Source organism: Leptodactylus fuscus, chromosome 7, assembly GCF_031893055.1.
Source record: "Leptodactylus fuscus isolate aLepFus1 chromosome 7, aLepFus1.hap2, whole genome shotgun sequence".
Lineage (NCBI taxonomy): Eukaryota > Metazoa > Chordata > Amphibia > Anura > Leptodactylidae > Leptodactylus > Leptodactylus fuscus.
This window is the reverse complement of record NC_134271.1, coordinates 50,431,087-50,575,265: the sequence shown is the minus strand read 5'-3', so window position 1 is coordinate 50,575,265 and position 144,179 is coordinate 50,431,087. Positions and strand designations below refer to the sequence as shown.

General features: G+C 43.3%; 4 protein-coding genes across 4 annotated transcripts in view; 2 read left to right on the top strand and 2 right to left on the bottom strand.

The window, feature by feature from the left end:
• LOC142213503 (protein phosphatase 1 regulatory subunit 3E-like) overlaps positions 1-384 on the top strand; it is a 1,906-nt gene extending 1,522 nt beyond the window's left edge. The window contains exon 1 of the mRNA XM_075281855.1: positions 1-384. This exon is cut by the window's left edge and continues 1,522 nt beyond it. The gene's annotated coding sequence lies outside the window, so the exon portion shown is untranslated.
• A 43,414-nt stretch (positions 385-43,798) lies between these two features.
• LOC142213501 (deoxyribodipyrimidine photo-lyase-like) lies at positions 43,799-56,832 on the top strand. The gene is made up of 8 exons (XM_075281853.1): positions 43,799-44,090; positions 45,303-46,182; positions 47,135-47,307; positions 47,524-47,608; positions 47,859-48,091; positions 50,516-50,710; positions 50,851-51,076; positions 55,764-56,832. Exons 1-8 carry the CDS (start codon positions 43,869-43,871, stop codon positions 56,300-56,302), a joined length of 2,553 nt encoding a protein of 850 aa, XP_075137954.1. The 5' UTR covers positions 43,799-43,868; the 3' UTR covers positions 56,303-56,832.
• A 908-nt stretch (positions 56,833-57,740) lies between these two features.
• Positions 57,741-71,228, bottom strand: GCSH (glycine cleavage system protein H). Its single transcript, XM_075280585.1, has 5 exons — positions 71,084-71,228; positions 67,581-67,660; positions 59,904-59,967; positions 59,159-59,290; positions 57,741-58,262 (listed from the first exon to the last, which is right to left on the bottom strand). Exons 1-5 carry the CDS (start codon positions 71,193-71,195, stop codon positions 58,165-58,167), a joined length of 486 nt encoding a protein of 161 aa, XP_075136686.1. The 5' UTR covers positions 71,196-71,228; the 3' UTR covers positions 57,741-58,164.
• A 3,942-nt stretch (positions 71,229-75,170) lies between these two features.
• On the bottom strand, positions 75,171-139,242 carry LOC142213314 (polycystin-1-like protein 2). Its single transcript, XM_075281631.1, has 44 exons — positions 139,185-139,242; positions 138,885-139,118; positions 138,280-138,441; positions 136,573-136,752; positions 134,986-135,096; positions 134,539-134,686; positions 133,011-133,237; positions 131,652-132,056; positions 131,444-131,536; positions 130,891-130,931; positions 130,205-130,298; positions 129,887-130,094; positions 127,336-127,453; positions 125,222-125,366; positions 123,510-123,713; positions 119,285-119,430; positions 117,708-117,896; positions 115,401-115,526; positions 114,343-114,501; positions 114,022-114,146; positions 112,392-112,518; positions 110,544-110,675; positions 109,885-110,110; positions 108,238-108,428; positions 104,404-104,634; positions 103,816-103,917; positions 103,436-103,614; positions 102,122-102,268; positions 101,020-101,219; positions 98,692-98,915; positions 97,610-97,820; positions 97,045-97,273; positions 96,501-96,729; positions 95,903-95,999; positions 94,407-94,541; positions 90,511-90,696; positions 89,734-90,061; positions 89,455-89,588; positions 89,246-89,373; positions 87,000-87,160; positions 84,079-84,289; positions 82,436-82,537; positions 81,189-81,320; positions 75,171-75,284 (listed from the first exon to the last, which is right to left on the bottom strand). Exons 1-44 carry the CDS (start codon positions 139,240-139,242, stop codon positions 75,171-75,173), a joined length of 7,329 nt encoding a protein of 2,442 aa, XP_075137732.1.
• Positions 139,243-144,179: the final 4,937 nt, after the last annotated feature.

Genomic DNA, 144,179 nt, shown 5'->3' with positions numbered 1-144,179 from the left:
TCTGGCTCGTATAAGTCTGGTCACAATCTATTCGATATGTCAGCTTAGTAAATGCAATAAGGTTGGGAAAGCAGTTACGTGATAGAACGGAATTGGGAAATGCCACATTGCCTTTCAAGAAGAGAATACTTTACTAGCCACGAGAGATTCAGACATGATTATAGTACGAAGATGAAGACCACCGACAACTCTCAATCACCATTCTGGTCACTACACGTAATAGATGTTCATCCATAAATGCCTGTTATTTCCATCTTCAGGACAGTCTACACAATCACCCTTACTTTATATGGAATATAATATGCCTGGATATCTTGTTTTTTCCTCCAATCCTTTGTGTTATTGATTTATTTTGGGTGAAAGCCTCACCTCACGTGCACTAAGAAGCAGCACCTGTGACCCACATCCAGTGGACGCTGACATCTATTCATGCTATTTCCTTTAGGCATGGGGCACACGAGCCTTGTGACTCAATGATACATATTCCAGTAGCCGTCGACATTGTCATAACCACGGGTTCTATGCACTTGTGTCCTCCCCACTATGTGTTGGTCATTATAGTTACAGTTTCACAATCGTGTAACAACATAGTGCTAATGTACTAGTATGGTGCTTTCTTATTTTAACTAGTTATGTGCCGAGGCTTTTAAGCATTAGCAATTAATATACGTAACATGGTTAATTTCTATGTGTTTATTTGTCCTAAAGAGGGATGTGCCCTGGTGGCCCTTCCTCGGACTAGTAATGCCACCAGTACAGCATCGTGAAATATCCTATACTTCATGTACATTGATCCCTACAATTTGAGCAGAGCATACAGAGACTAAAACCTGTGCCATGTTCTTTCAGGTGCTGTACTGCTGGGCTATTCTTACATGAAGTATTCTCTACTAGAGCTATGCTTGTAGTGGAGAATACATCTATCGTATGTTGCCATGTGGAAGCACCATATGGCAGCACACAGAGTGCCTACAGCTCTGTATGTACCTTAGACAGTCCAAGAAGTAAAATAAATCAACCGATTGAGAGTTAAGATCTGTCAATGCAGATTTAGCAGTAGCCACTCCTCTGCGTGGGTTAACTTGTGGGTTCTCTCAACTATTTTGGGGTCTTTTTTCCATTTCCTGATTATTGAAACCACTCTGCCATCCTTGACATACCATACTGTATATATATATACTTTCCACTTCTGCTTTTGTTCATTTGATCACATAAGTGCATTTCATTGTGGTTACTCTTTCTTCTTTATGCATCGGTCCTAAATTTTGCATCATTTTACAAGCAATGGGCCTATGGTGCCTATTTTTTTTATTTCTATATATATTTATTTGTGATTGTAGGTGGCACACGCTTGGAGCATGCCTAGTCCACCATGTCTTCAGTCACATCAAGTGCAGAGCTGTGTTAAACAGGTCACCCCTGAATAATTTATGGATCCTTCAATGTGCGACGTCATATGTAGGCTCGATTGCTTTTCTCTCTACACTTCCCCAAAACATGGGTTTATATTTAGACTCTGAGGTCATTGAGGTGGCCTGTAGACAGACGTGCATTATCTGCACCACCTATCAATGACATTGTTATACCGCAGGCGCAGTCTTTATGGTACACTTTACATATGTGCTATAGTTAGCTGAAACCTGTTTGTAGCTTTTGTGGCACATTGCCTGTATGTGGTTATAGTTACAGGGCTGTGGAACAAAACTGCTTTTTTCTTTTTTTCTTTTTTTTAAAATTATATCTGGCGATATGTATGAAAAGTATCTTTTCTCTCTATTGTGGGCTTGGATACATTTCCATACTCATGGTACCGTAAATTCTACACAATGTCAGTTTTTGATCTGTAAAGTGCCTAAAATGTAAATCGTCTTCTAACATATGAAGTCACATGTGACATAGTGTGAGTACTTTACCTGGGGGAGACATTAGTGTGATATCTATGAATTAATATTGACTCTTCTTATACTTGCCGCACAGATATGTTATTCTTTGGTCATAATAGCATCATGGTTTTTCAATATTAAAGGCGCCATATAGAAGCTTTAAAATTTTTAAAAAATGATGTTGAGGTATAATGAATGAGGTTTCTCCTGGATTGTTGTTCTGTTGACAGCAGGGGAGGGCCAAGGGGAGAATCCACTGCTCCATTCTATTAATTATGGAGCAGGTCCTATTCTGCTTTGTGACGTCAAAACAGAACCCCCTATTGAAATCAGTGGTGGGTGTAAGGCATTTTGATGTCATCTGAGTACATTCTGCTATAAAAGCGTCCCTTTTGGTCTGCACACTTGGTTTTGTGCATTGGGTCTTAGTCTAAGCCTAAAGTCTTCCTTATCAGCCATTATGGTCTTGATAAATTAGATTAGTGATGGGAAGTTCTGAAAAATCCCTGTCCCCTCGATCACAATTTTATCTCCCATATCTCCAATTCTAAGAGCCTTCCATAATCATGTACATTACCTGTATATGTGTTATATGTCTTTATATAAGCTGAGGACTTTTGGTTTACTTCTGTTTTGTAGATAACCTGTCCTCTCTCCAAACATACCTGTTTTAGCAATCACTTCTATTTCCCATTAAAGAAGACCTTTCGCCACGTTCTGCAAGTCCAAATCTTTACTTCATTAATAGGTGCTGCTCCACTGATTCTGACACTGTTGGAATTTTTTCTCTAGCCCCCGCCGTTCCTGAGCAATCAGTGCTGTTGGCTTTGATGTATGATATGCTACTTAAGCTCTGTACTGTCAGGAGGGCGGTGTCAGGCAAGAGCAGACAAGGGGTGTGAGTCTTAGCTCTGACTAGGGCTCTGAAACTTCGCCCCCTTGCCTGATACTGCCCTTCTGACATTACACCGCTTAAATAGCATATCAGGCACAAAAACTACCTGCACTTGTTGCTCAGGAACGGTGGGGGCTAGAGAGATTATTCCAGCTACGCTGGAATCAGTGGAAAGACACCTATAAAAAGATGCTAAGAGTTAGAAATGTTGGAGGTGGAGAAAGGTCCTCTTTAAATAAACGCATTGTGACATCTTTTTCTATATGGTGTTATTCCTCCTGGTAACATATTAGGGTCTGTCCCTACAAAGGCCTGATGCTGTCAACACTAATTGTAGTGACATACCCCATTGAAATGGGAAATTGTAATACCCAGTTGTCAATTTATTCGTGCATTTCCAGGAGGAATAGCAGAAGGACAACACTGCATTCAATGAAAAGATGATCTAGAAGTAATATTTAGCAGGGATCACAAGAGCGTGTCAGGCGAGCCGACAGATTCAAAGAAGTGATATTTCCCTTAAATGGCATTGCCGTGTAATAGGGCAGACTTTGAGTTTACAGCTAAGGCAGAGAACCTATTACTTGTTTGTAAATGATATCTTTAATTTTTTTAGTTCCTTCCAGGCTGTTGTGCAGAAGGACAGATGACTCTGCAGGCTACTTTCTCCACCTTATAGCTGATATCTCCTGGCGTAATAGCAGCTAGTGACAGCTGAGCTATTACAGTGTCCCTCTGCTTCTTCTCTCCTGGCAATGTTAGATTATGCACGTACACAGACTCTGAGAAGGCTTCTTGAGATCCCGCATTTCACACTTTCCCTGATATTCTATATGGGCAGGATTTCAATTTGCTGCGCTCACAACCGAGTGACATTCATCATTTCTGCCAGGAAATTCTCTAATGATCTTTACTATATGTGACATTGAAGCAGTTGGATGTGGGTGGAGTTGTACATGTTGCCTTTGTGCGTTCAGCACTAGTATTATATTAATATTGTTAGAGGTTATATGTAAAGTGAATGGAACAGCAGGACGTAGGGATGGAAAGCACAGATTTCATTTGCACTGCAGGCTTTTTATATACTGAAGGTAAAAGAGAATTTCAATCCTACGCACTCGTATGGAACTCGAATGTCAGGAACGTCTCTTGGTTCTTTCCATTTTTACTTCCACAGCAAAAGTCAATGTAGTGTAGCCATCTCCACCCTCTGGCTTTCCAGATTTCGCAAACCTAAGGGCTAGTTCACACGTGGGCAAAGGGGAGGTTTTTGACAGCGGAATTCGCTTCAAAAACCTCTCCTTTAACATGGTGGTCTATGTAGACCACTAGCTTTTTTTTTCCTCCTAGCGTTTTCCGCCTGAAGAAGCGACATGACCTTTCTTCAGGCGGAAAACGCCTGAAGAATTGCATAGAAGTGAATGGGAGGCGAAAACCGCGCGGTAAAAAACCGCGCGGTTTTTTGCACACAAAACCGCGCGGTTTTTTGCACACAAAACCGCGCGGTTTTTTGCAAAAAACCGCGCGGTTTTCGCCTGCAGTTTCTATAGCACATATAGGAAAAAAAACCTAGCGAAAACCGCTAGCGAAAACCGCGTCAAAAACCTCGTCAAAAACCGCGTGGAATGCAAAAAACAGCGTCAAAAAAACTCCTCGAGGTTTTTTACCTCGCACAAATAAGCTAGGCGGTTTTCACGTGTGAACTGACCCTAAAAGGGCCAGTATACTTGGAGGCTGAAATATCAGCAGCTGGAGAGCCACAGGTTGGGGACCACTGATGGAGAGGAACATTGATGTGAAATCTAATGGGGGTACTATAAGGGGCAATCCTGACTTTCCTGTTCTATGAGGCCTGCTACTGATAATGGTCATGACATGAATGTATAGTAATATATTTTGAGTAATGTAGGAAAGAGTCAGTCATTGGGAAATGTATATTATTTATAACACTTTCCAAAAAAGAGGATGAACTTGCCTACTGAGTCCCTTGTGACCAATGTAGGCTTAAAAAGGTTGTCTATGAACAACACGTATCCCGTATCCACAGTACAAAGGATAAACAATGGGCAAATCCACAACATTCATAAAACAAAGGGTACCCTGTGCAAATGGAGCACTAGTGCCTCTATAAGTCCCGTAGAAGTAAGTGACGCAGTGGACATCCATACTCTTCTCACTAATGCCCCATGCACACAGGGGGCTTAGGGATTTCTGGGTCACCCAGAATGGGGGGCAAGGGTCTGGTTGCTGGGGGTTTGACTGTTGTTCCTGTGAATGGGAATAAATGTTTATTATTGACAACTTTTAATACAGTGTGAACCTTTGGTCATGATACTTACAGTAAGGTCAGCAGTGGGCATTATTATGAGAATGTAGCACTTTAATTCCTGTACTACATTAGTAGAGCCGTGGGCAGCCTGTTGGTATGTGTTGGGGTTTTTTTTTGCTTTATTTTATGCCTGCTATTTCACTGTTATGCTTCCTACACTGTGTAGACATTGGAGTTTAAATATTGGCGGTTATACGCCTGAATATGGCTGCATGGTCATACATATATGCTGGGTCCATCAAAAGGCAGGAACCACCTTATTATCATTATGTAGTGGACCAGTGGATAGACATAGCACAAGTGGTGCACTGCACCCCGCTGCCTGGAAACCCAGAACCTTGAATACAATTTAATGGGGTGAGGTTCCTGACTTTTGAGCTTTTATACCTTATACATGTAGTGTGCTTCTATATATATACTGTAGATATATTGTGTACAGACTCAATATATTCTTTACAGTATTCAGTACTTGAAACCAATGAGTTCTAGCATGTTATTGCCAATATTAAATGGTTTTCCCAGAAACATTACCTTATTTCAGTTTCTAGACATTTAAAGGCAAACATTTTCCAAATGTAAAGAAATTTGCAGAGTTTTAAGGTTTTTTTCTATCCATCTCAGTGGTGACAGTCTTTTATCTTGATCGGTTACCAGTAGATACGACCATGAATGCAGGAACGTTCTGAGGTCTGGCACTTGTCAGAAACCCAGCTATGATTTCCCAGCTGATTCATGAGAGGATAACCACAATAAGGAAATCATGGCTCGGTCTATGACAAGTGCAAGACCATAGAAAGTTCCTACATTAATTGTTGTAACCACCGGAAATCTGCAAGGCAAAAGACTTTCACCACTAAAATAGAGAAAATCGTCAAAATGCTGCAAAATGGTTAATATTTAGTATTTGCAAAAATGTTTCATTTCTATTTGTCTACAGATGTAAATATGGTGATGTTCATGGGAAAATCCCTTTAAATAGCAGGGCACAATGACTTCTCATTAAGATTCTGCTAGTGACGGAGAAAGCTCATTCTTCAGTTTTCCATTCTGTTGCTTAGGGGTTTAGCAGCTTGTTACTGGTTTTTACAGAATTCCCACGAGCTAAGCCTCTTCTCGGCTTGGGAAGGTCATCCTTTGACCAAAGAGCGGATGTTACTGATAGATATTGGCAGGTGTGAAAACACAGGCTGATGTTTTTTTCTTGGGTTATGTTAGTAATGATCTACATTTATATTGCCTTGTTAGGCTTAGGCCACACATTGCAGAATCCCTGTGTTTTTGGCCACTGTGGAAAGGCAAGTCCCAGGAAAGTGAGTGAGATGTCATGTAATCTTGTCCATACGTTGCAGGAAAAACACTGCAGAATAAAGACTGTGGTGCATTTTTCTTGCCCCCATGTTAAAACCTCATAGACGTAAAACACCAGACATTTTCAATATTGTCATCCTTGCCTTTTTTTTTGCCTGTGTTTTTCACTGCTTTTCCACAGCAGTTTTTCTTCAGCATATGTATTGTAATATGCTCTTACTTATTTTTCTTGTCTTAACGTATGTATATGTCCCTGGTACGGTGCTTTTATTGCAGTCTTTCTCTTCTGCAACAGAATCTTGAGGAATTTCAGGGTCTCTCTCCATCATGACCCTGAAGAGGCCTAAATGGATGTAGGTGCCTGTCCCTGTGAGCACAACTAAAGACACTTGTAAGGTTAAGGCTAAATTCACACAGGGTATTTTGGTCAGGATTTTGAGGCCGTATCCGCCTCAAAATCCTGACCAAAAAGACGGCTCCCATTGGTTTATTCCGGCTCCCGGAAAAAAGAACGTACATGCTCATTCTTCAGGCCGAGTCGCCTCACGAATCTGCCTGAAGACACTCCCTCCTACTGACTAGGCCCATTCATTTTGGCCTAATCCGGAGCGGAGTGCGCGACTGGATGCCGGTGCACTGCCTCAGGTTCCGGACCAAAAAAACCCGGCCTCAGGCCCCATGTACCGAAACGCAAATGGAAAAGTGCTTCACATAAAGATGGAGTAATAAAATCTTTTTGCTGAATTTACTGAAAACACTGAAGATTTCACTACTAAAATTAACACATTGCGTTTTTCAAAAGCAATGTGCGGATGAGATGAAATGCTGGTGCTGTAAAAGAAATCATATTTTTTTTTCCACAACATGGGGTCTTAGCCTAAAACAGTATAGTAGATACTGATGGGTTAAATGGGAAATAGTGGGAAATGGCTTTGCATATATATTTTTAGATCTTCCCCTTGCTATAGGCAATGTTTAAAGTAATAACCATATACCATGAGGCTGCTACTTATATATGTTTTATATGGATATAACCTAGGTAGGGCATACAAAGAAGAAATATATGAAATATTAGAAAAGCTTAAGTTCCCTACAATGTGAAATGGCAAATTATTTTTGAAGGGAAATAATGACAAATGTGGATGTAGTAATAAATGAGCTTTACCACGTGAATGACTTTGACCAGAGTATATTTATGATAATTGATTAAATATTATAGAATTTTATTCATAAAAATACTTTACTATTTTATTCTAAAGCTACAGAAGATATTTAAGAAAAAAATTCTGAGATGTATAGAAAGATAATGTTCTAGCTATAACGATTGTGTGTGCCTGTGTGCGAAGCAGAGCTAGCGTATTATAGCGATTGTACTGTTACTGTATGTGCATGCACTTTCCATGTACTTTGGGGATGTTTATTGCTTTTTAGTTATAACCACTTAATAATACCAACTAGTAATACAAGTATAGATATTATTGGCAGTTTTCTACCTCCAGAATAGTGTGGCACGCTGTGGTTCCACTGAGGATGTTTTCACACATGGCAGATTTTGTTACAGAAATTTCTGTGACTATAAATCAGTTCCATTTATGTGAATGGGGTTGTTTTAATGGAAAGCACATAGATTTGTGCAGTTCATTCAGTCCTATAAATGTCTGCAACAAAATCTGCTGCAGGTGAATAACTCCAGTAAGGCCTTTATCACACGACCGGGATGCAAATTGGCAGTGAAAACTGACTTTTTCACGTCCATTTTCATGGTTCTCTGTTAAACTGGTTGCACACGACTGTGTACTAACCAGCGCTCATGAATGAGCGCGAGTGTCACCCTTGTGCAGCCCATGCACCGGCCGTGTTTCCGTGGCCACTTTCATTCAATTTATAGGAGCTGCAGAGGCATAGCTGCAAAATCGCACAGGAATAGCACCAGTTCCATATATTGCGGCCCGGACTGTCGGCCCGAACACGTGACCGTGTCATTCACAGTCATGTGTAGGGGCCCATAGAAATAATTTTAGTGGATGTGACAGACTTATTTCACATTTTTGGGAATAAAGCCTGATGCTAGGCTCACATTAGCATTGCCTATCCATTATTCTGGTTCGTCAGAGGACCAGAACAACGGACAGTCAGACAGCTAAAATTTCTTTGCAAAAAAAATAGAAAAAAATCAGGGCACTCACCAGCCAGTAGTAAAATTCACCAAACTTTAATAATCTTCCATAAAAATAGGCACTTGAACAGGGGAAGCCTGGTGAAGTGCATTTAGCACGAAACGGTCGTCGCTTCATTTCTTCTACATTCCATCTACCCTACCCCCGTCTGTAAATGCTGTTCAAGTGCCTATTTTTATGGAAGATTATTAAAGTTTGGTGAATTTTACTACTGGCTGGTGAGTGCCCTGATTTTTTTCTATTTTTTTTGCACTATATTGGACTATTTGTTTAACAGTGAGCACCACCTGAATGCCAGATCATCTAGTTTGAGATCCAGTGATTTGGTGTATGTTCACACTCACAGAACGGTGCCGCTGCTTTTGAACTTTTTTGCATTCAGCTAAAATTTCTGTTACAGACGGTTCATTGGTTTGCATTGTTTTCAAAGAAAAAGTGTCAGACGGAAAAGCCGTCTGCTGATTTTAGATGAACATTTTGATGGAGTCTCCTACTGTGACTCCGGTGCAAATGTGAGAGTCAACTTCTTCCGAACAATTGAATTTGGTGATTGTTGTATTAAAGAAAATTGTCCCTAGATTTCTTATTGTCAGGTGGAAAGGACTCGCTGCTTTGGATTGACTGGACATTTTTATGCCCAGTCACCCCGTAAGATCCATTTGTCTCGTGACATTGATGTTTGATCCATTCGTTATGTGATTGTTCTGCAGTCCGTGTCATATAAGGAGTTAATATTTCTTGCATGGTAAGACTGAAACAAGAATTCTATTTTACTAGGGGAATTATAAATTGTTATAGGAAATGTTATATATGGGATATATATATATATATATATAAACAGCAGCTTAGAAGTGTTAGCTATGAATGAGATTAGGTTATATTAGATATTGAGTATTTAATTGGGGCTTTAGATTTACAGGGAAATGTATTGATGTATGGGATAGTTGTGTAAAGGTAGATGCAGCTATTATTGATATGACGAGCAAACTTGATGTAAGAAATACAATATATCTCTCTGTGGAGTAATCCTTAAAACATGGGATATAGAATTCTGATGGAACCGTTTAACTGATTCAGATGTGTAACCTTGATGGCCATATAGGAGCATCTTAGGCCTTTGTACCCCTGGTGGTACATGCCGTTGCCATTGGCCCTATGATGGCAAAACAGGTAAAGATGGCTTCTGGCCATCATACTACAGGCCTTCTGTAGTATCTGCCTCAGTATCAAGTTTTTATATATTAATTTGGGTATGGGTCTGAATTCAATCATCTGTAATGGTTGAGTACAGTGACCATAAAGACCTCCATTACCCCTCATATACAGCCAGGCAACAGGCGCGTTTCTAGAACCAATGCTTGACTGATGGTCATTTCATAACCCATGGTCTTCATCTTGAGAAAAGATTTTGTAGCCTTAAATTTTTTCCAGTCCTGGTCATCCAATCTGTCCGACGGTTCAACTTATGTGTGAATCAAATTTAAAGGGAGTTTTCTACCACCAAAATAGCTTCTGAACCACTCATGTACTATTGTAGGCCCAGTTAGTGACATGGTGGATGTATCTTCTTTGTGTGGTCTTGATGCTGAGAAAACCAACTCTCATTCCATATGCAAATGAGCTGTTTGGTGCATTTGGGGTAAGGCTACACCTTCTGGATCTCTATTGCCTTTTGTGGTTTCTGCAGATAGTTGTCCATGAGGCATGCCTTTTATTCTGTTTTGGAGCTGGCACTGAGTGACAACTACAAAGGAAAATGAATGGTCCAGGAGGTGTAGCTCCACCCCTAGTGCACCAAACTGCATACTTGCATGTGGTGTAAAGTTCAATTACTCAGCAAAAACATTGCAGTTTGAGACCAGATAGATGTGTTCACTATGTCGCTATTCAGCCCTCCAACAACATATATAGGTGGATTAGTATTCTGGGCATATATGTAGTTATTTCATTACCACATAAATTGAATACGTGATCTGGATATGTTACCTTAGGCCTTAGCCTACTACTCATGGAGAGACGTCCTCCTACCTATAAACCATCCACTGGCACTGCAGGGGCTTTGCCTTTCAATTTGAATGAAAATGGATGGATGTGGTTGGACAAACCAAATGCAGAAATGTGAGGTTGGAGGGAGTTTTTATGTGAGGTTGGAGGGAGTTTTTATTGCTTGCACTTGAGAATTGTCCTTACAGTGGCAGTCTAGTCAGGGGCTTTAGTGATAGGAAATCCGCATACTTTTCTAAGCCTTCTATTACAGATAGTACATATCTTATCCATTTAAAATTCCTCAGGACAGGTTTCTATCACGTTCTTCCTGTGACAAATACCTACTTCACTACTGTACAGCTGCTTAAAATAGTGTTTTATTTTTATATGGTGTGTACGGGCTTAACACTTACAAGGCAACATGGAAAGTGTGTCAGATGTCACCACCAGTTGTCATAGAATAAGCTCCTGTTCCATTAGGGAGTCAATATGGACACCTCAATGAGCAGTCCACAATGACAGATTACTGAGTGTAACACTAAGAAATCATAGCCTAATGACTACTTCACTAATGTACGGATGGTTGACAAAACTTGGCAACTTCCATACCTTTCTCAAATGTGATTAGGAGATTTCGGGGTTCTTCTCCCCCAATATCCCAGTAGTCCCATTGGCAGCTTAAGTACCAGGCAGCATTTATAGAATTAATTTATAGAAATAGTTACAAAATACAAGGGTTATGTAGGGAATAACATTTTTTTGGGTAATGTACTCACTGCACCATATGAGCAAGCTTAGTAATATACACCCCAGTCCCCCTTTCTTACAGTTTTACAGTATGCTGGGTGACCTCTTCGTTTTACTCCAGGTCATGTGACCTACCTAGCACTACTCCTGCTGCATGTACAGTATGCTGGGTGACCTCTTCATTTGACTCTGGGTCAAGTGACCTACCTAGCACTACTCCTGCTGCATGTACACTGAGTAGAGCAGAATAGCCCAGAGTCAGAACATTAACAGAGAAGGCAGAGACAAGACATCTACCCTCCACAGCACTGTGAAAATGTAAGAATCTGTGTGAGGTCATCAGTGTGTGACCTGAGGTAGTCCAACACCTGAACGTCACATAGATCAGCTGTTGCAGCAGCCTCCAGGTATCTGAAGCTGCTAGTGTACTGGTAGTGGATACAGCTGGAGGCTGCTACAACAGCTGATTTGTGCAGGGTTCCAGTGTCAGATCCCCACAGATATGTCCCTGTGTATGAAAAATGGATTTGGGTATGGAAAACTCTTGTAAGTATGCTCATATGATAGAGTGAGAGCACTGCTGACAATTCTTATTCCCCACATTACCCCTATAATTTAGGGATATATGTTAGCATAAATGTGTTACATACAGAGTAAAAACAATGTAGCACATAAGTATACGGTAGGATAGTTTTTAATATTCTCAGTCATTCTGCACTCAGTTACTTAGTACCACTTAATCTGGTATTGATGAAACTTCATTGTTGGCAGACAAATATTCTGGATTATTGAACAGTCATAGAAAAGTATACAAGATCAACCTGTAACAGTAGAGAAATTATAGAAATATTCTAATGGGGGTAGCTGTTGGTGTGGCCCCGGGGCATGTTTCCTGGGTACCAGTTGTCAGGGCGCTGCCAACAACTCGCTTTAATGTATTTAGATATAGAGTAAGGGATGTGAATTGATCCTTTGGCCTGAATGAAGCAAAGCTTAGCTCCAGATGTGATTCTAACATAGAATATTTTACAGGTTAGTCTGAAGATTATTTCCCACATTTGTGCTGGAAGCAAATGTCAGACTGTCAGTATTTCCGTCTTATACGCTTCTGGTTTCTATTACTGTTACACCTTTGAGTCACTTATAATGACATGTGCTTCCTTTTCTGCTGAGATAGAAAATGACAATTGCTTTAATAATGTAATGGTTAATATGGAGCTCAGATGCGGCCTATAAAATCTCTCAGAGAGGATGGATATTATAATCAGTAGTTTATACCAATGGCTTGCCTCAGGCTTGGCTTCGGCCTTTGTACATGAGGTAATGTTCAGCAGTGGAATCCTTTAAAGGGGTTGTGTGAAGATAGAACATTTTTACGGTGCATTCACTGTATAGAAGACGGCCCAGAAGTATGCAGGATTGGGGTATAAGTCTCTACCTCAGCCTTCCCTGCTGACAGTCTGCTCTTCTCTATGGACCTGCAGGCAGAGTAGAGCAGAGTTGGTGAAACCACAGGGAGCTGAAGTAACAGCAGAGAAGGCAATGCACAGAGACTACTGCCCCCCTGCTATGCATTGTAAAATGTTTGCATCCCCACATAACCCTTTTAACATTTCAAGCCCAAAGTTGCATTGGTGTCATCAGTGACTTCAATGACTATAACAACTATATTGTTTAAGATTACTCCTGTAAGAACTGGAGTAAAGTGTAGCTCTGTATGTGGTATCAGTTATACAGTACTATGCAGAGTATAGTTTGTGCTCTGTATCAATGTATACATGTGAATGCAGTCGACTCTGTGCCTTGCGTGTCAATGGTACCAGTATAGCTGGCCAGACACATAGTGTGTATACTGACTCCGGTTTCCCCTTTAATATGCAGTGTTGACTTTGCAGGTACAATGGCAGGAGGGGTAAGTAGTTAATGGGCAGCTCATGTGCGGTTTACTTCCTTGAAGGATGGAAGAAATTGCCTAGTGTAAGTGGAAATGGGAAATCTAAATTCCCCAATGAAGGTACATCTACAGAGAGTACCTGCCAGTGTCCTATACCCCATTCTGCTGAAACCGGAGGTGTCAACAAGAAGCCAATGGGCATGTAGCGCAGTAAAGGTTGTCTTGAAAAGCGCCTATGACATGTCAATCCAGCTTGTTATAACTGTCAGATCGAAGGGGGGGAAGGGGGGCGCAATAACTGGGGCCTAGATGGATCCTGCAACCAGGTCTTCACATTGAGTGTTGATGTGGCTGTGCATATATTCTTATTCTTCATTAAAATGAATGGAAGTTATGGAAATGCAATAAAGCAAGAGGTGATATAGAAGGTTTCTGTAATTCCCATCCATTTTACTGCTAAGTGGGCAATTCTCAAGATTTGCTGAAGTCACAGCCATTGCATCTCCACCAAGGGGCAAATGCTTCAGCTTTCTGGCCTTGAAGAGCCCTGGGCCCATCTTTGCCTTGCTGCAGTCTGATATACGGTCTGCAACTTAAAGTTGATAGCTAAAGTATACAAGACACCCAATGTGATTGTCAACCAAGGGCCCACATTAATAGCCACCGGCCCAGCCACCACCGAACTGGCTTTACTTACATGTCTGCTTGATATGTCATTAAATGTGAACTGGCAATGTCCCCTGAAGAGCCAAGAGACTGAAAGGTTCAACTTGGGCTAATTTTCCAAATGGCTTCCTTCTATGTGCATACAGTGTACTGTCATATATGCACCTCTTATCCAAATGCAGTGAGCTATAGAGATATAAAGTTACTTGTTACCACTGTGACACGTTGCACTGTATTGTGTGCGCTAGACGTCTTGATTTACTGATGTATGGGTCTCTTAGTTTTTATCGTTCACATGTAATAATGTTTGTATGATACAATATATGGACATATCAGCTGCTAGCACTCCATAATAAAACTGTCTTAAAGTACATACTAGTCTATTAACAAGATGGAATCAGATTCTTCTTGTGTTACGTGTGCATGTATGTGTACGTGTGTGTGTGTTACGTAATTTTGAGCCTTATAATATGTGTATTAGGTCTGTGCAAAACTATCAGGAATAAAGTCAATCTCTGCACTCAGGTAGTCACTAATGAAACCTCAACCGTATCTTCACTTTGCCAAAAGTAGCAAGTAATGTGGACCATGAGCTAAATATACTGTCACATAAGCTAACAAAAAAAAACACTTTTTCAACACTTGGCACAATGGATCTTAAATATAAAAACTAGCGCTGACCTAAAAATGAAGGTGTTGCCCATAGCAACATGACCATCTTTAGTTTTCCTAGTGCTGATTAGGAGGTGAGAGGAGCAACAAGGTCACTTTCCTCCAAGATGCCCATGAGGCTTGCACTAATACCGATAGTCATCCAAAGCACCAGTCACATTGCACCTTTCACCTTCTACCCTGCACTGGAAGAATAGCTGGATGCAGATTGGTTGCCATAAGCACCACCTCCATTTTTGCCAGTGCTAGATCCTATTGGAGGCCTAGTGTGTAGTGATGTGTGTGTGTTGCTCATTTCTTTCCCTTTTCACAAAGATCACTGTATTTTATTATTCACCCTGCTGCCGGGTCAGTTCCAGAATACCACAGTCACAATATTTCTATATTTGAAGTGTTATATTAACATTACATTTTGAAATAAATCTATATTATGTTCCAATGTCACCTTTGTGCCTCCTGTTGTATTTTTTCCATTGTAGTAACCCAGGGGTCCTCAAACTACGGCCCACGGGCCACATGCGGCCCGCCGAGCACATCTGTCCGGCCAGCTGGCACCACCGGCAGGCGCGCATTTATAATGAAGCTCCTGGGGAGCTCGGTCCAGGCCATGTAGCGCGCTTCACTTCACCTATTGGAGGGCACCGCTCCTGATGTCTGCGCGATCTGCTCTGCCTCCGGTGTCCGCCTGTGTCCTCCTGTCACATCGCATGTATGCGATGTAAGGAGGATACCGGTGATCTGCCTTCGGTATCCTCCTTACATCGCATACTTGCGATGTGACAGAAGGACACCGGAGACAGAGCAGATCGCGCAGACATCAGGAGCGGTGCCCTCCAATAGGTGAAGTGAAGCGCGCTGTCTCCATGGCCTGGTCCGGTATAGTCAATTGTACCCCTCCGCGTCACTTCGTCAGTCAGGTCACCATAGCAACGTGACCTGACCTGAGGCAGCCCAAATTACAGTGGGCAAAGCCTCCTCACTAGTTTGGTTTAGTGCCTGCTGACTTCCTGGATCCCAGACGCTATCTGTGCCCCCTGAAGTAAGCACTATAATATCTTACTGTAGGATTAATAACACCTCAGGGGGCATTCACACTTGTGTTTGGTGTGTGCATTCCGCTGGGTCAGCTTTAAAGGGATTCTACCATTAAAAACTTTTTGTCGTTGACACGTCAGAATAGCCTTAAGAAAGGCTATTCTTCTCCGCGCCACCGTTCAGTTAAAATTCCGTTTTCTGTCGGTATGCAAATGAGTTCTCTTGCAGCACTGGGAGCGTCCCCAATGCTGCGAGAGAACTCTCCAGCGCCACCTCTATCTTCTTCTGGAACGTCATCTTCATGCGTCTTCTTCCGGCGCAGGCGGTGAAACTTGTACGCCTTGGGCCTCGCTCAGAGCCGACTGCACATGCCCGCGGCCACAAGAAAAATGGCCGCTTGCACAGTAAGTAAGCGGCCATTTTCTTGTGGCCTGTGGGCATGCTCAGTCGGCTCTGCCTGCACCAGAAGAAGACACATAAAGACGACGTTCCAGAAGAAGTTGGAGGCGGCGCTGGAGAGTTCTCTCGCAGCATTGGGGATGCCCCCAGTGCTGCAAGATAACTCATTTGCATACCGACAGAAAACAGAATTTTAACCAAACGGTGGGGCAAAGAAGAAATCGAAAGGTAGGAGAAGAAGAGGCTTTCTTAAGGCTATTCCTATGTGTTATCGAGAAAAAAAATTTGATTTTAATGGTAGAATCCCTTTAAACTATATTCCGGCCCTCCAATGGTCCGAGGGACAGTGCCTTGGCCCACCTTTTAAAAAGTTTGAGGACCCCTGTAGTAACCCTTCTACCAACCTCAATGCAGAAGACTCACTACATTTGCGTAAGGTCATATTCACATGAATGTCCACTTTGAATTGCATCTTGTGCGGTATTCGTTTTTCCATGGACCCATTGCCTTAAAATTTGATCTGTTTTCATGGACCTGAGGGTCTGATCTATGAAAAAAGTACTGTATTGTTTTCATAGATCATAGACAGCACAGCTGTGATACCTGTTTGTGTGAATATGACCTAATAAAATAACATAATGGACGTTTCATCATGTTTTATGATGTGGAGAAAAAAATTATTGTATGTCCTGGTTCTGTATTACCTTTTATAATGAAAACTGTGAAACTCTGAACTTAAAAATGATCAATACGGCTCAGATCAATGTAATTGTATAGGTCATATAAAGACATAACCTGATTTGTCATTTACTCCTACTAAGGCTACATGCACACAACTGTGTCCATGTACCCAGCCAGTGTGCTACCTGTGCCTCCATGGGCCTGTACACTTCATCTAGTGAGCCTGCCCTCATACATGAACCTGTACACTTCATCTAGTGAGCCTGCCCTCATACATGGGCCTGTACACTTCATCTAGTGAGCCTGCCCTCATACATGGGCCTGTACACTTCATCTAGTGAGCCTGCCCTCATACATGGGCCTGTACACTTCATCTAGTGAGCCTGCCCTCATACATGAACCTGTACACTTCATCTAGTGAGCCTGCCCTCATACATGGGCCTGTACACTTCATCTAGTGAGCCTGCCCTCGTACATGGGCCTGTACACTTCATCTAGTGAGCCTGCCCTCGTACATGGGCCTGTACACTTCATTTAGTGAGCCTGCCCTCATACATGGGCCTGTACACTTCATCTAGTGAGCCTGCCCTCATACATGGGCCTGTACACTTCATCTAGTGAGCCTGCCCTCATACATGGGCCTGTACACTTCATCTAGTGAGCCTGCCCTCATACATGGGCCTGTACACTTCATCTAGTAAGCCTGCCCTCATACATGGGCCTGTACACTTCATCTAGTGAGCCTGCCCTCATACATGGGCCTGTACACTTCATCTAGTGAGCCTGCCCTCATACATGGGCCTGTACACTTCATCTAGTGAGCCTGCCCTCATACATGGGCCTGTACACTTCATCTAGTGAGCCTGCCCTCATACATGGGCCTGTACACTTCATCTAGTGAGCCTGCCCTCATACATGAGCCTGTACACTTCATCTAGTGAGCCTGCCCTCATACATGAACCTGTACACTTCATCTAGTGAGCCTGCCCTCATACATGAACCTGTACACTTCATCTAGTGAGCCTGCCCTCATACATGGGCCTGTACACTTCATCTAGTGAGCCTGCCCTCATACATGGGCCTGTACACTTCATCTAGTGAGCCTGCCCTCATACATGGGCCTGTACACTTCATCTAGTGAGCCTGCCCTCATACATGGGCCTGTACACTTCATCTAGTGAGCCTGCCCTCATACATGGGCCTGTACACTTCATCTAGTGAGCCTGCCCTCATACATGGGCCTGTACACTTCATCTAGTGAGCCTGCCCTCATACATGGGCCTGTGAGCCTATAATAATATTTTATGTTTGGCTCCAAATGTATTAAGAAGCCATATTCAAGGACTACATATGCGCTGATTATTAGAAAGTCAGCCGTGTTATTACGCAATAGTCCAAAACTAAAGAATTTTTTTAAAACTCTCCAAAAAATTTGTCAAAATATAAAATCCATTGTGACCTAAAAATAATGTCCTACCTATTTCCGATATAATGCTACCTGTCCCCACAGGTATCACCCGCTGTCCAGGCTTCCTCAGGGGAGCATGGCCAATGGAGCAATGGGGTCCGCCAGGCTCAGTGTGTAACCACCATTTTTGCGATCCACCTATCCATTGTCCCGCTTTCCTGACAGATGTAAACAACAGAGAGCAAGCACTAGTGTGAACCTAGCGTAAGAGCTGTTTTTGTTGACAGTCTTCATATGGATGTTCGAAGAGCAATGACAATAAGTGAGTGTATTCACAGAAAAAATAGGCATTTAAAATAACGGATATGTTCTGTCTTTGTCCATTTTAACAGATACACAGAACCAATAGAAATCAATGGGTCCGTTTTTAACAGACTTAAAAATGGATTGATGTCTGAGTTATGTACATTAACAAAATGAAATTCATCCTTTTTTTTCACACTCCATTAAAAATGGAGGCAAAACAGATGACAAAAACGGACAGACATGGAACAGATGGCAAATGGATGTACAACAGGAGTTAACAAATGATATCGGAAATGATACAACCGTGTGATTATAGCCCAGCACTGTTACTGGTAAGTATACACTATATACTGTACTGTTATTAAATGCTGCAATAGTGAGTGGAATTGGAACAGAGTACAAGTTTCTCATCTATTCCCTGACCTAAATTTGGTTTTTGGGGAAAGAGTTCAGCACTTGGACATCAGTGCTTTTCTAGAAGACTATCCATACATAGTCTAGTCTATACATAATATAGATGCCTGTGGATATAATCCTGTGCAAGCTGGAGCTCATATTAAAGTCAACTTTGAGGATTAAAATATATTGTTCATATAACAGTATTTGCTAGGAATAGTTTAGGCCAACCTATACCATCCTGTTAGTCAGTGAATTTCATTGCATCAGTAGCTATTCCAGATATCTAATCTATTACCTCCGTACAACTGCTGCAAAAACAACCCCATTCAGATATATATAAGAGATTTGCAAGTTATAGAAATTTCTGTAACAAATCTGCCATGTGTGAACATCCTTACCCAAAGTCTTCACAATTGTGTTTTAAAGATGATGAAGGAAGGGGCGTAATTAGCCAAAAGAATCCCAAAGACCACTAGGACTTGCCTACCATATAGGAACACTCCCAACAAAATTGTCCTTTTATGTAGGCAGAACAAATTTTCACAAATTTTATTAAAAAAAAAACAAAACTTGATAGTCTTCAGTAGTTGATACCTTTTTAATGGCTAACTAATAATGATGACAGATTACAACGTTTCATTACTCTAGGGTCCTTTATCAAGTATTTACATGAGAAAGGAGCCTAGAGTTCCGAAACGTTGTAATCTGTCATCATTATTAGTTAGCCATTAAAAAGGTATCAACTACTGAAGACTATCAAGTTTTTTGTTTTTTTATATTTCCTACCCACTGGCTAACACAGTACGAGAACAAACATTTTCCTTATCACAAATTTTATGAAGAGAAGAGAGGAAGATATTCTGAGGTTAGCATCGCTTGATATGATAAAGGTGAAAAGTCCATGAATATGTCAATGTTAGCGTAGACTGATATAACACACAATGACGTCCCCCACACATATGAAGCCCTATGTCTAAATGGGTCACTATAGATATCTAAAGATATTTTAGTAACAATGAACTGTGCATGAACTGTAGGTTTCTGTGACCTACATATCTGTTCATGTGTCAGTGATTTTTTATTTTTTTTGCCTTGAAGCAAGAAGCGTTTGGCAGCAGATTCTAACAATAATAATGGTACAATGTATTTATCCAAATGCCAGGAAAATTCTTTAAAATGCCATCGCCCTGTTTCCGCAGATGGCAGACAGCAGTCCCCGTATAGTCACAGAACACATTTAAAAAAAAAAGAGCAGTAACCTTTTAGTGCTAGTTCACACGGGGACATGGAGGAGGATTTTGACAGCGGAATCCACATCATAATCCTCCTCCATACAATGAAAGTCTATGTAGACTGCTAGCTTTTTTTTTCTGCTAGCAGAGAAAAAGAAGCGACATGACCTTTCTTCAGTCGTTTTCCGCCTGAAGAAAGCAATAGAAGTGAATGGGAGGCAAAAACCGCACATTTTTTTCCGCACGGCTTTTGCACAAATAAGCGACGCTCTTTTTTTGCAAAAAAACATGCAGGAAAAAAAGCAATGCGTTTTTTTCAGCCCATTCACTTTACAGTAGGGGAAAACAGCCTGGCTTTTTTTTTCTGGTGCCAAAATAAGCCACATTATTTACGGCGCCAAAATAAGCCATTATTTACGTGTGAACTAAACCTCACATGGGTTCAAATGCGCTGAATTCCGTGCACTATCGACTTTCATATTCTGTGCCCCCGGTGAAAAGCTATTGGTGCCGATACCGAAGCTCTTCACTGTCAGAAAGCCTATTGCGCTGTACTGTGAGAGTGATGAGAAATGCCTTCCTCCCCTCCTGATAGTATTCGTCCATAGACGAGCATTAGGGGGGTGGGGGGGCGTTCCTCACCGCTCAGAGTCATGGCTGGGTGGTAAGCAACGCCCCCTCTCGCAGTACAGCACAGTAGATGGTACTGTGAGAAACGCCCTTCTGACAGTGAAGAGCTACGGTACTAGCTATTCAGGCATATCACTATCTAAATCATTGTTTCCAAATGATAGAGCCCCCTTTAAAGTAGATTTTGGAGCCACCAACCAGCACCAGCAGCTACTATTACTCGGAGCTTGATCACGCTCAATTTCTCCACATCATCCAGTCCCTTTCTCTCTCCGCGTAGTTATGGCCGCCTCTGCCTAAAGTCCTCCAGGTGAGTACATGAAAGAGCATATGTGTAGAAGCAGAGAAGACGCGGGGGGAGACTTTAGGCAGAGACAGATGTATCTGCTCCTGCTCAGGATTTCAAGTACAGCTAGGGAGAGGAGGAGATTGGCTCAAGTGGGGAAACTTGTGTGATCTGCCACAGGAAACTAACTCAGAGACATGATTCTAGAAGCAGTGGCTGCTATGCTGGTGCTGGTTTGATGTCCAAAAGTGACCTGACAGGTTCCCTTTAAATTATCATCTGGTAAATTTAATTTAATAAATGCAGGAAAACACCAGGAAAAATTATGGAAAAAGGCAATATTAAAAATGTGATGAGTGAAAGCGCCCTCAAGGTGACAATCTGATGTTAGCTGCAACACTGCAAAGACTAGTGAGCGCTATCCCTTATGACATATTATACAGAACATACAAAATGACCACAATGTTATAAAAACATCTTTTCGTGTCTTCTATTTCTATCAGCTGACGTGAATTTTTCATGTTTATGAAATGAGTCTAACAATCTGTCTGTGAGAAATGGACTATAGCTATCATAAGACGTCATTCCATAAAAATAGAACATTTTAATCTGCAAAATGAATACACTAATATAAGAACACTATTCAGATATTAATGCAGGGATGTTACTGTTGGGGACTTATTAGCATAATGTGTTTCTTCCTACAATGTTGGTCTCATTTATCTAAACTGTACTATGACGCATTGCATATAGCAACCAAGGGCCTTGTTCCTCTGGGGTAGTTCAGAAAATCCCACAATGCGCCAAATGGATGCTGTAGACAGAAGGGCATTTGGGGCAGGTTTGATCAAGCTGAAATAATGTTTGCAGATAACCCAACAGGTCAGAGCTAGTGCCTATGGGAGATGGTAGTCAGTGGTCACAGCTCTAAGTTAGGTGGTGGATGTTCCATTTATTGGAGATTTTTGTAGATCTCTATGTACCGTGTGGTCTCTATCAGAACTGAACCAGTGTTTGAATAGGGCTGGGGCCCCACGTTATGGAAACGCTGTGGAAAAAAAACGCTGAGTTTTATAGTCACTGCAAAGTTATAATGAATTCCATCCACACTTTGCAGAAAGTATCAATTATACCTACAGAAATGCTGATGGTTTCCCTATAGGTATAATGGAAGCAGAAAGTCCAGACGAAACCTCTGTGAACTTTCTGTGAAAGCGATGCAGGAAAATCCGTGATATGTTGCCGCCATAGTTTTTCCCACAGCGCATTTTTTTTTTTTTTTTACTGTGGCCCACTACGTGGGGCCTTACCCTTAAAGAGGACTTGTCACCTCTTCTGACATATCTGTTTTACTAAATACTTCCCAATAAAACAATGTGTATATGCTATTCCCCTATTGTCCATACACAGTCTGTCACTGTCAGCTCTGGCATGCTGGGAATTTCAGGTTGGAAATCATAGATATTGGAGATACTAATTTCTAATAAGCCCTGACCATAAAACAGTAGCATAAAGAACAGAAGAAAAAAAACAGCGCTACATGGTGCAACACCATTAAAATGGAAAAACCAATGAAAGTGGATGTGATATGCCCTCACCTGATGTCTTTGTGAAAGGTCACAACAACATTGTCTTCAAGCCTGGTCACACCACAGAAAAAAATAAATGTAGAAGAATCATTAACAAGGTCCAATGACCCAAGAAAGAAAGGCAGCCACAATGCTTCATCCAAAAGGATGTAGAAATGTATGCAGAGAGTTGCCTGTTCTCTCTGCAGATTGAAGGAATGCTATCTGTATTATTTTCAGAGTTATCACTGGTTGGAAACACAGTCAGGATTAGGACACTTATATGCAGCTGTAGAACTACAAAGATGTCAAGATGACACAAAGTCTGAAAATCTCTTCTTTCATATGACACCAAAAGCACAGTTCTATGTGTTATAATGCCCGAACTGTTTGAAGTGACCCTTCCCCTTATTTTCTCATCATTTCACACAAGCCAGTAGTCCATACACAGTGAGAAGCAGCCGACATATCTCAATACAGAAGACACAATGACACAAAGGCAGAGTTCACACATGCACCTTGACCTGTCCGCCGTGACTCCGCCTAAATCCTTGGAAAAACTGCTTGGGGCTTGACGGCGGTAAGTTTTAAAAACCCATTAATTACACGGCTTTTTAAAGCAAACCGCCGGTGTACGTATACAGCCTCTTCATCTTTGAACTGTTTTTTTGCAGGGACACTAAGTTGGACATGCAAGACTTTGTGTCCATACAAAAAAAAAAAACATTTTCACGGCGGACAAGTCAAGGTGCAAGTGTGAACGCCGCAAAACAATGCCAGAAAATCAAAAGTCTGACAGTTTAGTTACACTATAATAAATGTGGTGCGTGTTATGTGTGTTATTCTAGCCCAGAAATCAAATGGCAAATATTTTCATATCCTATAGGGGCTTCCCTGTTTTTCCTACAGATCTATATTCGTCACAGTTTTTTGTTTAAGGGGTTTTGGAGTCATTTTAATGTTATTTCCTCTCCATTTTATAGTGTATAACTGTCTGATCTCCAGGGGTACTGCAGCTAGGAACCCCACTGATCATGAAAAGAAGATTGCTGTTCTTTTATATAAATGGTGGATCGAGCATATGTACTACCACTACATTTATATTACATCAGCCCCATAGAAGTGAAGAGAGCAGCAGTGAATGCATGACCAGGCTTTTCATTTCCAAATGGGGTACAAGGAACCCCTGCTCTTGTGAGGGGTCCCAGCAGTCAGACCCCCACACTCATTTACCTTGTATCCAGTGGACAGGCGATAATTTAATAACATTACGGTAATTCGGTTTCTTGTGTATGAGTAATGGAATAGATTGTTACAATGTATCACATGGAAATGGCGATCTGTCTGTTTCTGACTAGACAATGGTGTCATCCGTGAACCCTCACATGAAGGGACCTACATCAAGCACATCAGGACATCATTTTCATGTCTGTATGCGGCTTATTCCAACTGGGCAACAAATTCTTTATTGATTGTTGCCATGGTTACCAAGAAGAATACTTAAAACCGTTTCCCAGGGGCAACGCAATCTATTATCTGTAGACACCAGAGATTGCTGATTCATTACAGAGATCAATAGACATAGAGGTGCTGTTATTTATTACTGTGTGAGGTCTCTGGTAGCAGGAACATGTTGTACTGAATGAGAACTTCTCCAAGATGACCACTCTTCTATGTATTATTAGGTCTATACAGAATTGTAGTCTTTATTTCTCTTGACAGTCTTCATTTATATTGTATTTTATTCATATTTCCTTTAAAATTTAACTAAACTTTCAAAAAACGTTTTATTTGATTTGTATCATTACTAAATACTGTAATATACTTTCTCTACCTTTCTCTAAAACCTTGCAATTCTCTAATTTTTTTAAAAAAAATTTCATTGATCTGTTGAGATTATGTATAATGCAGGGAAGCTGAGGCTGGAGGATTTCACTGCAAAAAGTTATATCTCAGGTATTATAACACATAGAACAATGATTCTGGTGTCATATGAAGGAGGAGATTCTCAGTTAAAGAAACAGTCAGGACTGGCATATTCGTATGCATCCGCTAGGCAATCCCCACTAGGTTTCCAGCTGGTAATATCTTTGGAAATAATACAAATAGAATTTTAATCTTGTTATCAAGCAAAAGCTGAAAATCTAAATAACCTTGTGAAAAGATATCAACGGTCAGTACAGATATCTCTGCTAGGATCTGCTCATACCCAGGACTTTAACAAGAAGGGATCCTCTACAATTAGAGGAAAAAAAGGTAAAAAAAAAAAAAATGGAAGAAGAATTTTAGGTGTGAAATTCTGCTGTGTGAACATACTTTTATACTTCTCTATCTGTGTGTCATAGTAGTTCTACCATTATATTCTTGAACAGCATGGATTTTAATTCACATGACTGATTTTTATTATTAGGTAATGTCTCTTCTGTACTATAAATACAATCTAATGGAGTAATTGCAATAGTGCAGCTCTGCTATCTTACTTGCTGCAGGAAGTGTTTTTCATATATATATATATATATATATATATATATATATATATATATATATATATATATAAAAAATGCAATACATAGTTATATGTATATATAATATACTGTATGTACTCCCACATCTATAAGCAAAGCAACATACGGGTGTCAAATGTTTGATTTTCTCTTAACTGTGATGTATAGAGTTTATTTTTGTGGGCCTTAGAGAATTGTTAAGTGATTCATGTTTGCATCATGTGTTATTGATGCAAGGCTGTGCAAGGTCAATAAGTCCAGTAAGGGCTAGTTCACACGTGGGCAAAGGGGAGGTTTTTGACAGCGGAATTCGCTTCAAAAACCTCTCCTTTAACATGGTGGTCTATGTAGACCACTAGCTTTTTTTTTCCTCCTAGCGTTTTCCGCCTGAAGAAGCGACATGACCTTTCTTCAGGCAGAAAACGCCTGAGGAATTGCATAGAAGTGAATGGGAGGCGAAAACCGCGCGGTTTTCGCCTGCAGTTTCTATAGCACATATAGGAAAAAAAAACCCTAGCGAAAACCGCTAGCGAAAACCGCGTCAAAAACCTCGTAAAAAACCGCGTGGAATGCAAAAAACAGCGTAAAAAAAACTCCTCGAGGTTTTTTACCTCGCACAAATAAGCTAGGCGGTTTTCACGTGTGAACTGACCCTAATAGCTTTGCTCCTATGCAATATAATTTATTTGTATAAAATGCTGTGGTCACAATATTTCATTTTAGCCCTGGTATTTGGTAGTTAATCACACTAGTAGGAAATATAAGGTGGCTTGCATTTAGAATACCACTCCCTATTACAGTGATGATCAACATTTTGAGCTCGGTGTGCCAAAATTAGTAAAAAAAAAACTGAGCATACAGTGCCTTGTGAAAGTATTCGGCCCCCTTGAACTTTTCAACCTTTTGCCACATTTCAGGCTTCAAACATAAAGATATCAAATTTTTTTTTTTTTTTTTTTTTTTTTTTGGGGGGGGGGGGATCAACAACACGTGGGATACAATTGTGAAGTGGAACAAAATTTATTGGATATTTTAAACTTTTTTAACAAATAAAAAAACTGAAAAGTGAAGCGTGCAAAAATTATTCGGCCCCCTTGCGTTAATACTTTGTAGTGCCACCTTTTGCTGCGATTACAGCTGCAAGTCACTTGGGATAGGTCTCTAACAGTTTTGCACATTGAGAGACTGAAATTCTTGCCCATTCTTCCTTGCAAAACAGCTGGAGCTCAGAGAGGTTGGATGGAGAGTGTTTGTGAACAGCAGTTTTCAGCTCTTTCCACAGATTCTCGATTGGATTCAGGTTTGGACTGTGACTTGGCCATTCTAACACCTGGATACGTTTATTTGTGAACCATTCCATTGTAGATTTTGCTTTATGTTTTGGATCACTGTCTTGTTGGAAGATAAATCTGCGTCCCAGTCTCAGGTATTTTGCATACTTCAACAGGTTTTCTTCCAGAATGGTCCTGTATTTGGCTCCATCCATCTTCCCATCAATTTTAACCATCTTCCCTGTCCCTGCTGAAGAAAAGCAGGCCCAAACCATGATGCTGCCACCACCATGTGTGACAGTGGGGATGGTGTGTTCAGGGTGATGAGCTGTGTTGCTTTTACACCAAACATATCGTTTTGCATTTTGGCAAAAAAGTTGGATTTTGGTTTCATCTGACCAGAGAACCTTCTTCCACATGTTTGGAGTCTCCCACGTGGCTTGTGGCAAACTTTAAAGGAGACTTTTTATGGATATCTTTGAGAAACGGTTTTCTTCTTGCCACTCTTCCATAAAGGCCAGATTTGTGCCGTGTACGACTGATTGTTGTCCTATGGACAGACTCTCCCACCTCAGCTGTAGATTTCTGTAGTTCATCCAGAGTGATCATGGGCCTTTTGACTGCATTTCTGATCAGTCTTCTCCTTGTCTGAGATGAAAGCTTAGAGCAGGGGTCCTCAAACTTTTTAAACAGTGGGCCGGAGGCAGAGCAGGTCGCACAGACATCGGGAGCGGTGCCCTCCAATAGGTAAAATGAAGTGCGCTCCATGGCCTGGCCCGAGCTCCCCAGGAGCTTCATTATAAATGCACGCCTGCCGGTGTTGTTGGCGGGGCCAGACAGAAGTGCTTGGCGGGCCACATGTGGCCCTTGGGCCGCAGTTTGAGGACCCCTGGCTTAGAGGGACGGCCAGGTCTTTGTAGATTTGCAGTGGTCTAATACTCCTTCCATTTCAATATGATTGCTTGCACAGTGCTCCTTGGGATGTTTAAAGCTTGGGAAATAGTTTTATATCCAAATCTGGATTTAAACTTCTCCACAACAGTATCTCGGGCCTGCCTGATGTGTTCCTTGGTCTTCATGATACTCTCTGCACTTTAAACAGAACCATGAGCCTATCACAGAGCAGGTGCATTTATACGGAGACTTGGTTACACACAGGTGGATTCTATTAATCATCATCAGTCATTTAGGACAACATTGGATCATTCAGAGATCCTCACTGAACTGAACCGAGTGAGTTTGCTGCACTGAAAGTAAAGGGGCCGAATAATATTACACACTCCACTTTTCAGTTTTTTCTTTGTTAAAAAAGTTTAAAATATCCAATAAATTTTATTCCAATTCAATTGTGCCCCACTTGTTGATTCTTCCCCAAAAATTCAAATTTGATATCTATGTTTGAAGCCTGAAATGTGGCAAAAGATTGAAAAGTTCAAGGGGGCCGAATACTTTCACAAGGCACTGAAATTCAGGTGGTGTGTCACCATTCCATGATTTTGTGATATTTGGAGCTCTAATAAGAAAAAGTTATATTTTTATTGTATTTGCTGTATTTATTATTAAAGCAAAAAAAAAAAAAATTATTTACCTTACCGCTTAGGGCGGGTTCACACCTGCGCTCCGGTCTCCGTTTTGAGGTTTCAGTTTTCTGCCGACAGGAGACAGAAACCCGGTAGACCGTGTCCACCTGTGAGCGTTTTGTGGTCTAAAAGGGAGCATACAGAGAGGCACTGTTTTCCTAATTACATCCTGGAAAACAGATTTGCATATTCCCCATAACCCCCTAGTGGAGCGAAAATGGCTTTGTAAGTCTCCATACGCCTGCAAAGGTGCCCACTCTTCAAGGAATGTTATTATCCCCTACTGGAATCAGTAGACGACTTCTAGGTGACATCCTGCAGGCAATCCTTAAAAAGGCTTAGCCAATACTGTAGTTTTGGCTCACCCAAATGGCAGCACCCAGGATCTCTTCTGGCAGTTCTGGATGAATTTTCTTCCCCACTGAAACAGTTGAACCAATCTCTTGCAGGCTGATCAGGAACTTTAGCTCCCCTGTGCTGCTAGGCAGCATCTCTGTTTTTCCTCCTCAGTGTTTTTGGTTGGCTGCGATTGTCTATTAACCTCTTCGGAGCTGCTTGAGAATGCAGGAGTGACACAACAAAAAATTCTCAAGCAGCTTACACTGGGTTCACGCCAGCGTCTGCTCTCCGTTCTGAAGTTTCCGTCTTCTGCATGCAGAGTCCGGCCGTGAGCACCCGTGAGCGTTTTATGCTTTCTGCAGCGAAACCGGACACAAAGGCCTGCATGTCCGACTCTGTGTCTGGTTTTAAAGAAAACGGTTTCGCCGCGGAGAGCATAAAACGCTCACCGGCGCTCACGGCTGGACACTTTTGAATTTGAAAAATGCCTGCAGGTTTCCGTCTCTGCCCAGTTTTGTGCAGGAAACGGAAACCTGCAGAATGGAGGCCGGGACTCAGATGTGAACCCAGCCTTACCCATGCAGGGCTGTTTTAAACCAGTGGCGCAGTAAAATAAAATTCTGTGTTTAAAGGGGCTGCCCCAAATGTTTTGGTTACTGATGACCTAACCAAAGGATCAGTATCTCATTTGTAGAGATCCAACTTACCTCCCAACTGTCTTTGATTCAGTGGGACAGTCCCAAATTTGTAAACTGTCCTGTGCAATGTGCAGCATATCGAATCCTAGCTTCAACTGTATCTGTTTCCTCAGAACTCAGATAGTTCCCTGCTCCATCATTCACTGCTTATAGCTGCAAGTCAGCTGCAAGAGGAAGGGGAAAGGGTGAGTATTTTTTTGCATTATACCTTGTGGGGCATTAAACTGTGTACACGGGGGAGTATCACGCCGTGTGGGGTCACTAAGCAGGGAAGTATACTGTATAGAACCACTAAAGGTGGCCGTAATAAAGTGCGTGAGGTCTTCAGCTAGCCTCATCACTTTGTGTTGCATAAAGAAGCATACTATTACTTAATGAGGGAACAAAGGTATTGGGTGTTGTCAAAGCGGACATAAACTGGAGGAGGTAGGGTTAGAGGCATGGTTTACAATATACAAATTTGCTGCCACACACTTTATCCTTCTTTCTGTCCTCTAAAAGTTTTTAGGGCAAACGGTGTGTCTTCAGCTTGAAAAAAAACTCCCATAGTGTGAACTGAACATTGCACAACATGAGCACAATAAACAGAGCTTCATACCTACCTATTCTCCTACATTCAGCAGGACAGTCCCAGATTCCAGGTGCTGACCTGGACAGTAGGAGGTATGCCCTGGCTTCAAATCATCTGTATCCTGAGGCCATATTATGGGGGGCATTATACAGTGAGCATACCTCCGAACTTAAAAGGACAGAGAGAGGGATAGTACATGCGTTGCGCCATGTGCACCACGGCAAATTTAGCTCCGCCAACTCTGTTGACTCCGCCAACTCTGATCCATTTTTCTATCTGCTCCCACACATTATAATGCTCCTACAGTCACCCATTACATGCCCCCATATTATAATGTTCATCTCCAATTATTCCACAGTATGAAGTCCTTCTCCTGGTGCCCCAGTTTAAACTGGGGGAAACTAAAGGGCGACATTAAACTGGAGCATCTGGAGGGTGACATTAAACTGTGGGAGTAGTTGGATGAGGACATTAAACTGGGGTCTACTGGAGGGGGACATTAAACTGGGGGCAAATAGAGCGGGACATTAAATTCTGGAGATAACTGGAGGGTGACATTAAACTGGGGACAACTAGAGGCAGACATTTCCCCCTCCAGCTACCCCCATGATTTAATATCCCCCTCCAGTTGCCCCCAGTTTAATGTCCCCTTCTAACTTGCCCCCAGTTTAATGTCATGCTCTATCTGTCCCCCTTCATCTATCCACACTTTAATGCCCTCATCATCCTCCCCCAGATTAATGTCTCCCTTTATCTGCCCCAGTTTAATGTCCCTCCCTTCATCTGCCCCCCAGTTTAATGTCTCCCCTCCATTTGCACCCACAGTTTAACATAATAAAACACTGATACTTACCACTCCTTGGTCCCCTGCTGCTCTGTCTGAGGTCTGTCTTTCTGGACTGTTGAGGGAGCTACAGATGCCATATGATTGACATCATCATATCACGTCTACAGCTGCCAGGGCCAGTCATACAGGAGCACAGTTATGAAGTAGAAGATGTCTGTGGATGGTTCCTGCCTCATCACTTTATTCAATTCATCTGCATCCTCTCTGGATGCGGATGAGTTGAATCTGAGACCTACCTCCCGCCGACTGAGACCGTGAGACAGGACCCACAATCCGGGACTGCCCTGCTGAATCCGGGACGGTTGGGAGGTATGCAGTGAGGGCCATATAAAGAGGGGCATTATATTGTGGGATATTAAAGTGTGGGTGCCATAATGAGGGGGTACTATAGCACACCTCCCAACTTTTGAAGAACTGAAAGAGGGACAAAATGTGCGGCGTGCGTAGTGCGCCGTGGCAAATTTAGCCCCACCCACTTTTGTGTTGACTCCGCCCATACTCATTAATTTTTCATGTGCCCGCACACAGTATAATCCTACAGTCGCCCGTAAATTATATGTCCCCCCTCTATCTCTCCTCCAGTTTCATATACACCCTTCATCTGCTCCCAGTTTCATCTCACCGTCCATTTCTGCCCCCAGTTTCATGTCCCCTCCATCTCTGTCCCCAGATTCATGTGCCCAGATCTCTGCCCCCCAGATTCATGTCCCTCCATCTCTGCCCCCAGATTCATGTCTCCCCATCTCTGCCCCCAGATTCATGTCCCCACATCTCTGCCCCCAGATTCATGTCCCCCATCTCTGCCCTCAGATTCATGTCCACCCATCTCCGCCCCCAGATTCATGTCCCTCCATCTCTGCCCCCAGATTCATGTCCCTCCATCTCTGCCCCCAGATTCATGTCCCCACATCTCTGCCCTCAGATTCATGTCCACCCATCTCTACCCCCAGATTCATGTCCCCACATCTCTGCCCCCAGATTCATGTCCCCCCATCTCTGCCCCCAGATTCATGTCCACCCATCTCTGCCCCCAGATTCATGTCCACCCATCTCTGCCCCCAGATTCATGTCCCCTCCATCTCTGCCCCCAGATTCATGTCCTCACATCTCTGCCCCCAGATTCATGTCCCCTCCATCTCTGCCCCCAGATTCATGTCCCCTCCATCTCTGCCCCCAGGTTCATGTCCCCACATCTCTGCCCCCAGATTCATGTCCCCTCCATCTCTGTCCCCAGATTCATGTCCCCACATCTCTGCCCCCAGTTTCATATCCCCACATCTCTGCCCCAGATTCATGTCCCCCCATCTCTGCCCTCAGATTCATGTCCACCCATCTCTGCCCCCAGATTCATGTCCCCCATCTCTTCCCCCAGATTCATGTCCCTCCATCTCTGCCCCCAGATTCATGTCCCTCCATCTCTGTCCCCAGATTCATGTCCACCCATCTCTGCCCCCAGATTCATGTCCCCACATCTCTGCTCCCAGATTCATGTCCCTCCATCTCTGCCCCCAGATTCATGTACACCCATCTCTGCCCCCAGATTCATGTCCCCCATCTCTGCCCCCAGATTCATGTCCCTCCATCTCTGCCCCAAGATTCATGTCCCTCCATCTCTGCCCCAGATTCATGTCCCTCCATCTCTGCCCTCAGAGTCATGTCCCCCATCTCTGCCCCCAGATTCATGTCCCCCCATCTCTGCCCCCAGAGTCATGTCCCTCCATCTCTGCCCCCAGATTCATGTCCCCACATCTCTGCCCCCAGATTCATGTCCCTCCATCTCTGCCCCCGGATTCATGTCCCCCCATCTCTGCCCCCAGATTCATGTCCCCCCATCTCTGCCCCCAGATTCATGTGCACCCATCTCTGCCCCCAGATTCATGTTCCCCCCATCTCTTCCCCCAGATTCATGTCCCTCCATCTCTGCCCCAGATTCATGTCCACCCATCTCTGCCCCCAGATTCATGTTCCCCCATCTCTTCCCCCAGATTCATGTCCCTCCATCTCTGCCCCAGATTCATGTCCCTCCATCTCTGCCCCCAGATTCATGCCCCCCATCTCTGCCCCCAGATTCATGTCCCCCCATCTCTGCCCCCAGATTCATGTCTCCTCCATGTCTGCCCCCAGATTCATGTCCCCCATCTCTGCCCTCAGATTCATGTCCCTCCATCTCTGACCCCAGATTCATGTCCCCACATCTCTGCCCCCAGATTCATGTCCCCTCCATCTCTGTCCCCAGATTCATGTCCCCACATCTCTGCCCCCAGATTCATATCCTCACATCTCTGCCCCAGATTCATGTCCCCCCATCTCTGCCCTCAGATTCATGTTCACCCATCTCTGCCCCCAGATTCATGTCCCCCATCTCTTCCCCCAGATTCATGTCCCTCCATCTCTGCCCTCAGATTCATGTCCCACCATCTCTGTCCCCAGATTCATGTCCACCCATCTCTGCCCCCAGATTCATGTCCCCACATCTCTGCTCCCAGATTCATGTCCCTCCATCTCTGCCCCCAGATTCATGTCCACCCATCTCTGCCCCCAGATTCATGTCCCCCATCTCTTCCCCCAGATTCATGTCCGTCCATCTCTGCCCCCAGATTCATGTCCCTCCATCTCTGCCCTCAGAGTCATGTCCCCCCATCTCTGCCCTCAGAGTCATGTCCCCCCATCTCTGCCCCCAGATTCATGTCCCCCCATCTCTGCCCCCAGAGTCATGTCCCTACATCTCTGCCCCCAGATTCATGTCCCCACATCTCTGCCCCCAGACTCATGTCCCTCCATCTCTGCCCCCAGATTCATGTCCCCCATCTCTGCCCTCAGATTCATGTCCACCCATCTCTGCCCCCAGATTCATGCCCCCCATCTCTGCCCCCAGATTCATGTCCCTCCATATCTGCCCCCAGATTCATGTCCCTCCATCTCTGCCCCCAGATTCATGTCCCCACATCTCTGCCCCCAGATTCATGTCCCCCCATCTCTGCCCCCGGATTCATGTCCCCCTATCTCTGCCCCCAGATTCATGTCCCTCCATCTCTGCCCCCAGAGTCATGTCCCCACATCTTTGCCCCCAGATTCATGTCCACCCATCTCTGCCCCCAGATTCATGTTCACCCATCTCTGCCCCCAGATTCATGTCCCCTCCATCTCTGCCCCCAGATTCATGTCCTCACATCTCTGCCCCCAGATTCATGTCCCCTCCATCTCTGCCCTCAGATTCATGTCCCCTCCATCTCTGCCCCCAGGTTCATGTCCCCACATCTCTGCCCCCAGATTCATGTCCCCTCCATCTCTGTCCCCAGATTCATGTCCCCACATCTCTGCCCCCAGTTTCATATCCCCACATCTCTGCCCCAGATTCATGTCCCCCCATCTCTGCCCTCAGATTCATGTCCACCCATCTCTGCCCCCAGATTCATGTCCCCCATCTCTTCCCCCAGATTCATGTCCCTCCATCTCTGCCCCCAGATTCATGTCCCTCCATCTCTGTCCCCAGATTCATGTCCACCCATCTCTGCCCCCAGATTCATGTCCCCACATCTCTGCTCCCAGATTCATGTCCCTCCATCTCTGCCCCCAGATTCATGTACACCCATCTCTGCCCCCAGATTCATGTCCCCCATCTCTGCCCCCAGATTCATGTCCCTCCATCTCTGCCCCAAGATTCATGTCCCTCCATCTCTGCCCCAGATTCATGTCCCTCCATCTCTGCCCTCAGAGTCATGTCCCCCATCTCTGCCCCCAGATTCATGTCCCCCCATCTCTGCCCCCAAAGTCATGTCCCTCCATCTCTGCCCCCAGATTCATGTCCCTCCATCTCTGCCCCCGGATTCATGTCCCCCCATCTCTGCCCCCAGATTCATGTCCCCCCATCTCTGCCCCCAGATTCATGTGCACCCATCTCTGCCCCCAGATTCATGTTCCCCCCATCTCTTCCCCCAGATTCATGTCCCTCCATCTCTGCCCCAGATTCATGTCCACCCATCTCTGCCCCCAAATTCATGTTCCCCCCATCTCTTCCCCCAGATTCATGTCCCTCCATCTCTGCCCCAGATTCATGTCCCTCCATCTCTGCCCCCAGATTCATGCCCCCCATCTCTGCCCCCAGATTCATGTCCCCCCATCTCTGCCCCCAGATTCATGTCTCCTCCATGTCTGCCCCCAGATTCATGTCCCCCATCTCTGCCCTCAGATTCATGTCCCTCCATCTCTGCCCCCAGATTCATGTCCCCACATCTCTGCCCCCAGATTCATGTCCCCTCCATCTCTGTCCCCAGATTCATGTCCCCACATCTCTGCCCCCAGATTCATATCCCCACATCTCTGCCCCAGATTCATGTCCCCCCATCTCTGCCCTCAGATTCATGTTCACCCATCTCTGCCCCCAGATTCATGTCCCCCATCTCTTCCCCCAGATTCATGTCCCTCCATCTCTGCCCTCAGATTCATGTCCCTCCATCTCTGTCCCCAGATTCATGTCCACCCATCTCTGCCCCCAGATTCATGTCCCCACATCTCTGCTCCCAGATTCATGTCCCTCCATCTCTGCCCCCAGATTCATGTCCACCCATCTCTGCCCCCAGATTCATGTCCCCCATCTCTGCCCCCAGATTCATGTCCGTCCATCTCTGCCCCCAGATTCATGTCCCTCCATCTCTGCCCTCAGAGTCATGTCCCCCCATCTCTGCCCTCAGAGTCATGTCCCCCCATCTCTGCCCCCAGATTCATGTCCCCCCATCTCTGCCCCCAGAGTCATGTCCCTACATCTCTGCCCCCAGATTCATGTCCCCACATCTCTGCCCCCAGACTCATGTCCCTCCATCTCTGCCCCCAGATTCATGTCCCCCATCTCTGCCCTCAGATTCATGTCCACCCATCTCTGCCCCCAGATTCATGCCCCCCATCTCTGCCCCCAGATTCATGTCCCTCCATATTTGCCCCCAGATTCATGTCCCTCCATCTCTGCCCCCAGATTCATGTCCCCACATCTCTGCCCCCAGATTCATGTCCCCCCATCTCTGCCCCCGGATTCATGTCCCCCTATCTCTGCCCCAGATTCATGGCCCTCCATCTCTGCCCCCAGAGTCATGTCCCCACATCTCTGCCCCCAGATTCATGTCCCCCCCATCTCTGCCCTCAGATTCATGTCCACCCATCTCTTCCCCCAGATTCATGTCCACCCATCTCTTCCCCCAGATTCATGTCCCCCCCATCTCTGCCCCCAGATTCATATCCCTCCATCTCTGCCCCCGGATTCATGTCCCCCCATCTCTGCCCCCGGATTCATGTCCCCACATCTCTGCCCCCAGATTCATGTCCCCCATCTCTGCCCTCAGATTAATGTCCACCCATCTCTGCCCCCAGATTCATGTCCCCCATCTCTGCCCCCAGATTCATGTTCCTCCATCTCTGCCCCCAGATTCATGTCCCTCCATCTCTGCCCTCAGATTCATGTCCACCCATCTCTTCCCCCAGATTCATGTCCACCCGTCTCTTCCCCCAGATTCATGTCCCCCCCATTTCTGCCCCCAGATTCATGTCCCTCCATCTCTGCCCCCGGATTCATGTCCCCCCATCTCTGCCCCCGGATTCATGTCCCCACATCTCTGCCCCCAGATTCATGTCCCCCATCTCTGCCCTTAGATTAATGTCCACCCATCTCTGCCCCCAGATTCATGCCCCCCATCTCTGCCCCCAGATTCATGTCCCTCCATCTCTGCCCCCAGATTCATGTCCCCACATCTCTGCCCCCAGATTCATGTCCCCCATCTCTGCCCTCAGATTCATGTCCACCCATCTCTTCCCCCAGATTCATGTCCCCCCATCTCTTCCCCCGAATTCATGTCCCCACATCTCTGCCCCCAGATTCATGTCCCCCCCATCTCTTCCCTCAGATTCATGTCCACCCATCTCTTCCCCCAGATTCATGTCCCCCCAATCTCTGCCCCCAGATTCATGTCCCTCCATCTCTGCCCCCGGATTCATGTCCCCCCATCTCTGCCCCCAGATTCATGTCCCCACATCTCTGCCCCCAGATTCATGTCCCCCACATCTCTGCCCCCAGATTCATGTCAGTCCATCTCTGCCCCCAGATTCATGTCCCCCCCATCTCTGCCCCCAGATTCATGTCCCCCCCATCTCTGCCGCCAGATTCATGTCCCCCCCATCTCTGCCCCCAGATTCATGTCCACCCATCTCTGCCCCCAGATTCATGTCCCTTCCATCTCTGCCCCCAGATTCATGTCCTCACATCTCTGCCCTCAGACTCATGTCCACCCATCTCTGCCCCCAGATTCATGTCCCCACATCTCTGCCCCCAGATTCATGTCCCCCCATCTCGGCCCCCAGATTCATGTCCACCCATCTCTGCCCCCAGATTCATGTCCACCCATCTCTGCCCCCAGATTCATGTCCCCTCCATCTCTGCCCCCAGATTCATGTCCTCACATCTCTGCCCCCAGATTCATGTCCCCTCCATCTCTGCCCCCAGATTCATGTCCCCTCCATCTCTGCCCCCAGGTTCATGTCCCCACATCTTTGCCCCCAGATTCATGTCCCCTCCATCTCTGTCCCCAGATTCATGTCCCCACATCTCTGCCCCCAGTTTCATATCCCCACATCTCTGCCCCAGATTCATGTCCCCCCCATCTCTGCCCTCAGATTCATGTCCACCCATCTCTGCCCCCAGATTCATGTCCCCCATCTCTTCCCCCAGATTCATGTCCCTCCATCTCTGCCCCCAGATTCATGTCCCTCCATCTCTGTCCCCAGATTCATGTCCACCCATCTCTGCCCCCAGATTCATGTCCCCACATCTCTGCTCCCAGATTCATGTCCCTCCATCTCTGCCCCCAGATTCATGTCCACCCATCTCTGCCCCCAGATTCATGTCCCCCATCTCTGCCCCCAGATTCATGTCCCTCCATCTCTGCCCCAAGATTCATGTCCCTCCATCTCTGCCCCAGATTCATGTCCCTCCATCTCTGCCCTCAGAGTCATGTCCCCCATCTCTGCCCTCAGATTCATGTCCCCCCATCTCTGCCCCCAGAGTCATGTCCCTCCATCTCTGCCCCCAGATTCATGTCCCCACATCTCTGCCCCCAGATTCATGTCCCTCCATCTCTGCCCCCGGATTCATGTCCCCCCATCTCTGCCGCCAGATTCATGTCCCCCCATCTCTGCCCCCAGATTCATGTTCCCCCCATCTCTTCCCCCAGATTCATGTCCCTCCATCTCTGCCCCAGATTCATGTCCACCCATCTCTGCCCCCAGATTCATGTTCCCCCCATCTCTTCCCCCAGATTCATGTTCCCCCCATCTCTTCCCCCAGATTCATGTCCCTCCATCTCTGCCCCAGATTCATGCCCCCCATCTCTGCCCCCAGATTCATGTCCCCCCATCTCTGCCCCCAGATTCATGTCTCCTCCATGTCTGCCCCCAGATTCATGTCCCCCATCTCTGCCCTCAGATTCATGTCCCTCCATCTCTGCCCCCAGATTCATGTCCCCACATCTCTGCCCCAGATTCATGTCCCCTCCATCTCTGTCCCCAGATTCATGTCCCCACATCTCTGCCCCCAGATTCATATCCCCACATCTCTGCCCCAGATTCATGTCCCCCCATCTCTGCCCTCAGATTCATGTTCACCCATCTCTGCCCCCAGATTCATGTCCCCCATCTCTTCCCCCAGATTCATGTCCCTCCATCTCTGCCCTCAGATTCATGTCCCACCATCTCTGTCCCCAGATTCATGTCCACCCATCTCTGCCCCCAGATTCATGTCCCCACATCTCTGCTCCCAGATTCATGTCCCTCCATCTCTGCCCCCAGATTCATGTGCACCCATCTCTGCCCCCAGATTCATGTCCCTCCATCTCTGCCCTCAGATTCATGTCCCTCCATCTCTGCCCTCAGAGTCATGTCCCCCCATCTCTGCCCTCAGTCATGTCCCCCCATCTCTGCCCCCAGATTCATGTCCCCCCATCTCTGCCCCCAGAGTCATGTCCCTCCATCTCTGCCCCCAGATTCATGTCCCCACATCTCTGCCCCCAGACTCATGTCCCTCCATCTCTGCCCCCAGATTCATGTCCCCCATCTCTGCCCTCAGATTCATGTCCACCCATCTCTGCCCCCAGATTCATGCCCCCCATCTCTGCCCCCAGATTCATGTCCCTCCATATCTGCCCCCAGATTCATGTCCCTCCATCTCTGCCCCCAGATTCATGTCCCCACATCTCTGCCCCCAGATTCATGTCCCCCCATCTCTGCCCCCGGATTCATGTCCCCCTATCTCTGCCCCCGGATTCATGTCCCTCCATCTCTGCCCCCAGAGTCATGTCCCCACATCTCTGCCCCCAGATTCATGTCCCCCCCATCTCTGCCCTCAGATTCATGTCCACCCATCTCTTCCCCCAGATTCATGTCCCCCCCATCTCTGCCCCCAGATTCATATCCCTCCATCTCTGCCCCCGGATTCATGTCCCCCCATCTCTGCCCCCGGATTCATGTCCCCACATCTCTGCCCCCGGATTCATGTCCCCCATCTCTGCCCTCAGATTAATGTCCACCCATCTCTGCCCCCAGATTCATGTCCCCACATCTCTGCCCCCCAGACTCATGTCCCTCCATCTCTGCCCCCAGATTCATGTCCCCCATCTCTGCCCTCAGATTCATGTCCACCCATCTCTGCCCCAAGATTCATGCCCCCCATCTCTGCCCCCAGATTCATGTCCCTCCATATCTGCCCCCAGATTCATGTCCCTCCATCTCTGCCCCCAGATTCATGTCCCCACATCTTTGCCCCCAGATTCATGTCCCCCCATCTCTGCCCCCGGATTCATGTCCCCCCATCTCTGCCCCCAGATTCATGTCCCTCCATCTCTTCCCCCAGAGTCATGTCCCCACATCTCTGCCCCCAGATTCATGCCCCCCCTTCTCTGCCCTCAGATTCATGTCCACCCATCTCTTCCCCCAGATTCATGTCCACCCATCTCTTCCCCCAGATTCATGTCCCCCCCATCTCTGCCCCCAGATTCATGTCCCTCCATCTCTGCCCCCGGATTCATGTCCCCCCATCTCTGCCCCCGGATTCATGTCCCCACATCTCTGTCCCCAGATTCATGTCCCCCATCTCTGCCCTTAGATTAATGTCCACCCATCTCTGCCCCCAGATTCATGCCCCCCATCTCTGCCCCAGATTAATGTCCCTCCATCTCTGCCCCCAGATTCATGTCTCCTCCATCTCTGCCCCCAGATTCATGTCCTTCCATCTCTGCCCTCAGATTCATGTCCCCCCATCTCTGCCCCCAGATTCATGTCCCCACATCTCTGCCCCCAGATTCCTGTCCCCATCTCTGCCCTCAGATTAATGTCCACCCATTTCTTCCCCCAGATTCATGTCACCCCATCTCTGCCCCCGGATTCATGTCCCCCCATCTCTGCCCCCAGATTCATGTCCCCACATCTCTGCCCCCAGATTCATGTCCCCTCCATCTCTGTCCCCAGATTCATGTCCCCACATCTCTGCCCCCTGATTCATGTCCCCCACATCTCTGCCCCCAGATTCATGTCAGTTCATCTCTGCCCCCAGATTCATGTCCCCCCATCTCTTCCCCCAGATTCATTTTCCCTCATCTCTGCCCTCAGATTCATGTCCACCCATCTCTGCCCCCAGATTCATGTCCCCCCATCTCTGCCCCCAGATTCATGTCCCCCCATCTCTGCCCCCAGATTCATGTCCCCCCATCTCTGCCCCCAGATTTATGTCCCCCCATCTCTGCCCCCAGATTCATGTCTCCTCCATCTCTGCCCCCAGATTCATGTCCCCCATCTCTGCCCTCAGATTCATGTCCCTCCATCTCTGCCCCCAGATTCATGTCCCTCCATCTCTGCGCCCAGATTCATGTACCCCCATCTCTTCCCCCAGATTCATGTCCCCACATCTCTGCCCCCAGATTCATGTCCCTCCATCTCTGGCCCCAGATTCATGTCCCCCCATCTCTGCCCCCGAATTCATGTCCCCACATCTCTGCCCCCAGATTCATGTCCCCCATCTCTGCCCTCAGATTCATGTCCACCCATCTCTTCCCCCAGATTCATGTCCACCCATCTCTGCCCCCGAATTCATGTCCCCACATCTCTGCCCCCAGATTCATGTCCCCCCCATCTCTTCCCTCAGATTCATGTCCACCCATCTCTTCCCCCAGATTCATGTCCCCCCCATCTCTGCCCCCAGATTCATGTCCCTCCATCTCTGCCCCCGGATTCATGTCCCCCCATCTCTGCCCCCGGATTCATGTCCCCACATCTCTGCCCCCAGATTCATGTCCCCCATCTCTGCCCTCAGATTAATGTCCACCCATCTCTGCCCCCAGATTCATGCCCCCCATCTCTGCCCCCAGATTCATGTCCCTCCATATCTGCCCCCAGATTCATGTCCCTCCATCTCTGCCCCTAGATTCATGTCCCCACATCTCTGCCCCCAGATTCATGTCCCCCACATCTCTGCCCCCAGATTCATGTCAGTCCATCTCTGCCCCCAGATTCATGTCACCCCCATCTCTGCCCCCAGATTCATGTCCCCCCCATCTCTGCCCCCAGATTCATGTCCCCCCCATCTCTGCCCCCAGATTCATGTCCCCCCCATCTCTGCCCCCAGATTCATGTCCACCCATCTCTGCCCCCAGATTCATGTCCCCTCCATCTCTGCCCCCAGATTCATGTCCTTACATCTCTGCCCCCAGATTCATGTCCCCTCCATCTCTGCCCCAGGATTCATGTCCCCTCCATCTCTGCCCCAGATTCATGTCCCCTCCATCTCTGCCCCCAGATTCATGTCCCCTCCATCTCTGTCCCCAGATTCATGTCCCCACATCTCTGCCCCCAGACTCATGTCCACCCATCTCTGCCCCCAGATTCATGTCCCCCCATCTCTGCCCCCAGATTCATGTCCCCCCATCTCTGCCCCCAGATTCATGTCCCCCCATCTCTGCCCCCAGATTCATGTCCCTCCATCTCTGCCCCCAGATTCATGTCCCCCCATCTCTGCCCCCAGATTCATGTCTCCTCCATCTCTGCCCCCAGATTCATGTCCCCCATCTCTGCCCTCAGATTCATGTCCCTCCATCTCTGCCCCCAGATTCATGTCCCTCCATCTCTGCGCCCAGATTCATGTACCCCCATCTCTTCCCCCAGATTCATGTCCCCACATCTCTGCCCCCAGATTCATGTCCCTCCATCTCTGGCCCCAGATTCATGTCCCCCCATCTCTGCCCCCGAATTCATGTCCCCACATCTCTGCCCCCAGATTCATGTCCCCCATCTCTGCCCTCAGATTCATGTCCACCCATCTCTTCCCCCAGATTCATGTCCACCCATCTCTGCCCCCGAATTCATGTCCCCACATCTCTGCCCCCAGATTCATGTCCCCCCCATCTCTTCCCTCAGATTCATGTCCACCCATCTCTTCCCCCAGATTCATGTCCCCCCATCTCTGCCCCCAGATTCATGTCCCTCCATCTCTGCCCCCGGATTCATGTCCCCCCATCTCTGCCCCCGGATTCATGTCCCCACATCTCTGCCCCCAGATTCATGTCCCCCATCTCTGCCCTCAGATTAATGTCCACCCATCTCTGCCCTCAGATTCATGCCCCCCATCTCTGCCCCCAGATTCATGTCCCTCCATATCTGCCCCCAGATTCATGTCCCTCCATCTCTGCCCCCAGATTGATATACCCCCATCTCTGCCCCCAGATTTATGTCTCCTCCATCTCTGCCCCCAGATTCATGTCACCCCATCTCTGCCCTCAGATTCATGTCCCCCCATCTCTGCCCCCGGATTCATGTCCCCACATCTCTGCCCCCAGATTCCTGTCCCCATCTCTGCCCTCAGATTAATGTCCACCCATCTCTTCCCCCAGATTCATGTCCCCCCATCTCTGCCCCCAGATTCATGTCCCCACATCTCTGCCCCCAGATTCATGTCCCCTCCATCTCTGTCCCCAGATTCATGTCCCCACATCTCTGCCCCCAGATTCATGTCCCCACATCTCTGCCCCCAGATTCATGTCCCCTCCATCTCTGTCCCCAGATTCATGTCCCCTCCATCTCTGTCCCCAGATTCATGTCCCCACATCTCTGCCCCCAGATTCATGTCCCCCACATCTCTGCCCCCAGATTCATGTCAGTCCATCTCTGCCCCCAGATTCATGTCCCCCCCATCTCTTCCCCCAGATTCATGTCCCCCCATCTCTGCCCTCAGATTCATGTCCACCCATCTCTGCCCCCAGATTCATGTCCCCCCATCTCTGCCCCCAGATTCATGTCCCCCCATCTCTGCCCTCAGATTCATATCCACCCATCTCTTCCCCCAGATTCATGTCCCCCCATCTCTGCCCCCAGATTCATGTCCCTCCATCTCTGCCCCCAGATTCATGTCCCCACATCTCTGCCCCCAGATTCATGTCCCCCCCATCTCTGCCCTCAGATTCATGTCCACCCATCTTTTCCCCCAGATTCATATCCCCCCCATCTCTGCCCCCAGATTCATGCCCCCCATCTCTGCCCCCAGATTCATGTCCCTCCATATCTGCCCCCAGATTTATGTCCCTCCATATATGCCCCCAGATTTATGTCCCTCCATCTCTGCCCCCAGATTCATGTCCCCCCATCTCTGCCCCCAGTGTCATGCCGTCCCCTCCTTCATCTGCCCCAGTTTCACGTTCCACCTCAGTGTACACATTACACTTATCTTCTCCTCGCACCCCCGCCACTCTCTCCACGCCTCTCTCTCTCTCACGCACACAGTTGTAGGTGCGATGTGACGTCATCACATCGCGTCTACACAGCCAGTAGCCGGCGTGCAGCGGCGAAGCAAGGAGCTGAGCTGTGACAGCTCCTTGCTTTAGCCGCGTATGTCTTCAACTCAGATCTGGACATACCTCTCTCCAACCGGGACCGCGGGACACGTCACCCAAATTGTGAATGTCCCGCGGAAATCGGGATGGTTGGGAGGTATGCTATAGTGTGGGAGACATGGATGGAAATGGGCGGAACCAAAGAGGAAAAGATTTGGCCCCTCATTCAATCCTAGTTTGGGAGGAATTTTCACTATAACCTGCAATCTCCTTTCTTGGACCATTGGAAACCCCATGGATCAGGTCATAGTGACTGCCCCCATTCTACTGAAATATGGATTTTACTTTTAATATATTTAAAATATATAAAATAAAAATATAGATGAGATAAAGCTTTTCATGTAACACAGTCAAATAAAAATAAAATCTTACCTTCTTTACAACTTTATAGACAGTCTATTTAAACATTCGGAACTACAACTCCCAGCTATCCCAGCAGCTAGCCAGAGATGGCCAGGCATCATGGGAGTTGTAGTTTGCTCGCGCTCCGCTGTGACAGCATAGCATGTCCTTAGTCAACATGTCCGCCGCGCCGTCAGGCTGTGTGTCTGGGCATGCGCGTGTGGTTTAGTAAGGTCAGAGGGTAGAGCTGAGAGGTCATGATGGTTATAAAACAGTTCCTAAGAGTTTATGTAACACTGAGGGGATGAGAATGGAGACAACAGGGCTGGAAGCGGAGATAGAGACGGCGAAGAGGCAGCTGCTGGCCGGGGAGGTGGAGGCCGAGGAGTTCTTCTGTATGCTGCTGTCACTGCTGGGGGAGCGCAGGACCCGGACACTGCTCCCTAATATCATCCAGCCCCTGAGTCCCCGCAGCCCTGCCCTGCACTCCCAGCTGCTGCTGCTGCACCAACAGTACTACCTGCAGGTAATGTAGCACAGGCATACTGAGGGGTTACATGTATACTCTCCTTGCCCCCCACCTAATGTGGCCACTCAGTATGTGACATGGGGATGTTCCTATTAGAAAGGTTTCCCAGGCTCATGTAACTTTATGAGTTCAGTTCTGCCACTTTCTCATATACTTTCTCCATTGATTTCCGATTGTGGCCAAGATCTCTGCTTGCTGCCATTGAATGAGGTTCTTCACCCTGAAGGTGTTCTGCTGCTCACTATTCACATTGGCAACATGGCGTCTTGCCATAACACAGACACCTGCCATGACCTATCTGACGTGTAGGGGCAGACAGAGCTTATGACGGATCCTGGGACCCCTGATGTATACCAAATATTGTGTACAGCACCTGACACAGGACTTCTTCCAGTATATTCTATTTCTCTCCTGTGACAAGTCCTGCCTATATTATTCAGTCTGAGTTCTCGCCATAAATTAGATATAATGGAAGTTTCTTCTATTCTGGGGGGTGCTGGTCATCAAATTGGAAATGGCTGACTAAACTACAGAGCCTGATCTTCATTAGATTGATGTCGCCTCAGCCTTGCGGAATCGGTCGGACTCTAGGGCTTCTTTCTGATCGCAATGCGTTATAAAAAAAAGCCTTGTCACAGGGTCTGTCATAAAAAATGTCACACTATACTATATAACTTTTAATCTTGTAAAATGGCAAAAACCTGACTGATCCCAGTCCAGTCCGTGGTGCTGCTGGGTCGCTCATGTAATGGATTTATCCCTGCCTTGCTATCTGTTCCTATAATGGAACAGAGAAACAGAAAGCCCTGACACAAATGTAAACCCATCCTCAGACTAAGGCCACACGTTGCAGAAAATCTGGGGGGTTTTGGCTGCTTTGGAAATGCAACTGAAAAATAATTTCTGCATTTTACAGTACCAGCAAAGTGAGTGAGATTTTGGTTAAGCGCATCCACATGTTGTGGGAAAAAACCTGGGGAAGAAAAAATGCAGAACAAATACAACAAAAACTCAATGAAAAATGCTTTGGAAAAAACCTATGACTGCGTTTTGTTTTGTTTCTCTCTGCAGCATTGTTTAGCTGTGTTTTGTTACGTGGACCTGAGCCTTAAATGGGTTTTCTATAGCCATAATTATATGATATGGTTTGACATGGTGTGAAAATAGCAACATGTTTGTTGATCACTAATATTCACTTGATCTTTATAGGAACCAAGTGATCCTCACGATGAAGAACTGGAGATTGCAATTGCCCTGTCTCTCCAAGAAGCTTCTCATTCCTTGGATGTTCCTCTTGGTGACACTTGTTCAATCTCTAAGGCTTCCTTTACAGATGCTGCTAAAAAAGTGACTGCTCACCCTGGGAATACAGGATATAAAACCTCACTGAACACCAAAGAGGACACCAGGCCTAGCGGAGAGCTTTCCAAAGCCAGGGTTGGCCTTCACATCTCTGATCATGGGAAGTCTGATGTAGATGGTGTATATAATGGTCAGCCTGAGCCTGAGGACTGCGTACTGAACACTGGTGATGATATTTACCCAATAGACTCTTTTAGGAAGCCAAACAAGACCAAAAAGAATAGAAGAGGCCGAAGGAGAAGAAATGCGTCTGTACCTGGCTGTCCGGTAGCCAAGAAGCCTGTGTTGGTTTGGTTTAGAAGAGACTTGAGGCTGTATGATAACCCAGCATTAGTTGCTGCCCTGGAGCTTGGGGCCCCAGTCATCCCAGTCTTCTTATGGAGTTTGAATGAGGAGACTGGTCAGAACTTTACATTGGCCACTGGTGGTGCTACAAAATTCTGGCTTCATCATGCATTATTCCAGCTAAACCAGTCTCTCATACACACATTTGGCAGCCATATTGTTTTCAGGGTAAACCCATCTTGTGCGGATGAACTTGTTTCGCTTGTACGGGAGACTGGGGCAGACACCGTCATAGTGAACGCAGTATATGAACCTTGGTTAAAAGAAAGAGATGACCTTATTTCTGAGATCTTGAAAAGACAGAAGGTGACGTTCAAGAGCTGCCATTCATATTGTCTATATGAGCCTTACTCCGTTAGTACTGAGGGGGTCGGACTAAGAGGTAACTATATTTCATAGCGTGCAGAGAATCAGATGGCTGTGTAATAGTCACAATAGTACGTATTGGTCAAGTTTCCACATGTCAAAAATGGTTATGTACATCATGGTGTCACGCGCTTCCTCTAAGCCAGGCGGAAGCTCTGAAAGGATCATGTAACATGTTTCCTGCAGGGTTGTCAGGATGAGAAGGATTCTCCCCAAAATATTTTAAGGCTAGGTTCACACTAGTGCTTGGTCTTTTTTGGAAACAGGACTTTTCTCTCTGTATTTTTCAGGTGTAAAACCAGTGGGCCCCATTATAGACTATTTTCCCGGGTCGATAACTGCTTTTTAAGTGGATTAGGGTTCCGTTCTTCGGGTCCCCAAGCGAACCTGAAGAAAGGAATGCCGAACGCTAGTGTGAACCTAGCGTCAGCCTGTGGGCTTCAGTGTATTTACTGGATTTTTGCTGTGTCCACTTGGCCATTGACTCCAGTTTCCTACATCCAATTGTGGCGCTGGATATATAGCAGGTACTAACCTGCTACAACCACTGGGTGGCGCTATTACAGGTTCAGTTATAGTAATGAGTCTTCCTGCTTTCAAGACAGAAGGGTTGTGGTCACTGATCCCCTTAGCTTGTGTGCTCTGGAAATGGTAGAATTTTTTTTTTAAATAAACCACCCAGTACAGACAAGTATAGCTGCTTGCTTATGGCTACTTTTGCTATATTTATGGAGGAGTTGCATTTTTTTTTTTACATTGTTAACATTCTGTTTTTTCTTTTTGACTCCTGTATGGTAACCTTAGTTATGGCGTTCTATCTCACAGTCGTTTGCCATTACATAAATAGGCAAATCTACTACACAGGAGTCTGGGAGAACTAGAGGACAACTCCTGGGTGAACTGTTCTGTCAGCCATATTAGTTGTCATGCTGATGATCTTGACAACCTTCTTGTTGCTTGTTGTGTAGGCATCGGTTCTGTAAGCCATTTTGTGAGCTGCTGTAAGAGGAATGCGTCTGCACCAATAGGCACTCCACTTGAAGCTCCTTCGAGCCTTCCCATCCCATCCTTTTGGCCCGAGTCTGTGGACCTAGATAATCTAAATTTGGCTAAAATGCCCCGAAGGAAAGATGGCTCTGAGGTAAGTGAGGAGGATGAGGATGCTTCCTGTACCACTGGGACAGACGATACAGAATATCAGGTTGGCATGCAGCATGTGGGAAATGGACAGTTACCCCTGTACTAAACATGTTATAGGCATGTAGAGACCAACTACTCCCTTCCCCCATACTAGTCATAAATAAGCCTTTAAATCTTGCCTTTTTTGATACAATACGACTTCCTAATCTTTCTGTAGATTGACTGGGCCGCAACTATCAGGAAATCCTGGGATTTCAGTGAAGATGGTGCTTACACTTGTTTAGGAAATTTCCTTGAAGATGGTAACTATACTTTTCTTGTACTTTAAGAGTTTTGCCAAACTCGCAAAAATCTCGTACGCCCAAGTGCCTGATGGGTGTAGTCTATGGGACTGCCAAGGATAACAGAATGCAGTGATTGGCGATTTCTGGCCATCCCATAGACTCTCGCTGGAGTAGCGGCGTGCATGTTTAACCCCTGCATGTAAACCTGGGATATGCCTCCACATTTCATGGCTGTTCTAAACTCTTTGTATTTTATCTTTTATTGTAGGGATAAAACACTATGATAAAGAATCTGGTCGGGCAGATAAACCTTACACCAGCCATATTTCCCCTTATCTCCACTTTGGTCAGATAAGCCCTCGGACAGTGTTACATGAAGCACATTTTACAAAAAAGAGTGTTCCAAAATTTCTAAGGAAGTTGGCATGGAGAGACCTGGCATATTGGCTGCTCGTCCTGTTCCCTGACCTGCATGTGGAGCCAGTCAGACCTGCATACAAGGTAAGCAGATTATTACCGAATATTATGTAGCAGCATCAGACCAGCCTTGTCTCAAGATGACTTACCGTATGTTTTCAGACCATTTTACTGCAAATTACATATCCTTGCACAAGGCCGTGTGGTGGCTGTACATAAATCTGATTCAATCCCCAAGGCCGAGGCTCCACGTTGTGGAAATACTGCTTTTATATTGCAGATTTTGCTGCGGTTTTTTGAGCTAAAGCCAGGAGGTATCTTGAGTAGAAGGTACTTCTCCCTTCTACTCAAGACACTGTCTTTGGCTCAAAAACCCACAGCTAAATCTGCAATAAAAAAAGCAGCTTTTTTGCAATTCTGAGTGCTTGAACCCCCACTGATCAAAAGAAAGACGCCCCCAGTGAATATGTGACCACTGTTTCATTGTACAAAGTCCATCAGTGTCTTAGAAATGAATGGTGTAGCGGTTACATGTGCGCATTACTGCTCAGTTCACACAGGGGCACTTGGGGGTCATCTGTTTTCATGAGTAATTGGGGTCCTAGCCCTCTAAAATCATGTACATGGGTCCCAGACACTTTGACTTCATATATGTGTCTCTTGCCCCTATGGATACTGTTGTTTATAGGAAAGATACTGATTTCAGACCATGTTGCATATTGTAGTAAAATAGGTATGTAATAAAGTTTCTGCTGTTCGCTGTAGCATTAAAATGTTACTTTTATATATTTCTGTGGCACTAACCCTGTACATGAGGTCAGTATATTAAGGCATATTGATAGGCATTACAGGGTTAAATGGGTCGTCCACTTTCAGACCTATATTGGGAGACAAATGTTATTATTTTGTATAATGAAAAGATATTTCTCCACAAATAAGTCAGGGTCTTATAATATTGTTTTTTCTCTGAATAAAGGGCCAGGGCTTATTTTAGGGCTAGGTCTTATTTTTGAGGCACCATAGCAAATCGGAATCTTTTCTGATTCACACCAGACAAATCTTGTGAAATGGTTAGGGTTAAGGTTAGTCACCCTAACCTTAACTTACATTTACAATTGATGGTGCAGTGTCAGCAAACTTACTGGCACTCCCTCTCTCTCTATATATACTTTGTGTAGCAGTGGCCCCGTGCCTTTACACTAAGGGGGAGGTGCTGTAGTGGAATGGCGGCATCTGTGGGAGCGAGCAGGGGGCAGTACCAGATGTCTAGTCACGTAGATAGCTGAGCCCACAGCATAGTAATAGCTGGGAGGCAGAACCCAGGAGACAGACTCTGGAGTGGGTGAGCAGATCTTTCCCTGTCATAGCGGGAGGTAGCAGGGCACTCGTCCATGATGTTTAGGAACTACAGTATGACTATTCTTCGTCTGTGACATTACATAACATAACCTAGCAATGGAGGCACTGACTGTAACAAGGGATTATTTTTGGAGTAGGGCTTATATTTCAAGCCTCCTCCAAAAACCCCACAAAATCAATCCAGAGCTTATTTTTGGGGTAGGGCTTATTTTTTGGAGAAACAGGTTAATTTTACACAATTCTTTCTGTATCAATTCCTCACAGTTTCCTAGATCTCTTCTTGCTGTCATCTATTTTATTACTTCTAGATGATAATATTCTGACCATGGTCACATGACATACAGTCCATGGTCATGTGGTGACAGGTGTACAGGCTCGTTATAGTCGCAGCACAGTAATGAGACTGGTAACGAGCTGTGCACCTTCTGTACATCACATGACCATGGTCAGAATTTCATCCACTATAGGTAATCAGAATGAATGACAGCAAGCATCTAGAAAAATGTCAGGAATGGATACAGAAAGTATATTGGAAAATTGTGAATCTTTTTTATTATACAAACAATAACATTTATCTATTAATATTTGTCTGAAAGTGACAAACCCCTTGTAGAGCTAGATCACAAGGGGGTGGTGGGGCGGATTTTGGCACCGAGAGTGACGCGGTGAACCGCGTCACTCTCGGGTCAAAACCCGCTTGCCACGACTGTCGCAGTCGTGGCTTCCCCCTCTGGAGTTGGCTCAAATGAATGAGCCAACACAGGAGGTTGCTGCCGCCAGGCGGATGAATCTGCCTGAAGAAAGGGCAGCTCACTTCTTTTTTCCGCTAGCGGTTTCCATAGCCCACCATTGTGAGGGGGCGGATTATGACGTGAATTACGTGCCATAATCCGCCTCCTCTGTGCCCATGTGAACAGGCCCTAAGTTTGTGGACTGCTGGGACTTGTCTTTGTCTATTACTACCAAGGTCCTATACACTTATAGGACACATGAGATCTATGGACATTCATAACGGTAATGTAATTGAAGGTTCGCTCTAGTGAAAAATGTGCATTTATATGACTGCTGGCAATGTTACATCAGTGGACGGTGTTTCCAGTGTTCCTATGTGCAGTGTTAGCCTTGATCAATGAAACCTGCTCATTTCAGAGTCAGCGATGGAGCAGTGACCAGAACCATCTGCGAGCCTGGCAGAAAGGACTGACTGGATACCCCCTAGTGGATGCTGCAATGCGAGAACTGTGGCTCACTGGATGGATGTGTAACTACTCCAGACATGTTGTAGCTTCCTTCCTTGTTGCATATCTGCATCTTCACTGGATTCATGGATACAGGTGGTTTCAGGTACTAAGTTCTGCTTGTAAATGGTTGACTTCTAAGAAATGGATTCAACCAGCTATATATGTCTCCCTGGTTACAGACTACCTACAAGGCCTGTAGTCTGATCTGCAGTCATGCATTACTATCGTGTCTTTATCACTCAGGATACCCTTGTGGATGCAGATGTTGCGATCAATGCAATGATGTGGCAGAACGGAGGAATGTCAGGCCTTGATCACTGGAACTTTGTGATGCATCCTGTGGACGCAGCTCTGACCTGTGACCCGTATGGGTCTTATGTTAGGAAGTGGTGTCCGGAGCTTGCTGCCTTACCTGATGAATACATCCACAAGCCATGGAAATGTGCCCCATCTCAGCTTAGACGAGCAGGTATGTAGAACATAATGTAGTTCCCATTAAAATGTCTACACTTTTCTAAATTTAAAAAAAAAAAAACACTGCAGCAAATTGTAGTAAAACGGCATAATGTTTGTCATGCTGTCACCCACAATTACCATGTGTAATAACACTCTAAGAACCATTATCTCAAGTAATCTAAGAGCAGTTTATTTCCTTTGTTTGCAGAAATAGGGCTGATGTATTACAGGAGTTATCTGGGGTTCAGGTTTTTATGGCAAATCTTAGAATAGGCCATAAATAGCTGATTAGTGGGGGCAACAGCTTCGAGCATCTGTCCTGTACACAATACAGCTTTACTCGTTGTGACATCTACCCCCTCCCCCCTACATGTGCCTTTGTGTAGGGAACCTTGTTTGCAGATCCTGTAATTGTATACTAATATGGCAGTCACTTTGCTTTCCTCCAATGGCAATATAGCAAAGTAATATTAGCATAAACTGTGCCGATAGCCTGTAATAAAGTGCCAGCACAGACTGAATGGAGCAGTTGAGGTCACTCACCAGGGCAAGTAGCTTAGTTGTTGTAACTAGTCTCTATTAGTATTCACAATTTCCCATAATACCTGACCAGTCTCTTTCTTAAATAACTTCCATTGTACTGTATGTACAAATTTATATACTTAGCAAAGCCATTCTTCAGCTCCCCCTACAGGTGCAGAGAGGAAATTATCATAAATGATTCCTGATTTGGAGCAGATCAGAAGAGAGGTGTGTGTGTGTGTACACGCACGCCAATGATAGGTCATTTATGCAGGCCCATCCAGAAATTCAGAGGTTCAGGTGATGGTACCAGTACCCAAGATATAGCCACAGCCGTCAACTGAGCACTGCAGTTCCTCCAGGCCAGAACCTTGTTTTTATTTTACAGCACCCTCTGCTCCCAGTGGTTTCCAGTTATCCATAAAACCCCATTAAAGAGGACTCTCTAACACCACCAACTTCAGTTCTTGCATCCTTCAGTATGTACCGCCATTCTGATTTCAGTGCAGTAGAAACTCTACTGTTTCAGCACCCAATATGCTAAGGTCACATGGGTGGTCTAGGTATGTGCAAACAAGACAACAAGATCCTGAGCTCTCACTCTATCCAATCAGAGGCACAGCGTGCCAGGGAGCTCAGATTCATGTCTCTTGTCTGATTCAATCCAAGACCACATAGTACAGAACCTAATTAACATATCATACCCCAAAACTACCTGCATAGATTGCTCAGGAATATTGGGAGGGGGTAGAGTTAATATTCTAACTGCCAGAATCTCATTTTTACTTTAATTTAGAAAGTTGCACTACTGTGTCTAACCCACCCCCAGTGGTCTATGAAACCCAACTTCTAACCAGAGACTGTTATGCAGATAAAAAGGAGATCTAACAAGCCCTCTTTATCAAGTGATCAGAACAATTCTTTAAATATAGAAATGCAAAAAGAAAAAAAAACAAACCGAAGTATGTTCCCTAAATAATGGTAATGGAGAGTTGGTCATCTGGGATTAAGAAGAGACAGAGCTACTAAATGGGTTATTTAGCTCTGGGTATACACAAGAACAGGCAGGAGTTGATGTAGGTGTTATAACACCAGGCTATGTAGGTTACAAGCAGACTTAGACTGATTGTTTGGGCATCCACGTGGCAAATGAGGTTCAATGTGGATAAATATTATGCATCTGGGTAAAAATAATCTGTATACAACATATGTCCTAGCGGTAGTTAACTTGGGAGAGTCACTGGTGGAGAAGGACCTGTAGATAATTGAAGAAGCCAGTTGCCATGGCATGCTGTTATTTACTCTGTGATCTACAGATCCTTTTCCACCAGTGACTCAACAGCATGCAATGTCAACTGGCTGCTTCTAAGGCTGGCAGGATATTGTCATGTATTAAAAGGGATATGGATCACAGGACAGGGATGTAATATTACCACTTTATAAATCATTGGTGCAGCCCAGTCTTCAATATGCAGTTCTGGACATCAATCCATAGAAAATCATATCCTAGAGATGGGAAAGGTTCAACAGAGAACCACAAAGCTGATGAGGGGCACGGAGGACCTCAGTTATGAGGAGAGACCAAAGGATTAAAATCTGTTCAGTCAGGAGAAGAGGCATTTAAGGGGGGAGCTGTTCCATGTAAAATCTCCTCAAAAGCCAAAGGGGGCAATCTCTTCATCTGGAACAAAAAAAAAAAAAAGCTTAACCTCCAAAGGCAACAGGCTTCTTTGCTGTAAGGACTGTGGAATAGCCTACCCCAGGAGCTGGCCACGGCAGTCAATGCTTACAGCTTCAAAAAAGAAAAAAGGGGGGGGGGGGGTTAGATGTATTTTTCAAGAAAAGTAGCATTGATGCTTATAGAAATGTATAAAATCCTTCAGTCTTGCCCTCTCTCATCCCCTGGTTGAATTTAATCGATTTATTTTTATTTATTTATTTATTTTTTTTTAAACCATAGTAACTATGGAACTTGTATTCTCCATGAAATAGTAATTGTGAAATATATTTTCTTAGTACACTGCCCCAGGGCCGTTATAACGCATTAGTTGGGCTAGTGCAAAGGTTTCATAAGTGCCAACAATACCCCCTATCAAAGCCACTTAAACATACCGGACTCACCAAAAATAATTTGGCCCCCACATATGTCCTGTTCACAGCCAACTGCACCCTTATCAATAATCAATACTCTTCACTCCATTTAGATGTAAATTTCAGATCTAAGGGATTAGAATCCAGACAAAGGACTCATGGTCACTCCACCAGACTATAAAAATGTCAATGTACCGAAGTGATTCTGGCACTGGCTGAGACCATCCGAACCCACGATGAGCGCCTCCAACCAGCCTAGGAGCAAGTTTGCATAACTCAGCACACAGGGACTGCCCATTGTGGTGCCTCTGAGCTGGTGGTAAATGAGGCCATCGAAGGTTAAAAAAAAAAAAAAAATGGTGACGCAAAATCTAAGAAGTTCAATGACAAAACGACTGTGGTCTTAATCTAATATCCCTCATTTCAAGATAGTATCTCACCCGTCTGATCCCCTGCTCATGACGGATGGACTTCTATAACACCTCCATGGCAATGGACGCAAGAATTGTATCAGATCCCAAAGTGATACCGTCCAGTTAGAGCAGGAGATCAGAGGTATCACGAGTATATGAAGGTAGTGATTCCACAAATGGTCTCAATATACAGTCAATGTACTTACCCAGAAATAATCTGTCTACCCTTTAAGAACCTTGGGTAGAGCATAAAAGGTAGATATAACCGGAAAGTCTGTGGACATGAACTCCAATTCATTTTTTTCGATGAGGTGTTCCTCAAACGCTCCCTGAAGCAGCGACTGTAGTGCTGTCAGCCGCTCATGTGTAGGATTAGATCTTACAATTCCAAAATAACTGGTTTCTGATAAAACAGCCCTAATATAAATGACCCTCAGACTCAATACCCCCTAATGAATCCTCCCTTATAGTTATAACTCCCCCTCCCCCTTATACTATTAAAATACTAACAACTGTGCTAAAGAAAAACAAAAAATATAAATTTTACTCCCCTACCTGCAATCCTGATGAACAGAGCTTCCTCTTCTTGAACCGCGCGCAGTGTCCATCTACAGGACGTCAGTGTCTCTGCACAGGCGCCATGATGCTATAGCCCAGCTTTGCTGAGAAGAAGACATTCTGTCTGTGGTATTGGTGCAATGTAAACAGTGAGCCTGAAGTGGCTTTTGGTTTACAAGACAGTTGGGGGAATGTGTTTTAACTAGATCGATGTCTGCAGACACTGATCTCATTAAAACTAAAGAATGTATTACTGGCAGCCCTGAGGTTGGTCCCACAATGTTTTTAGGCACAGGGCAGCCACCCCTTTTGCTAGCTATGCCACTGGGCTTCAACTGTATCGGCGTGCATAGAAAGTCTAGTGCCTGAAACTGGGGCCTCTGCAACCATATGCAGTGTGCCGACAGCCATAAAACACTACAGTGCATTATAAAAGCAATCAGAAAAATCACTGCATCTTGTTTCTTACAAAAAAAACAAAACATAAAAAACCAAAACCATATCATAGCATGGAAAATTATCTGAGCCGAGTTATTATTCATTCCAAACAGTGAACAATGTTTAAAAAAAAAAAAAAAAAAAACCCCAACACAAAACACATGCCAGAAAGACTTTTCACCTTTTGGTCACCTCACCCCTGAAAAACATTTACAAAATGATTGGTATCTTGTCCTACATAAAACAAGCCCTCACATAGATCTGTCACAAAAAAAATTATTCACGACTCTCCACATATAACACACAAAGAAAACAGCAAAACAATACTCTACATACTCAGTATTGCTGTACTGGCCTATAGAATAAAAGTACAATGTCATGTATGCATCCCTCCCTGATAGGGTAAATAACACTGTCAGTAAGTTTTAGTCTCTCCCAAAATAAAAAACACTAATAATAGAAAAATAAAAAAGTTACAGATTTTGGAAGACAACAAAGAAAAACTGAAAAAGATTGCAATGATATTAAGGGGTTAAAAACCTTACATGACACCAATGGCTGCATAGGCTAAGCAGAATACTCGATGTTGTACACATAATATGGGACCACATATTCCCATTATATAAAAGCAGGCTACAATGTCTCTTCCAGCTGTTATTTTTATTTTATTTTTTTTAGGTGTCACTTTAGGTGAAAATTACCCCCACCGCATAGTTGTGGATTTAGAAGACAAACGTGAGCAGTCTCTGAGGGATGTGGTGGAAGTGCGTAAGAAATACCCTGAATACACAGATAAGGTGTCTGGCAGCGACATGGTTCCTGTTCCAGATCATCTTCTGGCGCTAACCTTCAGCTGTCCTGATGGAGAGGACGATGTTATCAGAAGCCGGACAGGACGATTCCTATTACCCGTCATCACCAGAAAGGAGTTTAAGTATAAGACATTACAGCCCGAATCTAAGGACAACCCCTACAACACAGTACTGAAAGGCTACGTGAGTCGTAAGCGGGATGAAACCATTGCTTATATGAATGAAAGACACTTTACAGCCAGTACAATCCATGAAGGGGCCCAGCTGCATGAAAGGAGGGAGAGAACTGCTAGAATCATGGAGGGTCTCCCACAACCCAGAGACCCAACAAAAACAAATCGGAGAACTCCCAGGAGTGACCCCTTCTCCATCATTCCTCCAGCCTACTTCCACCTGGCTAACTAATAGTCATAATTCATCTGTATATGTGGATCTTATTTATTAAATGTACTGCTTATTGAGAACACTATGGCCCCTGTAGTGGCATCAAGCGGTTATATTATAAATTTAATTTCTGGTCGGGTATTTAAATAGTCAGTTCACATGATGCTGCAGTTTTTGCTACTTCAAACCTCCAGAGCAGGTCAGATTAAGGCCCCACGGGAAGACACGCAGCACTAAAGTGCTGCAGGAAAAACTGTGGCGGGAACAAATCATGGTTCTTCCCCCACAGCTTTAAACAGAAAGTTCACAGAGTTTTCCTCCGCGGACTTTCTGATACCGTTATATCTACAGAAAATCTGCCGGCGTTTCCGTAGATATAATTGACATTCTGCGATTTCCAAAACCATGCCAGTTCTGGAAATCGTAGCGTGTCCGCGTTGCGGTTTTAAATGCAAACTGGGAATGGGATTCACATGAATTCCATCCACTTTGCAGATACTGTAAAACGCCTTGATTTTAACCCCCCAGGCAAATCGCTGCTTTTCCGGTCCATGGAGCCCCAGCCTAAAGAAGTGGGTTTGTTTTGTTTTTTACCTTTTTAATAAAGCTTTCTTTCCACTGTGTTCCGCCTTTAATCTCTCCTGACATATCTGTTTTACCAAATGCTTGATTTCCCATAATAGAATAATTCTGGAGCATTAGGCCTTATAAATCTGAGTAGCACCATTCCTAAACATGACCAGTGTGGGGGTGTCCCTGCACACTTACACTGTCCATGGCATGGCCTAAGTTTTGCACATTTTTCTGACAAACTAACCCAGCTAGATGGAATTGTAACCTTATACTAGACTGATGCTGGATGATAACTCTGTCACATTATTAGACAGACAGCTTGATAAATCTGGTGCTGTGCATTCACACTGAGTATACGCTCACTGATTCTGAACGTGTAACTCGTTCCGAATCAGCAACGTTAAAACAGATCCCATTGCTTTCTATGGGAGTTGGCATACGCACGCTCACCATAGATACGCACGTATCACATTGAAAGCAATACGGAAATTTCTATGGGGAGCGCACGTATGCCGGCTCCCATGGAAAGAAATGGGATCTGTTTCAACGCCGCTGATTCGGAACGAGTTACACGTTCAGAATCAGTGAGTGTATACTCAGTGTGAATGCACCCTAAGTCTAGTCTAAGTTTGCAATGTCTGACTTATAGATAGTGACGCTCCGAGACGCCAGGCTGAGCAAGATATAATGTGAAGAGGCAGCAGCCCCTGTATACTCAGCATTAGGAGCGGCTCATATATTGGCGATATGCAATCACTTTATCATAATGACAATATCTCTCTAAAATTTGGCCAGCAAGTGAAGCCATGACTAAGGAAAATGCAGGGATGACTCACAGGACCGCGGCTTGTTCTGCATATACAGGAAATGCAATGACAGCTAAACATTCCAGATTATCATTTTTATTACACAATATTATTGACAAACCTGTCACCATGATTATAGAAGATCTCCATCACTTTCTTTTATGAGAAAATTCAATCCAGAACTAAAGAGCGATCTTTGGAAAGTGTCATTTAGTGTTTCTGCTGCAGCCAAAAAAAAGAAACAAGAAAGACTAAATATCTTGTTAATTATATTTATATTCATTGTAAAATTTTCTGATAGATTCTTCTTAAAAAAGGACAAGATATTTAAACAGAATCCTGAAGTTGTGTCATTGTCCACCAGTTCAACTTAAAGCTACGAGGAGGGAAAGACTGGCTAACCGTTATTCCTGTAGTGAGCGCGTCCGCCAACCTGGGGCAGATGCCCCCCTGTGTACCACTACTGGGTGCTAAACAAGACTACAACATCTAGCTGTGCCGAGTTCAGTCCTCAATTGATTTTACATATTTTTCATAGGCATCTTCACTCATCAGGTCGTCCAGTTCTGAGGGAACGTCCACCGTTACCTTTATTAACCACCCTGTACATAAGAGAAAAAATAAAGGAATTCTTAGGAAACCCCAGACCAGCCGATAAACCCCAGCATGGGGCAGATTTACAAGAGAAAATGCAACAGAATGCTGGTACAATTTGCACCAAGACAGTTTGCACTTTACTGGAACGGTTTTACACTTTCTGCACCTAATAGAGCAGATAGATGGGGTTTGCAGAAAAAGGTGTAGAGCCATGCTACATTCATGGTGCATTAATATTTTGGACTAGACAGTCTGCACCAAAGAGTGCACCACAAATATCATCCTGCATCAGTCGCTGTGATGAATCTGGAGCATTTCTAATACTAATGATCTTATTAAAGCATGTCATCAATATCTTGTCGGATAACCAGAAACCCCTCAGATCAGCTGCTCAAAGTGGGAGCAGCACTCGGGTGAGCACAACTTTCGTATCACACGAACATCACGATCATGGTCTGTATGCAGCTCAGTCTCATTGAAGTGAAAGAGACTGAGCTGCAATACCAAACACAACCCTACACAGTGAACAGCACTATGCTGGGCATTCAGAGAAAATGCCACAGTGCTCACCTAAACACTACTGTCTCTTCAAATCAGCTGATCTGTGGGGGTCCCAGGCTAAGGATACGTCATTTCTATCTGACTTACAAAAGGCGCCTTTTAAAGGCTTATTCTTCAGAAAGCCTTATTATGGTCACAAGACCCAGGTGCCCCTTCAATTCTACTAAACCAAACTTAGATCACTATAGAACTGAAGGGCACTAAAAGTTTGGTTTAGTAGAACTGTTGGGGGCCGAGTTCAGATGCAGCTGTATACAGGTGTGCGATTCCAAATTTAGCAAGAGGTGATGACTTAAGAGTTAGCGACCTGTCAGTCAACATTGCACATGATTGTGTTTACCTTCATCGTAGCAGGATTTGTTCACCAGCCCTGGATTGTCTGCCAGCGCTTCATTTATTGCTGTAACTTCTCCGGTCAGGGGAGAGAAGAGTTCACTAGCTGCCTTTACACTCTCTAATGTTCCAAACTCATCTAGAAGAGAGAAAAGTCACTAGATAAGACCACGCTGCGAGATCACAGCACCAAGCAATAGACGTCATCACTTACACTACAATTATTCAGTATGTTCATGCGCTTCATTTTCCCCACACAATAATTGATATATAATAGTTACCTAGTTAACTAATACGAGCAATCCAGCTCAGACAAGCCCCAGATATATCCCACAATGAACTTCCATCTTTAGAATATAGATCATAAAGATATACTGAGCACAAGGAGGTTGATCGCAGAGAGGAGTGCACAGATCCAAGTCTCTATATGGTTCTCCTGGCTCGCACTACTGATGGTCTGACCTTAGGATAGGTCATCAATATCATTATATGGAGGTCTGACTAAATGTCCTTACCCATCTCCCATAGCTAGTGCGGCCTCCTCTTTACACACCATCTAAATAGTAAGTCAATAATGGCACAAAGCCGCAATACCTGGCTACAAAACCTGCACATGTGATTCCAGTCTGAAGACACCTTTATACATGGAATAGAGGCAAACAGTTTTATCCCAAACTTCTCAAATACCCTTAGCAACTGAGAAAACACCACAGGGCCTGTATTATGAACAATTGGAAAAAAAAATAACCTACCCATTTTATTGAGCTTGGCACCAACATCAGGAAGACTACAGTAAACCACATCTCCTAATGACTCCTGAAAGAAAAGCAATATATACACATATAAGAGGGCTTGTGGTTAGGGTGTATTCCACTAAATATACATACAAACATAAAGAGAGAGTCTGTCATCAGAAACGTTTAGGTGACAGACTCCCTTTACCATTAGATAACAAATACTGTTTATCAGTCACATGGCTTGATCACAGCTCAGTCCCTTTCTACTGAATGAACTAGACAGCAATAGCAAGCACAGCCACTGTAGTAATGAACGGCGCAGGCTTGGATGAGTACAGAAGGGGCTGCAGCACTCACCTGCCCTCTCTACAAACAGATGCTGTGTTATTTGGGGCCGAGTGCCAGACATCTCTTTAAAGTGTACCAGTTATACAAATATTCATAAATGAATACTGTAATTAAATATAAGAAACTTTGTAATCTATCTTAGTATGGAGATCTGTTTCCTTCACCATTTATTAAGCTGCTCCCCTCATCTTCATTCTGACTGCTTGTTTATATTATATCCGTCTCCATATTCAGCCCCACACATACAAGGAGGGGCAGAAAAGTATTCACCTGTGGTTGATTAATTGATTTATTGCCCCATTTTGTGTATTATCAGCTTCCTATCCACACTTAGAGTATAAAAAGCAAGAAACAGCAGAGCGTAACAGCAGCAATTATTTGAGTGTCTTTTTTATCCCCCCTCCCCTCTCCATAGACTAATACAGAGAGATTAACTGTGAAGGAAAAAGAGATCTCCTTCAGATATATTAAAAATAGTGTTGAGTGAGTAGTATTGGATCGAATACCTCACCGGCATAGGAAAGCGTTTAATCAGGGTTTTAAGTGGTTAAATGCATTGAATATTCGAAGTGTTTAACCCCTTGGTGTTTGGCGGATTACATGCATTCCTATGCCGGCGAGGTATTTGATCGAATACTACTCGCTCAACACTAATTACAAAGTTTATTATTTTCACTTTTACTATTGATTTATGGAAAGTTTATATAACTGGAGATTCTCTTTAAGGATAGGTCATCAATTACTAAATCCAAGAAAACAAATTTAAGCTGTGTGTGTTGGTATTTCAGTGACCTTTCCGGTATATCAAGGCAGCAATAGCAAAGTAAGGCTAGGTTATCATGAAGAAACCATATGAATGTACCGTTTATACTCGAGTATAGGCCGACCCGAATATAAGCCGAGGCCCCTAATTTTACCAGAAAAAAACTGTGAAATCTTATTGACTTAGTGCAGACAAAAAGTCTGGTCATGTGCATTATAACTTAGTAATTCCATGTGCCTCATAGTAATAGCAGTTAACCCCATCATGTCCCTCATATTAACCCCCTGTGTGCCTCACATAATTGGTACCCCCATGTGTCTCACATATTAGTAACCCTTATATGGGGAACACAGGGGTTAATATGAGGGACATGATGAGGTTAACTGCTATTAATGTGAGGCACATAGAGTTACTGAAACTAAATTAATAACCCCAAATGCCTGACACTAATAGGAATAGTAACCCCAGCAGGTACCTGTGGTTTTTTTTTCCCCTTTGCTTTCCCCTTTCCTGTAGCTTCCTCTCCTCGATGCAGATACAGGAGTAGGGGCTTTCATCTCTCTCCACGGAGCACAGAGACCTGCATAAATTAAATGAAGGGGGAGGTCCTTTAGTGCTAGAGAAGGGGGTGTGTCCTATATCATTACTGTAGCACTAAAGGACGTCCCCTTTCAATTAATTTATGCAGGTCTCTGTGCTCCATGAACCCTGACTCAAGTATAAGCTGAGGGGGGCTTTTTCAGCATAAAAACTGTGCTGAGAAAGTCGGCTTATACTCGAGTATTATACGGTATATAAAAATATAAGTCTTTATTAAGAAATGACAAATAATACATACAAAATAATAAAGGTGATACACAACATCACACAAATAGATAGAAGACTATCAAGTATAGTCAAACTGCCACACTATAAGCAGAAACAGAAAGGGGATAACTACCATGTGTCACTGCACAATATACATACAATTTGTTTACATAGAGTTTGCAGTGAGCCATTGTGGTTTATATCTATGTACTTACTGTATTACCTGGTTGTATCTACAATCTATGTGTGACACGTGGTAGATATCTCCTCTTTCTGTTTCTACTTCTAGTCTGGCAGTTTGACTATACTCAATAGTCTTCTCCTGTCTATTTGTGTGATGTTGTGTAACACCTTTATGTATGTGTTATTTATGTCATTTCTTAATAAAGATTTGTATTTTTATACACATTCATAGGGTTTTTTGCTCATGGTTTCTTCATAATAAGGCTTAAAGATATAGGTTCATATCTGCTATGGATTCTCCATAGGAGACTCTGCCACAGATTCCATCTAAAATCATCAGAGAGAATAATCCTGACTGGAGGACTTTTCTCTCTGTCACAGGTTATAGTCTTGTCTATGGGGTCACCAGCTAACTGGTTTTTCTAGAGAAATAAACACTACTGTGCTTTTCTCATGGATATCTTGTAAGATTTTTCTTCTGAATTTGCAGATGGCAAAATTACAATATATGTACAGTAAAACAGGAAAAAAAAGTTGAAATTGACTGGCTGTGCAGAATTTCAGAGTGGAATTTACTTCTTTCACTGTAGCAGGATAAATCTGCAATGAATCTGCAGCAAAATGTACAAAAAAGGCACACACGTAATATACAGTCCTATGAAAAAGTTTGGGCACCCCTATTAATCTTAATCATTTTTAGTTCTAAATATTTTGGTGTTTGCAACAGCCATTTCAGTTTGATATATCTAATAACTGATGGACACAGTAATATTTCAGGATTGAAATGAGGTTTATTGTACTAACAGAAAATGCGCAATATGCATTAAACCAAAATTTGACCGGTGCAAAAATATGGGCACCTCAACAGAAAAGTGACATTAATATTTAGTACATCCTCCTTTTGCAAAGATAACAGCCTCTAGTCGCTTCCTGTAGCTTTTAATCAGTTCCTGGATGAAGGTATTTTGGACCATTTCTTTCTACAAAACAATTCAAGTTCAGTTAGGTTTGATGGTCGCCGAACATGGACAGCCCGCTCTCAAATGATCTGAAAACAAAGATTGTTCAACATACACTCACCGGCCACTTTATTAGGTACACCTGTCCAACTGCTCGTTAACACTTAATCAGCCAATCACATGGCGGCAACTCAGTGCATTTAGGCATGTAGACATGGTCAAGACAATCTCCTGCAGTTCAAACCGAGCATCAGTATGGGGAAGAAAGGTGATTTGAGTGCCTTTGAACGTGGCATGGTTGTTGGTGCCAGAAGGGCTGGTCTGAGCATTTCAGAAACTGCTGATCTACTGGGATTTTCACGCACAACCATCTCTAGGGTTTACAGAGAATGGTCCGAAAAAGAAAAAACATCCAGTGAGCGGCAGTTCTGTGGGCGGAAATGCGTTGTTGATGCCAGAGGTCAGAGGAGAATGGCCAGACTGGTTCGAGCTGATAGAAAGGCAACAGTGACTCAAATAGCCACCCGTTACAACCAAGGTAGCCAGAAGAGCATCTCTGAACGCACAGTACGTCGAACTTTGAGGCAGATGGGCTACAGCAGCAGAAGACCACACCGGGTGCCACTCCTTTCAGCTAAGAACAGGAAACTGAGGCTACAATTTGCACAAGCTCATCGAAATTGGACAATTGAAGATTGGAAAAACGTTGCCTGGTCTGATGAGTCTCGATTTCTGCTGCGACATTCGGATGGTAGGGTCAGAATTTGGTGTCAACAACATGAAAGCATGGATCCATCCTGCCTTGTATCAACGGTTCAGGCTGGTGGTGGTGGTGTCATGGTGTGGGGAATATTTTCTTGGCACTCTTTGGGCCCCTTGGTACCAATTGAGCATCGTTGCAACGCCAAAGCCTACCTGAGTATTGTTGCTGACCATGTCCATCCCTTTATGACCACAATGTACCCAACATCTGATGGCTACTTTCATCAGGATAATGCGCCATGTCATAAAGCTGGAATCATCTCAGACTGGTTTCTTGAACATGACAATGAGTTCACTGTACTCCAATGGCCTCCACAGTCACCAGATCTCAATCCAATAAAGCATCTTTGGGATGTGGTGGAACGGGAGATTCGCATCATGGATGTGCAGCCGACAAATCTGCGGCAACTGTGTCATGCCATCATGCCAATATGGACCAAAATCTCTGAGGAATGCTTCCAGCACCTTGTTGAATCTATGCCACGAAGAATTGAGGCAGTTCTGAAGGCAAAAGGGGGTCCAACCCGTTACTAGCATGGTGTACCTAATAAAGTGGCCGGTGAGTGTAGTTGTTCAGGGGAAGGATACAAAACGTTGTCTCAGAGATTTAACCTGTCAGTTTCCACTGTGAGGAACATAGTAAGGAAATGGAAGACCACAGGGACAGTTCTTGTTAAGCCCAGAAGTGGCAGGCCAAGAAAAATATCAGAAAGGCAGAGAAGAAGAATGGTGAGAACAGTCAAGGACAATCCACAGACCACCTCCAAAGAGCTGCAGCATCATCTTGCTGCAGATGGTGTCACTGTGCATCGGTAACAATACAGCGCACTTTGCACAAGGAGAAGCTGTATGGGAGAGTGATGAGAAAGAAGCCGTTTTTGCACGTACGCCACAAATAGAGTTGCCTGAGGTATGCAAAAGCACATTTGGACAAGCCAGCTTCATTTTGGAAACAAAGATTGAGTTGTTTGGTTATATAAAAAAAAAGTATCAGCAGATTCTTGAGAATAATGTTCAAGAATCTGTGACGAAGTTGAAGTTACGCCGGGGATGGATATTTCAGCAAGACAATGATCCAAAACACCGCTCCAAATCCTCAGGCATTCATGCAGAGGAACAATTACAATGTTCTGGAATGGCCATCCCAGTCCCCAGACCTGAATATCATTGAACATCTGTGGGATGATTTGAAGCGGGCTGTCCATGCTCGGCGACCATCTAACTTAACTGAACTTGAATTGTTTGTCCAAAATACCTTTATCCAGGAACTGATTAAAAGCTACAGGAAGCGACTAGAGGCTGTTATCTTTGCAAAAGGAGGATCTACTAAATATTAATGTCACTTTTCTGTTGAGGTGCCCATACTTTTGCACCGGTCAAATTTTGGTTTAATGCATATTGCACATTTTCTGTTAGTACAATAAACCTCATTTCAATCCTGAAATATTACTGTGTCCATCAGTTATTAGATATATCAAACTGAAATGGCTGTTATAAACACCAAAATATTTAGAACTAAAAATGATTAAGATTAATAGGGGTGCCCAAACTTTTTCATAGGACTGTATGTGAATTCCACAATTTAATGACGTGTGTGAACATGCCCTACAGGGTTCTTTAACTATGATGGCCTACCTTCTATATTTAATTCTGCAGGTCCAACCTCCCTTGAACCCTGTCAATGACCACAATGATGTGGCCATGGTGGTCCCGTAAGGATTCTGTACACAGGAACAAGAGATACACCCCGACCTCACAGAGGTTGGACTCTCGGTGCTGCAATCCTGGAGAACTCTTGATAAAGTCAATAAGGTCTATTTGGATCTTTAGCAAACTAATCCCTCAAAGGGCCACAACACTAGTTACAGATTGTTACAGATGACATATCTGCTACCACCATAAACCATACACTCCCTGCTGGAAACTGGTCTCAGTTCTGTATATCAAAATACTGAAGAGAAAGTAATATACATGTCAGTGGCGTAACTAAGAATGGCGGGGCGCTGTGGCAAACCCCCCTCCCCCGTCTGCATTCCTGCGCGCACTATTATGCCCCATAGTGGCCCCTGCACACAGTATTATGCCCCATAGTGGCCCCTGCATACAGTATTATGCCCCATAGTGGCCCCTGCACTCAGTATTATGCCCCATAGTGGCCCCTGCACTCAGTATTATGCCCCATAGTGGCCCCTGCACTCAGTATTATGCCCCATAGTGGCCCCTGCACTCAGTATTATGCCCCATAGTGGCCCCTGCACTCAGTATTATGCCCCATAGTGGCCCCTGCACACAGTATTATGCCCCATAGTGGCCCCTGCACACAGTATTATGCCCCATAGTGGCCCCTGCACACAGTATTATGCCCCATAGTGGCCCCTGCACACAGTATTATGCCCCATAGTGGCCCCTGCACACAGTATTATGCCCCATAGTGGCCCCTGCACACAGTATTATGCCCCATAGTGGCCCCTGCACACAGTATTATGCCCCATAGTGGCCCCTGCACACAGTATTATGCCCCATAGTGGCCCCTGCACACAGTATTATGCCCCATAGTGGCCCCTGCACACAGTATTATGCCCCATAGTGGCCCCTGCACACAGTATTATGCCCCATAGTGGCCCCTGCACACAGTATTATGCCCCATAGTGGCCCCTGCACACAGTATTATGCCCCATAGTGGCCCCTGCACACAGTATTATGCCCCATAGTGGCCCCTGCACACAGTATTATGCCCCATAGTGGCCCCTGCACACAGTATTATGCCCCATAGTGGCCCCTGCACACAGTATTATGCCCCATAGTGGCCCCTGCACACAGTATTATGCCCCATAGTGGCCCCTGCACACAGTATTATGCCCCTTAGTGGCCCCTGCACACAGTATTATGCCCCATAGTGGCCCCTGCACACAGTATGATGCCCCATAGTGGCCCCTGCACACCGTATGATGCCCCATAGTGGCCCCTGCACACAGTATGATGCCCCATAGTGGCCCCTGCACACAGTATGATGCCCCATAGTGGCCCCTGCACACAGTATGATGCCCCATAGTGGCCCCTGCACACAGTATGATGCCCCATAGTGGCCCCTGCACACAGTATGATGCTCTATTGTGGACACCCATGAACAATTATTATACTCTGGGGTCTTTTCAGATCGCAGAGTATAATAATCGGAGACCCAGGGGAGGATACAAACATAAAAAACATTGTTACCTCTCCCTGGCTCCGGCGTAGTCCCTGCTGATGGCGGTCATCTTCAATGACATTCGGGACGTCACGTGACCTGGGGGCCTACGTTGCGACACATAAGGATGCAGGCCCGGTAATGTGAAGTCAGGGACGTCACTGAAGTAGGCCCGAAGCCTGCCCGGAGAGGTAACGCTGTTTTTTTTTTTTTTTTAATGTTCCCTTACCTCTCCTGGGCCTCCAATCATTATACTCGGGGGTCTCGCGGGCGTCACATACCGATCCCGGCCCCTGCCAGGACCGGTAAGTAAATAGGGCCCCTTACCGGCTGGAGTAACTCCAGCTGGTAACGACCTATTAAAAAAAAAAAAACGCAGTGGTAGCGGCTGTCGTCGGGCCCTGTGGCAGCCGCTACCCCGGTAGTTACGCCCCTGATACATGTATAGTAAAAAGTAACCTGTGTGTCATAAATATTCATTATTGCAAGCGATATTACTGCCGCTCGCTAGTAACTAATAAAGAAACCCCAGTTAGGATATATGTAGAAAAGCAGGCAAAGTTCAGAAAAAAAAAAAAAAAAAGATAAGATGAATCCAGCAAGACTGACTTTACAGACGTCAAAGTTCACATTTACACAGGTCACATCACAGCCAGTAACTTGTTACACAAACAAGTCAATACCTGGGCAAATTTGCTGATTCCAACAGTTCCGACTCCATCCTCCACGGATATCCATTCATGCTTGTCTGTGAACTTGCGGGCTGCAAAAAAGCAAGAGAAATGGCATCAATTCCACAAAGATACAAATGTAGAGTAATAAACAATGACACAAGGATAGAAATGTACAGTAAGAAGAAGCAATGACACAAGGCACCACTTATTTACTGACACACAGTACTGTATAGACTATAGTCAGTAACCGGTCATGTTACCCTGATACTAACAGGAGGTCACAGTGTATAACTGTATAGAGGTCCCAGCAAATTCCTATGCAGTTACTACCACCTAATGGTTGCTACAAGCAGACACAATTTAATGGGGTTTTCTTCAATCAGAAAGCATGGCAGCTTGCTTCCAGAAACAATAAAATGCCTGCGTTTTATCTAATATTGCAGCCCAAGTAAATGGGGCTCAGTTGCAACACAACCTGTGCACAGGCATGGCGCAGTCAGCCTTGTTTTTCTAAACAATGACAAGCAAGTTTAAATTATAGCTGCTTACAGTTACCACTAGGTGGCGCTCTAAGCATATGAACTTATAAACTCTGATTAAAGGGGTTGAGCAGAATTAGAAAAACATGGCTGATTTCTGTTTCTCCGGGAGTGACTTCATATGTGTTGGTCATATCGCTATGCTGCAGTTCAGTCTCATTTAATTTAATGGGACTGAGCTGTAGCATTGCCTTATGACCCACAGATGTAAGATCACTTCCTGTGAAGAAGAAAGCGGCCATGTTTTCTAGTCCTGCACAACCCCTTCAAACTTCCAAGAGCTGTAAATGTCCATATTTCAGTTGCATAGATCTGGACTTCCAACGTTATAGACATTTATGATGCCAGGAGTCCCTGACTTTCTGTAGGATAACTGTCCTGTAGTGTGTTCATGCATACACGTGTGATGTGTAGAGCGCTGTGGAATACGTCAGCACTATATGAATGAAAATGCAAATGAAATAAATGAAAACTTGGCAGCTATCCACAGGATAGGTGATGAATGCCTGACTGGCTGGGGTGACCCCACTGATCACAAGAATGGGGGGCACTTGTCTCCCTGGAGCGATGGTTGACCATATACAACACTGCTCCATTTTGCATTATGGGACTGCTGAAGAATAGCCAAGTACCCTGCCAGCTCAGCCACCACACAATGTGGGGGCAAGGGACCCCTGTACTCATGAATGGTGGGGGGGTAAGTAATTCTCTGACATATTCTAGTATAAATCCTTACAGAAGACAACTAATACGCTGGCAGGCTCCATATAAACCACATAGCACCCAGGTTGTGTTCTGAAAGCTACATGACATGAAGGAATTATCAGCCGTGAACCATCACACATCACTTGTTATAAGTCATTCAGCAGATTTCCTACAGTCCACAGGCAATTCACACGCTATGTGCTCAGCGACGGTGGCGAGAAATCTCTGGCTGAAACCAGATCTCAGGCTGTACAGTACTGAATGGAGGGATCCAGCTGAGGAAATGGGGAATCTACCACAGAAGATTTATTTTAAAAATTAAAATGGATCTGCTAAATAAATGTAAAGGATGTAATCTGAATGGAGCCTAAAGACTGAATGGTACGGTGGTAGAAGGGCTTGAACATGACAAGTAGCTGCACATAGCACCTTACACTGATACTGCGCTCACTCATGTATGTGGACACATAGGGAGAAGCTCAGATACAGAAGAAATATGATGCAGGGTTTACTTTATGCCAATATTTGGCAGTAGAATAGCGCCTAGTGGTTCACCCATATCTTTTACATCTGTCCAGCAAATCAGAAAATACAACTATAGTATACTACATTGTGCCCTGGATATTGTACATTAATATCTATGTAAATGGATGGCCATCTGTGAATGGCGCCCAAGATATGTAATAAATTTGGGTCTGTGTAACCCAGAGCCCAGCAACATTGTGCTTAGTGAATCTTCTCCCATATAATTCCTTTGCTGTAGCATGCTTTTTATACGTCTTTCTGGCGGTGGGACCCATTCTGCATGCAGCCTGTGTGTTACATGGATATTTTGCCCTTTGCACTCTATAAGACAACATGAGCAAAACCTGAGAAATCACAGACTCTGCAGATACAATGCTGCATTCCCCAGTCTAAGAAACAGCAGCTGTGGAGAGTGAATCCTATAAGATCCCACTTATAGCGGGGTCCCTCAGTCATCTGCTATACAGTATTTGACAGCAAGATCAGCAGAATTTCCATGAAATCAAATCCATTCACAAGCCAAAATGTCATGACATTGGGTGGCAAGCTTACCACGGAGACAGAGAACACAGCTGCTATGGGGTCCTATGGGGTCTGCGCACTCCCATGACAGTATTACGATAGTATAGAGTATGACCTTACTATAAAAGTATCCCCACCATGAAGGTGACCAGGTTATACCAGACCACACAGTTCAGTCATGGAAGCCAGAAACTTTCCACCTACATATTATACTGGCCCGAGCAGGGTAGGCAAACTCTGCTGATGAGACCCCAAGGACTGTTATACCCCAAATCACCCCCCCCCTATATAGCTGTCACTAACTAAGAGGAAGATGAGACCCCACAGACTGTTATAGCCCAAATCACCCACTCCACCCCACACACTTTACTAGCTTTGGCAATGCCAATTATCTATTCGTACGTGCCAATAAAGCTTGTTTGATTCTTGATTCTAGCCTCCTAACGGGGCACATTTACATACAATAGCATGGCTCTGATTCCATATACATAGCATTTATACAGCCGGCATTTAGACCTGTCAGTTTGGAGGGTGGACTCAGAGCCATCAAATTTATGACACAATTGCAACAACTCCGCCTGCGGCTCCCCAGCCCACAAGCCCCAACCTGGCCAAGTCCTCACACATCAGTGCATAGAGTTTATGCAGCATCAGATATTAATACAAGTATCAGCACTCCCTGTCCATCCACTCTGCAGGCTTCTGCCTGTACGCTAGTATACAGGGGTACCGCACCACTTGCAAAGGGGTCTCCAAATTAAATAAATGTTATATAAAGGTCTATAATGCTGTATTTCTCAGTATAGAGGATCACTGCTTGCAGTCTCTGAATGAGAACCTCCTCTTCCAGGTCATGTGATCATAGAGGTCCTGCAGTTCATTCACTGAAGTCACTGACAGCAGTCAGAGATCCTGAGAACAGCCAGGACTGGAAACACCAAGTATATGTCTGTGCTAAGTGTAACCCTTACACCACCAGAGTCCCGTTACACCCTAGAACTCCGCACCTGAACGTCTCCCCAACTTCTAACCAATGGCAGTGGCGCAGAACATGTGAGCCGAGCACAGGTGGCTACAAGTGTCTGTGACTCCTAGCCCTGCAGCGCTTCCATCCCGTCACACCGTCTCCTCAGGACTGACTTGTTTGCCCCGCAGTGAATGACCCCTGCTCTGAGTGACAAGCCCTGAGCTACCTGTGCCCGCTGCACCCCCGGCACTCACCAGCGAGCAGACGAGAGGCTCCGCTCAGGTACCGGACCGGGCACAAGTTGGTCTGCAGTAGGCGTGCGGCACAGTACACGCTGCTCACCCCGCGCAGCACTCTCATCGCCATCTTTCCAAGCGCGCACCCTGCTCCAGCCGCCACTGCGCGGTCCCGACGACTACCTCACATGGTTTGCTGCGCAGGCGCGGAGTGGGCGGGGCAGGTGGCATGTTATTTGTGCAGATGACTGCTGTACCTATAGTAGGAGCAGACTACAGACTGTAGTAAGGTGGCCTTAGCCCCGTACTCCCTGATCTCCTCCTCCGGTACAGCCCCGAACTCCCTGATCTGCTCCTCCGCTAGACTACTGCCTAGGGGTTATTCAGTGTAGTCTGTTTACATCTCCTATTAACATTACCTAGCTTAGGTTCTTAGAAAAAAAATGTGGCAAAATGGAATATGAGTAGATTTATTCTAAGGTGTCTTACAGTTTAATGAAATTCAAAAAAACCTACATTCTTTGTGTAAAAATTAGCAATTTTTGGTTTTAACACCACTGACCTGAAGGGGGCAGATTACCAGCAAAAATGTATTTATTTTTATTTTGATAGACAGCATACCTGCAGGCCAGGACTTCTAATAACAGCCAATATAAGTACGGTGACCCCCCCCCCCCCCCCCCATAAACCAGGCTACAGTCATCTATAGAGCCCAGACATTATTGACGTCCCTTACTTTATAAGTGTTAGCATTACATACTGTGTACGTCAGGAGTACTCACACTTTGTCAGCATGTGAGCTACTTTATTATATGACCAAGTCGAAAGATCTACCCACTTCTTGTGGGCGGGGCCGAGGTGTGTCTGTAGACAGGGCCGGGCGTGTGGGCGGGGCCGGGCGGATCGTGAGAGCAGGAGACAGTGGCGTTCTGTGGCCACCCAGGGATCCCGGATGTCTGCTTGTTCACAGCGCAGGCTGAGAGTTATCTCTGGACACTGGCAGGCTGGGGCTGCGGCAGCCCCTTCTGCCAGTGTCCGTAGATGACTCTCAGCCTGCGCTGTGAACAAGCAGACATCCGGGATCCCTGGCTGCATCCCGCGATCGACCCATACGTCCATTGCAATCGACCGGTAGATCGCGATCAACGTATTGGGCACCCCTGGTGTACGTCAATATGGCCCTTTCCTGGATCTCCTCATACCTCACCAACAGCACATTCAGCGTCTCCCACTCACACACTACCTCCTCACCTCGCCCTCTTTCTGTAGTTCTCCCCCAAGGCTCCGTGCTAGGACCCCTTCTGTTCTCCATCTACACCCTTGGCCTGGGCCAACTCATAGAATCTCATGGTTTTCAATACCATTGCTATGCTGACGACACTCAAATATATCTCTCTGGACCAGACATTACCTCTTTTTTGGCCAAAGTTCCGGAGTGTCTAGCCGCCGTAGCCTCCTTTCTCTCCTCCCGCTTTCTCAAACTCAACATGGAGAAAACAGAGTTCATCATCTTCGCCCCACCTCGTATGGCCCTTCTACCTGATCCATCTATCAAAGTTAATGAACCACACTTACCCCTGTCCCACAGGTCCACTGCCTTTGGATAATCATGGACTCTGACCTATCCTTCAGGTCGCATGTTCAAACCCTCAACACTTCCTGCCGCCTCCAACTCAAGAACATCCATCGAATCTGCTCCTTCCTCACCCTTAAAACTACAAAGAAGTCCTCATTATCTCCTGCTTAGACTACTGTAACACACATCTCCGTGTCCTCCCAGCCTTAAGAAAAGCTATTCTTCTCCTAGCTTTAGAAGTCTTCTCCGGGCCACCGTTCCATAGATATCCCGGTTTTCTTCAGTATGTAAATTCACACATGCACAGTCAGCTCTGCCCTCAGGCAGAGCCGACTGCGCATGCCTAAGGCCATTTTCTTGTGGTCGCTTACACAAGCGTACTGTGTAAGCGGCCACAAGAAAATGGCCGCAGGCATGCGCAGTCGGTTCTGCCCGATTGCAGAGCTGACTGTGCATGTGTGAATTTACATACTGAAGAAAAACTAAATTTCATACAGAAGAAAAACTGTGTGAATTTTAAATCCAGAAGAAGCTGATGGAAGAAGACATTGCGGGGAGGCGTGCCAGAAGAAGACAGAGGCCGGCGCTGGAGAGTTTTCTCGCAGCAATGGGGATGCCCCCAGTGCTGCACGAGAACTTATTTACATACCAAAGAAAACCGGGATATCTACAGAACGGCGGCCCGGAGAAGACATTTAAAGGTAGGAGAAGAATAGCCTTTCTTAAGGCTATTCCTACATGTTAGGGAGAAAAAATGCTATTCAAATGATTGAATCCCTTTAACTAAGCATATATTTAAAGGGGGAGGTGAGAGCAGGGAAGCTGATGATGATGTTGACGACTCATCAGCCTTCCCTGCTCTCACCTCCCCCTGTTTGCACACAGCACATAGTGCTCACTGAACTTCCAGAGTGCACCTTCTGGCTAATTAGCATAGCAATATATGCTTAGTTAAAAATGAGTTTTCCCATTGATAGAATCCCTTTAAACTGCGTTGCTCGATTAATACACCTCTCCCCCGTTCTTCATTGGCTGCTACAAAGCCATCCACAACCTGTCCCCTCCATATATCTCCGATCTAATCTCCCGCTACATGCACACACGAAACCTGCGATCCTCCAAAGACACCCTACTCTGTTCTGCTCTTATCCGCTCTTCAAACAACTGTCTCTAAGATTTCTCTCGTGCATCCTCATACTCTGGAACTCATTACCAAGACACATAAGACTGACCCCCACAATCACAGGCTTCAAGAAGGCCCTGAAGACTCACCTATTCAGGAAGGCCTACAACCTCCAATAACACTACTGTCACCAGACCTTCATCTTTACAGTCTCCCCCTCTAACCTTCTGTCTGTATCTCATAGACTGTAAGCCCTTGTGGGCAGGGCCCTCTGTCCCACAGTTGGCATTATATCTGTTTGTATATTTTGGAATTAATGGTGCTATATAAATAAACAGTAATAATAATGGTGGATCTTATAAATTCTCTTTACTATGTCACTTTTCCCGGGCATTTTAAAGCATACCTAAACTTATGTTTGCCCTGCCAGGATAAGTTGTTTGTGTACATGACTTATAACATTATATCTGACCATTATATGACTTTTTGGATTTTCCCCTGTGCAGGATCTCTCTTATTCCCGGTTGTCCCTGAGATGGGGGAAGGAGGTGGTGAAGACTAGTTGGTATGATGTCAGGATTCTGCTAACGCTCTCACTCACAAGCAGCATGGAGGACATCATACAGTAGTAGTGAACAGCATGGATGTGAATAAAGCACTTGTGGTGAGAATTCTTCTCTCTTGATCTCTCTCTCTCCCCCCACTCCCTCTCTGTTTCCCCCCACCTCCCCTCTCCTTCACCATAGATGCCTATGATAAGCAAGTAATCTGATACTTAAGTGAGCTAACAGTCCATCTTGGGCGACAAAGAAGGATTCATCATATTGAGAAAAGAGTTTAGGAGCAAGGGGAGAAGGAAAAGAGCCAGATAACTGGAGAAAAAAAATGTTTTTTTTTTCTGATAACAAATATTACAGCGTTCCTTATATTTGCTTCTATTAGTGACCATTTCATTGAAAACAGGATCATTTCATGGAAACAGGAAAGGGACACAGTTACCACAGGTAGACAGTATGTGCTTGCAAAGCTTCTATGTTTATGTATCAGAGTAAAATAAATACTGTATATCCTTATTATACAAGGCACACATACACAAGACCTGCTGTACACAGAATACAATTAAATATAATTATTATTAATAACGTAATATAAAATATACAATAGTTAGATACAGTTACAACAAGGATTCATTGCATGGTGTCAGTTTGTTTTATTCATAAATGGTATAACTGAAGCTGCCTGTTAGATTTCTCAGTGTACAATGTGAATGTACTCATAGAACTACAAACGTCGCCAGTGAATATACAGAGACAGACAAGAAAAGAAATTGAATTCTTGTTTTCCTACTGAATAAGATTACCATGGTTTCAGCACGATTATGCATATGTAATATTGAATAAAGGTCTTCAGTTATTCTGACATTTTGCATTTGTCCCCCCATCATCCATCTTGTGCCGTAATCCAAGAAAGCTGCATATCTTCATCAACATAAGATCAACAATTTCCTCCTCTTCTGATGCCTGTAAAAAGATGCTTTTCTTTACAACAACAAATATATTTAATGTGCCTTTCTCCCAATGAATCAAAGTGTGGTCCAGTTGTAAACAGAATGAAAACCTTTGTAATGTCCTGTGTGTGCAAAAGGTTTAGGGTCAGTGTACATAGAGTTTTTTGGTGCTGATTTTGACGATGAATCCGCCTCAAAATCAGCCTCCAAAAAGCCTCCCTCAGTATCATGGTAGAACGTGGACCAGCCTCCTCACAGGATTTGGCCAAGAACAAACAGCGCTCACCCACAGATATAGGAAATACTTCTTTATTAATACACAACGCGTTTCTGGCTTACAGCCCTTTTTCACGTTATAAACAAAACAAACAGCACATATAACACAATCAACTCATTAAAATGATATGTTATATGTAATATGTATATGTAATATGAAATTTTATATAATTTGAATGAGTTGGTTTTGTTATATGTGCTGTTGGTTTTGTTTAGAATTTTATACACTTGAAAAAGGCTGTAAGCCAGAAACGTGTTGTGTATTAATAATTGTTTCCTATATCTGTGGGTGAGCACTGTTCGTTTTTGGCCAAATCCTTTGAGGAGGCTGGTCCATGTTCTACCATTGTCTACACGTCCCTGTGGCGAGTACAGTAGCTGCCCCTGTTTCCCACCATTTGTGTACTACATGTATCTAGGGTGTTGTGCCATCTGCACAACCCCATCAGATAACGGGCCCTATTTACTTGCCGATCTTGGCAGGGGCTGGGATCGGTAAGTGACGCCACGGGCCCCACATACATCATTATTATACTCACGGGTCTTTTCAGACCCCGAGTATAATGATTGGAGGACCAGGTGAGGTAAGGAAACATAAAAAACCATGTTAATTACCTTTCAACGCTCCGGCAGGTTCGGGCCCACTTCTGGACGCTCCTTGACGTCACATGGCCGGGACACAGGTCCTGGTCATGTGACGTCCCGGACGTTATTGATGAAGGCCGACTCCACCGAGGACTGCAGGGGAGCGGGAGATAGGTAAGTAACATTGTTTTTTATGTTTGTATCCCTTCTCACTGATTATTATACTCTGGGGTCTGAAAAGACCCCAGAGTAATTGTTCATGGGTGTCCACAGTGAAGCATAATAGTGCAAGGGCCACTAGGGAAATAATACTATGTGCAGGGGCCACTATGGGGCATAATACTGTGTGCAGGGGTCACTATGGGGGATATTGTGTGCAGGGGCCACTATAGGGCATAATACTGTGTGCAGGGGCCACTATGGGGCATAATACTGTGTGCAGAGGCCACTATGGGGCATAATACTGTGTGAAGGGGCCACTATGGGGCATAATACTGTGTGCAGGGGCCACTATGGGGGATAATATTGCGTGCAGGGGCCACTATAGGGCATAATACTGTGTGCAGAGGCCACTATGGGGCATAATACTGTGTGCAGGGGCCACTATGGGGCATAATACTGTGGGCAGGGGCCACTATAGGGCATAATACTGTGTGCAGGGGCCACTATGGGGCATAATAGTGTGTACAGGGGCCACTATGGGGCATACTAGTGTGTACAGGGGCCACTAAGGGGAATAATAGAGAGCGCAGGAATGCGGGGGGGGGGGGGTCGGTCAGTGTCTTCGGCAGGCGTCGATCGGGGGATAGGGCCACGCTGTTCCTAGTTACGCCACTGGCTTGGTGCGACTCTCCTTTTTGCCCTCAGTATCATGTCCTCACCCCAGGTTTCCCCCACAACATTATGTCCCCACACCCCCCAAGTTGCGTCTATAGTGTCATGTCCCCCTCCCCCATTGCTCCCACAGTTTTATGTCACCCTCTCCCCCCAGGTTGCCCCCACAGTGTCATGTCCTCTACTGTATATATCTAAGAAAAAATACAAACATTATTACTCACCTTTCCCTGTTCCCCCGTTTACTCCTCTCTGGTCCCGGAGTCTTTAAGGAGTAACAGACGCAATGTAAATGACGTCACTACATCACGCCTTCTGCTCCCAGGACACCAGGAGCAAAGAAAACAGCAGTTGTGAGTTGGACAGCAAGTATAGGACTGTCTCGCTGTCCAAAAGGGCCCCGCTACTATAGGGCCCAATGGAAGTGCACTGTTGACACTATGATTAAAGCGGCCCTGGTTGGGGGTCCAACCAGACAATTGTTTTCAGTGGATCGCTGCCCCCTGCTTTCATTACATGTGAGGAGCGGCAATGCTCACATGCTTTTTTATAGTCTCTGTATAGATTTGTGTCGGTGTCCCACTGAAAACAAATACGACCATCTGCTTCTCCAAGATATACGACCTTTTCACATACAGTCCTATGAAAAAGTTTGGGCACCCCTATTAATCTTAATCATTTTTAGTTCTAAATATTTTGGTATTTGCAACAGCCATTTCAGTTTGATATATCTAATAACTGATGGACACAGTAATATTTCAGGATTGAAATGAGGTTTATTGTACTAACAGAAAATGCGCAATATGCATTAAACCAAAATTTGACCGGTGCAAAAGTATGGGCACCTCAACAGAAAAGTGACATTAATATTTAGTACATCCTCCTTTTGCAAAGATAACAGCCTCTAGTCGCTTCCTGTAGCTTTTAATCAGTTCCTGGATCCTGGATAAAGGTATTTTGGACAAACAATTCAAGTTCAGTTAAGTTAGATGGTCGCCGAGCATGGACAGCCCACTTCAAATCATCCCACAGATGTTCAATGATATTCAGGTCTGGGGACTGGGATGGCCATTCCAGAACATTGTAATTGTTCCTCTGCATGAATGCCTGAGGATTTGGAGCGGTGTTTTGGATCATTGTCTTGCTGAAATATCCATCCCCGGCGTAACTTCAACTTCGTCACTGATTCTTGAACATTATTCTCAAGAATCTGCTGATACTGAGTGGAATCCATGCGACCCTCAACTTTAACAAGATTCCCGATGCCGGCATTGGCCACACAGCCCCAAAGCATGATGGAACCTCCACCAAATTTTACAGTGGGTAGCATGTGTTTTTCTTGGAATGCTGTTTCTTTTTGGACGCCATGCATAACGCCTTTTTTTATAACCAAACAACTCAATTTTTGTTTCCAAAATGAAGCTGCCTTGTCCAAATGTGCTTTTTCATACCTCAGGCAACTCTATTTGTGGCGTACGTGCAGAAACGGCTTCTTTCTCATCACTCTCCCATACAGCTTCTATTTGTGCAAAGTGCGCTGTATAGTTGACCGATGCACAGTGACACCATCTGCAGCAAGATGATGCTGCAGCTCTTTGGAGGTGGTCTGTGGATTGTCCTTGACTGTTCTCACCATTCTTCTTCTCTGCCTTTCTGATATTTTTCTTGGCCTGCCACTTCTGGGCTTAACAAGAACTGTCCCTGTGGTCTTCCATTTCCTTACTATGTTCCTCACAGTGGAAACTGACAGGTTAAATCTCTGAGACAACTTTTTGTATCCTTCCCCTGAACAACTATGTTGAACAATCTTTGTTTTCAGATCATTTGAGAGTTGTTTTGAGTAGCCCATGATGCCACTCTTCAGAGGAGATTCAAATAGGAGATCAACTTGCAATTGGCCACCTTAAATACCTTTTCTTATGATTGGATACATCTGGCTATGAAGTTCAAAGCTCACTGAGGTTACAAAACCAATTTTGTGCTTCAGTAAGTCAGTAAAAAGTAGTTAGGGGAATTCAAATCAATAAAAGGATAAGGGTGCCCATACTTTTGCACCGGTCAAATTTTGGTTTAATGCATATTGCACATTTTCTGTTAGTACAATAAACCTCATTTCAATCCTGAAATATTACTGTGTCCATCAGTTATTAGATATATCAAACTGAAATGGCTGTTGCAAACACCAAAATATTTAGAACAAAAAATGATTAAGATTAATAGGGGTGCCCAAACTTTTTCATAGGACTGTATATTTATAGCAATATAAAAATAACAGATAAGTAAATGCAGTATAATACAAATATTTGTTGCGTTGAGTGAGTTATATATAGGCAATCTATAGATAATATATAACAGCAGAGACCATTATATCTGCTTGCATAAGTGATCACTCGCTGACCTTGAATGTCTATTTAAATACATAAGGTATTTATTAACTGTAGATATAACACTGGTGCAGGTGGCCAGAATATACTGTATGTAAAGCAGCCTCTGGCTCTTATATTCATACGTGTTAAAGGAACACTCTAAGCAAACTTTGTATACTAAGTTATGCCTAATGCAGGGCTGCTATCATGGCAGTTCTGCTAGTACTACTAATAGGGTCCCAGCTGAAATCTAAACTAAAGGGATAGATCATTTACCTGAATGCTGAGGCAATGCAAGTGAGACTACAAGGTGGGCGTATTCGGCTGGGAATCAGCGAGGACAGACAGGTTCCTGTGCAGTGTCCATCCAATATGGCAATTCATGCGCCTGTTTGTTCCAGTCACCAATTCCCTTATAGAGGTTTTGACTCGTCTGATTGAGCAACCTCACCTGGGCCCTTGGCAGTTGGTAAATGATGCCCATTTTGCCCATTAGTACTGTTTGGTTTTGTTTTTTTCCTTGGTTTGGTATCTGTTCATCGTGCCCTTGGCTCCTGCCGGTCTGAATGCATTCCTTGGCCCTTCTTATGACATTTCTCCAAGCTATTTTTTGCACACTTTTTTTTTAACTAATATGTAAAAAAGGGAGATGTCCAAAAAAAACAGAAGCCAAGGGATTAAAATAAGTGGGTATCATTTTCATAGTAAAAAAAAAGGATAGAAAATGGTGATGACTGTTCATGAAGCTATTCTTTGCTCTTTGGCTGTATGGGACCCTTTCCTGACGTTACAGACATGACCTATAGGGCCAATACATGACTTTGTTTGGTGTTCTTTGAATCTCTAGACGTACAGTATTATACTGCATCAGTTTTACCTCTACGGTTAGGTTTACACACAAAGGGCATCAACATTATGTGTAAATTCACCAAAACTTTTATTTCCCATTCCAGGTTTGATCTTCTGTGTGGAGTTGGAGTGAGTTGTACCACATACCTCTTAATAGATTAGTCACATGACACTGGGTTCACACCTGCGTTCAGGGTCTCTGTACTATGGTTTCCGTCTTCTGCATGGCAGAAGACGGAAACCATAGACCGGGTCCGGCCGTGCGCGGCGGTGAGCGTTTTAGGCTCTCCGCCGCGAAACCGGATTTTTTTCTCCGGACACAGAGTAGTGCATGTCCGACTCTGTGTCCGGATTATAAAACCCGGTTTCGCGGCGGAGAGCGCAAAACGCTCACTGCCGCGCACGGCCGGACAGCTTTCTCACCCATTCAAATGAATGGGTGAGAAAGTCTCCTGCAGGCTTCCGTCTCCTGCATCTGTTTTATGCAGGAAACGGAAACCTGCAATAAGGACCCTACAACGCAGATGTGAACGAGCCCTGACTAGACATTCATGTGTCAGAGACTTAAATCTATGGTTTTTACCATATGGGCAAATTACGTAATTTTAGGATAGCGCAGACTTATACACTATCCTAAATGTTTACATTTAATACATTTTATATTTATTATTTAAATTGTAATGTATTTTTTAACCTTTTATTTACTTTTTTTTAACTCTGTTTTAAAATCTTTTACTGTCCCACATCGGGACTTTAATACGGGATCTCTTGATCTCCTGTACAATGTACAATACTTCTGTATTGCAGTACATCGCACATAGATTCCCATGTGTTATAGGAAAAGGTAGCTAGAAGGCTAAGGTGTGAACCCAGCCTAACAAGGCAAAGGTGACTCCACGGGTTGAAAAGAGGGCTGAAACATTATGAGAAAGAATCACTGAATACTTTTATGTATTTATATTATATCCTATAGCACTGCAGTCTCATTCAGCTATGTCATCACTAACCTGGTGATGCTTTTGTTCTTCACTGAATGCCACCAAGATAACTGAAATGAAGAGATTTAATACCACGAAAGTCATGAAAATAATGCATGATCCAACCAGGAAAGAGCCCAAAATTGGATTATAATCCAGCACCTGAGTATGGAGAGACATAGGATAATGATTAAATTGATATAAAGCGGTTATTAGCAGTAGTCATTGTGATCCAAGCCCCTCATGTAGACAGTGGCCTGAAAAGTGTAGATCTGAGATGTAATCATTAAGGCTAAGGCCCCACAATGCGGAAACGCAGCTTTTTTTTTTTTGCAGATTTTGTTGCGGTTTTTTGAGCCAAAGCCAAGTATGGATACAAAAGGAATGGGAAAAATATAGGAAATGCTTATACTTCTCCCTTCTACTCTATCCACTCCTGGCTTTGGCTCAAAAAACCGCAGCAAAATCTTCAACAAAAAAAAGCTAAGTTTCCACCAAGTGGGGCCTTAGCCTAGTCCCTCCCACTCTCCCCATCTCCCTAGCTAAGCTATTCTGCCCACTACTAGAAGACTGGAAGAGGGAGAGGACCCATTCCCTGGACACAGGAAGGCTTGGTAAGTAGTGCAGGGGATAGGGGAGGGGGAAAAATGATGGTGATGTTCCGTTTCTGAAGTGGTAAAATGGAACGACACCGGATTATCAGAAAGTGTCCCTGGAGAGGTCACACGACCGCTCCAGGGATATGGGTAATTAGAGATTTTTTTTTAATTGATGTAAATTAGAAGTTAGGTGCGGGGAGGGAGTTTAGTTTAGGGGATAATTATCAGTATATCCTGGATAACCCCTGTAACTAAGCTACTAAACGGACAGAATGATGCTCTAGTACCAAAATCAGTGCAAGCGCTCATTGTGTCAAGTATGACCAAGTTCCTGCTGTACAGTTACCAAATCCAGCTTTCTTATAACCTGGTGTGGATACCCAACTAAATATCATTTCCTACTATGTCAGTTTTTTGTGGGATATCGACAGAACTGTCTATGACAGTGGCCTATTGTATCTTTTGTGCTCTAACTTGGCTGTGGCTATAATTTTACAAATAGGGTTTTATTGTGATTTTACATAACTCAATAATAGCAGTTCCTAAAGACAGGTTGCTTTAGTTGCCAGGAGCCGCAATGCACAATTTAAGTAATTCAGAAAATTCTCCCTTCTCTTTTTTTATTGCAGTGTCTTCCATTCAAGTCTTTCTACTACAATCAGCGTTGGGTGACAATACCTCCTCATAGTTGAAGATTCCCAGCTGAAGACTGACCATAGTCTTTGCAGAGTCAAACACAGACTTGTAGGAATTCAGCTTCCATCCAAATATCAAATTGCACTGCAACCATCAGAAACACAGATATAAAAGCATGTTCCTCAAAATGAATTTCTCTTCCAGTCACTATATATATATATATATATATATATTTGTAGCAATAACAGCAGTAATGGACAGCTGGTCGGATCTTACAATGTACCATTAAATATTCTGTTGAATGTACTGGGAGGCTGGAAAAAAAATTCAGAATGGGGTGGATTTGAAGAAAAAGTGCATTTGTGTGACATTCTTACGGGCTTAGTTTTTACAGCATTCACTATGCAGCCAAAATGACATGTCATCTGTAGTCCATGTTTCGGTACGATTCCAAGAATACCAAATTTATATGGTTTTATTTAAATTTTAACCCCTTAACAAAAATCCAAAACTTCGCCAATTTTTTTTTTTTTTTATAAAAGTCGCCATATTCTGATACCTGTAACTTTTTTATACTTCCATGTGCAGGGATGTATAGGGCATCTTTTTTTTGTGGTACCAGGTATACTTTCTAGTTATACCATATTGCTTTGATCACTTTTTATTAAAATTTTTATCAGAGGCAAAACAGTGAATAAACGGCAGTTTGGCACTTTTTATAGATTAATAGACCGGGCATTTTCGGACACAGGGCTACTAAATGTGTGGGTGTTTCACAGTATTTAAGCACTTTTATATGTGTTCTAGGGAAAGGGGGGGTGATTTGAACTTTTACTATTTTTAATTTTATATATATATATATATATATATATATATATATATATGTATATATTTTACTTTTTTATTTTTTTTATCGACCCATACGTCCTTCGCGATCGACCAGTAGATCGCGATCGATGTATTGGGCACCCCTGCTCTAGGGGTCTCGAACCCCAGGGGTCTGATCATTACTGCAATGCATTACAAAAAACCCACAGTTCTATTACAGGCTACATAGAATGCCTGCATCGCCGGTAAAAAGCTTTTACCAAGGCGCCATAGGTGTTAATGCCCTAAGCTTTAGGCTGAGGCCCCCACTTTGCAGACAAGCAGCTTCATTTGCTGCAGATTTTGTTGTGGTGGGGTTTTTTTTAGCCGAAACCAGTGGTGTCTGCAAAAGAAATAGGAAATATGTAGAAGTACCTATACTTTTACCATCTGCTTAAGCCACTCCTGACTTTGGCTCAAAAACGCATCAAAATCTGCAACCAAAAAACGCTGCGTTTCCGCAACGTGGGGTTTCGGCCTTAAAGTTTTTAAAATGTACTAAAACAAAGAAAACCATATAAATATATCCCTGTACTGTCCCAAAAAATATATTACCCATATCATTTATACTGCATATAGAATGACATACAAACCTCTAAGATTTTTCCCATTTTTCCCAATCTACCACACAATGTTTTTTTTACATTTTGCTAATGCATTGTATAGAAGTTGTGTACATTTGTATAAAAGTTGTAACCTTTGAAAGTTATGGAGGAATAACCCAAAACGAAAAAAAAAAAAAAAAAAAAAAAAAAAGGAAAATGTGGATGTCAGGACACAAGAACAGCATTGAAGCAGAAGATTACTGAAGTACTCACAGCAATGGAGTAGGCCAGAAACATTATAACAATAACAATAATAAATCCAGAGATGTCTCCCCAGGCTCTGCGGAGGGTTGCTGTGATCATGTTAAGTTTTGGGTTCAGTCTCAGGAGATGCCATAATTTAATGGTTGACAGAAGAACTAGGAAGGCAATAAGATAGCCCAAGGCAGCGTCTGCTGCTGCAGTTTCATTAAAACTTACAAACCTAAAAAAAATTGGGACAAAAGAAACAATTATTTTATTGTATGTCCGCTATACAGAAGGGTAGCATAAAAACAATGAAGGGACTTAGGGTGCATTCACACTGAGTAAACGCTAGCTTATTTTGTAGAGTAAAATTACACTTGTAAATTTTGCTATCCCATTGACTTCAATGACATTTTACAGGCGTATTTTTTACAGGCGTATTTTTTACAGGCGTATTTTTACACTTGTAAATAAATATCATTGAAGTCAATGGGATAGCAAAATTTACAAGTGTAATTTTACTCTACAAAATAAGCTAGCGTTTACTCAGTGTGAATGCACCCTAACAATGTAGAAGGAGAAGACTTTGAAACAGAGGAACACTCACAGCTTAAATGAGTGGAAAGAGAAGCAGATGAGTAGCAGACTGTCCATTACCTGCTTGCACCACTGAGCGCATATTGCCTTATTTCTTTACTGTACGACATACACTCACCGGCCACTTTATTAGGTACACCTGTCCAACTGCTCGTTAACACTTAATTTCTAATCAGCCAATCACATGGCGGCAACTCAGTGCATTTAGGCATGTAGACATGGTCAAGACAATCTCCTGCAGTTCAAACCGAGCATCAGTATGGGGAAGAAAGGTGATTTGAGTGCCTTTGAATGTGGCATGGTTGTTGGTGCCAGAAGGGCTGGTCTGAGTATTTCAGAAACTGCTGATCTACTGGGATTTTCACGCACAACCATCTCTAGGGTTTACAGAGAATGGTCCGAAAAAGAAAAAACATCCAGTGAGCGGCAGTTCTGTGGGCAGAAATGCGTTGTTGATGCCAGAGGTCAGAGGAGAATGGCCAGACTGGTTCGAGCTGATAGAAAGGCAACAGTGACTCAAATAGCCACCCGTTACAACCAAGGTAGCCAGAAGAGCATCTCTGAACGCACAGTACGTCGAACTTTGAGGCAGATGGGCTACAGCAGCAGAAGACCACACCGGGTGCCACTCCTTTCAGCTAAGAACAGGAAACTGAGGCTACAATTTGCACAAGCTCATCGAAATTGGACAATTGAAGATTGGAAAAACGTTGCCTGGTCTGATGAGTCTCGATTTCTGCTGCGACATTCGGATGGTAGGGTCAGAATTTGGCGTCAACAACATGAAAGCATGGATCCATCCTGCCTTGTATCAACGGCTCAGGCTGGTGGTGGTGGTGTCATGGTGTGGGGAATATTTTCTTGGCACTCTTTGGGCCCCTTGGTACCAATTGAGCATCGTTGCAATGCCAAAGCCTACCTGAGTATTGTTGCTGACCATGTCCATCCCTTTATGACCACAATGTACCCAACATCTGATGGCTACTTTCAGCAGGATAATGCGCCATGTCATAAAGCTGGAATCATCTCAGACTGGTTTCTTGAACATGACAATGAGTTCACTGTACTCCAATGGCCTCCACAGTCACCAGATCTCAATCCAATAGAGCATCGTTGGGATGTGGTGGAACGGGAGATTCGCATCATGGATGTGCAGCCGACAAATCTGCGGCAACTGTGTGATGCCATCATGTCAATATGGACCAAAATCTCTGAGGAATGCTTCCAGCACCTTGTTGAATCTATGCCACAAAGAATTGAGGCAGTTCTGAAGGCAAAAGGGGGTCCAACCCGTTACTAGCATGGTATACCTAATAAAGTGGCCGGTGAGTGTATTTCACCCATAGTTTTATTGGGTTGTTGTTTTGGCTTACAAAAAAAAATTCAATTTCATGCAATTTTGGAAAATGTTATTTTCAGGCAGCAGTTATAATTTTTTTTTAGTACTGGTAGTATTGAGTATTATATTTTTTAAGGCATATTTAGAAGTACAATAGAATAGAATTCTACTGTGGACTGAGTTACTCCAGCAGGTAACGGACTATTAAAAAGAAAAAAAACGCAGGGGTAGCAGCTGCTGCTGGGCCCCTGAAGTCCTGGGACCTGTGGCAGCCACTACTGCTGATATCCTGGTAGTTACGGCCCTGGACACCACACCCCTGTCTAGTGAATGTTAAAATTAATGAGGCTAACTAAATAAATAAGTTTTAAAGAAAATATTTACGTAAAAAATTAGAATTTTAATTAAAAAAAAAATCTTAATGGGGTTGTTCAGTGGGGAAATGTTTTTGATAAAGGGTTCAAATGAGTTTAAAAAAAAAAAAAACAACAACAACAATTATACTCACCACACCAATCTTTCAGTACTACCACCAGTCTCTATTTCCTAGGCACGCAGTATATATCACAGAAGGCACCGCTATGACCAGAGATTGGTGTGGGTACATAGTAAGGACAGTTTTGATTGTTTCATTGTTTTTAACCCATTTACCTATTTCCAAAGCCTTTGTCAGATAACCCCTGTAATGAATTGCAGACAGTCTACTGCAGCCCTTATGTGTAGTACTTGTAAGTGTTAAAAACATGTTATTGACTTTGTTATACATCGTCCTCTTTCTTAATTGCCTCCTTCACTAGTAAAAGTGGATTAAGCAACTTGTATCTGTCTTGCTGCAGAGCTGGTTCAAAGTTCATTCTCAGAACCTCAGGACTCTAATCCCAACAAATCTCGTGCTAACTAATCTGCTCTGTGTGATACAATAGGAGGCCTATGCAGTACATTCACTACAAAGTGATCCATGTTATCCATGTTAGGTGTGTTTATGACAGATGATCATGGCGATGATATTTACTCATCCTTGTGGTTCTGGTAGTAGTTAATATCTCTGTTCCCCAGAATGGTCCTTTTCACAAAGACAGATAAAGCACTCCAACTGATTAAAATTATTGCCAACTCCAGCAGGTTCCACTTGCTCCCAAAATATCCCCACTTTAACGTTTTCATGAGTTTTCCCTGTAAAAATTAAACTATATCAGACATATTCCTTTTTACTCCATTTTTTTGTTATTAAACGCACTTGAAAGAACAATGAAGCACTTCTGTCTACAGCTCCTATGCAGGCCTATGTGTCTCCATGGTAACAGACTACAATCAAACCCTATGTAGTCTGATTCTGCAGCCATACTATCTCTCCTCTCTTGCTTACTAACTTTCCAAATATAATTTATAATTATTATATTTTAAGTACTGTACACACAAAATAATATGATACTTTTCATGAAGACCATTTCTGATTTGGACCCATTGAGACAATAAATAAAGTTTGTTGTGAACACATATATATACATTGGATATTGATATGAAATATGTATAAGGCAAATACAATGAATACAGAACTGACTAAATAGATCTGAGGATATAAGTGGGAAGCTCAGCAGGTGCCTATGGTAGGAGTCCCTGCAGCCATCACTCTTCACTAAAGTATGTGAAGATTTTGTAACAACCCAGGGCTCAGTGGAAATGGTGCAGTTGGAAACAGCCCAAAATGGAAACTACACTTGTCATGGTGGATTTGGCAGCCCTAGCCCGGGCTGGGACTCTTCCTCGGCAGCTTCCTGTGCCCTGTCTCTAATATCCGGTCCTCCATCTTTGTATGGCTTCTGACTACAACTCTGTGGGGAGAACTTTTAGTTCTGAGTGTGGGGCAGTATCCTTGTCTGGTGAGCTCTGGATGCTGTGCCTGGACACTGATAATGAATGCTTGCTCCCGGCTGCTATGTTCCAGCTTTGGCTGATTTATGCTTCACCCTGGTGCAACGTTTTCTTACTGGATATTCGGGTGGAAATTCCAGCTTGATCTTGCTTAAAGGCACAAAGATTTATTCTGCTTGTGATGACAAATATGCAACAATTCAGGGCTCAGCAATTCTAATATAATGCAGCTGGAAACAGGCCAAATGGCAGATACAGTGGTCAAACTGGATTTTTGCACCAAATTCACTTACCCCTCATTCACATCCGCATGGGGACCCCCCCCCCCCCCCCCGAATTGAATACCAAACGCAATTGCAAGCGCTGTGCAGTAAAAGCACACGGATCCCAATATAATGCGGTCCATGTGCTTGCCGGGCGCTGCACGAATCATGCGGACAGGAAAGTAGATCGTGAACTAATTACTGTCCTGTCTGCATGAATCGTGCAGAGATCTGGCGGCAAGCACATGGACCCCATTATAGTCTATGGGGTCCGTGTGCTTTCACTGGCACACCACTTGCAGTTGCATTCAGTTCTGTTCGGGGGAGGGGGTCCTCATGCGGACTACTGGACGGAATACCAACAAAGATGTGAACGAGGCCTGACGGGCCCTGAGGCAGAACAGTGATGAGGGGATTGCACTTGGGTGATGGTGAAGAGTCCCCCTGGGCGCTCCCTACTATGTTTCTTTCCACACAATGGTGGCCTTGGTGCTGGGTGTGAATAAAGCAAAGGAGATTGGATGACAGTAAAAATAGATAATGCTCATGGCACAGTTTACTAGCAGAATTCTTCCAGTTAGAAAGCAGCATGGAGGCAACTTCACTCATAGCAGCAGGTTCTCCACATATAGCACTGATCTGACCTTTCCATTATGGTGATCTGGGATAAATCCTGGGATCTAGAGCTCTCTTTCCAACCTCTAATGGGAAAATGCAGGGCACGTTTCACCATGAACATCACTGGTAAAGCAGTGGAGACGTTCAATAAATCAGTTACAAAATACCTTTTCTATGACTAGAAGGTCTAGTGATATGGGACAGCCTGTCGAGCCCTAACTAACACTAACTAACCTGGAAAGCTAATAGCACTTTCATAAAAGCTAGTTTCCTAAACTTTAGTTAGTTATCAACTGACTAGAAAAGGCTCAAATTTACTGGCTAAGGATGGGATATTAATAAAGCCGTCCTTAGCCATGGCCCTTTTTTGGGTACACTGCAGATGTATACAGGTGGAAAGAAGCTGGTCTGTGGTATGACATTTAAAGGCCTACATGCTAATTCAATGCTATATTCATCTGTGTAGGGTATGAATGTTATATACTTGCAAATGGATTAAACATACCTGTACCACCATATAGTAAATCACAAAGAGGAAATATAGGACTTCAGCAGCCACAACAAAGATATGTAAGCCATCAGTGTATGGATACAAGCGGATACTCTGGAAATCAGCATGAGTCAGGAAAGTACCTTAAAGACAAGAAGGAGGAGGTGAAATACAGAAGCATATTTCTCTTGATGAATATTTTATTAATTCATCACTGCTCCTACCTAATGCATTTGTCTCAAACATCAGCCTGACAAGGCAGAAAAGGTTGACGTTGGCATTGTAAATGGTAAACTCCACAAACACTGCCCTGGTGTAAGTGTCTAACCAGACATTGTTAAAGAGATACTGCAAGATCCTGTAAGGTATATAATATCAAAATATTAATATCATGCACTGTAGCAATCTACAATAGTTGTAGTTCATGCATATTAGAGCCTTCACCACTTCACCAAAGAAGACAGATTTGCTTTGTTGGGTATAAATAGATTACATGTACTTACCCTGATGCACTTGTACGATCACCCCCTAGATCTACCATGTAGCCCCCTCCACGGTATGTAGTCAGACGGCCCCATGTAGGGTAACTTCTAATCTTGGACTGGCTCTTGTAACTCCATGCAGAGTTGGCTTCAGATGAATTGCTGAAAGCTGAGATATTCCACTGTTCACCATACTGCTCCATATCTTCTGCATCCAGAGAATAAGGTGCCCGACAGCCTTCAATTGTGCTTTGCAGAACATGAGCTACAGGACAAGAATCCTTCTTGACTCGAACTTGTCGGATTCTTGCACTACCAACAAGTTTCGAGTTGCCATCTGTTACAAAGCCTAATTGGTAAAAAAACAAATAGTAAAGGGGTCACCTCCTTTACAAAAGTAATGTCCATATACCTATTAGGGATATCTGTGCAAATACATGGTGCTATAGGTCAGGTCAGGCTATAAGCCAGAGTGGAACAAAGAACATCTTCAGCTTATGAGCACTCAACACTTCCAGGCATTTTATGGATAATCTTGGGAACTATGTGATGCATACTGTTTTATTATGGTGAAGCTTCAGGAAAATTGAACCAATGCTGCCAGGTTGTTATACAGACTATAAACTAACAGTTTTGGTTACAGCAGTGGGAAATCCTAAGATTAAAGTCAGAGACTCTACTTACAAAAAAGGATTTTCAGAAACGTACAATCCCTTTAATTATTGTCATATGGACCACAATAGATGTCATGGCCAAGGGAATACAATTGTAAATCTTACAACAAAAAATTACACTAACCTGGATACGTGCCATATAAATTATTGATCAGCGTGGTGTTTGCCCAGGTAAAGAAATCTTGGTAACTACAAACTTTCTCAAGTCCATCAGTAAAGCTATGTTCAATATGCTTATTAAGATAATATGAGTTTGGATCTCTCTGACCATATGCAACTAAAAGAAGCATCCATAGAAATCCCAAGTACACTGCAAGACAGACATCACAAAGATTTTATTATGATGATAATTAAATAATATAGAAAAAAATAAAATACATTTTTAGTGTCCTGTTGAGCAATAGTTCAGGAAATTTTCCTCAAATGAGTCCAGTGGTTGTGTCTGAATTTTGAACTGATAATACTGATAGTGATGCCTTTCTGTGAAAAGATGGTAATATGACTGGCCAATCAGGTAGCAACTTATAGGAGAAGAAGTGTCTAAATGAAGTATTCTAAAGATGCAGAGCCCCTTGAGGAATGGTCATGAGCAGTCATTCTTATTAAAATATATAGATACAATTTAAGATGACTACAGGGTTAGTTGTATAAAGACAATAACCCTTCCTTGGTGCAGAATACATTTTGAATATCATTCTAGATAAAGAAAAAGATCATTATGGTGACAGATACACTGTTTGGGGATTTTCACATGTTATTTAATGTCCATTGCTCTGATCCAATCAAGTGACCGCAGGTTCAAGCCCCGGGGGGGGAATAAAATAGTAAAAAAAAACAACAAAAAAAAAACTTTAAAAATATGAAAAATAAAAGTTCTAAATCACCTCCTGTCCCTAGAATATATATATAAAAGTAGAAAATCATATGTCATAAACCACCGGGTTTTTTTTCAATACAAGGTGATCTAAGCAATAGATATTCCCCAAAATGGTATAACTAAAAAGTACTTCTGGCCCCGCAAAAAAACCCACTCTATGCATCCCCGTACAGCTGCAGGGTCACCTGTCAATGTGGCCTTGCAGCTGTTGCAAAACTACAACTCCCATTATATTAAATATTTTACCATTTTTTGCTTCAAATTTTTTTTCCCCTATTTTCCTCCTCTAAAACCTAGGTGCGTCTTATAGTCCGAAAAATACGGTAAGCTGTTGCCTTGCCCCTGGTTCACACTAAGTGGTTTCCATGCTGGTTGTGCATTTCCTTTTGTTACTGCACCAGCCAATCTGTGGCCTCTATTTGTTTTAGTTCGAGATTCTGGGAGTTCAATTTTTGTCTCATCTGATGACAGCACTTTCTCCCAATAACTCTCAAAATCACCCAGATTGGTCATATGAGACAAAAATTGAGCTCTTTGGCACTAACCCAACTTGTCATGTTATGAGGAGGAGAAATACTGCCTATGACCCAAAGAACACCGTCCCCACTGTCGAGCATGGAGGTGGAAACATCATGTTTTTGGGAGTGTTTCTCTGCTAAAGGCACAGGACTACTTCACCGCATCAATGGGAAAATGGATGGAGCCATGTACTGTAAAATCCTGAGTGACAGCCTCCTTCCCTCTGCCAGGACATTAAACATGGGTCGTGGCTGGGTCTTCCAGCAGGACAATGACCCAAAACAAACAGCCAAGGCAACAAAGGAGTGGCTCAAAAAGAAGCACATTAAGGTCATGGAATGTCCTAGCCAGTCACCAGACCTTAATCCCATAGGAAACTTAAAGGGGTATTCCCCATGTACATAACTATTTTTAAAATTGTAGATATATACTTTTTGCAAGTATAAGTAATGAAATATTTTGCAGAGTTTTAAAGATTTTCTCTAAATATCTTGTGGTTGCAGTCTTGTGGGCTTGATCGGTTGCCATTGGATACGACCATGAAATGCAAGCTCTTTCTAAAGTCAGAGAATCAGCCATGATTTCCTTATTGCGGCCGGGATATCTTCTGATACATGTAGTGCCCCTACATGATAACCCAGCTACAATAAGAAAATCATGGCTGAGTTTTTGACAAGTCCCAGACCATATAAAGTTTCTGCATTGGTTGTCGTATCCGTTGGCAACCAATCGAGACAACAGACTCTCACCACTAAAAAAGTTAGAGAAAATCTTTAACCCCTTCCCGACATGCGCCGTAATAGTACGGCGCATGTCGGGTCTGTAACTATGGCGACCGTCCGGGAGCCGGGCGGCCGCCATAGCCGCCGGGTGTCTACTGCTTTAAGCAGTAGACAACCGGCTCTAATGCCTCCGATCGGTCCCCGGATTAACCCCTCCGGCGCCGCGGTCAAAGGCCGGAGGCGCCATTTTCCCGGGGGCGCATGGGCGCCGCCATTTTGGCAGGGATCGCCGGCTCCTGGAGCATGCTCCAGGGCTGACGTCCCGTTGCCATGACAGCCGGGAGCCTTGTACAGGCTCCCAGGCTTGTCTGCAAATCCTCTCTTTTGCAGGCTGGTCTATGCAGCCTGCAAAAGAAAGGATGCTTTTTTGCAATGCATTGCAATGCATTAGCATTGTAATGCATTGCATTAGTGATCAGACCCCCTGGGGTTCAACACCCCTAGGGGGTCTAATAAATGCAAAAAATAAAAATAAAAAAAAAAGTTAAAAAAAAATAAATTTTTTTTTAAAAAGAATTAAAAGTTCAAATCACCCCCCTTTCCCTAGAACACATATAAAAGTAGTTAAAAACTGTGAAACACATACATGTTAGGTATCCCCGCGTCCGAAATCGCCCGCTCTACAAATCTATAAAAATATTTTTCCTGTTCGGTAAACGCCGTAGCGGGAAAAATAGTCGAAAGTGCCAAACCGCCGTTTTTTCACTGTTTTGATTCTGATAAAAGTTTGAATAAAAAGTGATCAAAGCAATAACATTTCCCGAAAATGGTAGAACTAAAAAGTACACCCGGCCCCGCAAAAAAGACGCCCTATGCATCCCCGTACACTTACGTATAAAAAAGTTACGGCCGTCGGAATATGGCGACTTTTAGAAAAAAAAATTTTTAACACAGTTTTGGAATTTTTTTTAGGGGTCAAAATGTAAATAAAACCATATAAATTTGGTATCCCTGGAACCGTACCGAAACACAGAATATAGGGGACATGTCATTTTGGCTGCACAGTGAACCCCGTAAAACCAAAGCCCGTAAGAAAGTCGCAGAAATGCATTTTTTCTTCAAATCCACCCCATTCTGAATTTTTTCCTGCTTCCCAGTACATTATATGGAATAATTAATGGTAGCATCATGAAGAAAAATTTGTCCCGCAAAAATTAAGACCTCATATGGCTCTGGGAGCGGAGAAATAAAAAAGTTATGGGATTTAGAAGGAGGGGAGTCAAAAACGAAAAACGAAAATCAAAAAATGCCATCGGCGGGAAGGGGTTAAAACTCTTCAGAATTTTGAACTACTTATATTTGCAAAAATGTTTAACTTTTAATTATTTGTCAAATATAGAAATGATTATGTTCATGGGAATACCCCTTTAAGGAGAAAGCTGAAGCTCCAAGTTGCCAAGTGACAGCCTCAAAATCTTAATGATTTAGGGATGATCTGCAAAGAGGAGGGGACCAAAATTCCTCCTGAGATGTGCGCAAATCTCATCACCAACTATAAAACACATCTGACTGCTGTGCTTGCCAACGAGGGTTTTGCCTCCAAGTATTAAGTCTTGTTTGTCAGAGGGATCAAATACTTATTTCTTTATGCAAAATGTAAATAGGTTTATAAAATTTATAAAAGTTTCTGTATTTTATTTTTGATATTCTATCGCTCACTCTTAAAATTAACCTACCCTTAAAATTATAGACTGTTCATGTCCTTGTCAGTGGGCAAACTTACAAAATCTGCAAGGGACTTATTTCTTTCACTGTATGTCTGAGGTGAGATAAGCTCTTTAAAGAATCTTTTATTCTACTGTAGTATCTCATATTCTGGACGGCTCAGTTATGAGGGCTTACCTAGTATTTCACGTATAAGTGCAAACACCTTTTGCTCCTTTATATAGATATTCTTCATTCTTGAGATATCAGTAGGAGGAGGAGGCTGGTATATGTTACTATCTCTGTGAGTTTCCAGCAAAAGATTTGGATCGCCTGTGGGAATATAAATTATTGATATTAGTAAAATGTACATATACATGCGAATGAGGCAGTTGGAGGCGGGCCTTCAGACCTGGGAGCACTACCAAGTACGATGGGCCATAACAGTGGGATGATCAACTCTCATAGCATGACACAGACAGGAGATGGTAGGGTTCTTGGTGACAAAAGCAGTCTTGGTGAAGGCCTGCCCCAGTGCTCCAACTGCCTCATTTACAAGTCTTTAAAGTTGTTTTTCTCGAAATCTACAAAAGTGACAAACATAATAAAGATATGTTGTCTATCACTGTAATGTGCTCTGTAAAACGGTGGAGGCAGTGGAATATTCTTGTAGATGGTAGACTTCTTTTAACATATTTTTTATTTCTGTTAAAGAGGATCTTTCACATCCTCTGGCACCCACGCTATTGTATACCGCCGGAAAGCTGAGTGTGCCCTGAATTCAGCACTGTCAGCTTTAACAATGTGCACCCCAGTGCAAGAGATATCGGTGCTGTTCATTTAGGCGCAGATATCTCCCCACTGCCAGAAGGGTGGACCCTAATTCTCAGCATCATCACAGTAAGGAATGCACCCCCAACAGTGCTCTTCCATAGCATTGTACTGACAGAACGGGCGTTCCTTATCACCCAGTGATGACACTGAGCATTAAGGCCCACCCTTCTGATGGTGAAGGGATATTGGTGCCGAAATTAATGGCACTGATATCTTCGGCACCCGAGCGTCAACCATCAAAGCTGACAGTGCACTGAATTCAGCGCGCACTCAGCTTTCCAGCAGTATATAGACCCGTGGGTGCAAGAGGAGATGAAAGGTCCTCTTTAAATGCATCAATTTGTACACAAAAACATTATAAAAATTAACCTGCTTAATGGGTACATTATGATACCTGGCATACAAGGAATAAAAAAGTTTTTTTTTTTGCAGATTGGGTTTTTTACTTTTTTTACCTGTTTTGCGATGCCCACATCCCTTTCATGGCGAGGTGTGGGTCAGATTTATTAGAACTTATGCTGTCCTAGGAAATATAAAAACTGGCAGAGATATGAAGATTGTCTTTCACACATCAAAATTGCCTATCATTTGCATACTTTTTTTTTTTTTTTTATTAAAACTGCCGGAAAAATCATAGAGTTTTACAGTAAGGGCAAACTTTCTGTCTAAAGCGCTGCAGAAAGAACCACGGAACGATGCTGCCGCGGTTTTTCCCACAGCGCTTTTTTTTGCAGCGGGACATCCCGTGGGGATTTAGCCTTAAAGAGATTTTTCTAAATTGTCTACTGAGGCACAAATAGTGTCTAAAAACATAATAAACTAGCACAAGGTATGTCCCTCCCTTGGGTATTTCTTGGTACCTGCTGTGGATAGTTTGTCATTGATGGTAGTTTCTTCCTCATCTTCTGGCTCCACTCTCTTTAAAACGAGAGCAAAAAATGCTGCAAAACCTAGTACCTGTAACATATAGGGAGATAAAAGATAATCACAGCAAAGTATGTGCCTACTATCTCCTTCCAGTTTGTACTAACTATTTAAAGGGGTATTTCCATCTCAAGGATCCTATGTATACTGGTAGCTTATGTAAAGGGAAGACTTTTCATAAATATATTGCTTTAGAAATGCTGCTATGTGAACTTATTCCTCCAATTGTTTACACAGCATTACCATAACCACAGACCTGTGAGATAAGACAAGTGACCTCATTCACTGCTCTGCTGGCATAACAATCAGTTCAGCTAATTGCAGTTTGCTGATAAAGCCCTGTCTGTTATCGCTATATGTAAACACACAGATAACACTGAGTCCCTTCTCTACCAGCATGTGCATATTATCTGATCTGCATAAGTGTCCCATTCAGCAAAGGGGGAATACAGGAAGTGAGAAGAAGAGACAATGGGCACACTGCTGAAACAGTCAGATAGGAAAACCCCTTTAAGCAGGACTTTTCTGCCATACCTTTAAAGGTTGTGTGATAAATAGACTCTCAAAAAATGAGATTGCCATTGAAATAAGCCATTTGATGGAACTGTCCTTGCCATAATGCAAGCCATACAACATAGTGAAGAATCCAGATACACCACTAGTTGCTAGTACAAGGAACCATCCAATGAAAACAAACCACCAGGGCAACCCTTTGGCTGTATTTTTCTTCTTCTCCTCTGAAAGACTCCCAATAGAAGAACATCTGGAGAACATTAAGACAAACGATGAAATTGGTTACCTAAGGTTATAACAGATAATTACATGACTATTATATCCTTCATTCTGGTTCTAAAAGTAATATAGACAATTCAGATTCAGATACCCTATATTGCACAATCCTTCAATGACCACTATGAGGTCAGAATCTGAAAAATTTGTGTTAACTGGACAGTCATGCTATTTTTTCAGTCTCAAATAATTTAATATGTCTGGGAATTATAAATTGCATCATCCATCCATCCATCCAATATTGCTTGCACCATAGCGATAGATAAGGGTGCATGAATCTGGACCTTACATTTCACTTGTAGATCCAGAAGAATAGCATTGGTTCTCCAAGACTTCCTTCATGTTCTGGACCTGTGAAACAGCCTGGATGTAACTTTGAGGATTCTGAAACTGAAGAGGACCAAGTAGCTCCAGCTTCCTCTCTATGTGCTGCAACTGCAGGTAAAGGTAACGGTTGTGATCTCCTCTGGGATATCTCTCTCCATGTCCCTTTTCTGGAGTGGGGCTCCTCATTTCATCTAAAAAAGGGCACAGGTGCACTATCTGAGATCATATTACAAGCTTACATAAAGCACAAGAGGGTGACTAAGAGCGTCAAAGAACCTCCTTAGCAAAATTTGGAATTACCCATCCTCATGTTGTGGACAAAAAACAGAAATGAAGCAACAAAAACAGTACCATACCATACCTACTTTTACTTCAACAGCAGTCAAGGGAGGGATATTAGCACCATATATAATAGCAACTGTACATAGGAGAACACATCTGTACAACACTATAAAAAGTGTTAGCACTATCAATGGTCATTTGGACATCTTTGCTAAGGAGATCTCTGAAGAATCTCAACAGCATACCTTGTAAATCTACAGAGCCCAAGCTGAGGGTCAATGATCGTTCCTTCTTCTTACTGTTATCATAAAACTCTTGACCAATTCTGTTCTGCCTCAGGATGATATCTTCTACTACTGATAAAAGTTTATTGATATCCGCTGACTTCCCAACATCTATACTCGGTAACAGGGTCTTCTGGGCTTTGAAGAGAGAGTTGGCAATTCTTCTGATGTCCTATAATGCAAAAAGATAAATGCAAGTGTCTTTGCGCCATCTGCCATGTACATTCCCATGGCTTTTTGGTCTGCCTGTTTCAGTTTCAAAATAACATACATCTGATGGGTCCCAATATAGTCAATGGGGTCCACCGGTCTTTGTATTTAGCCAGTTTAGTGGTTCACTTGTCTGTTGTTCTGGTCCACTAATGGACTAGAAGAATGGACAGGTGCCACCAGTATGAACGTAGTGTTAATACTATATTGCATACAACAAGCTGCAGGAAATGGTGTGTAGACAGGAGGGGCCCTGAGCTTGGAGTTCAGCAGCACAGTGGAGGTCAAGATGTAGACAACTTCTATTCAGTTACTTTTCAGCTATGTTCCTCCTATAGCTCTTCTTTTGCTTTTACATTTGTCTTAAGCAGCTCAGAGCCAGTGGTATATAGATAATAGAAGAAGTGTAAAGAGTGTGCAGACAGTAGCGAGAGCAATCCAGGACACTGTCATTCCTGCTCTCTACATGATGTGAACAGGGCTTTACTGTCAAGCTGAGTTAAATTCTAGACACCTGTGAATAGAAAAGAAGTGGGGAGGGGGTCGCAGAGCACTGAATGTTTGTCCTGAGCGAAGTTAGGCCTAGCCACAGCTCTGAGTGTTCACCTATTAAGGAGCTGCTATACTGTATCTGTAGACGTCAACCTATTATACTATTGAATTAGTAACCCAATAATAAAATAATAAATCATAGGAAAATATTAGTTGTACAGTTGATGCTGAAGACCTTGGGGCACTCTAGTATATCATAATCTACCAATAAACAGAATATTTTACTGCACTGCCAAACAAACACTGTTTTGTAATGGATGCCAATATAGAAATGACTGTACCTTCAAGATGGCATCTGGAGTAAGAGCTGAGCCTGAAACAATTGGTGATGAAGTCTTCTTTTCTGTGTCAGATGTACAATCTTTTCCTGCTTTTTCTGATGACTCTGTTGTTGGTTTAGGTCGGACATTTCTGAAGATCTGAACTATTAAGAGGTTGATGGGGAACATCAATAGGGAACTCTCAAATCCAATCATCACTTCCTGCCATGTGAATTCAATCTTACCTGGGACACAGATAATAATTCATGAATACAGAATGATACTGAATGGATGGTAATCGTGCAATAACGGTGTTGCTCTGCACCAAAAAACTACTTTCCTGCAATGATTGACAGTGTCAGGCAGTGCACATGTCAGCCACAAAGAGAGGAAAATCCTGGAGACTCCCTTTAAAGGGATTGTCCAGGATTAGAAAGCCTTGACTATTAGCCAGGGGTGGATATAGACAGATAAGATAAGATAAGATAATCCTTTAATAGTCCCACAATGGGGAAATTTCAGTGATACAGTTTCATAGATGGTACAGTAGTATATAACAAGAGAGAAACACATACAAGCTCATGGCAGATAGAGAAATCCTAGGAGCAACTAAAAAGGAAAGAAACACATACACACTGCAGGATCATTTAGTTTAGATTTAGTTTAGTTGAGGGCCCCTATAAAAGAACAGCTATGGGCCCTTTGTTTCTCAACATATGGTAGTATCTCAACATAGAGCACCCCTGTTCTGTTTCTATAAGAGTCCACAATCCAGCTTAGACTAGGTTCAGACTTACGCTGGGCTCTCCATAGTTCTTGTTTGCCGGGGGGCCGAAACGAAGAAGAGTCCATCTGCTAAAACAGCAGTTACCCAAAGACCCCATTAACTATAATGGTATCTTCTGGATGTCCATCGGAAACTGGCAGAGAAAAAAGTCCTCTGTGCAGGACTCTTATCTCCACCAAGACTCCGCCAAGACTTTGATGCAGATGTGAACCTAGCCTTAGACATTTAACTGCAATAGACAATAATAGACAGCAGTAAACTACTATTACATTAATAGGGCTCCCTGACCTACTGGGCTACTTCTGGTACATCTAGCATCTAAAATTGGTGCAATAGATAGGCATGTTATTCATTATTTATTGCAGTATTTTTAGTAGACCTGCATCAATTATTTATTCTGTCTTTGAAGATGGGCACAGAAGGAAACAGCATAAAAGTTATTTTGTGCTATAATTTTAGCAAAACATAGATTTTAAATACTTTGTAACATTCTGAAGAGCACAGTCCATAAAGTGCCACAAATTGTAAAATACATGAGTAATAGTGCCACACAAATGAGAATGGCAAAATTCATTAATTTTCTGATTTACTGGTGTAAGTCATAGCTGAATGGTGTGACGTGAATGGTTTTGAAGCCTCTTGAAAATTGGTGTGTGTATAGAAGTGTACATAATATTAAGGCTAAGGCCCCACATTGCGTACCAAAGCAAAAAAAGAACTGCGGGAAAAACTGCAGCGGAAATATATGTTGTGGTTCTTCCCACAGCACTTTGCACAGAAAGTATGCAGAGGTTTCCTCTGTGGATTTTCTGCTTCAATTACACCTATAGGGAAAGTGCTGGCATTTCCGTAGTTATAACTGACATGCAGCGATTTCCAAAACCACAATGGTTTTGGAAATCACAGCGTGTCTGCTCTGCATATTTTCCTGCAAATTGTGGATAGGATTTGCTAGAATCTCATCCACTTTGCTGTGACTGTTAAATGCTGGGTTTTTCTCCCTACCTAAGGGCTAGTTGACATGGGGATTCCGCGTGTGCACATCCTGTCGTGGCTTTCCGCTCCGGATTAGGTCCAAATGAATGGGCCTAGTCCAGAGGGTGCTGTCGCGAGGTGGATGCCGCGGCTGCCCCCTCTTGCCCCGTGTGAACTAGCCTTAAGACCAGTTCAAGATGTGTCTGTTTTAATAAATTTCCCCCAAAGTATACTAATATAGGAGCTTAAAAACAGACATTGGGGTGAATTCATTAACACTGATGCATTGTTTGGAAAGTTTTAGCCTCTTAATACTTCTGGCACACAATATGAGGTCCCATAAGGCAGAATTAAACTACACCAATTGGAGACTGGCATAGATTTAAGGTATAACTACCAGGCTGAGGTGTCCTGCCGTGCCTTCATCTCCTCCTCACTCTGCCTACTTTTCTTAAGAGCAGTGAACAGGTTGGTAAGAGCAGAAAACAGACGTGACTAAAGTAGTAAATATCCCATTATGCAGCAAGAGAATTTGCCAATGTATGCACATTTAGCCAAAACATGACTGCTGTAGTGACATTCATTACCCAAGTCCATTTTCTGTTCAGTAGGGTCTGTGGGCACCCCCCAGAACATAATACTGGTGAGCATGGTGCACAGCAGCAATGAGAAGCAGCAGGATACTCTTTGTACTCGAGTAAATGGGCTTCTGGGAGAGCGACTGAATACAGAGTACCAGATATGTCCATCTCGGAATCCTTTGGAAGTCTTCATGAAAAATATATTGCTAAAAGAGAGTGACAAAGTTCAAGAGGATTAAATGTATTTTTAACATCATGTCAGTTGGTTAACAGTTATCAATTGTATATAGAAATAGTATTTCTAATATGTTTAATCATAAACATTCCATTTCTGTCTTCTAGACATTTTTCGAGGTGCACAAGTTCTCTGGAGTGCACCACTGCAAACATCTAGATTCATTCCCAATATGCAGTTTCAAGCATGCCCTGTGCACAAGGACAAAGATTTCTGATGTAAGTACTTAAGAAGTGTGCTATAACATGTATGCTAAAGCTAAATCCTTGATTATAACATTTATCTTCTCTTCCCAGTGTATGGTGGAACTTGAAGGTAGCACATGCGCAGTGCGCTTGGACACATCCTGGACTGACATCAGGCTAGATGATGCACATCTTCCACTGACCAGGGGGGGCGAACAAGATGACTTGATGGGCATGTTTAGTGGTGATGCGGCTATGCTCGGGGATTGAAGACAATGTCTCCTGGGCTCCATGAACATCATTATTACGCGCATTCCAGGGGCTCATCAACATTTCAAAGGTACGGTTGGACAGTTCTGTAGTAGTGGTTTACAATGGCTGAGTGGGTGATAAATTCCCTTTAGGATGAGTAAAGCTGCAGTTCATCTTATGTTTTTTTCTGACACAATTACACTACACCGCCAACTGTGTGCAGGTACATCACACCTTGACACTGGCACGCTATATGTACATAAACCCTGTGAACTATAAAGTATTGCAGAATATTTTGAAACTATATAAATACGCCCTATTATTATATTCCTATTAAAAACTGTGGAAAAATTAAAACATACTAGGAGGAATTAAAACATATTATGATCTAGTAAATCTTTAGTTCTTTTTACAAGTATCTGATGTCCAATGTTACCTAAACTGCTTCATATCCTCTTCTGTAGCGACACTGAATTCCTTATCTAACACACAATCTCCAACTTCGATGGAAAGCCAGGAGTTACAAAGGAAGTACCACCTCTGATCCACTTCAACATCATGCACCAACACTCTGTTCACATACCTGTAATGACAAGAACCATTAGGGCTTGTTCACACGGGAAGGGGGGGCGGATTTTGACCATATTTTGACTCGGGGAGCCAAGTCAAAATATGGTCAAAACCTGCCTGCCACGATGTCGCAGTCGCGGCTTCCCCCACCCCGGAGTCGGCTGAAATGAATGGGCCGACGCCGGAGGTTGTGGCTGACAGGTGTAAGCCGCGGCTCAGTGAGCCGTGGAATGTGCCTGAAGTAAGGGCAGCTCGCTTCTTTTTTTCCGCTACTGGGAGTTGCCGATAGCGGAAAAAAGAACACTAGTGGTCTCCATAGACCACCATTGTAAAGGGGCGGATTATGACATGGATTCCGCTGTCAAAATCCAAGCCTTTGGCCCCATGTGAACTAGCCCTTATTCAGGAAGCAGCACTGCATTGAAATGAAAGCTGAAATGAACTATTGCATCCGGGATTATTAAAATGATAGATTGTTTACATTTGTTCGGCACATCACTATTTATGTGAACAAAAACTTGTTATGTTTCATGGTGGAAAAACCCAAGGAAGGCTGTTGATGTTAAGCCCTAGACTTGTGCATTATACAACCTAGAACAATGGTTCTGGTTTCACATGAAAGCTGAGTTTTCAGATAATGAAGGGTATGCCAAATGTATCCAAAATGTTTCATTTATCTGATAAGAGGCAAAAAGAGTGTTCTTTTGGCCGGCATTGGGGCTTGCACAACCCCTTTTATTCCATACATAGGTATACAGTAAAATAAGAACACTGAGTAGTATACATTTTTGTTTCAATGGGAGTGTATGGGTGAGGTTTCCCACTGTCTGCCTATACAGTGAACTGTCTCACAGTCTTCAGAGCCATATCCTTGGGAGTATCGCTCTATGCATAATTCCGACAGTGGCTCTAAACATGATGTAAACAGAGCTGTGCATGCTCAATTGCCTTGGCCAAACATGTCTGTATTTTCTATGGAAAATAAGAAAATTGTCAGACATCTGTCAGCTGCTTATCCCTCATAAGATAAAAAGAATAGGATATGTAAAAATACAACATGCCTGAACCTTCTTTCCCTCAACATCTACCAATGGGGATTTAGGACACCGAATACATATTACCTCATCCCATCATGAATATCGGATGTGTATAAGCATCGTCATTCAAAATTAATTCTTACCATGAAGGTTTCTCTCCAGAGTTGTCATGCCAAAGTCTTATACCCTGTACTTCTCCAAGAGGCAGTAAAGTTGTCAACAAGAAAACATCACAGCCTCCACGCTCAAAGACAGTCCCATCTGGATCATACAAGTGGTGAGGTTCACTCTCTCCATCAGAGCCATAGAGTGTTAAAGTTACCTATAGAACAGAGCTTCAATTACTTCAAAAGAATGCAGAGTTTCTTCAATACTGAAAATAAGAAGCGGAGGAGAACCATAACTTATATTAATATAACTGGGAAGATCATTGGAAACTATTTTTGATGATTTACTCCAAGTGGTTTTGGAACTAAAGTTTTTGACTATTAGGTTAAAAGGATCTATTGCCCTCCTAACTTACCTTAGATGTGGTTGCAGCTCCTCTTCGATGGCCAGTGAAAACAGTCACAAGATAGCGATACTGAGCAAATGGGTCATTATCTTCAAGTGATATGATCTTGACCTAATTCAGAACAATGTGGTTTATTTTTGGTTTATTGGAATTTATTTGCATCTACAAATTTAGATGTTATAGCTAAGGGCTCGTTCACATCTGCGCCCGGTCTCTGTTCTGCAGGTTTCCGTTCCCTGCACAAAACAGAGGCAGGAGACGGAAACCTGCAGGACTCCTTCATATCCATTCATTTGAATGGGTTTGAAAGATGTCTGGCCGTGAGCGCCGGTGAGCGTTTTATGCTCTCCGCTGCGAAGCCGTTTTTTTAAAATCTGACACAGAGTCGAACATGCAGTACTCTGTGTCCGTTTCAAAAAACCGGTGTCGCGGCGAAGAGCATTAAATGCTCACCACCGCTCACGGCCGGACTGATCTGACAGGTTTCCGTCTTCTGCATGCAGAAGACGGAAACCACAGAACGGAGACCCGAACGCTAGTGTGAACCTAGCGTCATACAAGATTTTAGCTTCCTTGATAGTACTTACAACTACCAACCTTGGCATTGTCCTGCATATCTTTTCTCCTGGCCCAAATCAACACCAACACATAGACAAGAGCAATACATGCAACTGTGGTCACCACCACTGGGTTGTCTACAAATGTAGCAAACAGCTCAATTGTTCTGCTCACATCCACAGCATTTGGCATGACGATAAATGAGCTTCCGAAGAAGGTTAAATGGGAGCAAAGACACTGGATACTATGGGGAGTAGTCTTTGGACCCACCTAGAATAACATAATATCGGAGTGAATGCTTGATATCACAATATAGTTATTGTTTTGTCTGATTTATTAATTATTATTATTATTATTATTATTTATTTATATAGCACCATTAATTCCATGGTGCTTTACATTTGGGGGTTACATACAATACACAGAATATACAGGTAGATACAATGCTAACAATGACCGACTGGCACAGTGGGGTAGAGGGCCCTGCCCGCGAGGGCTTACAATCTATGAGGGAAGGGGGGTAGAGACAGAAGGAGAGGGGGAGACTGTACAGATGGCGGTGCGGTGATAGTGTTATTGGAGGTTGTAGGCCTTCCTGAATAGGTGAGTCTTCAGGGCCTTCTTGAAGCCGGTGATTGTGGGGGTCAGTCTTATGTGTCTTGGTAAGGAGTTCCAGAGTATGGGGGATGCACGGGAGAAATCTTGGAGACGGTTGTGTGAGGAGCGGATGAGAGCAGAGCGGAGTAGGAGGTCATTGGAGGATCTGAGGTTACGTGTGGGCAGGTAGCGGGAGATTAGGTCAGAGATATATGGAGGGGACAGGTTGTGGATGGCTTTGTATGTTAGCGTTAGTAGCTTGAACTCAATTCGCTGGGCTATAGGTAGCCAGTGGAGGGACTGGCAGAGGGGAGCAGCCGATGAGGATCGGGGGGTGAGGTGGATTAAGCGAGCAGCGCAGTTTAAGATGGACTGGAGGGGGGCGAGGGTGTTTGCTGGGAGTCCATGGAGAAGGGTGTTGCAGTAGTCTAGGCGGGAAATTATGAGGGCCTGGACGAGCATCTTGGTAGTTTCCTGGGTGAGGAAGGGGCGAATTCGGTGGATGTTCTTGAGCTGGAGGCGGCAGGAGGTGTTGAGGGCTTGAATATGTGGCTTGAAGGATAGGTCAGAGTCCAGGGTTACCCCAAGGCATCGGGCCTGTGGGACAGGGGTAATTGTGGTTCCATTAACTTTGATAGATGGGTCAGGTGGAGGGGCCATACAGGATGGGCTGAAGATGATAAACTCTGTTTTCTCCATGTTGAGTTTGAGAAAGCGGGAGGAGAGGAAGGAGGCTACGGCTGCTAAACAATCTGGAACTCTGGCCAGCAGGGAGGTAATGTCTGGTCCAGAGATGTATATTTGGGTGTCATCGGCGTAGCAGTGGTACTGAAAGCCATGAGATTCTATGAGTTGGCCCAGGCCAAGGGTGTAGATGGAGAACAGGAGGGGTCCTAGGACGGAGCCCTGGGGGACACCTACAGAGAGAGGGCATGGTGAGGAGGTGGCGTGCGAGTGGGAAACGCTGAATGTGCGGTCGGTGAGGTATGAGGAGATCCAGGAATGGGCCAGGTCTGAGATACCAAGGGATGAGAGAATTTCTAACAGGAGGGAGTGGTCAACTGTGTCAAAGGCAGAGGAGAGGTCGAGGAGGAGGAGGACAGAGTAATGGCGCTTGGCTTTGGCGGTTAGCAGGTCGTTAGTGACTTTTGTTAGGGCAGTTTCAGTGGAGTGCCGGGGTCTGAAGCCTGACTGTAGTCTGTCAAAGAGCAGGTTGGATGAGAAATAGGAGGAGAGTTCGGAGTGGACATGCTGCTCAAGAAGTTTTGAGGCGTACGGGAGCAGAGAGATGGGACGATAGTTGGTAGGAGAGGAGGGGTCGAGGGACGGTTTCTTAAGTACAGGAGTGACAGTGGCGTGTTTGAAGGCTGAGGGGAAGGATCCATTGGTTAGGGATAGATTGAAAAGATGGGTTAGGGCTGGAGTAATGACTTCAGCGAGTTTGGGGATGAGGTGTGACTGGATCGGGTCGAGCACGCAGGAGGTGAGGTGGGATTTGGAGATTAGGGAGGAGAGTTTTTCATTAGTGATAGTGGGGAAACAGGTCAGGGATGAGGAGCAGTAAGTAGTTGGGTAGAGGGGTTGTCGGGGGAGTAGGGTGAGACCGTCTCTGATGGTGTCAATTTTAGTTTTAAAGTAAGCGGCAAAGTCGTCAGCTGAGATAAGTGATGTCGGAGGGGGGGTGGGAGGACGGAGAAGGGAGTTGAAGGTGGAGAAGAGCTGTTTGGGGTTGCGAGAGAGTGCAGATATGAGTGTGGTGAAGTAGACCTGCTTTGCAGAGGTGAGTGCGTTCTTAAATGAGAGAGCTGCTTCTTTGTACCTGAGGAAATCCTCCTGGGAGTGGCTTTTCTTCCAGAGGCGCTCTGCAACCCACGAAGCACGTCTCAGTTTTTTAGTCAGGTCAGTGTGCCAGGGTTGTCTATTGATCGGTTGGGCTCTGGTGTATGTGTAGGGGGCCACAGAATCAAGGGCTGAGGTAATGGTGTTATTATAGAAGGCAGCAGCGGCATCTGTGTCCTGGAGTGAGGAGATGTCAGCGAGTGGTAGGAGAGAGTCTGAGCGGATGCAGGTGTCAAGGCGGTTGAGGTTCCTGTGGGGGCGTGTTGGTTTAGAGGTTGGGGTGTCTATTGGAGAGGAGAGGGCAGAGAATGTCAGCAGGTTGTGGTCAGAGAGCGTGGATGGAGAGTTAGAGAGGTTGCATATGGAGCAGAGGCGGGTGAATATTAGGTCTAGTGTGCCCCCTTTTATGTGGGTGGCAGGGGAGGACCATTGGGAGAGACCAAAGGAGGCGGTGAGGGATAGGAGACTGGAGGCGGAAGGGTGGTCTGTGTTAATGGGGATGTTGAAGTCACCCATGATGATGGTGGGGGTGTCTGTGGATAGGAAGTGTGTAAGCCAGGTGGTGAAGTGGTCGATAAAGGCAGCGGTAGGTCCCGGCGGTCGATATATGACGGCCAGTTGGAGGTTGGAGGGTGAGTAGATACGAACAGCGTGCACTTCAAAGGATGGGGAGGTGAGGGCAGGTAGCGCCTGGATAGGGGCAAATGAGCACTTGTCTGACAGGAGGACGCCTACACCTTCACCAAGTTTGTTGTTGGGGCGGGGGGTATGTGAGAAGTGCAGACCTCCATAGGAGAGGGCGGCGGGGGAGGCTGTGTCTGAGGGGGTCAGCCATGTTTCTGTGAGACAGAGAAATGTAAGTTTATTAAGAATAAAAAGGTCATGGATGTAGGCAAGTTTATTACATACGGAGCGGGCATTCCATAGTGCACCAGGGAGGGCAGGGGTAGGGGTAGGAGTGAGTGTGATTGGTTTGAGATTTCGGAGGTTCCGTGTGCTAGCGCCAGGTGTGGGGATTTGCTGGGGAGGTCCAGGATTAGGAGATATGTCAGCAGAAGTAAGGAGGAGTAGGGAGAGTGACAGCAGGTGTAGGTAGGAGAGGCTGCGGGGGGGTTGTATGTGTCTGGGGCGGAAAGCCTACAGGTTTGTGAGGAGCTGTGCAGAGAAAGTTATATGGTGGGGTAGGAGAGAGGGAGAGATGAGGATTTCTTTACTGACCAGGCTGGTTTGGGGTGGAAAAGTGTTTTTTACAAGGAGTGGGAGAACAACAGTGATTAAAGTGAGAAACATTTCTGTTAGACAGGTGAGCAGTTTACAGCAGTTAGATTGTGTTACCTTCTGTTCCCTTCTGGTTCAATTCTGGTATAATTCTGAAGTCTACACTGTACATATACAGCATACAACACTTGTTTATTTGACTAAATGATATCTACTCACATGACAGCCGGTATTATTCCATTCCTGATTTGTCTCATCCCAGAACACACACTGAGAAGTGAAACAAGTGACCGATACGGATATAGAATTTATACTGAGAACATCTTCCGAGACCTCTGCTGTTAAAGTCAAGTAGTAGCTACCTTCCCCAAATAGCTCCTCAGGGTTTATTACCCAGGAATACACTTTATCTTGGAGAGAAATGTTATAGTAAATAGTAATGTACATTAAATATTAGTATATAGTAATAGGTTATGAGATTACGTTCAGTATGTTATATGTCATGGTACAATGAAGGTCAAGATTTTTAAAGAACACTTGATACTATATACTGGTTTTGGTGCAGATTATAATACATTTCAATATCAAGGAGCGGAGGCATATTTTTCAAGAGATGAAAGCGTGTTCGTCTCCTTACTAGTTAATGTCTTAAAGAAGTTTTCTAGAACTTTTCTAGCATACTGATAACATATACTTAGTGTAGGTCATCAACTAATATTGACCTATCAATATCAGATTAGTGAGGGTCAGATACCCCAAACCCCCACCAATTGGTCTCTTGAATACAAAGCACATTACATAAAAGTTGTTCTTTGTATTGCAGATCAATCCCATTCACTTGAATAAGACGGAGCTGCAAACACGCCAGGTGACAGATGAATGTGACATCATAGCCTGTGAAATGGAAGTAGTTGCAACTTTTTTAAACAGCTGACCGGACCCCCGCCAATAGGATATTGATGACCCACCCTAAGGATAGGTTGTCAACATCAAACTCCCGGAAAACCCTTTAAACTAATATCTTTTTGAGAAGGAGAGATCCTCAAGTATGACAAGTAGAGATGAGCGAGTACTATTCAAAACTCCCGTTTCGAATAGCACGCATCCATAGGAATGAATGGCCACTTCCATTCATTCCTATGGGTGCGTGCTATTCAAAACGGCCATTTCGAATAGTACTCGCTCATCTCTAATGACAAGCTTAGCATAGCACTAAAGGAGAAAGAAAAATACCATCCTAAGATCATAGTATAGTATGCTGTATAAAGAGTTAAAAAATTGCAGAGTTTAAAAGATTGTCTCTAACTATTTTAGTGGTGATAATCTTTTGTTTTGATAGTTTGCCAAAGGATACGACCATGAATGCAGGAACATTTTATGGTCTGCCACTTGTCAGAAACCCAGCCGTGATTTCATTTCACATGCCATTGAACTCAATGGATAACTACATTTTACACATGTATTTTTACACGTGTAAAATGTACAGAATACACGGAGCGTAACTCCGTGTGAAGGGGCCCTAAGGGTGGGTTCACAAAAGTCTCCACTTTTAGGTTTCTGTCTTATGCCCAAGAAATTGTACAGGAGACGGAAACCAGCAGTCACTTTTGAAACCCATTTATTTGAATGGGTTTGCAAAGTGTTCGCTCGCGAGCATTTTGTGGTCTTCACGGCGAAACCGTATTTTTTTTCTTTTTTTTTTCTTTTCTTTAAACCGGACACAAAGTCGGACTTGAAGGACTTTGTGTGTAGTTGAAAAAAAACAGTTTCACAGTTTCACAAAACACTCACAGGCGCTCACGGGCGAACAGTGACTGCACGGTTTCCGTCTCCTGTCGGCAGGATGTACAGGATATTAAATCTTACCTCCAGGATATTGTTTATTTGGCAGATAAGTGTATAGATCATAATTTGTTTCATTGGGATGATATCCATATCCCATGTAAAGTATGAAAGGTATCTCTTCACTGGGTTCTAAATGGATGACAAGCGGATAGCGGGGTGATGTTACGTTTACTAGGAGAGATGATACATTAGCCAGGAACAAAGTGCTTTTCTCTCCATCAGCAATGGAATCCCTGGGTAACATTATCTGTAGGAAAGGAAATTAAGATGTTTGTGAAATGTAATAATGCACTAAAAGTAAAAAAAAAAGTCTTAGAGAACATGAAAGTTAAGCTGAAACCCCTGTAGAGGTGCAACTTGAAGCTTTTGGGGCCAAGTGCAAAACCTATAACAGGGCCATATTTATAATGTATGTCTTTATATGTGGTAGAGGCAAATTTGAGCCCCAACAGCCACCAGGGCCAGGCTAGCCCTGCTTTCCCTAGAGGTGCACCCCAGAACCCATTGTACCATGACCAGAATATACTTGCTATACTGTCTAAACTTGCAGACATAAGGTGAGACCCCAAAATTCGCAGTCTGTGTGGAGATGTATAGAAGTAGCATAAACTATTCTAAGTCATCCTAACTGTGTCAGCGTTACCTTCAGATAATGAACGCAGAATAGAAAACTTTTTTACCTCTATGTATTCTGTGAGATCCTTTACAGGGATAACAGATCCATTCATGTTGGTCAGGCTCAGCCCCCCCACCGCTCCACTAATGTCAAGTGTGTTACTAGAAGAAAATGGATTCACTGAAAAGCTCACCATCTGGAATAGAGAGGTCATGTCATAATGGATGTATATAATGACACACACTACGAAGTTACAGGATCTTCTGATACAGAACCTTTAATTATTGCAACATACTTATATGCTTCCTAAAACTCCAGCTCATGTGACTAGATACATCATGGAGTTACATAAAGAAATATGCCATTGGTTTAAAGAGCGCACACAAAGAAGAGGAAGGGGAATGAATTGAAGCTCTTTTTGTGCCATACCCCAACCTTAACGGTTGCCTCCTACCTCAGTCTGTGACATGTAGTCTACTCTAGTATATGACATGGAAATTCAGTTTTGCTAAATGATCTTAATTTCTAAAACTAGGAAAAACACATTAAGAGTTTCTTTAAGGGCTGAATTAGATTTCTGGTATTTGCAAGGTTTACTGATGAATATAAAGCAGTCTAGTCTTTGGAATGACACTGTCCATGACTTACAGCACAACATCCTTACCAAAGTACCAGTATAACATATTCTAACTTTCCATAAAGATTGGCAATTCTTACTTTACCTTAACATTCCACTAGATGGTGACAAACCACTTTATAATTTATTAAGTCTGATTAAAAATGTTCACGCTCTCGCTGTCAATACATCATGAACAGGGCTACTTTAACCACAGGGTTACCGATGCTCCTGCACCAGGCCCTATGGTAGGGGGCCCCTTTTGGACAGCATGACAGTCCTACATTTGCTGTCTCGCTGTCCAGGGCAGTGGGTCCGAGCTACCCCAACTCATTGGTGTCCTTTGGACGCTGATGAGTTGAAGCCAGTGATGATGAATGGAGCTATCGGTTGCCTGCTTCACCACATGGCCGCTTTCTTTGCTCCCGATGTCCTGGAAGCAGGAGGCATGCACAATAAAGTGACGTCACTTACATCGCATCTGTTACTCCTTAAAGACTCCAGGACCAGAGAAGAGTGAACGAGGCAACGGGGGAAAGGTGAATAATAAAATTTGGTTTTTTTCTTTGATATATACTGTAGGGGATATGAAACTGTGGAGGCAAAGGGGTGGGGGAACATGACACTATGTGCGCAACCTGGGGGGTGTGGGGGCATGACACTGTGAAGGCAACCTGAGGTGAGGACATGATATTGTGGGGGCAACCTCGGATGAGGACATCATGTGGAAGGGGGGGGTAGAAGGAATTCTGGGCATGACACAATGGGGTCAACCTGGTGGTGGTGGGGGGACATAATGATTGTGGGGCAACCTGGGGTGAGAAAATGATACTGTTGGGGAAACCTATCAGTGTGGAGGGACATGAAGCTGTGCGGGTAACCCGAGGAGGCATGACATGGTGAGGGCAACTTGGGATGATGACACATTGGGGCAGCCAGGGAGGTGGGGGGAATGAATTTGTGGGGGCAACCTGAAAGGAGAAATGAATCTGTGGGGGGCAACCTAGAGGGGGACATTATAAGTGTAATATTGCATGGGGCCACTAGGAAGCCATTATACTATGTGGGAGCAACTAAGGGGCGTTATATTATGAGGGGGCCATTGAGAGACTATTATAATTTGTGCAGGTCAGGTATTTCTAGGTGATAGTGATGGGGGGCCCAATTATGAAATCTGTCCACAGGGCCACCAATGTGTTACAACTGCCCTGATTATGAGCTCTCTTGAAATGTCAGATATATCCTTTTTCTATACTATGCAAACAAGTTTTGTATGTTTTGCCATGATACACTTGCCCGAAGATCCAGAGCCTCTTCATCGCCCATCGAAAGGTTCAGAGAAGAAAGTGATGGAAGAGTAAATGCTGCCGTGCTCACATCTGGGATATTCACTGATGCCCCCTCTACTAGGTCGGACTGCAGCCTATTGGAGTACAAACACAAGTAACATAGTAATGCATGCAGGCCTGTAAGTGTTGCTAATTAGTATTTTATTAATATGTTTCTTTGGAGGCATATTTTGGATTTCTAGTTTAAAGGGAGTTGTTGTCTATGGGATCCTAAGTCCACTGACTTTGTGTCAGGTTGGTAACAGACTATACAAGCAAAAATTCGTAGTAGAAAAATAATAGGTTATATATAAATACTTGAGAAACAAATGCCTCACAAGGGAGTTAGGTTAAATGAGCTCATTACTTGTCATTTCAATGACTATGTGCTATAAAGTGTACCATTGATATTATACAGTATGTGTCATACCACATGTCTCATGTCTCTTAACTGTATCATATTCACATCCATGAGACTTATGATGGTACATCAAAAAGACTGACAACTATATCTTAGATAATATGGGAAAAATGCCCTTCAAGTATTGCCATCTGAAGGTTCTCTATATAATAATGATATGAAGTATAATAGTATACAGTGTGTAAGGAGCCGGGTTATGAATTATCATTGTATATATAAATCTGCATTCCATCATTCTTCCATGTTGTGACTGAAGAAGATGATTCTTTTAATTTTTCCTATGGCTGATGGGGAGGGAGATTTCCCATTTTTAGCGATAGCAGTTCGTGTTGCAAGGAGTACAATATATGCCCTACTATTGTTTGAATATGAAAGGGTATTGGGTTTGAATGAAAAAAACAAAGGTTTTATTTCTTGAGGTTGAGACTGAATCAGAAGATTCCCAACCAGATACTTGTTTTAGGAGATGAAATATTCTGGTCCAAGTTTTGTATTGCAGGACATTCCCACCAGATCTGAAATGAAGAACCAATGTTCGAACACACTTTGGGATAAGAAGGTATTATTTTTTAGAAGCTGTGGTCAGCATTGGCCTCGGCATATAAGGGGTTAAATGGCAAGTATACTTCTGAAATAGTGACAAGATCAAGATGTGCACATCTACAAAACCTAGAGGGAGGAAAACAAGACATAAAAACCAACATAAAGGGGGGCAACTGAAAGCATACAAGGAAAAAGAGGAACTTGTTTAGTGCTATAGTGTACTAAGCTGAGGATGAAATGGGGGGGGGGGGGGAGAGACACCCTGCCCAAAGTGCGTGGGGTAGGAGTGCTCCATTCACTCACAGTGGAAGACAATGTGGTAAGACTGGGATATTAGACCTATTGACCCAGGGAGTCCAAACTTTACCATAGAATGGACTAGTATCACAGATGGTGGCATTTTCAGCTTTTCAGCTTCATCATAAAGCAAGGGGTTAAATACAGGGTTTAGTGTTGTCACACTGACTCAGTTCCTGAGATATCAGTTTTTATTTTTAATACAGAAGACAACTAATATAATATGCAACATTTCTTAAGTATGTGAAACGGCTTTTATATATAATAGTGTTCTCCTGTTCTTGTAATGACCCCCTAGCTATGGTGTAGAAATAATCCATACATTGTAAGAACATACCTGTTTATATACATGGTTGCAGCAGGAGCCATCAGTACCATGGGTTCATTGTCCGGTAGTTTTCCCATCAGTAATGCACTCTGCAGATTCTCTACTGCACTGAGTAAATGCGGGGACATTGTATTCTACAAAAATGGCGGACATAGTAAACATTCTTGGGATATAGAGCATTAAAAGCAAATAACATGGTATAATATTTACATACAGTGCAAGGGAAAAGTGGAAGGGTTGGCTATAGTGACCAATCACACCTGAGTTCTCCTTGCTTGCTATGGGCAACTACTCCATTTTTCTTTGCCTCAATAGTAATGACAGACATACCATGCTACTCCCAGCAGTCCCATTTTTTGCACTGGCCTCTAGGACATTACTCATAGCATTAAAAAGATAGTGTGCCGTGGTTTCCTTTGTTGGATCTTGTTCATTGCTTATGGTCAGCAAGGACTGGCTGACATCTCTCAACACACTGATGGCTTCCACCTTTAAGAAAAGTATACAAAAGATTTTACATTATTGGTACTTGTGATATTCTAGCAGAATGCTAGAAGCTAAAAGTGGAAGAGGCATTTTCATGGAGGTTCTAGATAACTGCCCTAAAGGGATTCTGTCATTGGGAAAACTTATTTTTAACTGAACATATACTTGCATAGCCTTTAGAAAGGCTATTTCACACATATCTTTTGTATGTTAACCCCCTCAGTCGTTTTTGAATGAGCCCGCTTTTATCCATACACTAATTAGCCAGCAAGGATCAGCGGAAGTCTCGGGGAGCACTGTCTGCTGTGTGTACACAGAGGGGGAGGTGAGCACAGGGAGGCTGATGAGACATCAGCAGCAGTAGCCTCCCTGCTCTCACACACCCAGCAGACAGACAGTGCTCTCTGAGACTTCTGGGTGGATGCTGGAGGCTAATTAGCATGTAAATAAAAACAGGCTCGTTCAAAAACTACTGAGGGATTAACATACAAAAGGTAGGTGTGTAAAAGCCTTTCTAAAGGCTATGCAAGTATGTGCTTAGTTAAAAATGAGTTTTCCCAATGATAGAGTCCCTTTGAGTGCAGACAAAGTATGAGATGTCACTCAAGCATTTGGGGGTCACACGAGAATCCAAATCACAGATTGAAGCCCCTGCAGGAGAAGAAACATCCCTAAAGCCCTTTTCAGCTAATTTGCATAAGAATAAAACAAGGATTTTCATGAAAATGGATCTGCAAAGCAGAATAAAAAAGACATCTTTGGAGAGTGTAGAAGTCGCCCTACGAGGTACTGTCATTAGTTTGTTACCAATTTTCCTTCTGACAGACTCCCTTTAATGCAATGGCTTAAATGCATTGCCATGTACATAGAATAGTATATATATATATAACAGTATGTCTCACCTGAGCTGATGAAGAAAGCTCATCACTTCTCATTGTAATGTCTTTCAGCACCTCGGACATCTCAAGTGCAGTGTGTAGTGTTGTTACATTAACAGCAGAGAGCGCTGTTATCATCACTTCACGTAACTGTCATGGAAATAAAAAGTCTTTAGTATTGGATAATGGCCATATGTTCCCCTTCCAATAAACTGTACTGTATAAGTTTCATAAAACATGTACAAAATATTTTCATTATACATTTCAAAAAAGTATACAAATACCTGCTCATGTACAGAACGGCTAGTTTCATAATGTGACCAGGGCTTTAGGAATAAATGAAGATGACTGCAGAAAATTGACTTATCCCAAAGTGGACTTGGGATAAGTTAATTTGCTGTAAGAGGAAAGAAAGCCAAGCTCCCTTCTGCAAAGAGGTATCCATTATAGACTACGTAACTGCAAACCCATTATAGATTAAATGGGTCTGCTAGGGTTACCATTTGCTCTGTTAAGGTGGCAATGCCACCCATACTACCACCATATGTTATTATGTTACTCTGATCTGCCAGTGGTATATCTGCTTTATCAATGATATCATATATAATGTTGAGTCCTTTATTGATATGCCTATCTAAAATATCTAACACAATACAGTCCTATGAAAAAGTTTGGGCACCCCTATTAATCTTAATCATTTTTAGTTCTAAATATTTTGGTGTTTGCAACAGCCATTTCAGTTTGATATATCTAATAACTGATGGACACAGTAATAATTCAGGATTGAAATGAGGTTTATTGTACTAACAGAAAATGTGCAATATGCATTAAACCAAAATTTGACCAGTGCAAAAGTATGGGCACCTCAATAGAAAAGTGACATTAATATTTAGTAGATCCTCCTTTTGCCTCTAGTTGCTTCCTGTAGCTTTTAATCAGTTCCTGGATCTTGGATGAAGGTATTTTGGATCATTCCTCTTTACAAAACAATTCAAGTTCAGTTAAGTTTGATGGTCGCCGAGCATGGACAGCCCGCTTTAAATCAACCCACAGATGTTCAATGATATTCAGGTCTGGGGACTGGGATGGCCATTCCAGAACATTGTAATTGTTCCTCTGCATGAATGCCTGAGTCGATTTGGAGTGGTGTTTTGGATCATTATCTTGCTGAAATATCCATCCCCGGCGTAACTTCAACTTCGTCACTGATTCTTGATCATTATTCTCAAGAATCTGCTGATACTGAGTGGAAACCGTGCGACCCCTCAACTTCAACAAGATTCCTGGTGCCGGCATTGGTCACACAGCCCCAAAGCATGATGGAACCTCCACCAAATTTTACAGTGGGTAGCAAGTGTTTTTCTTGGAATGCTGTTTCTTTTGGACGCCATGCATAATGCCTTTTTGTATGACCGAACAACTCAATCTTTGTTTCATCAGTTCACAGGACCTTCTTCCAAAATGAAGCTGGCTAGTCCAAATGTGCTTTTGCATACCTCAGGCAACTCTATTTGTGGCATACGTGCAGAAACGGCTTCTTTCTCATCACTCTCCCATATAGCTTCTCCTTGTGCAAAGTGCGCTGTATTGCTGACTGATGCACAGTGACACCATCTGCAGCAAGATGATGCTGCAGCTCTTTGGAGGTGGTCTGTGGATTGTCCTTGACTGTTCTCACCATTCTTCTTCTCTGCCTTTCTGATATTTTTCTTGGCCTGCCACTTCTGGGCTTAACAAGAACTGTCCCTGTGGTCTTCCATTTCCTTACTATGTTCCTCACAGTGGAAACTGACAAGTTAAATCTCTGAGACAACTTTTTGTATCCTTCCCCTGAACAACTATGTTGGACAATCTTTGTTTTCAGATCATTTGAGAGTTGTTTTGAGTAGCCCATGATGCCACTCTTCAGAGGAGATTCAAATAGGAGAACAACTTGCAATTGGCCACCTTAAATACCTTTTCTCATGATTGGATATACCTGGCTATGAAGTTCAAAACTCAGTGAGGTTACAAAACCAATTTTGTGCTTCAGTAAGTCAGTAAAAAGTAGTTAGGAGTATTCAAATCAATAAAATGATAAAAAAGGGTACCAAAATTTTTGCACCGGTTAAATTTTGGTTTAATGCATATTGCACATTTTCTGTTAGTACAATAAACCTCATTTCAATCCTGAATTATTACTGTGTCCATCAGTTATTAGATATATCAAACTGAAATGGCTGCTGCAAACACCAAAATATTTAGAATTAAAAATGATTAAGATTAATAGGGGTGCCCAAACTTTTTCATAGGACTGAATATGTAAGAAGAACACTTTAAAGGCAGACAAACCTCTTTTTTGTTGTCAGCCTGCAGTGATACATTATGGTTGTCATTTGAGGCCTCTTGGTTGAGGACAGAAGACACTGACTTGTACAGCTGGATTAATGAGCTGCTGTCGCTCCCCTCCTTTAACATGTTCATTGACCTTTCCGATAGAAGCGATGCCAGGCTGTCACTGCTTGTCTCATCATATCTGACCTGGAAAAATACGGGCATCTGATAAAGCGCTTTTGTTACATAATACACAATAACAAGGTAGCCAAGCATGAGTATTTAATATTTTCCATATGAGGCTTGATGTACCCCACTATTACCACCACTATTTGTTTTTAAAGAGAAAATAAATGCATATTTTGATTAATGTAATTCTGCATTTCATGACAAATGGGAGCCTATTGAAGGCTCTCAGGCTTGTCATTGCATGCATTCTTTTACAGGCTGCTCTAGACATTGAATTCAATAGCATTGCAGAGCATTGTATTATTGTATTAGTGATCACACCACCAGGGGTTCAAGACCCCTGGAGTTAAAAATAACAGTAAGTAAAACATATACACATTAGGTATCCTTGAGTCGGAAAACGCCCAGTCTACAAATGTATAAAAATATTTTTCCCGTATGGGGATAAAAAAAAAATCAATCAATATAATAAACATTCCCTAAAATTATATAAATAAAAAGTACATCTGGCCCTACACGCAAGGCGCCTTATGTAGTCCCCTATATAGAAATATAAAAAGGTTACGGGTGTCACAAGATGACACAACTACAGTTTTTTGTGATTTTTTTATTGAAATGTTAAGAAAATAATAAAATTGGTATGATTAATTCTATAGACCCACACAATACAGGTGACATGTCGTTTTGGTTGCATTGTGAATGCTGTAAAAACGAAGCCTGTAAGGGTTGGTTCGCACTAACGCTTATATTCCGTCCGCAAGGAGTCTGCATTGAGACCCCCCCGAACGGAATACCAACGCTAATGCAAGCACTGTGCAGTTAAGCACACGGAGCCCATAGACTATAATGGGCTTCGTGTGCTTGCCACGCACTGCCCGCACAATTCATTCATGCGGGCAGTGCGCAGCAAGCACACGGAGCTCATTATAGTCTATGGGCTCCATGTGCTTTGCAAGCACATCGCTTGCAATTGTGATTGCATTACGTACGGGGGGTCTCCATGCAGACTCCTTGCGGACAGAATACAAGCGCTAGTGTGAACCAACCCTTAGACAGTAGCACAAAAGCCGTTTTCCTCTAATTCCAGCCCATTCTGAATTTTTTTTTCTAGGATTCCAACACATTGTACAAAATATTAAATGCTACCATTATTAAGTACAATTTGTCTCACAGACATTAGGCTCTCATATGCCTCTGTGAATAGAAAAGTGAAAAAGTTATGGTGTTTGGAAGGTGGGGAATAAAAAAATCTATAATTGAAAAAAGTCTTTGGCTGGAAGGGATTAAAAGTGTCCCTGCAAATCATAGAATGCCTTTCAAAACTAAAAACAATAAAAATGAGAAATTCTAATAAATACATGTAGCGAATAGTAAATGCATTTCAAGCAAACGAGTGAATATTTTACCTTTACTTCCACAGTGGTACTGACTGAATCTCCAAAGTTATTTGTGACAGTAACATTAATGTTTAGCCGGAAGCCGTATTCTTCTTCTCCAAGAGGTAAATACACAGAGGAAAGTTCTTGATTTGGACCACAGTAGAGCTGAGATTCTAAAGCATAAAACAGATTATACAAGTAAGCAGAGATCTAAGATAATCTTGTGTGTATAGTGCAAGATAGATAGATAGATAGATAGATAGATAGATAGATAGACAGACACACATAAGAGCTGGCTCTGCCTAAAGTACCGGTATGTCCTTTTCTGTTACCAAAATTGCTCCAATGCATCTAAATTTTTTTTAAAAAAGTAGATTTGTAAATAGCATTGATTAAAAATCTCCAGTTTCCAGACATTGACTTCCAATGACCTTCACTCCATATAAGATATTATTTGGAGGACCCACCAAAACTGGGTGTTACTTTCCTCAGTCTCTGCAACATGATCACTGATTTTACTGAGTATCTGGGAACCTTAGGCTGAGTTCACACATAGTCTTTTGGTCAGGATTTTGAGGCAAAATCGGACTCAAAATCTTGAGCAAAAAACAGCTCCCATTGAAATCAATGGGAGCCGGTCAGTTCTTTTTTTGCCGGGAGCCGTTTTACATGCTCATTCTTCAGGCAGATTTGCCTCTTGAAGACACTCTATCCTTCCAACTTGACCCATTCATTTGGGCCTAAACCGGAGAGGAGTGTGCGACTGAATGCAGGTGAACTGCACCGCAGCTGCCTCCGCCTCAAATTCCGGCCCAAAAAATCCAGTGTGAACTCAGCCTTAGGATCCATTCACAGCAAAAGGAACCCATTGAAGTCAATGGGAGGCTTTTTTTTCAGCGCTGAATCTGAAGCGGATTTCCCACCAAATTCAGCGCCATTTTCCTCTGTGTGAATGGATCCCAAAAGTCCATTCTCAAGTTTTAGCCTCCTTTCCAGATCCAAACCAGATTATTGGAGCTCACAAATTGAAGCCTGAAGACTGGGTTATCTCAAGATGCACGTCAGGAGAGCTCTGGAATCACAACTTAACAGTCCTTACTAAGTCCTGCTGTCCACACCCACATCAATCAAGGGAGACCTGTGGGGATCCATGTGTCCCATTGCCAGAAAACTATATCTCCATGCCCTAAGAATGATGACAATGACCATCCTAATTCCGCAACTGGGGAGCAGGACAGCAGAATAGGGAAGTTGGGAAGATAATTTTTTAATCAAAAGCCATGCGATTCTAGCTAAAATGACCTAATGCTAGTAACTGCTTGGTTTGCACTGCTGTGAAAATAACCATCAGTAACTCCACGGATTGCAGTTCCAAACATTAGAGGTGATGAAGGTCCCTTTAATCCTGTCACTAGGCATAATTTCAGTGTAGAAACTAAGAATCGAGCCCTTCCTATTTCTGTTTTAGCTCCTCCAGCTCAAGGAAGCATATGTATGACCATTAAAACTGGATAGCGGAGAATGGCTGGAATCCATTCATAGCTTTAGGGATAAATCTTGGAGGTTGGGTCTCAGGGCTCCTAATGCTATTAGACCAGATTATTGTAGGCATTATACTTATTGCATTGCTTGTTAAGATTATCATTGCTTGCCTGCCTAAGTTACTCACAAAATACTCTTTTACTTGCAAGACGTCAAGAAACAAAAGAAATAAGAAAGTATGTCTATTGTGGAAATTCATGGAAAGGGAAAGGCGAGGAGTGATAGGAGGTACAAGGGGACAACACGTCCCACCCTAAGGGAACTTGTTGTTGCAGAGGGAACTAATGCTAAGGCTTTGCTAGTGCTACAGATAGAAAAGGTATAGACATAAAATTAAAGAGAAGTGGGGAGAATGTTACTGTTATCCTTTACCTTTGCCATAATTACTAAATTAAGGTGAAACACAGGTCATGTTCACACAGTCATGGGTGGAATTTGGAAATTGTTAGTGTCTTAATTTAATGTCTATCAAAATAAAGACAGGATACTGGGAAATATTTGTTCTCGGAACATTTGTGAGGCAACTTGAAGTTCTAAAATTACATGATGGGAGAGAGGAACATAACTGTTTATTTCACACTTTGCATAAATGTCAGGTATCCGCAGACAGTGTATGTCCATATATGTAAAACAAACATGGTGAAGGGGGAATCACTACATGATTACTGAGTATAAGATCCCAAAAATATAGGTCCAAAATAGATAGTTAGCCCCAGAACTCACATATACGAAACAACCAAAGAACAAAAAAAAGATGGCTGGGGTACTAAAGTATAATCAAAATGCAAAAATCTTTATTGAACAACTATGTTAAAAGTTACACAAGGGAGGACAACATACCATCAGACTGGAGGACTGAATATGGTAAGTATCTGTAAGTATATACGAGAAAGTGTATGCAGACGTCATATATAGTTGTACATAACCGGATTGAGAAAAGAACTATCAAGCCCAAAAAGGTATGGTGTAGGATGGCACTAGATGTTAGTATATAAATAGAAAAAGTATATGTATAGACACAATCAAAGTATTGCGGGATGGTAATATACCTTACAAGACACAATGCAACGTGGTATATAATGGTATATAATAGTGATGCCCAGTATTAGTAAAAAGAAATGTATCCAAATAAAGGAAAAAAGTGCATCATATAAATGTATAATACATAGATCTGGACATAATGGAATGGCTCCGTAATAAAGAGTAACAGTTGCAGTGTTAGAAGGATAACAACAAGACTACACCAGCATAAACAAACCCATAATAGCAATGTTGCACATATGTAATACCTAACAGAGACAGACCTGGATACATGTCTTTTTACTAATAATAATATAATTTTGATTGTGTCTATATATATATACTGTATCTATTCCCACTGTGCAAGGGAATATGGGAAGAATATGCAAATCTGTCTTCCATGATGTAATTAGGAAGTCAGTACCTCAGTCATGCAGTCCAATAGAGGGCGCTCCCTGAGGATGTGCAAGTCTGTCTTCCATGATGTAATTAGGAAGACAGAGCCTCAGTCATGCAGCCCAATAGAGGGTGCTCCCTTTAACATCATGCCCAACCTTCCCAGAGGCCTTTGTTTGCAATGATGTTGGGATTTTACCAGGTACGGTCTCTCAACCCTGTCTAGAAGCCTCTCACCTCTGCCAGGTCAGTCTTCTCTGCACCAGGCTGACAAGATGCAATAACATCGAAACAGCTGTCCTTGGCTGAGAGACTGTACCTGGTAAAATCCCAACATCATTGCAAACAAAGGCCTCTGGGAAGGTTGGGCATAATGTTAAAAGGAGTGCACTCTATTGGGCTGCATGACTGAGGCTCTGTCTTCCTAATTACATCATGGAAGACAGATTTGCACATCCTCAGGGAGCGCCCTCTATTGGACTGCATGACTGAGAGTTGAGACAATGACTTCCTAATTACATCATGGAAGACAGATTTGCATATTCTTCCCAGACAGATTGTGTAAGACAAGGATTTCTGATGATGCTATACGGACATAGAAGCAGTGGTTCTGTGAATGGCATCTGCTTGGCTACAGATTTGGCTACAGGCAGCCATGATAGGCTGGGTTCACACAGGGATTTTTGGACCGGATTTTGATGCAGAGACCGCCTCAGAATCCGGTCCAAAAAACGGTTAGCCGCGACTGGATGCTGGTGCAATGCAAATAATGGGCCTAATCGGGAGGGAGTGTTTGTGCCGCGGACGCTACCACGGAATCCACGGCAACAAGAGGCAGGTCACTTTTTTTTTCTGTCAGTGGCACAAAACCGCTAGCGGAAAAAAGAAGTGAACGGCTCCAATTGAAGTCATTTGGAGGCGTTTTTTGGAGCCGGATTCTGACGCGGATTTGGCATCAAAATCCGGCTCAGAAAACACTGTGTGAACCCAGCCATATAGATAGAGGCAGTGTTTCCAGAGGAGAATAAAAGAACTTTGCAGGCAAATCTGGCAAATTGGGTTTACCCTAGTGAACTTTCAAGCTGATTTGGGTATATTCACAAGACCATTGCTTCATCACTTTATGGCGCAGAGGTATATTTCTCCTTCTATTCTAGGCCTCTACACAGCACTACAATTTGGAAGGCATTTTGTACCTCAAATGCATCCTAATGTACCTGTCTATTATAATGAATTAGGATATCAGGGTTAATTATGTCACCATTTGTCATTCAGCCTGTCCAGCGATACTTACTAGGCTTGGGATAGAAGCAGTAAGTGAGAGAGCTGCGATGATCTTGTTTGCAGGAGTCAGTGAGAGAACATGGAGAGAGGCAGGAAATCCGGAAACTGGTCAGTACAGACCCCTCACTGGGATATATGGTACAGATTGGCACTTCTGGGGGTGGCAGAGTACTAACAACAACCATGTCTTCTCCATATTCCTGCAACGTTCTAGCTAAAATAAACCAAACAGATTTATCAAACACATTCTACATACTCAGTTATTAATCCCTTCCAGCCACAGACATTTTTTCTACTCCCCACCTCCCAAAAGCCATAACAGATAGCTCTGCAACTGGTGGATATACCAGCAAAGTGTCAGCTTCCTAGGGGTATATAACCCCACCAAGTACGCAATGTTTTTCATATTTTTGATCTCTGCCATCCAAATTTCATAACAAGTGTCATCCGGCTGCCATCTATCTCATACTGACTTCAATGGGGGGTTCCTATGCACTCCATTCTGTTGCCATAGATCCAGATAGGACCGGCTCTATATTCATCGGAATGGAATGAACAGGGGTGAACCTACCCCTTTCGCCGCCCGAGGCGAACGACAGAAAGCCGCCCCCCCCCCCCAGGGAGGAGGGGGTGGAGCGGAGGGGGCGGTGCGCCGCGAAGGGGTTGGGGCGATGCAAAGGGGGCGGGGCTTAGCAGTGTTCGCAGGCAGAGAGCAGGCACAGAGAGACCTGCTCTCTGCCTGAGCGTGAGGGGAGGCCGCTGAAGCAGCGTTGCTTCAGCGGCCTCCCCAATCCACCGCTCGGTGCTAAGGCAGTCCAGGACAGTTTGTGCAAATTATATACAAAAAATACAAATACATATTAAAAAAAATGATGTCCGTAATACAATAAAGAACTCATTACACCATTTTAGTGTCATCTGCACATTTAAAAAATACAATCAATATTTATCGCATATACTTGAGTAAAAGCCGACTTTTTCAGCACAGTTTTTATGCTGAAAATGTTTTCCCAGTTTTTTGTGGTAAAATTAGGGGCCTCGGCTTATATTCAGGTTGGTTTATACTCGAGTATATACGGTATATCGTTTTGGTGTACTTTTGATATGGCTTACCCACAATAAAAATTTTAACAACTCACAAAAGTTGTGAAAAAAACCCCACACAAATATTACTTTGGTGCCCCAACAATTAAAAAAAGAGAGGAGTGTGCAAAAACACTAAAGTTGGGGCCACACTATGTACCTGATGTGAATATAGCTGCATTCAGTTCCTAGGCCACCGATACTCTCCATTCTCAATAAGTGAAACATTGATTAATTTCTGCTCTGTCTCATTGCTGGCCTCATGTAACAGCAAAACTGCATGGCCAGGAAATATGGCTGAAATAAATCAGTATTGCACTAACTGAGAAGAGAAAGCACTGGCGGTCCTGGGACTGATGCAGATATAACCTCTTCTAGTACACCATGTGGCGCCACCCTTGAATGTGTCTGGTCATTAAGGGTGCATTCACACGGAGGAAAATGGAAAATTCCACTAGTAGAAAAAAAAGCTAGCAGAACCCACTGAAATCAATGGGAGGCTTTTTGTTTCCACGTGGAAAATTCCACACCCAATTCCTCACCATTTTCCTCTGTGTTAATGGACTCTAAGACCTTTTCAGGCCTGGTCTTAAAGTTGTTAAGCAGCTACTTTTCCAGCTATACAAAAAACACACTCACCGGTCAACTTTATTCTGACAGCACCTTCAGGGTGGTCCTTTAACAAGGTACTGTTAAGCACAAGGGTAGCCAAGTCTTTTTGTAATAGAGTAAGAGAACTTGGTCTGAAATCACGGAGGTGGCAAACAGCAGGAAGAGCTTCAGACTGGAAAGAAGTGAGAAATAAGGAAATGATATGATAAATGTTATTAATAAATAAAGCAGTTATTGCACATCCTGTTGCCCTATATGGGCATTACAAGGGTGTATAGGAATAGATAGCAGCAGCAGCAGCAGCAGTTTTCTCAATTTTTTACTTTTGTTTAAATATATATAAACCTTCTTATATAATCCTCTACTATTGACATGATTTTAGAATTCACCTTGACACATTATCAGGATATACTCATTGTATAATTGCCAGTTCCCTCAGTGCCTTAGACTAAAAAGCCTTAGGCTCTGTTCATATTAGAGAGTCATTTTGATAGATCCATTTTCAAACAAGTCCTAAAAATTTCTGACAGATCCAATTGAATTTTAATATATACAGTAATAATCATTACAAATTCTTGTTTTTATTTGTTACAAGAATAGGGTTGCAGGCTGTGCCATAATTTCTAAAATGCCTAGCAACGTCTAATGTACTAAATAGCAATGAAAACCCAACGGAACTGAGAGTATTGGTAATGTGAACACTCTGGGAGAGAATTACAAAAACTGTCTGAGGCTGTATTCACACTGAGTAACGCTGGCGTTTTTCGTGCTTATTTTTGCACATAGCGCCGCGTTAACGCCGCGTATACACCGCGTTAACGCCACCGCAAAATAGCGCTGCGTTAACGCGGCGTATACGCCGCGTTAACGTGGCGCTACGCCGCGTTAACGTGGCGCTACGCGGCGTTAACGCGGCGCTATGTGCAAAAGTAAGCACAAAAAAACGCCAGCGTTACTCAGTGTGAATACAGCCTGAGGCTGCTTTCACACGGAGTAACGCTCCACTCATTCTGACACGTAAACACTTGTCAGAGTGAGCGCTGTAAAACAGATCCCATTGACTTCAATGGGTTCGGTCTTACGTGCGCTACCCATTGAACTCAATGGGAGGCTTTTTTAACTATTGCTTTCAATGTGATATGCGCATATCACATTGAAAGCAAGAGGTAAAAAAGCCTTCCATTGTGAAATGAAGTGGAAAAAAACCATGGCGTTTTACAGTCACTGCAAAGCGAATCCCAGCCACAAATTGCAGAAGTATACATGCAGCGGGGATGCTGTGATTTCCAAAACCATTGCGACTTTGGAAATCACAACTTGTCAATTATGCCTATAAAAAATGACATCAGTTTCCTTATAGGTATAATTGAAGCATAAAACCTCTGAGGACTTTCCGTGAAAAGGGATGCGGGTAAAACCAGAAGTTGTTGCTGCCGTGGTTTTCCTACAGCTTTTTTTGATACGGCCTGCTACATGGGGGCTTAGTCTTAGGTTGAAGCCCCACGTGGCAAAATCCCCAGTATTTTACAGACCCTCAACACTGCCAAAAATATCTGCAGCGGAAAAGCTGCGACTTCCAAAACCATTGCGTTTTTCAAAATCACAGCATGTCACTTACAGTAGACCTATAGAAATGCAGGCTGTTTCCTTATAGGTATTGAACTGAATTGAAGCAGAAAGTACTCAGAGGAAAACTCCACAGACTTTCTGTGAAAAGCGATGTGGGAAAAACAGTGATGTGTTCCCACCGCATTTTTTCCCCGCGGCAATTTTTGGCTGTGGCCTGCTTCATGGGGCCTTAGCCTTAAGAAAAAATGTGAAAAATTAAAGCTGATGGGTTGCTATGAACAATAAAGGCAGTTTTGCTTTTAGAGTATTTAATAAATCTGTATCTCTTGAAATAATGCACTTTAATCCAAACAAGATCACCTATATAGCATATTTTTCTGCCAATGAAGTATTTTGGGTTGTTATTCCTATCCAACCAAGCTTTTGAGAGCTGGTTCCGCAATAGAGAGGTGTGAACAAAGCCTTATATGGTTTAGGTTAAAAAAAAATACATTAAAACAGTTTAAAGCCATAATAAATGTGTCCCACAGATTTCTATGTAGGAAGTATCCTTTATGCTGTCAGACACTAACCTTCTGTGTAAGGCTCATATCTATATACCAGCTGTATGTAACCCCATCACAGTTCTCACAAGCAGCACTGAATACCACAGCCTTGGAAATGTTAATATTCTTGCAGTTGGTCTCACATCTGAAACACATTAAAGTATCTTTTTAATAAGACTAAGACTTAAAATATACATTCAATCATAAAACAACTTTTCATAGATGAATAGTACAAGTAAATAGAAGAAACTTTGTAATATATCTGATCTTTCCCTCTGCTTCTCCTATGATGCTTCTTCTCTTCACTCATACGTGTATCCATATTCAGCCCCACATACAGAAGTCTATGGAGATTGGGGGGGGGGAGATGGGAGAACTGCTGCTGACTAGTAAAGAATTCAATGCCTCGTTCTGTAAAGTGGCAGAGTGCAATCTTACTAGATATTGTAGACCCTGGGACCTCAACAGATCAGCTTGGACAGCATGGCTCACAGTAATGTTTACATTCCAGGAGCTGTGCTGCTCAGTTGCCATACATAATTGTAATGGAGGCTGTAGCACTGTTTCATAGACTTAACTGTCCCATATGCTGGAGTGCCAGTACCAAGGAGGCTTTAGGGCAGACCTGGGCAATGTACGACCCGCGGGCCACATCCGGCCCTCTGACTGCTTCTATCTGGCCCGCATAGCTAGTGGAAGTTTTTTCAAGGATCTGTGATGATATCACCAGGATAGGCTATGACTCGTTAGTGGGCGCAGCCACACAGGACTGTGTGCTTGCTGTAAGCTGCCGGCAATGGAGGCTGCTGGATGATAAAGAGAGAAGAGACAGCATGTGTGAGTAAGAGGGGGAACTAGGGGCAGATGTAGGGGCAGGTAAACTGAATGCACATGGAGGGGGGACATTAAACTAGTGGGCAGATGGAGGGTGACATTAAACTGGGGCAGCTGGACGAGGATATTAAACCATAGGGGGTAGCTGGAGGGGGACATGTCTGCCTCTAGTTGCCCCCAGTTTAATGTCCCCTCTAGTTTCTGCTGGTTTATACTGGGGCACCTGGAGAGAGACTTAATACTGTGGGACATATGGAGGGAAATGTTATAATGTGGGGGGGTATAATGTTAGGGTGACTGTAGGAGGATTTTACTTTGTGGGGCACATGGAAAAATGACTGAGAATGAGCGAAGTCAGTGGAGAAGTGGGTGGAGCTAAATTTGCCACAGCGCGCATGGCCCTCTAGAACCGTAACAATTTCTCATGTGGCCCCATGGGAAAATTAATTGCCTACCCCTGCTTTAAGGTATGTTCACACAGAGATTTTTGCAGGCAGATTTTGACACGGAATCCGCCTCAAAATCCGCCTGTAAAACCATCTCCCATTCATTTCAATGGGAGTCCCTCACTTTTTTTCCTGCTAGCGATTTTATCAGCTAGCGGGAAAAAGAAGCGACATGCTCTATGTTCCTACGAATTCCGATGGCTTCTGCAGCTCAAGACTCCCTCCTGATTAGGCCCAATCATTCGGTCTAATCAGGAGCGGGATGCCACGATGGGATGCCGGTGCACTGCACAATGCACTGCTGGCCGTGCGGGAAAGTCACACAGCGGAAAAGGTTTCCGCCGTGTGAACATACCCTTAGAGGGACCTTTGCTCCTTTGTCCTCCTGTTCAGTGGGGGACCCGCTATTGGGGACCCCAGTGATCAGACACTGTGAATAAATGTCCATAACAGCACAACCCCTTTGAGCTAGCTGAGGTGTTTTACGCACATTACATCTATCTTGCTTCAATAGACAGATTCAGCTAAATCTCTGTCCTCAGTGTTCAGTTGGTTGCCTAAGTTACAGACCTGCTCTGAGGTCCGGCAGATTACTTAGTCCCTGCTTCCAGCTATCTATATTTTCTTTCTACATATGTCTTTTGGTTGTTGAACTGCAATAAGATATAGATATGAGATATATTTATCCTGCAATAAATTAGTAAAAAGTATGAAACCCTAAAGCTGAGGTCCCATCTTGTAGAAATGCACCTTTTTTTTGTTACAGATTTTGCTGGGGTTTTTTGTGGACTTTATTCCGGATTAGGCCCAAATCAAGGGGCCTAGTCGGAGTGTCTTCAGGCGGAATCGCGAGGAGACTCCATCTGAAGAATGAGCATGTCCGTTCTTTTTTTCCAGGAGTCGGAACAAACCGCTCCCGGAAAAAAGAACTGACTGGCTCCCATCAATGGGAGTCGTCTTTTTGATCAGGATTTTGAGGTAGATACAGCCACAAAATCCTGACCAAAATACCCCGTGTGAACTCAGCCTTATACTTCTCCTTTTTGCTCAATCTATTCCTATCTTTGCAACAAAATCTGCATCAAAAATAAGCTGCTTTTCCACAATGCGGAGCCTTAGCCCAAAGCCAAGAGTGGATTACACATTTCCCATTCCTTTTTAAGCAACTTTTGTTTATCCTTGAAAAACTGCACATCTAATTTATTGCAGGATAAACATGTCCTCTACTTTGAAAACAAAATAGCTTTTTACAACAGGTTATAGCTGTAGATCACTTGTTCTGCGTAATTCCATAATACCTGATTCTGGGTCTGAGCTGAATTTTGGAGGTTACATAGAAACACTGTTCATCTTCCACAGTCTCTCCATCGCTAAAAGTCTCCACAGCCCGGATTGTGAATGCAGCATTGGGAGGAGGGAGACAGATAGCAGGGATCACAGTCCTATACGAGGTGATGTTAATGAGATTTTGCTTTACACACTCAAACCACCCAGACCAGCAAGATCCTACATTAGGAAAGTATATAGATTAGTTCACACTGAGGCAATTTACATAGCCATAGTAATGAATAGGTTTACTACAATACAATGAAATATTACCTAAAACAGTTACCTACCACATGTCCAAGTGATATTAGCAGTGCTACTGCCAGGCCACTGCAGTGTAATGTTAGAGAAGGGACTGATATGTCTGCGAGGTTCTACATGTATCTGTAGACAGAATTAAAGGAAAATAAATAATACAGGGCACTGTAATGTTACTAATAGGGTATTCTCACCATCTTCAATCTCTTTAATAGAAGAGGTGCTATGGCAAGACCCATTGGCAGGCAGCTGGATCTTACAGGAGAAGATATGGCTGCTGCTAAATTTCTTCTGTAGCTGCTTGTCCATTAGAAGGAAAACTTAAGTGTTGCCCATGTTCAGACCAATGTTGAGAGACAAATGTTATTGTTTGTATAATAAAAAGTGACACAATTTTCCAATATACTTTCTGTATCAATTTCTGCTTCATTCTGTTTACTTGAAGAGGATAAAAAATAGTCCATAGTCATGTGATATACAGTCCATGGTCATGTGATGGACAGTCCATGATCATGTGATATACAGTCCATGGTCATGTGATGGACAGTCCATGGTCATGTGATATACAGTCCATGGTCATGTGATGAACAGTCCATGGTCATGTGATGAAGACACGGGTGCACAGCTCGTTATCTTGCAGATGTCTGATTACTGCCTTGGGACAACCCCTTTAATTCTAATAAAGTCTACATCTAAAATAAATCTGTTAAGTACGCACCTTTACTTCTTTATCCCGCCTTCCATGTTTTTTTTCTTTCTCTAATTAAAATAAAATACAAAAATAAACTTTAGGCTATGACCACATATAGTGAAACACAGCTAAGGCTAAGGCACATTGTGGTGTCCCGCAGCGCTTTTCTGCTGTAATTATACCTATAGGGAAACAGCCGACATTTCTGTAGGTATAATTGACATGCTGCTATTTCCAAAGCTGCAATGGTTTTAGAAATTGCTGTGTGTCCGAGCATGTATTTTAATGCAAAGTGGGGCCGGGAGTTGCTAGAATTCCATCCACTTTGTAGTGACTGTAAAACGCAGCGTTTTTTTTTCTTGGGTGTGTCCACAGTGGATAAATCATGGTGTTTACACCACCTGGGGCCCCCGGCCAAACACTAGCACATTTTACATTAGGCATGTCGTAATAAATTTGTCAACCTTTATGACTCCTCATAATAATCCTTTTAATAAGTAGTATGGTGTATAATTCATTTAATAAGGAGGTACAGTACTTGAGGAACACTGAAAATCACTGTTCTATGCTCTATCATTACCTTTCTCAGTGTTGTCTGCCACTGTAATATTTCCAATGTTCATGCTGATGTTTGAAACTGAATTGGCAGCAATAACTGTCACCATATAAACACCTGTAATAGGCAAATATCAAGTAATTTAGCTATGGTGCCACCCAACATAAAACCAGATACATTGCTGTATAATAATATACCTGTTGCAAATATTGTTACTTTTAGACTATGGTACCTGTAGTGCCAACAGTGATGTTGAAGACTTGTGGCTGGGTGGTGAGACATTCCCTGGAGTGTTTCATGGTATCATTAGATCCTGTGAGCTCAATCACGACATCAGCTGGTACCCCATGAGATAGAGACATGTTTATCTGCAATTCTTTCCCTGCTTCCACAGTGCTGGTCAATAACTGAGCTTGTAAACCAGATACTGCCTCAATAAGATGGATGGTAACACTAGTGTTGAGTTGGACTGAGTTCTTGTGACTTGATGCAATGATCTGCAGTATGTGAACGCCTGGGCCAATAAGCTTTTGAGATGTAATGTCCAGCGTCAGGTTGTGCGGAGTATCTTGAGGTTTTAGCCTAGTCTCTATTAAAGTCACATTATCATGTAAAATGGAGATGTTCATTTCATTACCTATATAAAATAAGCAAACACATTGTGACAAAACTATACATGTTTAAAGAGGACCTGTGACCCCATAAAGCCAGTGGCAGACACTTACAGCTGCTATGTCACTGATGTCATTGGTGGTTTATGATTACTTTTATGTACTCTGGTTCAGCGGTTATTTACGCCCATAGTGCTGTTATTAACAGTTAGCCGAGTGTGCAGCCCTTAAACCGTGAGGGACCATCCACTACCAACACTAATAGCTGATCATGGGAGCATCAAAGCAGAAGAAAACCAGCAATGGCATCAGTCAAGTAGAAGCTGTGAATATAAGCTGTAAACTTCACTAATACCAAATAACTGGACTATCTCTGGGTTTTCATTAACAAACTCTACTGTCTATGATATATAAGAAAGTAGACAAAATTGTGACAAATTTACCTCTGAAGGCTACCTTACACAATCTATAATTGGTACGGGACAGTATGTCGCTGGTAGGCAGGGACACATAGTAGGAGTCCCTCTCCCGGCATACTGTTAAAGCTGGCCAACACATGGAACGAGTTTCACGGCTGGAGTGTCAGGTATGCAAAATACAGACACATCAGACAGAAACCACATCAACAACTATTATAGTAGTGAGCAAAAACAGATTTGACAACAATCCCCTTCAAAAGAAGGCACAATAACATTGGTATTATAAAATTATCCTCCCCACAAATGGAGTATGCTATGTTTTTTTTTCTGCTGAATTTATATAGAATTTGTACATATCTGTATGAATTTATGGGCATATGGAGGTACAGTAATACTCCACAGTAGTGTATGTTTGCGGCATTATGGTTCTGCACAATTTGGAGGTTGTACAGATCCATAAAACCACATGAGCATGAGGTCTTAGATGATTTTACATGATCTGATACAAGTGAACTATTACATTGAGCATTCTATAGCTGCACTAAACATCCTGTCACTCACCTGTATTCATTTCCACCTGAAGCCACATTGACTCTCCATATAAAGCTGTACAAGCTTCATCTTGGGACTCATGTTGGCTATAACAACCAGTGACATTAAGGGTGCCACTGCTTTCCTCCACTATGATATTTCGCTGTGCACTCACATGCCATTCACTAGTTGAACATTCCACAAACACGGTAAAATCTCCAGGAGATGTGTAGCTGTGAATGATACTGCTTGACACACTGAAAGATAAAAAGGGACCATATTCATATGTAGTCTGTACTAAGAAAAAGTTTCTGACTGTGTCATGACCTGACCTCAATGCAAAGAAACATACTCTCCATTTTCCCAACAGTGGCTGGAAAGAGAGTACTAGGTCCCATGGTCACGCCAGATCTGTGCCTTCAGTATAGATGTAACTACCTATCCCTATACTGTGACATCATTGTGCATTATTTATTTTCTGTGACATCACTGTGTGCATAAGATGAGACAAAAATTGAACTTTGGCAGGGCACATCAGCTCTATGTTCACAGACGGACAAATGAAGCACATCTTGAAAAGAACACTGTCCCTACTGTGAAACATGGATGAGGCTCTGTTATGTTTTGGGGCTGCTTTGCTGCGTCTGTGTCTTGAATCTGTGCAGGGTACAATGAAATATCAAGACTATTAAGGGCTTCTAGAGAGAAATGTGCTGCCCAGTGTCAGAAAACTTGGTCTCAGTCACAGGTCATGGGTCTTGCAACAGGATAATGACCCAAAACACAGCTAAAAACACCCAAGAATGGCTAAGAGGAAACATTGGACTATTCTGAAGTGGCCTTCTATGAGCCCTGACCTAAATCTTATTGAGCATCTTTGGAAGGAGCTGAAATATGCCATCTGGAAAAGGCACCCTTCAAACCCGAGACAACTGCAGCAGTTTGCTCATGAGGAGTGGGCCAAAATACCTGTAGAGAGGTGCAGAAGTCTCATCGACAGTTACAGGAATTGTTTGATTGCAACGATTGCCCCAAAAGGTTGTGCAACAAAATGTTACGTTAAGGGAACCATCATTTCTGTCCAGGCCTATTTCATGAGTTTTGTTTTTTTTTTAAATGCCGCTTTTATTTATTATTACTTTTGTCAGATTCAAGTTATTTCTGTGACCATTGTAGGGTTCTGTGACCATTAAATCCATGTGTGTATGTTGATAACAGTTCTGACCTTGGATATAATATACTAAAATGTATGTAGTTTGCAGTGGATAAAATTACTTAGGGACATCTGCATAGAAAAATGGTTGATAAATTTCAAGAACACACTTAGTAATCTTGTAATCTTCCTCTGCGGTAAGTACAATGCTGACAACAGTGCTGTAAACTGGAGCGAAGGTTAAGTATGTGTCCACTTATGTTACAGAGAGTAAACATCTGTCACTTGATCATGTACTCCTGACATTCTGCTAGCTTACAAGTCCAAGTTCATACATGGCAGCAAGCCTGTAATATTAATGTAATAGCCTCAGCTAATGCAACAGTGTGGTATAGCTTGACTTACTTTTCCGGCTGATAGGGATCGATGTTGTATCCATCACCAGTGCTTATAATGCAGGACAGATTCCCGGTGTAATCTGACAGAAGCCATTTTACAGCTATAGTCACATTTTCAAACACAAAGGATTTATTTACTAAGTCAAGCCTCAAGCCTGTATAGAAAGATTAATAGAATATACCATCAATGGCCAGCTTAAAACATAAGTAACAGGTATATAACATAAAATAAATAACAGATATATAGAATATGGCCACAGAGTCTAGCACATTCATTTATAAAATTATTATTATTATTATTATTATTATTATTATTATTAGTAATAAACATTTATCATTATTATGATAATTTTTATTAATTATTACATACAATGTATAATAGATATTCTGGTTCTCGTCTTACAGGGAGAAATAGACACGCAGCACATCTAATAAATGTAAGCCTGGGACTTACCTTCCATACAGCTATACCAAATAGACAGGTAACTACCAAACCCAGCACAGGGTTCTCCAAACTGTGCAGTATCTGTTGCGATTTGACAAGCCTGGAGCCCATGACACTGACCTTAAGAGAATATTATTATATATTAGTGGTGCCCTATTTAGCACATGAAAATTTAAAGGTGTTGACCAACATTTTTTTTTTATTTTTTATAAAAATGTAAAAATTGCTGACCCCTGGGCCATTCGGTGCTATCCATATGATGAACCAACGTGGTGCTCCCAGGCTTTGTAAAGAAAATGACAGCAGTGACCAGTGCAGCTAATGACAGTCAAATGAGACACTGTAGTCATCATAACTCTGATCACTACCAAGTAACTAGTAGACACACAACTACTGCAACCACTGACTGGCTACAGTGCCCACATTTTGCCCGCTTTTAAACAAAGACTGGGAGGAACATTGAGCCAGAGGGAAATAAGAGGTGACGTTACACCAAGTGGTGTCTCAACAAACAGACATCATATGACAGAGGAGTCTTATAGCAAAAGTGTACAAAGTGCACTTCTCTGAATTTTATACCCTCCATCTGATTCCTGTTGTAAAGTGTTTTCTAGAATTTTTGAGTTTATTTTCATTCACTATTAAGAAGACTAGCATTTGCCAAAACCTTGCTTATCAGCTGCCAGAAACATGGGAAGTTGGTGGACACTGTCTTTATTTATTATAACTATAACTATACATAAGAGGTTCATTCATGCTTGAGGCTAAGGCCCCACATAGCGAGCCACAGGCCAAAGACTGTAGTGGAAGCAGAAAAGACTGCAATGGAAAAACATCGTGTTTTTTTTCCACAGCGCTTTTCACAGAAAGTCTGCAGAGTTTTCCTCTGTGGACTTTCTTTTTACATTATGCCTATATGGAAACCGCCAGCATTTCTGTAGGTATAATTGACATGCTACAATTTTCAAAAAAAAGTTCTTCCACTGCAGATTTTTTTCTCCAATATATAGATGGGATTAGCCAGAATCCTGTCCACTTTGCAGGTATTGTAATACACAGTGTTTTTGCTACATGGGGCCCCGGCCTGAATCCTGAATTTGATACCAGGTAGATGCATGGTAATTAAACATATATAGGGTGAAGACACAGAAGGAGATTCCTTTCAGACACTGCATAGTATGTTTTCATTCACAGATATGTGACCTACTTCGGTCCAATGAGACTAATATCAGTGTAATTTGTGTGTGCAAATAACTAATGAATCTGATTGGTATCAGAAAACTATCAGGCCAGAAAACGAATCTGAGGCGTAAAAATCTGCCTGTCAATCTCAGTGACTGTAGTGGGTAAACAGCATCAGAAAGATATCTGACACCAGCTCCATTCTAATGAACAGAAAGGAATCATTTATCGGAAGATCAGAACTACACCTATCCTGGCAATACATCTGCGAGTGTAAACTGCTGATTCCACCATCTCTAAGAATGGTCAAATTCAGTACGAATGACGGCTCACATAGTGACAACCACATGGCAGCTACTAAGTGATCCGCAACCCTGAGCATAAAGCTACTATGTTCAATATAGCAAGTCCTACCTGCAACTTGTTCTCTTACACTTTTCCAGCTGCAGCCACTTGTTTCAAGTGAAACACTTTCCTGGGTACAGAAATAGGGGTTCTTGCGTCCATAGAAGCTATCAGTTACCCGCACCACTTTTCCTGACCCGCACTGTAATGTGGCATTCTGGTTATCACAGGCAATGGTATGACCAGACTCTAAAATGATAACAAAGCACAAAGCAAATCTTTAATATTATATGAATATCAGTCAATAAACGTAGGACAATGATGCTTATCAGCATTTATATTGGTTAGCTGAGAGGCCAAACTGTGAGAAGAGCTTCACATTCAGTTCCACTGCCTAAACACCAAGTCATATAACTACAACAATGCATACATCATATACTAAGGATATGATAATACTTGAGCTGAATCTGGGTATCTTGTATCTTTGGATTCTCATCCTTCCAAAAGGATGAGGATAGATACCATAAGCAAATATTATCCAACATATAGGTCTTTCAGAAACATCTTTACTAGTGATAGTCTATGTACTTCTTTGTACTCATCCGATAATTCAGAATATTTCATAATTTGCCATCTTGGTGTTTGACCTTATGTGGTTAAAGGGATGTTACAAGTTCCCCCTTTGTCTGTGGAAGCTTAAAATAACATAATATGCATACTCAGAGATCCAGTGAAAAACCTCTGTTCAGGTCCATGGTCTCCATGACCGGTGACCCACATGTGGGTGATGCAGCCATTTAGCCTTTGTTCAGATGAAGCATCACCACTAACCAATAGACATGCACACGTGTAGGCAGAAGATCGACAAAGACCGGAGACATGAGCAGAGAATCTACCACTGGGTCCCTGGTTGAATGGCGAGCTTGGAATACCCCATCATTTTACAGTAATCGACTGACTAATGTATGGGGTATAATGTATATAAGCTATAATGTATGGTTCTGTAGGATGATAACTGAGCAGTAGCTTCCTGCAAAATGGAAGTCCATTTCGAAGTAAATTGCTAAATATATTCACATCCTCCTACATTATGTTATACCTCAACTAGACATCTAAACTAATATCAGATCCTGATGACTAATAAATATGTAGTACATCCAGACCTTAAATATATTTCAGACCCCTAACCTCCCTATATTTATATCAGACCCCAGACTACTATGTTAATATCAGAACCCTGACCACGCCCCTAAATATATATCCTAAATATATATTTAGGTCCTCTATATTAAACTTGTAAAATATTGTCAGACCTCAAAATAGACCTTTATATCAGACTTTATACCAGTCAGTCTGTTTCTCAGGCAGCAGAATCTAGAGGGGCGTCTCCTTCATCCATACGGCTCCATTCATTCTCCATTCAGCATCCAGGCCAATAGGTCATGCAGACACTGCTGCACCCCAGCCCTCTTTTACACTACTATACTGCTAACCCTCCTTGATTCCATTCAATTCCAGGCACCAATACATACTGATGTTGTATGGTGTCAGAACCCAATGCAGAGAGAGGAGGGTTAATATACAGGTTACTATCTATTGGATTAGTGGTTCATTTTTTAATATATATATTTTTTAAAAATAAAGAGACTCACAGTAAAACTGGCAAGGAATTTTGGGGAAAACACCTTGCACCTCTTGAGTACGGAATACCCCTTGTCTTGAGTATTATGAGAACTTGTCCTATTCTCGATCCAATATACTGACAAAATCACTTACCAAATTCGCAAATAAAATATAACTCCTGGCTGCAGTTTTCTGTTGTTCTCCATTGGTAGCCAGACTCCTTCTTTAGGTAGCCACATCTCCCATTTCTAGTTGTGTTTTGCCTATTCCAATAGCTATAGGTAATATTAGATGTATCCAGCCAAGTCACAGATTCTGTGCAAAGAACAGACTTAACACGGTTATCCTATATATAATTTGCATGACTGGATTGACATTTCACTGGATAGTTTAATTTTTTTTTAATGATCTATACAATAAACATGGTATATCATGGCGGGACAAACTGTTTAATGATCAGCATCATACAACTACTGTATAAGTCACCACCATGACCATAGGTAAATAAAGTAACTCAAAGTAACTGTACAGAATGCAATTTTTTGTTGCTGCAACACATGGGAGGTAACAAGGATAATAGGGAAAGTACATTTTCTACTAGTTATGTGCATTTAGACATATATAAAGCCTAGTTGCACTCTATGGTTATGGTACAAAACCTATGCTACAAACAACACAACGGTGAGCTAACTCATCGATACCCTAAAATCAGTACAGAAACAATCAAGCACTGTATTAAAGTTTCTAAAGAAATTTACCTTCTCCTGAGTCGCCCTGCTCTGGTGAGTGGCGAACAAGGCCGATCCACCAATCGACATTCTTAGACAGGTGTTCACCCAAAAAATCCTGTGTCCCTTGGTTATGGATAAACACTAGATGTCCTCCTCCTCTCTCACACCAGGACTGGGCACTTTGGAAGGTGCGTTCAAGACGAACAAATTCATAGCACGATTTGTTATAGGGCACCTGGTACTTTGAGCAAGGTGTGGAATCTGCACAGATGACAGAAGCAAGACAAAACAGAGAAAGCAATATGAGCCATGTTCTCCATCCAGGACCCAACATGGTGCTCGCTACATTAGGGACTCTGGTAGAATGATACCTTTGACAAGTCATGTTATTCCCTAACCAGGGATAAGTGACATCACTGCACCAATTACTATTTTCTGCTCCATTGTGTTTTGGCCAGGCCATAAAAAGAAGAATAAATTATAGATGGTATTATCCTTTTGGGTACACAAACCCAGCCATCTATAAAAAGAGATGAAAAGCACAATTGTAATAGGGGAGAGGGCGGCTCTAATTACTCCGCAGCATTGTGTGGTCGGGGGAGATAAGACTCTAATCCTCTTCTCTCACAGGTGGTGGTTGGAGATAATCCTGCCAAATTTTCTTATATTGTCCCCATGTCATTACTAAAGGTGGATTCAAAACAAGGCATCTACTTCTATGGAGCAAATAAAGCGTAAGAGGGAAAATATTCTAGCATGTTTCTCTTAGTATATGCTTTAATACATAGTATTATCTTTGCACCTGAGCACTCATCTTTGGATTGGTGATCCAGGGGTTATTTGCAAAAACTCAATATAAATGATCTGCAGTGTTGTTCAGCTGCAGCAGGCTACACAGGGCCTTAGCCTCAAATTGGTTTATAGACTGAGTGCTAAACTTAACACTAACTAAACACTAACCCCTGTAATGTCCATAACAGCTTACATTTTGTCAACAACATAATGTTCAATGCACCCCATTCTCAAACAATCTAGCAGTCGCATCGAGACTAGGCTTGATTACTAAGTATGAAATATGGTCCCCGATCCATCTGAACACATAGAGCTTTAAGAAAAAAGTTTGAAATCCTATTTCATAAGTTTATTTATTGCTAGGACTATAAGTCCTTATTCACACAACAGTGTCATGTCGGTCCATTGAAGTATTAAATATTTTATATTGGCCGCATGACGGCCATTGCTCAAATGGCTGTCACATGGCCACTTCAAAACTCATGAATGTCTAATGGTCCATTCAAATGACTCAAAATGAACAAAGATAGAGCACATCAGTTTTTTAGATGGCTCTACAAAACGGTCCTTCAAGTAACAGAGACGTGAATAGACCCATAGACATTCATGGGCATTCATATGTTTGTCTATCATTATTTTGTGAATAAAGCCTTATTCATATTTATACAAGGATACTGTTAGAATAAGAATGTAGAATAAGGAATTATTAACCCATCGAGCTCCACTTTAACTTTTATTAGGGCACATGCTGTATGCTTGGACTGTTTATGGTATTATACAAATTCTTAGGGGTTCATGTTATATAAATATTAACTCTCCATATCCATTTTTCATAACATGGCATCAGTGCAACTTATTTTGGTTATCATCTATAGTGATCAGGTGAACATTGGATACGTGAGAACCTAGCATTGTCTTGCATTAAATATAGTCTAGGGAAGTTACTATAACCCTATCAGATACTTCATGGTACTTTTCTGACGTGGAAAAACTGCACAATGAGTCACAATGAGCTGAGGAGACCCAGTACCATGCAGTCGGAAAAGGGGCTTTTGTGACAATTTATGATGTCTCTATGAGCAATGCAACAGGGGAATGTCTCTGTTTTAGGCCAATGTTCCATTTTGTAGTAAAGCTGATTTTTTTGTTGCAAATTTTGCTGCGTATTTTTGAGCCAACGTCTGGAGTGAATTTAGCAGGCGGGTATAGTATAAGAGCTTCCTATACACTCACCGGCCACTTTATTAGGTACACCTGTCCAACTGCTCGTTAACACTTAATTTCTAATCAGCCAATCACATGGCGGCAACTCAGTGCATTTAGGCATGTAGACATGGTCAAGACAATCTCCTGCAGTTCAAACCGAGCATCAGTATGGGGAAGAAAGGTGATTTGAGTGCCTTTGAACGTGGCATGGTTGTTGGTGCCAGAAGGGCTGGTCTGAGTATTTCAGAAACTGCTGATCTACTGGGATTTTCACGCACAACCATCTCTAGGGTTTACAGAGAATGGTCCAAAAAAGAAAAAACATCCAGTGAGCGGCAGTTCTGTGGGCGGAAATGCGTTGTTGATGCCAGAGGTCAGAGGAGAATGGCCAGACTGGTTCGAGCTGATAGAAAGGCAACAGTGACTCAAATAGCCACCCGTTACAACCAAGGTAGCCAGAAGAGCATCTCTGAACGCACAGTACGTCGAACTTTGAGGCAGATGACCATACCGGGTGCCACTCCTTTCAGCTAAGAACAAGAAACTGAGGCTACAATTTGCACAAGCTCATCGAAATTGGACAATTGAAGATTGGAAAAACGTTGCCTGGTCTGATGAGTCTCGATTTCTGCTGCGACATTCGGATGGTAGGGTCAGAATTTGGCGTCAACAACATGAAAGCATGGATCCATCCTGCCTTGTATCAACGGTTCAGGCTGGTGGTGGTGGTGTCATGGTGTGGGGAATATTTTCTTGGCACTCTTTGGGCCCCTTGGTACCAATTGAGCATCGTTGCAACGCCAAAGCCTACCTGAGTATTGTTGCTGACCATGTCCATCCCTTTATGACCACAATGTACCCAACATCTGATGGCTACTTTCAGCAGGATAATGCAATGCCATGTCATAAAGCTGGAATCATCTCAGACTGGTTTCTTGAACATGACAATGAGTTCACTGTACTCCAATGGCCTCCACAGTCACCAGATCTCAATCCAATAGAGCATCTTTGGGATGTGCTGGAACGGGAGATTCGCATCATGGTTGTGCAGCCGACAAATCTGCGGTAACTGTGTGATGCCATCATGTCAATATGGACCAAAATCTCTGAGGAATGCTTCCAGCACCTTGTTGAATCTATGCCACGAAGAATTGAGGCAGTTCTGAAGGCAAAAGGGGGTCCAACCCGTTACTAGCATGGTGTACCTAATAAAGTGGCCGGTGAGTGTATATTTCCCATTCCCATTGAAGCCATTCTTGGCTTTGGCTTAAAAATCACAAGCGAGTTCTGCAAAAAAAAGCATCTTTTTCGCAACGTGGGGAGTGTCAAGATCTTTTGATTGCCACCAATAAAATCAAAGATAAAATGGTATCCCATGGTTGAATGGTGGGGTACCAGCAAGGTGACTATACAGTATAGACACATAGTAGGTTAGAGGTACCATATTACACATCCATCCTCATGGATCCATACTGCATTTACAATGTGTACAAATCCATATTTGAACATGTGTAATATTATATCACTTTGATATTTGGAAAGTAGCTAGAGGAGTGGTCAACAGAAATGTCAGAGCTACCTATATCATTAGCAATAGTTTATTTCTGATATGTATAATACGATTCAGTTAGAATACTAAGGGCAGGTAACTGTATGATAAATTCAATATACTGTACCATACATTATCTTAAAGGGATTCTATCATTAAAATTACATTTTTTTCTCAATCACACAAAGGAATAGACTTAAGAAAGGATATTTTTCTCCTACCTTTAAATATCTTCTCTGCGCCGCCGTTCAGTAGAAATCTCAGTTTTCGTCTGTATGCAAATATGTTCTCTCGTAGCACTGGGGGCGGTCCCCAGAGCTCAAACAGCACTGGGGGTGTCTTCAATGCTGCAAGAGAAATCTCCAGCGCTGCCTTCATCTTCTTCAAGTATGGCCTCTCTGCACATCTTCTTCTGGAGCTGGGTTCAAACATCTACGCATGCGCAGAAGAAGATGGAGGCGGCGCTGGAGATTTCTCTCACAGCACTGGGGGCGCCCCCAGTGCTGTTTAAGTGCTGGGGACCGCCCTCAGTGCTGCAAGAGAACTCATTTGCATACAGACGAAAACCGGGATTTCTACCGAACGGCGGCACACAGAAGACATTTAAAGTTAGGAGAAGAATATCCATTCTTAAGGCTATTCCTATGTGTGATCGAGAAAAAATGTGATTTTAATGATAGAATCCCTTAACACTCAGAAAAACTTGGAATACATTGCCTAGTGGGTGACTGCATTAAAACCTCAGCTTGTTGTCCTTTGAACATTCTTGGCCAACAAAACCTGAATTATGGCTTTCTACATTTCTCATAATTATTTTTGCCTGTTATCTCATAAGCTAATTTGTAATTGCCCATATTTAGATGAAATCTTAATTGGAACAGTAGATAAGACATGTGAAACAGTACATGGGAGGATTATTGTGTCAAATATTAATCTATCGAGTTAAAGTTCAAAACCATTGACCAGAATAAACATGTAGAGTCATAGCACCATCACCTACAAATTGCTTGTCAGTTGGCTCCAGCTTTATGTGGGCCCTTGAGCGAGTGAGTCTCTGTGGGTTCCCTTTATGGTGCTTATTAGAGATGAGCGAACAGTGTTCTATTGAACTCATGTTCGATCGGATATTAGGCTGTTCGGCATGTTCGAATCGAATCGAACACCGCGTGGTAAAGTGCGCCATTACTCGATTCCCCTCCCACCTTCCCTGGCGCCTTTTTTGCTCCAATAACAGCGCAGGGTAGGTGGGACAGGAACTACGACACCGGTGACGTTGAGAAAAGTAGGCAAAACCCATTGGCTGCCGAAAACATGTGACCTCTAATTTAAAAGAACAGCGCCGCCCAGGTTCGCGTCATTCTGAGCTTGCAATTCACCGAGGACGGAGGTTTCCGTCCAGCTAGCTAGGGCTTAGATTCTGGGTAGGCAGGGACAGGCTAGGATAGGAAGGAGAAGACAACCACAACAGCTCTTGTAAGAGCTAAATTCCAGGGAGAAGCTTGTCAGTGTAACGTGGCACTGACGGGCTCAATCGCCGCAACCCAGCTTTCCCAGGATCCTGAATGGAATACACTGTCAGTGTATTCCCGTATACCCGATATATACCCCGATACCCGTTCCAACGGTGTGCCCCCCCCACCTTCACCCCAGAAATACCCTGCAAGTCCCCTAGCAATAGAATTGGGGCTATATACACCCACAATTTTTACTACTGGTATACAGTGCCATTGTCTGACTGGGAATTCAAAGAATATATTGGGGTTATAAATACCCTC

What these genes read in the sequence shown, in the direction of transcription:
- LOC142213501 (XM_075281853.1), top strand. Translation starts at nt 43,869, where the DNA reads ATGAGAATGGAGACAACAGGGCTGGAAGCGGAGATAGAGACGGCGAAG. An exon ending in AGGAAATTTCCTTGAAGATG is followed by an intron (nt 47,609 to 47,858) that starts GTAACTATACTT and finishes CTTTTATTGTAG; the next exon opens with GGATAAAACACTATGATAAA. An exon ending in CAGTCAGACCTGCATACAAG is followed by an intron (nt 48,092 to 50,515) that starts GTAAGCAGATTA and finishes TGCTCATTTCAG; the next exon opens with AGTCAGCGATGGAGCAGTGA.
- GCSH (XM_075280585.1), bottom strand. Translation starts at nt 71,195, where the DNA reads ATGGCGATGAGAGTGCTGCGCGGGGTGAGCAGCGTGTACTGTGCCGCA. An exon ending in AGCCTCTCGTCTGCTCGCTG is followed by an intron (nt 67,661 to 71,083) that starts GTGAGTGCCGGG and finishes GCTTTTTTGCAG; the next exon opens with CCCGCAAGTTCACAGACAAG. An exon ending in TGCCAAGCTCAATAAAATGG is followed by an intron (nt 59,291 to 59,903) that starts GTAGGTTATTTT and finishes TCTCTCTTCTAG; the next exon opens with ATGAGTTTGGAACATTAGAG.
- LOC142213314 (XM_075281631.1), bottom strand. Translation starts at nt 139,242, where the DNA reads ATGACTTGTCAAAGGTATCATTCTACCAGAGTCCCTAATGTAGCGAGC. An exon ending in GGAATAATACCGGCTGTCAT is followed by an intron (nt 104,635 to 108,237) that starts GTGAGTAGATAT and finishes ATGTTATTCTAG; the next exon opens with GTGGGTCCAAAGACTACTCC. An exon ending in GATCGTACAAGTGCATCAGG is followed by an intron (nt 89,589 to 89,733) that starts GTAAGTACATGT and finishes TATACCTTACAG; the next exon opens with GATCTTGCAGTATCTCTTTA.